Genomic DNA, 144,179 nt, shown 5'->3' with positions numbered 1-144,179 from the left:
CTTCTCTTTAAATAAATAAATATTTGTTTTCACTGCAGAATTACGCCAAGTGCAACTAAACCAGCACCACATGTCCGAGACAAAATGGCAGAAAAGTAATGGTCCATGCAGTTTGCCAAGCTATAGTTTAATAAAGAGACAACTATAACTGTGGGGCTAAACAGAAAGTAAGAAAAAATTTCTTTCACAAATTCATTATGTTGACCTTGTAAGTATTAGGGTTCCTTATGACTAACCGGTCCTCTCTGTTTCATGATGTTATCAAATTGGAATGATATCATTGGAGTAAAATTATTTACAAATACCTATGTCAATGAATAGTATAAAGCAATCAGACGGGATAAAGGAAAAGACTTCACAATTTATATTATAAATATACGAACACAAATGAATTACATATGCTTGTGTAAACAAATAGTCCATATAGACCTTAAATGGGCTGGTTTCCAAACCTACTTCAACTTGTTTTAATATTTCTTTCTTACATCCAGTGACAGTAATAAATTATCTGATATGAATTTTAAGATTAGTTACAGGTAAAGGTGCAATGAAGATAAATGAGTTAAGTTTACCACAGAAATCAAAGTTAACGTCCTCATTCTCAAAATAATAATGATTAGGTCCTTTGACCCATTCTGTCCTCTCCTGTTAAGTCATGTGGTTTCCAATGTACAAGCCAAGACAAATACAAGGCAAGTTGTATGATCACCAATATTGAAAATAACACAGTGAGAACAAGTTGAAAGGATGGTCGAAACTCGCTTTACAAAAGTAGGCAAACTTAAACATAAATGAGTAGAAACAAACGAAGATCTGACTTCTGCTAGTAAGAAAAGTTTGTTTTGAAGTTGGAACATGTCACGAGAGATAATTCCAGTGTTGTTAATGATCTCTTGTTTATACTAACACCAAGTATTGTCTTATTTTGCAAAATATGTCAAGTAAGTTTCAGAATTGATCATTTAGATTTTAATAAAATAACATTAAAATTTCTTTTTTGAAATTTTATTAGTTCATAATTCAATTGTATGGGTGAGTAATTTCAACAAGCCTAAAGAGCAATAAGTAACAAAGAAAAAAGGGTGAATAAGTGAAAACAGATAACTAAATGTTGAAAAAAATTTAAGAACTTATTAAGTACGCCATACTACTTTTATTATGTAACTCCCCTTTCAAATACAGATTAGACTATGACATAATGACATGGAGGTAATTAAAAAAGAGTGGAATAAGAATAGCAGAGGAAATAAATATAATCGAAGAAAATTTTCCTCAAAGCTATTTTATTCTTATTCAAACCCTCATACTTTTCAGTGAGAAGTTTCAGCTAACAGAATATGCAGGGCGAGATATGATCAAATAAAAAAAAAGAAAAAAAATGCCATGAAATAGTGAATTGAAGCAGTAAAAATTCTGGTTTGATTGCAATTCTTTGTGAATCACCACTCATTCATTGAGGTCTTTCACTGCAAACCTAACATTCCCCAATCTTTCCTATTTTCTGCCTTCCTCTGCATATGATCCATACATCTTAATGTTGTCCAACATCTGATATCTTCTTCTGCCCCGAACTCTTCTCCCATTCTTTCCAGTGCATCCTTCAGTAGGCAGTTTCTTCTGAGCCAGTGACCTAACTAATTCCTTTTATCTTCTTTATCAGTTTCAGCATCATCCTTTCTTCAACCACTCTTCCCAACACAGTTTCATTTCTTATTCTGTCCGTCCAATTCATACACTCTAATCTTCTCCATATCCACATTTGAAATGCTTCTATTTGCTTCTCTTCACTTCGTCCCAATGCTCATGTTTCTGCTCCATACAATGACACAATCCACACAAAGCACTTCATTAGTCTCTTCCTTAGTTATTTTTCCAGAAGTCCAAAGAAGATGCTCCTTTTGACTTCCTGGAAGCAGCTCATGTTGCTGCTTGTAGTATTCCCCAAGTATTTGAAGCTGTCCACTTGATCTACTGCCTCATTTAGAATTCGCACGTTTACCTTCTTTACTTTTCTTCGTATGACCATGGTCTTCGTCTTGTTTTGCATTTATCTTCATCCCATACTGCTCACAGCTATCAATTAGCTCCAAGTGCATAACTCTTCATACCATTTCCTCTTCTGCTAACAAAGCCATATCATCAGCAAATTTTGTACACTTTATTCTTCTTCCTCCTATTATCACTCCTCCCATATTATGAAAACAGCTTTTCACTAAATCCTCCAAGTAGATGTTCAACACGATAGGTAATAAATGGCATCCTTGTCGTACTCCTCTCCCTATTTCACTTCCTTCCGACATTTCTTCTCCTATCCTGACTTTGACTTGTTTCATATAAAGGTTACGGAACAGTCTTCTTTTTTTCCAATCCAAATCAATTTTCTTCAAGATCCCCATCAGGTTATTCCAATCCACTCTGCCAAATGCCTTTTCTAGGTCTACAAATACTATATAGCCTACACTTCTTTATTCTTCTCGAGGTATCTCTTGCCGATTGTTAGTAGCAATCCAATTGCATCTCTTGTACCTTTTCCTTTCCTGAAGTCAAACTGCTCTTTTCCTAGCTGTCCTTCCATCTTAGAATATAAATGCTGATTCGGTATTCACAAGAAAATCTTCGCTGAGTGCAATATCAGGCTGATAGTCCTGAACTTGTTACATTTCTTGGCATTAATTTTCTTCGGTATTGGCACCAACACTGTCTCCATAAAATCTTCAGGCTATTCGCCTTTCTCATATATTTCGTTGCATAATGATAGAATTTCCTTCTTGTCTTCACCCAAGCATTTCATTAATTCAATGGAGATTGATTAATTTCAATTAATTCATAATAATTGACGATGCTAATAGCTACAGCCTGGATTTAAAAGCAAAATGCATGTCTCATCTAACATTCTGGAATACGTATAATATGTAAAAGGGTTACTATTCAAAATTATGCCTTAGGCCTACTTAAGAGTTTTACATGCATTTCAATGTGAGTAAAAATACACATTTCTTGAAAAATATATATTTGCATGCATATTTAGGTTAATGTTTATTTGGAAAGCGACATTTTATTATTAATGGCTGCTGAAATTAAAACTATACCTAAATCTGATATTTAATGTAAATTTGAGAACCTCATTCTTTCCTTCTTCTGTAACATGCAAGCACTTGGAACATCAGAATGGCATTTAATACATATTCCGACTGCAAAGAACGACAAAATCAGTGAGATGACTATTCTATTAAATGCATATAATTGCATTTTTATTGTGCACATTTCAGTATGTACCATATATTTTGTGAATATTTCATTGCTTGTTTTTTGTATACAAAACAGGGATCTAGTTATAACTAACTAATAAAAAGATTGACTTTGCATTTTTTTCCAATTAGAGAAGGAATGATCTAATATATAGAAAGGAATCTGAAATTTCATCTTTTTATACAGTGTTTTTATATGGTGTCTACTGCTATAGGCAACAATACATGCTGCTGGGTGTAAAAGTGAATAAATTCACAGTATGTTTAGTTAACCTTCAATACGAATTCAAATTCTGTGACTGTAAAGTTACACCCACAATGCAAACTTTACCTGTACATTAAGATTACCAGATTTTTTTTTCAGAATTTTTGGGTACAGATATTGACATATGAAAAAACTACATTTAATGTTTCAGATAGTTTGCCATTCATTTTGATAGTTTTTACACATTTTAAAGAATTAAAATATTTATTCTATTTGTACAGATGCCTCAAACTAGCAAGCTGTCTCGTTCGCGCAGGCGCATAGAGCACTTCTCCCCTACCACTGTCCGCCTACTGCTGTGCACTGTGGACTAGAAAGGTACAACTCAGTTCTAATAACAGTTGCGAAGGATCTGTATAAGAAGGTGTCTATGTGTGGCTGTGGTTTGTGTTAAAAGTATTTCTTCTATTATGATGAGTAGTACATTATCGGGCAAAGTTCTCCATAGTCAAACTCGCGAGGTGATTTATAATGTACTGGAATTCACGAAAAAAGAAAGCGAAGCCAGGACATTTCTAATAGATGTTAAGAAGGTGCGGGAAAGAGTGGCAGCAGCAGTAGAAGTATCTAAGATGACGCTAACTAGAATAAGTCGTGAGGCCAAGAGGGGAAGAAGTGAAGGTGAACCACTGTTCCAAACTCCTAATAAGAAAAGGAAAAGAAACAAACCAGTGACAGGTCTTGATAATTTTGACAAAGGTGTTGTAAAGAGAGCGATTGACAACTTCTGTCTTACGGAAAAATGTCTTCCAACAATACCTAAACTGCATGCAAAATTGATGAAGGACTTAGAGTTAAAAGGTAGCAAAACAAGTCTAAGAACAGTTCTCAAAGATTTGAGTTACAAGTGAAAGAAAATCAGGAACAACAGGCACATTCTCGTTGAGAAACAACACATTGCTTTTCAAAGATATAATTTCCTACGAAATATAATGAAATATAGATCAGAAGGGCGACCTATGGTTTACATGGATGAGACATATATTCACTCTACCCATGTCATTTGCAAATCATGATCAGATAAGTCAACTGAAGGTATGTTTACACCTATTTCTAAAGGTGGGAGATTCATCATAATGCATGCAGGAGGGGAGAAGGGCTTCATAAAAGATTGTTTAACAATGTGGAAGTCAGCACAATCAACAGGGGATTACCACAACGAAATCAACTCTAAGAACTACATGAAGCGGCTCCAAGAAAAACTAATCCCTAATCTCCCTGAAAAAAGTGTACTTGTGATAGATAACGCACCCTATCACAATGTAGAATTAAGTAAATGTCCTTCTACCAGCTCCAAAAAAGTTGTAGTGCAGGAATGGTTAAGAAGCCATAGCTGATAGCATGCTGAAAGTTGAGTTACTGGAGTTAGTGAGACTAAATAAACCACGACACAAAGAATATGTGATAAACTCTCTACTGCAACACCATGATCACGTAGTTCTTAGATTACCACCATACCACCCACAGCTCAATCCCAGAGAACTTGTTTAGGCTGAAGTAAAAAACTGGGTTGCTGCAAACAACGCTACATTCAAAATGGATGACGTCATAGCACTGACAAGGAAAAAATTTAATGAAATTACAGAAGAGTCTTGGAAGGAGAAGTGTGAAAAATCCATGCAATATGAATCTGTGAAGCAGATACCTCTAATAGAGGAAGCCGTTGAAAGTTGCATTATTCAATTAGGTGGGGAATCGAGCGAAGAAGAAGAAGTGAGCAGCGATTCAGATGGTGATTTATCAGGAGTAGAAGAGATCCCTTTGGAATGACTAAAGAGGAACTCAACTGTGCCAGCCTTCTATTGTTTTGTTTATATTGTGCAAATAAATAAGTGATTTGTAGTGAAATATTACAGTTAGTGACAATAACTCTTGAAGTGCTAAGCAGATCTACCTCCACACTAATACACCCTGGGTAACGCTATAATCTACAATTTGGGGACATACAATTAGAAGAATAATGTAACATTTAAGTCAATCATATATTATATTAATGAATATACTTTGTAATTAGAAAATAGTTAACCATGAATTGTGGGTCCCTATCACCACAGCATGGCACGTCCTCAGGTTGCGGGTAGAGGAAACGGCCTCCGATATGGAGAGTAGCTAGGAATATATTGAATAAGCAGTCGTGGACAGCCGATAAGGTATGGTCCTCCAGCTTGGGGGTTGGGCTAACAACCCATCACCATAAAAAATAGCTTGTTACGAAACCACACAGTAAAAGGTGGCAATGAACCTCTGAGTCCCTTAAAAGCCATAAATAAGTAATTAGAAAATAAATCATTAACATCAATAACATTAAACCAATTATTACATATTAGAATAATGTTAAATATATTATAGGGAGGATGCAACATGAAAACATTGTCAGGAGGTCAACTTTTCAGATAATATGACTATACATGGGTATCAGAGCGGAGATGGGCCACCTTCTTTAGCTCTACTACCTCCCCTCTCCAGGCAGCTTCCTAGCTTGAGTTACCTGTACACTAAAAATATGCAGTCTACTTTACTACTCAAACTACTGGTAACTTTCAGAAGAGTGAATTTTTTTAAGCAGCCTTCTCTGGATCACAGTTTTGCAGTAAATTTCTGACAGGTCACGTTGAAATTAATTAAGATTGCAAACATAGCTGGAACAATTCTTAACTCATTTTGGATTTTTGGGATATGCACATATCATGTTCACTGAACTTGTGGAGTTCTGCACCAGAAGCCATTTTCTCAGAGAAAAAATTAAAGGCTCACTCCATTTTGAGCAAAGAGTAGCATTTTTTTAATTCGACTTTGCTATTTTCTCTGAAGTCATTTCTTCAAGAAAGAAATTTCATCAAATAAATTATCAGTCAGATCAAATCCATCTACATTTTAAGAAAAGTAATGGACCCTCTCTTAAAATGTTTCTCTTTCTGGAGGAGATCTCAATACACATTTCGTAGATATCTTATCTTCTGAATGAATACCCCATACGCTGTGATATTCAACAATATTTTCATAAAATTATAATAACACAGAAAATCCGGAGATATCTGGGGACAAATTATTAAATATCGGTACACATTCTGGAGACTAGTTTTGTTTGGGGACAAAAATCAAAATTTGGTGACTGTCTCCGCAAAATGGGGATATCTGGTAACCTTACTATACATAGGCTCTAATAGTCGGACTTCAGAAACATAAGAAAGAAAACTTGACGATCAAAATGAGAACCATATAGTGTGTACACAATATCAATTCCATTGATTCAAAAGTAGTACTGTCGATTGACGAAATCAATAAGCACAAGAGTAGCTTGTAAATTAAAAATGCTGCTCAATTTCTTGTGGAATATCTTTACTTGAAGAGAACATGTTGGAAAATACGAAAATAAAATTAATCCTGTGTTTTATTCAATATTTCATTATCACTTCACTCCTGGCTGAAATATTCATTCTTACGCAAACTTGGAGCTACCTTGCTTCTAATATTATTTATGGTTGCATGAACATATTGTGAATGATCGAATATAATGGAATGGTTCCTAGCTGTCATGCTAATTTTATGTCTAAATTTTAGTCTGCATTATGAATAACAGTATGTCATAGAATTTTAACTCATACTGAAATATCAACTAATGTATTGTGAATTCATTGAATCTCCTATATGGCAGTGATGTATTGTTACCCAGGGAGGAAGATAAGGCAGTAGTAATCAATGTGCTATTTTTTTTATTTTAAAAAGAAACAAAGCCGCTTACATGGGAACCCAAATTTTTCTTTTTCGTGACAATTACTACATACATACAAGTAAAATCGGCTTTGCCACTGTAAAAGTGCCTACTCCTTCTGTAGATGTACACTAAACATTTAAGTAGGTAACGGAAGAAACATTATTTGTGAACTCAGGAAGAACTTTTTCAGGTACAATGCAATGGTGGTTACAATGTATTATACAGCTTTCTTCCAGTAAACTTCTAAAGTAAAAAGCATACCTAACTGGCTATTAAAAGTCACAGATAACACAGATTACAAGAAACTAATGGATCATTTAGAAATGTGAAAGTGTTCGGGTGTAATTTTGAGATTTATTTTTCGCAAAAATCATGCTAGATGAAATGTTTATGCAAAGGAATGGATTCTGATATAATAAAAATCACAATCATAAACTTAACAGCCCCATCACCATAAGTTCGCCAATTAATATATATATATATATATATATATATATATATATATATATATATATATCAACATCTCAGGTTATTTAGCATCTGAGTGAAGTGAAGTTGATAAAGCCAGTGAAATGAGTCCGGGGTCTAGCACCGAAAATTACCCAGCATTTGGTCATATTAGGTTGAGGAAAAACCCTGGAAAAAAACCTCAACCAGGTAACTTGTCCCGACTGGGATTCGAACCTGGGCCAGCTAGTTTCACAGTCAGACACGCTGTTACTTCACAGGTGTTGACTATCTATCTATATATGGGTGTTGGGACATAAGTTATGGCAACAATTTTTTTTTTTTTTTTCAAAATCAATCGATGGTATCACAAGATGTAGTATGTCATGTATAGTATGGCATCCAAAGTATGTGATCACATCACTAGATGCCAGTGTGATGTATGGTTATACTACAGTCTAGTATATACAGTCACGAAGCTTGAGTTGTTGAGGGTACTAGAAACAATAGACTGTGCCGGTACTATTTCGAATTGTCTGTGATGAGGCGATAGTAGCGATCCTAGTAGTTAGCAACTATCTATGGATGCATATTCCCTACGTATTGAGCTTCGTGACTGTATATACTAGACTGTGGTTATACCACAAAGACCAATATGAATTCAGTTGTGAGTCCACTGCCGTACCGTGCATCCATAGCATGAATATGTAGTATGGGGATAGCAGTGTGATATGGTTATCACACAAAGTTATGTTAAATGTGATGTGTAATGCAGTTATGAGTCGACCATCATTCTGAATGAATAGGGTGAGTATTTGTGTTATAATGCTATTCCAATTACTGTGTAAACACAATGAGCATGATGCTGTGACGTTTATGGATATCCCACTAGTACACATAAGCCTACTGCCCTTTCAAGTAGCATGATGCTGCATCGTTTATGGATGTCTAATCCCTACCATATCCTATGCTATTAGCACACATACCCTCCCTTTAATTTTCGTATTTAAAAATTTCAAACTGCGCCCACATTCTTACAAAAAAAAATAGTTGTCATGACTAATGCCCCAATCCTCATATAATCTTCTAGAACATCCATTTCTCTCAGGTCATTTAACCAAAAACTGTGTTAAGCATTGTTAGCATCATCTGTCCTACTCACTGTAATAATCTAGAAAGAAGGTTTCAAATTATGTTTTGTGAAACAAAATTCAAGAGACATTAATCTGCAACTTTTTCGAATATCAACTAATGTATTCCTCAACTACTTATTTGAAATATCAGCTGCCAGAACTTTCACTGATAAAAAGAACATGCATTACATATATTTACAATGAGCAACATATAATACATTCATTTTTGTTAAACAAGATGACAAGCATTTCTCAATGAAAGATGAATTTCCTCAGTTTATTCTGTTGTTATCTAGAAAAACACAGAGGTTAAAGGACTGGCTGCTGACAAGAAATAGTGGAAATGTTTCATAGACACCTATGCTCTAGAAGAACAACAGGAAGTAACATCATGATTGATTACCACTACTTCCACCACTACTGCTACTGCTACTCACTTCAGACCAAATGTTTTAACTCTGCCAACTTCGAAAAGAAAAAAAAAAAAAAAAGAAAGATTATTGATCTTGTGCGTCACACTGTTAGCAATATATATTTTATTATTTTGATATTTACTTTTGACTTTAATTTCTAGACTAATGCGACTTAATTGTTGGGCTTCCCTAATAATCGACATTACACATTATGCTTTTAGTTTATTATAACACTTAACTACAAACTCCAATTTTTAAAATACATTAAGCATTATATTATGCATAAATTCAATAGTGGATGATACTTATTAATCACAGTGAAAGGAAAGGAACTAATATTAAGGATGGTACCCTGAACAATATTCCCTGCATGCTTGGAGGCATACACTCATACCACCAAATTCACTCTGCTCAGTGCCTGGAGTAGCTACAGGAAATCCTTATTTACTAACAAGCTTCCCTCGGATTTACCGTATTGGTCCGAATATAAGCCGCACTTTTTATTCAGATTTCAAACTCGAAAAGTTGGGGTGTGGCTTATTTGCGCGGCCGATAAATTTAAACTTGAAATGTGGAACATGTTGCTACCGGTAATTTTATCATTTTAAAATGGAGCAACAATGCCACGTGTTCGTGTTTGAAATTGTCAGCAGTCGTATGGTATATGACGCAACAATGTACCAGTCTTCATATTACAGTGATCGTACTCTTTTGTATGATAGGACAGATTAAAACAGTTTGTACGTAGCTACGGGTTCAGCCATGAGCGGAAACGCAGAAAGAAAAGCTTCAACAAGCTTGGGAATTCGGCGCAGTTATGACGCTAGTTTCAAACTTGCAGTTATTCGTCATGCTAGGAGTACGTCTAATAGAGAAGCCGGCAAAAAGTTTAGTGTGGATGAGTCTAATGTGCGGCACTGGATCACCTCGGAGGATAAACTGAAAAATGCCAATACAACCAGAAAATCTTTCAGAGGATCCAAGGCTGGGAAATACCCTGAACTAGAACGTAGGGTCCTTTCCTTTGTACAAGACAAAAGGAAAGAAGGGATGCCTATCTGTCGACAAGTAATCCAGGTAAAATCGTTGGAAATAGCGAAGACCCTAAACATTCCACAGACAGAATTCCATGGGAGTATAGGTTGGTGCCGCAGGTTTATGCGTAGAAGTGGCCTTGTTCTCCGACGAAGCACTTCATTAGCACAGAGACTGCCAGAGGATTTTACTGAGAAACTCATCAACTTCCAGAGGCACGTCATTGAATTGCGTCAGCGCCACTCTTACCCATTACACCAGATCGGCAATGCCGACGAGACGCCCGTATTTTGGGACATGCTGAGCAATATGACAGTTGACAATAAAGGGGCGAAAAGCATATCATTGAGAACAACTGGAAATGAAAAACAAAGAATCACTGTGATGCTGGTGGTTACGGCAGATGGAGGAAAACTGCCTCCGTATGTTATTCTGAAGCGTAAAACTATGCCCAAGGAGAATTTACCTAAGGGATTAGTGATTTGTTGCCAAGAGAAAGGATGGATGACAACCGAACTAATGGTGGACTGGCTAGCTACAGTTTGGAATCGCAGACCAGGTGCGCTGCTCTGTAAGAGGGCTATGTTAGTATTGGATGCCTTTAAAGGTCACCTCACACCCGAAGTAAAGAAGAAAATTACTGCATTGAAGACAGACCTAGTCATCATACCTGGAGGCACACGATATCACCAGATTCAATCATCAAAGGCTTCAAGAAATGCTGCGTGTCTAATGCTCTGGATGGCAGTGAGGACGACGTACTTTGGGCGGAGAGTGATGAACAAAGTGACAGTGATGAAACAAATACCGGTACCGGTAGTAGTGAAGTCAGCAGTGACATTGGAGAAGATGGTGATTAGTTGTACCGGTATTTTTGGTGATTTACCCACGTAATACCGTAATTGAAGAAAAAGTGTTTAAATAGTGTAAACAGTTTTGTAACTGGATAATGTGACAGGTAAATTTCACTGCACTCAATTTTCCTTTTTTTCTCATTCTGCACTCAATTTTTCTTTTTTTTTTTCTCCTTTCCCCCTAAAATTAAGGGTGCGGCTTATACTCGGGTGCGGCTTACACTCGGGCCAATACGGTATATAATAATAATAATAATAATAATAATAATAATAATAATAATAATAATAATAATAATAATATCATCTGTCAGCTTTGTGAACAGATACTGGGAGACCAGAGAAACAATGCAGCAGTGTTGACATCATGGACACTATATCTCCTTTGTAGTTCCACTCTGTTCATTGTTCACTTTATTTTGTTTTCTATCTTTCATTTTGGGTTTAATTGCCATTGTATGGCCAATGACTCCAGTCAAATACCACTGCATTGAATTAAATATATTATTATTATTATTATTATTATTATTATTATTATTATTATTATTATTATTATTATTATTATTATTATTATTATTATTATTATTATATTGCCTCATTTCATTTCATTATGTAAATTGTATCTGTTTAGCTTAAGACTAATACCAGTTATGTAATAACTACTGTACTCCAACCACGAGAAAGTCTCCAGGGAATGAGACGCAGCGGGGTGATGCTGTGAATGAATATTGATGTCATAAGATATCATAAGGTCACACATGTGGATACTATCTATTCTATTGGCTATCTCTCAAAGCACAAACGATAACATTGATATACACATTTTTATACTACCCTAGTTACAAAATTAGATCACGGTTAATTTCCTGGTCTTTTAATCCCTCCATAAAGGAAATAACATATGCAGGAAAGCACATGATTTTTAAACTGACATTATAACGGTAATATTATCTATCTACTTCGCTCCAATAGATAACGCAATAGTAAGCACATTCCTTTCACGGTTTATCTTCTGGTTGGAGAACAGTACTTAAGTTGGATAAAGTTGTATGTTCAACTACCGGTATGTAAACAAGTTTTACTCCTCATTGAGTGTAAGAGAAGGCCCTACAGTCTTAACTCTGCCAGGTTAAATATCATTATTATTATTATTATTATTATTATTATTATTATTATTATTATTATTATTATTATTATTATTATTATCAGAGTCCGCATTTTTATGTACCGGTAATGTTGATCCTAAAAATATGTACATCATTATGTAACTAAAAACTTCAAAATATATACTAAATATGTTACATAAAAATTATACAGGAAGTTAAAAATAAATATTTATTTTTAAAAAAGTACCAGTAGTTTAATTTTAACTAAATAAAATTAATTTCATACAAATTACATGTATATACAGTAAGTCACGACATAGTTTTTGATGCGATTTTAAAGTTAACAAAGGCATGAACACAGGATAACTTATTCCTCAATATTTTCTGGAGTTGAAGTTCTGTCAGTTATTGAATAGTAAGTTTTTATACACCAAAAACGATCTCTCAACATCGCATGAGGCTACTGGTGCATATTTAAACAAATGGATGTGGCTGACAGCAATGCCTTCTGGAGGTTTTACATTTTTCTGATGAAGATTTGGATAACAGTAAAATGAACTGACGTAACTTCGATTTCTTTCAAGGACTGCTTCGAATTTTTTCATGTCTACCTAAGTGGTTTTCCTGTCCTCAAGCTGAAATATGTATCCCATTATGTACTGACAATATTGAGTTTAAAATTGTATACATATTTTTTTATGGAAATATAAAAATTGGAGATTTATCCTTCGAAGAGGTGGAAAAATTCAAATATCTTGGAGCAACAGTAACAAATATAAATGACATTCGGGAGGAAATTAAACGCAGAATAAATATGGGAAATGCCTGTTATTATTTGATTGAGGTGCTTTTGTCATCTAGTCTGCTGTCAAAAATCTGGAAGTCAGAATTTATAAAACAATTATATTACCGGTTGTTCTGTATGGTTATGAAACTTGGACAACAGTGATTAAGGGTGTTTGAGAATAAGGTTCTTGGGAAAATATTTGGCGCTAAAAGATATGAAGTTAGAGCAGAATGGAGAAAGTTACACAACACAGAACTGCACGCATTGTATTCTTCACCTGGCATAATTAGGAACATTAAATCCAGATGTTTGAGATGGGCAGGCCATGTAACACATATGGACGAATCAAGAAATGCATATAGTGTGTTAGTTGGTAGGACGGAAAAAGACCTTTGGAGAGGCCCAGACGTAGATGGGAGGATAATATTAAAGTGGATTTGAGGGAGGTGGGATATGATGATGGGGACTGGATTAATCTTGCCCAGGATAGGGATCGATGGCAGGCTTATGTGAGAGCAGCAATGAACCTCCGGGTTCCTTGAAAGTCAGTAGGTAAGTATACATGACTTTATTGTCAAACGCCTGGCATTAGAAAACAATTTAATTTCGTTTTAGTTTATGCTGAAATATTAAATAATTTTCTTTACAAGACATTTAATTAAATGACATTTGGCATGAATGTTAATTTTATGTAAAAATATATAGTATTAAAATGAAATATAATGGTCTTATTGGCCTAACTCGCCAACATTTTTAGTTTTCAGACAGATACATTCCAAGGAAAAAATATGTAATCACATAAAAAATCCGGACTCTAATTATTATTATCAGTGCCTCTTTTCTGGTGCAATGCTCTGGAATGGCATTCCAGCACCTTTTTGTTAAATTTTTATCCCAGAAACGGGAAATGTTCGAATTTACACACTGCCAGTATATTGTGAGGCTTCTCCCAACTCAAGTTCATTATCTCTCTACTGAGATCATCCTTGCTAGCTAACACCATGAGAAATCTGCTTATAAAATAATTCAGTGAACTCAAGTTAAGATTCCTCTGAGAAAAGTGAAGGTTTATCTACCTTCAAATGAACAAGGATTGCTTTTGTCTTGAACAGTGATCTTGTACTATGATGACTTCATGATACGGGAGTCGCACTATTTGCAAATAACAATGATGGTCGAATGAGTCCCATATCCCTCCTCTGAGAAAAGTGAAGGTTTATCTACCTTCAAATGAACAAGGACTGCTTTTGTCTTGAACAGTGATCTTGTACTATGATGACTTCATGATATGGGAGTCGCACTACTTGCAAATAACAACAACGATGGTTGAATGAGTCCCATATCCCATTTTAATATTATTAGGCAGGAACTTATTACTTATTTAAGCTGTTATTTGTCTTGGAAAAGTTTTCTCCCCAATTTGCAAGCAATGTAAAAAAAACAAAATAACAAATGCTATGGCAGAGAGAGAACCATTTCCTTGGTGGGGGGGAGCAAAGAAAAACCACAGAATCCCGATATAACGAAATTATGGGGGACATCATATTTATCTTCTCCCTCATTATAGCTTGACCTTGGTACAGTATATTAGAATATGATCAATTAATAAAGGTATTGTAAAATAAAGTAAAACTGTAACAAAATATACAGACAATTTTACATTTTTTTTCCTCTTGTAGGGAAGAGGGACCCAAAGGCTTGCACTGCAGCCTGAGGCTTATTGTGCTTACCACTCATATTCTGTGAATGATTGGGTAGCCGAACAGCTGTGCTCTTGTACAAATATAGTACATCACACCTTGAACTTAACCCGGGCTATTGCATGGATGATGATATGTGAATTAATGATGATGAAATGAGTCCAAGGTCGGACATCGAAAATTACCCAGCAATTCTGCTTCAGTTGGTTGAGGAAAAAAACCCCAACCAAGTAACTTGTCCAAACCGCTCGTTTCATTGCCAGATGTGCTAACCATTACTCCACAGCGGTGGACCAATTTTACATTCACTTTATCTGTTTATTTAAAAGAGCAAGATATCATATGAAATGTGAATTCTAATTATTTTATTTAATCTCATCAGTTTTCTTTTTTCTGCATTGTTGTGCAGTATGTTATTCATATTTCTTCAAGTGGCTGTTTGAACATCTGCAGAGTTCTAACACATCAGTACAGGCTGTTACAAAAAAAAAATTATAGTGCTTCCATTCCTCGGATGAGATATAGAAATTCTTATACTTGTACATTCAGAAATTTAAAATAAATATTATAGTCCAGACACATGGTCTGAAGACAATAATTCGTCAATTTAGGCACAGAAACTTAATCATAAACAAAAAGAAGAAAAATCTTTTGAATTCAATATTTTTTAATGTAACAGGAAAAAAAAAAAAAGAATTTGGTCAAGTTTGGGGGTAGCAGTCCCCCCATGCCCCCCATAACTCCGCCTATGCTGTTGCAAAAAAATAAGAAGGGTGAACAAAACAATTACTGACCACCATATTTTTTATTTTGAATAACCTGCTATTTTACAATGAATCCATACTTTTCATTTCTTTATGAGAGCAGCTGACTTTCATTCATTAATGCTAATTTGATTTTCTTTCATAAGAGTTCACCACTTGAAGTTATGATAGATTTCCATTGTTTGATACCTGAATTTTCTTCGGTTTTCTGGTCATTCTTAACATTTTCTTTAGCAACTGGTTTATATGAAATACTAATTTTTATATTCAAAATTGTTTTAAATGCTTCACCAGAAACATGAATATGTACAATAAACCTGGAGATAATAAATATCTCATTGCCCATTTACATCAAATAACCAAGAGCATTAAAGATGGGTGACCAGCTATTGCATTATGCCAAGTCTTCAATTTTAGCAATTGGCCAAGCGGCCAATTACTATTATATATAGTGGCCAGTAACTGTTATTATTTCATGTAGGTTTTGGAAAATTTAATAAAATGCCTAAACGTCCCAAAGTATCTTATGAAATGGAAGCCATTTACAATGTCATTACAGAAGTTCAAGTTAATGATCTGCGTGCTACAGCAAAGCGATTTAGTGTTCCTAGGACTAATCTCCTGTTTCGAGTTAAAAATCCAGGCCATAAAGATTCAATAGTTCCGTCCAGAAGTCGCTGAAAGAACAAGTGAAGATGTGACATCTTCTAGTTCTTAAATCTCTGAGAGGGATATAAGAGACTGGTTCAATGAAGTACAAGAATATGTGTAATATCAGCAAAAATTTGATGGAGGCATTATATGAGCCAAGCAATTTAATGATGATGAGACAAATTCTCATTTATGTCCAATAACAGAAAGGATTCTAGATCAGAAGGCTTCAAAAATGTGTATGATATAGAGCATGTTAGTACGGAAAAATTAAAAAGTTAAGTTTACATTCTCAGCATCGGGTTTGTTACATTATCCATCGATTATCTACTCCAATAAAAGAATCTCTGAAGGAATTTCAGCTCCCTGATGGTTGGTGCATTGGAAAGAATGATAATGGTTGGATGGAGAGGTATTTTTTAATATATTTCAAATGTCTTCCATGCATTCTCCAACCAGCTAACATAGCAGTGTTCCATCTTCCTAAAAATATCCCGAAAAAAAAAAAGCTATAGTGTTGTTGCAAATAAATCACTGTAGCAAAATTATTTCGAAATTGAATTTCGCTCCATTTCTCAAGGAAGTAATGAATTCCAATATCAAAATTAGCACACTGGTTAATGGATTCCTCATATGGGGGTTACATCCATTTGATACAAATTCTGCATCTACACAAAATGCTTAGGGTCATTTTTAAAATATGGACAAAACATCAGTACAGAACCATCAAAAACTGAAATGAGTTACAATCGCAACAGCAAAGGAGTTTGTGGAAATAGTGGGAGAAGAACTGACTCAAAAGTTTGAAAAAACAAAAAACTTTCTCACCAAAAAGGAAAGGAATTAAGATTTTTTTTTTTTTTTTTAGATTGTACAGATTATGGGAAAAATTTCAAAGGCAACAAGCTCAATCAGCATGTAATAATGTGAATGCCACTCAATCTTGTTTCCAGAATTTTAATAATTCCGCCGATAACAAGATAAGTCGAAAACAATCCCAAGCGATTTGAACATAGGAAAGTCAGTAATAAGAGTAGAGATGTATTAAAAGACAGCCTTTTGCTATTACAATACATCCGATAGATACCAGGAAATGTTCCAAAGCAGGTTGAATTTAAAGTGAAAGACTGAAGAAGACACGCAAGAGTAAAATAAACAGGTAATTCCTCCACAGAAAAAGCAACCAAAACCAATATATAGACACATGGTTTTACTACTCATAGGAGATTTGTTTTTCCATTTTCAATGCTATCAAATCACTACATATTTTAATTGATGATGGCATCAAAGACCATAGAACGTCTCAGCTCCCATTATAAAGGGATTCTAGAGTCTAGTCATTACAGATAATGAGGGATTTATTATTTCATCGACCCAGTTCTTTTTTTTTTGAGTACATGTTTGTACCTAGATTAATTAATTGTATGTTAAGGGAAGTCATGGTTGGATCCGACCAATCAGAAGGAGTATGCTCATTGTCTCAACTCTTACATTAAATTATTATCGAAGGACTCTAACTGCTATTACTGATAATGTTAACAGTGGTGTGCACTCAGAGTCTGTGGATACCCAGAGCAGCGCAATCGGCCGCCATTGTTATTTCAGTTCAACACGCTTGGGATATGAACATTTAAAGTAAAACTCAATTTAGGCCAGTGTCCGTGGTCTTTAAAATTAAAAATATTTGACTCTGATATAGGCTACATAAGCAACATTCATTCCCTATACATCTATATACGTCAAATAGCACGTGCTGGAATAACAATGGCTAATTTCTCGGCATTTCCGGCACAAAGGACTGCAGTACTCTGGATATCCATGGACTCTTTGTGCACTATGACACTACCTGCCACCTAGCGACTACTCTCGCATAAGCAGTGATTGAGCAGGCAGTGTAAGCAGCCATAGGATGTGATCCAGCATGCAGTGAGGCTATGTTTTGCAGTGTGTTGTTTAATAGTTGTTCATTTAAAATCTCATCCTATGTTCTGTTTAGTTTATTCTGTATAATATTCTATGTCCAATAACTGTACTAAAGATGGCCAATAACTATGTTATATTGCAGTTTTTATTTGAAATTTAAATACAGACACATGCTGTTCTTGTGAAATTTAAATATTGTATCTCAAATAGCAAATTCATATTAAACTGAACAACAATTACATTAATAAGTACTATTCTAATTTCCAGACATTTGAGATGGGCAGGGCATGTAACACGTATGGGAGACTCCAGAAATGCATATAGAGTGTTAGTTGGGAGGCTGGAGGGAAAAAGACCTTTGGGGAGACCGAGACGTAGAAGAGAGGATAATATTCAAATGGATTTGAGGAAGGTGGGGTATGATGATAGATTGGATTAATCTTGCACAGGATAGGGACCAATAGCGGGCTTATGTGAGGGTGGCAATGATCCTGCAGGTTCCTTAAAAGCCATTTGTAAGTAAGTAAGTATTCTAATTTCCGGTTTATTGGTTATCAAAATAAAAAGTTTAAGTGACCAATAACTGTATTGTTTACCCTATATTACTCTTTACAATGTACTTCTGCATAACCTCAAAATGTAGATTTATATATGCAATTTTATAATTAGGTTAATGTATAATATGTTACATAACAATTTATTCCAATGATTAGTACAGTCTTTGGCCTAAGCTAATTCGTGTTTAAACCTTTTCCAACCTATCACTATACAAATACTCAATGGGATCATTGGGTTGGCACATTGCCACATCATCCACTTTTTTTATTTAAGTAGTTACAACCCGTGTTTCACTTAAAAGTATATCACATGGTATTTACAGAGTTGGGTACACTGAAAATAGCATGACACTTCTTGAACTTGAGTTGGCAGAAGATATGTTGAGAATTAGCTAAGTGGAACAACTGTTACAATATTATTGCAGAGTATAAGTTTTTAGACCTGGAGCTCGCAGAAGATGTTCTGGAAGAAGTACACATCCATTTCAGACACCACTAAATATCACAATAACAAAAGATTAACTTTCCTATGTTGTATTCAAACTCACTAGGTACCACGGATTTCATGATTAGCCATTCTGTAGAACTATATCAGTAACCAGATATGTAATCTTCCTTTTGCAACTTTATAAATTGTTCCAGTGTGGAATTCTGACTTCGACAGGAACTAGAATGTTGAAAATATTACACATAATTTGCTGTTTATTTTTAAGCAGTTATCTTAAGAATTCGATTTAAATTATGTATATTCACCATTTTAAGGTCCTTTTTGACATTTAAGTGAAGCATGCTTAAGACAAGTACTGCGAGATGTTTCTGGGATGTACATTTCTCTAATTTTAATTCGACCATGATAAATAAGTCCATTAGGAACACAATTATGCATTATGAAAGCAACATAATGGAAAATGTCATCAAATGTCACAACTAAGAGAAAATGTTGTCTTCGAAAACTATGAGCATGTAAATATTTTCTGTGTTAAGATCCTAACACAACTTGATTTCGGGGAAACTTGCGTCATTATCTCATTCCTGAAGTCGGTCAATATTTTGAGAGATATTTGAGTTGTGTATTTACTCGTAAATGCTGAATTTTACTAATTTTGTTTCACTCACACTCCAAAACTGGTACTGGTATCTTGTAGATATGTTTCCTAAATTTCGCAACACTGTGTAAATAACTGATTTAGTTAAAATAAAACTTAAATAAGCATGAAAGTCTCATTCATTAATCAAATGTCCTTAATAGGGAAACGAAATATCTGTAATAAAGGTTCTGATAAGTTACAATACTTCTCACACATTCAACAGTCATATATTCTTAAGCAACATGTCAAACATTATGGACTCCATAATGATGCCAATCAAATATGATCTTTTAAATTATTGGTGTACTCATGTATGTTGTGGCTTTCATGTAACTGTTTTCTTAACGGGCACCAGTTTTTACAATGTGGCAGTTACATCACATGGATTCCAGCACACTGTGGAGTCATGGGGAATGAAACCGCAGACACACTTGCCAAGAAAGGAACAACAATAAAACAAAAATCTAAATTTAATTTCTCATATTCCTCAATAAAACACTTGATCACTACAAAATTTTCTCATTCATACCTACAAGAAATAGAATCAAATGCTAAAGACAAAAAATGGATTACACTACTTTCCAACCCAGATGTAATACCCTCAGAGACCAAGGAAAACAGCAGTTGCAGCCTTCAGACTATTGACAAATCATGACTGTCTAGCAAGTCATCTCTACAGAATAGGTATCTCAGCTTCACCCGTATGTGTCCTGTGTAACGATCCAGCAGAAATGAATGAAGACCACTTGAAGACCTGTGAAGCATTAAGATCAGAAGAAACTACAGTTCAAAAGTATTGGAAAGCACGACTGCTAATGGCTTCATTGCCAAATGCAAGGCACTAGACAACAACAACAACAATTATTATTCGTGTACCGGTATGTGAATGTGAAGCATGCTTAAGGTATACAGAATGAATCGTAAGTAGTGTCAATTTCAAGAGGTCATTCTTTTGGATATTTCAAACAAAAAAAATTTAACACAATTTTGCTCGTTTTTGCTTCCTTTTCGAGATAAAAATTGTTTTATGTGAAACATTTCATTGCGTGTTTTGGGAAAGCCATTTATTTAATTCCCAATATGCTCTGTCAATTTAACAGAGCAGTGTATTATGATAATAAATGATTGAAAGAATTTTAGTTTTCAGAAATTTGATCCAAACAAATGTAACTTTTCGTTCTGTAAAGGAATTTTAAAATGTTACACTTGTTCAGATCAAATTTCTGCACATTTAAAGGACAAAAGTAAAATTCTTTCTATCATTTATTATCATAATACACTGCTCTCTTAAATTGACTGAACATATTGGGAATTAAATCAACAGCTTTCCCAAAACACACATTGAAATGTATCATATACTACAATTTTTATCTCCAAAACAAAGCAAAATAGTATATTTTTTTTTGTTTGAAATTTCTCAAAGAATAACCCCTTGAAAAACGACATTACTCACAGTTTGCTCTGTATGTAAATAATGTGAATGCTGGAAGAAATGCTAAGAATGATACAAATAAAAACAGACGCAATTTCAATACAACTTCAACATATGCCAAGAAACAGTGTGTTGGCCTGAAACTGCTGAATGATGACAGATGAAGCTGAAATTAATGATGGCAAAATAAACACGAGGGTCCAACACCGAAAATTTCCAAGCATTTGCTTCAAATTGGTTGAGGAAAAACCCTGGAAAAAACCCAAACAGGATTCGATCCTGGAACTGCTAGTTTCGTAGTCAGACATGCTAATCACTATCCCACAACAACGGACATTACAGCATTTTACTGCATCTTGTTGTCTGTTTGCAGATATAGAATACACAAAGATGAACAACGATGTTGCAAAGACACTATATACACCAACATCTTGCGAAGGACAGGAACTATGGTACCCGGGGAAACAAATTGATATTACAAGTACCAATTTCTGTCATAAAAATTAAATTAAACAGAAATTGCAATTATGCTAAACTGTAACTAGTACCGGTACTGCTTACAGTTTAGCTCATATGTCTTTTATTTTCTTATTTAGGCATTCATGAAGCTGTTATGATGTTCCAATAGTAGCATTTCCAGCTAAAAATTCAGTGAACACTTGTTTGATTTCTGGTAGGGAAGTAGAGTTTTATTTCATTAGTTAAGAATGGCACTGAGTGTACTACTCATAAAATGGATGTTAGAATACTGCAAAACACCTTTTTTTTCACTCAACTTGCCTCAAGTCTCAAACCTAAAATGGTCAAGCATAACAGACTTGTAATGGACATGTTTAAAACTAATTGACTTATCTTATTGCAACGCTAAAGACTACCCCAATACTGATTTCTTACATGGTCATTTTAAAATGCTAGTTGGCATGGCATTAAACAGAACTTTACTAATTAAGTTTGAATGATTCTATAACTTTGTCAACTAACTGTATAAGCAACAGAAGTACAATGTAATATATGTCAATATCTATATCTATACTACTGGTAATAGTAAAACTGTAATCTAAATTTTTCTGGTAATTTCGTTTTTACAAAAATAATTGATGTTAACATGTATAATTAGCTATCCTGAGACCGAAAATAGCATTTTTGAAAATGTTGTTTGTATTATGTCTGTACAGACCAATTATTTAATCTTGACAGCTCAGCGACGCAAAAGAGGGGAAGTAATAGAAGTAGTGGGGAGAGTTCCGGAGTAGAGATAAGGGTGAGCAGTTGGTAAAGAAATGCAGTACAGCTTAACTGTACTGGAAATACAATGCTGTACCGCATGCATGACATCCGATCACTCTGACTGCAGGTGACAGACTAAACTGAACATCCCTTGGAGTAACTTAATGGACTCACCTGACCTAGGCACACACTGCCGACGACTGTCAGGATTAAATAATCGTACTGTATGTTTGTTAGCTTTTCATTCGATAATGGCTGAACCAATTTCTACAAAAATTCGTATGTAAAATAAGTTAGGCTAGTTCCCACTTACATTTTAGGCTACATGGCATTCAAAATTACATACTTTCTAAGATGAATTACAATAGGGCCTGAAGTAAATAAATCGAAATATCTCCTTATTATTGATTTTTTAGCAAAATGTTACATAACAAAAGAGTCTTTGAAAAATGTTTCCGACAAGTTTTATTCCATGCAAAATGTTGATAGGATAGATAGTTAACGAGATATATGAGTTTTAAAATAACAATGTGTTTATGTCAGTGCTGCTTCAATCAGACATAATAATAAAGTGAAAACAAATGACTCTGCATTTATTTAAGGCAACTTTGCAAGACGAATGATTGATGTAGTTAAATTTAATGCTTTTTGTAGGTAATAAAATTTGTCATGAATTTTCGAAAAAAAAAAAAAATACGGCAATTAACATGTTGCCCTAAATGAATATTTCGTACAAAACCAATAAAAAAAATTCTTGTGGAGACAAAGAGGAAGGCAGAAAATAAGAAAGGCTGGAGCATGCTGAGTTTGCAGTGAAAGACCTGTCCTTGGGCAGAACACTATGAATGAATGTTACTTCACTGTTATAAGCGTAAAATTATGGACAGAATTAATATTTTCAAGAGACTAGTTAATATAATAAATTCGACCCATATGTGCAACTAAACTATCTGTATTTACATTCTAAACCATTTTTCATGTCAAAGAACATGAGAGTTGAATACTTTTAAAAGTTACTTTATGCAAGTATATTAATTTTTCATTCCTACTTAATTAATTGCACTCCCTGTTAAGAAGTTTCAACTTCACTGCATTTTTCTCTTCAAGTGTCAAAATAAAATATTTTTGGTAGTGTATCACTAGCATCAAGTAAGAGGTGCTCCTCTAACTGACTGAGTACCATTCCATTAGTAGAGTTAAGTCAATCAAACTGTTCTCATTCCAGTACACTAGACTAGATGGCATTTCGGAAGGCGGTCAGCTGCTACATGTGCCGTAGCATTTCTGGCATATGACGTCACAAGCTTGTACAGTAGAACCAATCAGAATCAGTCTGTAACAAGTATTTCCCGAGTTCGTTTGTTCACATGTGAGTGTTTCAATACATTGAATAAGTAAAACTAATATTTACTGCGTATGTGTAAGATAAATAAATGGAAGAAGAGACTGTAAAAAGACAAGTATTGTACAGGCAGGAGTGGAAAATTGTGTCCAAGGTCTATAATTATTTTAAAAACATTGACGAGCAGGACCCTGCCGGCCATCTTGATGCAGACTGCAACATTGCCAACGTGCAAGAAATGACTGCAGAAGCATGTAGTGTGGAATTGAGAAATGTGCAAAGAATATTGTTAGTGAAGGAAAGAGGGTTTGTTTGGTGTCATGCTTACAGTAAACAACAGCTAAGGTCATTATTGTCTTTTGATAATTTAAATTCTCTCCTGCACTATTTGTATTGCATATGCGCATGAAGTACGATGTGGCAATGTTGTACACTGCCTTGCTCTATCTGTCTCTCTCAATGCAAACGCTAGCAAACTACCGTCTTCTGAACTGCCGTCGACTCTAGCTAGTATCTTATCTGCTAACCACTGTGTTGCTGAGCAAAACTTTCTAATGCAGTCCTCTGGTGAATGTTGTGTCTGCTGGGTGGGTTGTTAAGCTGGTACAATAGACTTCGAAATAAAATAATAGAGAAGAGAGTCAAATGGATTGGAGTATATATGGAGTAAATAGCATACTGACGTTTAAGTGGCAGTTAAGATTGCTCACAATATCAGAAGAAAATGCTAACAATATTTCGTCTATTATTACTATTATAATTGACAAGAGATCCTTTCTTAGTACTGAGGTTTCTCTTTAAATGAATATAATAAAAATACAAAGAGTACATCATCAATTACAAAAAAAATAAATAATAATAATAATAAATATCCGAGATAATTTTTTTATAACTGCCTTACAATACTCATAATTTAAACAGCTCCTCAAAACATCTCTATTATATAACCTCTTCTGATGAGTCAAATCGTTGCATAGAATTTTTAACATTCTGAAGCCAGATTGCTGCTGGTCATCCACATCATCTGTCTCCCTTCTTCACATCAGTGCATGGTTTACTCAATGTATTCTCCTGTCCTTATGATTCTGTTCTCTTCTGTTACATTTTGGAGATGATTATGATATTATTACTATTATTATTACTAATATTACAAAATTTTGTCCAATATTCTTTTGAGAAGATTAACTCCGTATGTAGATGAAATTATTGGGGATCATCAGTGTGGTTTTAGGTGTAATAGATCAACTATTGATCAGATATTTTGTATTCGACAGATGAGTATAAGGGTTCAGTGCATCAGTTATTCATAGATCTCAAAAAGGCATATGACTCAGTTAAGAGAGAAGTTTTATATGATATTCTTATTGAATTCGGTATTCCCAAGAAACTGGTTCCATTAATTAAAATGTGTCTCAGTGAAACATACAGCAGAGTCTGTATACGTCAGTTTCTGTGAGATGAGTTTCCAATTTACTGTGGGCTAAAACAGGGAGATGCACTATCACGTTTACTTTTTAACTTTGCTCTAGAGTATGCCATTAGGAAAATCCAGGATAACAGAGAGGGTTTGGAATTGAAAGGGTTACATCAGCTGCTTGTCTATGTGGATGACGTGAATATGTTAGGAGAAAATTCACTAACGATTAGGGAAAACACGGAAATTTTATTTGAAGTAAGTAAAGAAATAGGTTTGGAAGTAAATCCTGAAAAGACAAAGTATATGATTATGTCTCGTGACGAGAATATTGTACGAAATGGAAATATAAAAATTGGAAATTTATCCTTTGAAGAGGTGGAAAAATTCAAATACCTGGGAGCAACAGTAACAAATATAAATGATACTCGGGAGGATATTAAACACAGAATAAATATGGGAAATGCCTGTTATTATTTGGTTGAGAAGATTTTATCATCCAGTCTGTTGTCAAAAAATCTGAAAGTTAGAATTTATAAAACAGTTATATTACTGGTTGTTCCTTATGGTTGTGAAACTTGGACTCTCACTTTGAGAGAGGAACATAGGTTAAGGGTATTTGAGAATAAGGTGCTTAGGAAAATATTTGGGGCTAAGAGCAATGAAGTTACAGGAGAAGGGAGAAAGTTACACAACACAGAACTGCACGCATTGTATTCTTTCACCTGGCATAATTAGGAGCATTAAATCCATACGTTTGAGATGGGCAGGACATATAGCAGGTATGGGCAAATCCAGAAATGGATATAGTGTGTTAGTTGGGAGGCCGAGACGTAGATGGGAAGATAATATTAAAATGGATTTGAGGGAGGTGGGATATGATGACAGAGACTGGATTAATCTTGCTCAGGATAGGGACCAAAGGCGGGCTTATATGAACCTCCGGGTTCCTTAAAAGCCATTAAGTAAGTAAGTATTATTACTAATATTAATCTGTCGCGTAAATAGCCCATGAAGGACTAAGACCAACCAGAAAGGAGATATAGTATAGACAATACGATTATCCCCCCCTCCCCCCAACTGTTATAGCTGGTTTTCAAAATTGGATTTCGCTACCTATCATGACTCTCCAAATTCATCACAATGTTAGACTGGCACTGGTCCCAGACAGTGGTTGAAATTTCATGAGGAAATCCTTTCTCTGTAAGGACGCAAACCAGGTGTATTCCATTAACACGGGTCATAGCATGATGCCTTAAAGCACAGCGCTATGGCATGGAACATTATTATTATTACTGAATGGACATGTGAGAAGAATGCAAGAGGAAAGGTGGAAAGGTTGAAAGGTGTTGGAATAACATCCACCCGGGATAAAAAAAACACAGGTATTCCTCGAAATTTATGAATGCAAGAGATCAGAATAGCAATGAGAGAAAAAGAACTGGAAGAATTTTATTGGAATGAATGGATAGGGACGAGTGGAGAAGAAAAAAATCAAATTTTTTGTCACAGGAAGATGTATATACACTGTAATTCTGTAAATAAATAAAAATAATTATTATTGTTATGATGATGACTTTTTTTTAGTTATTCAAAAGTAAAACTCATTAATATATAAAAATAACATTATTTCTTACACAGGAACAATGATCTATGAAACTTTCAAGTAATTTAAAAGGTAAAACCACAGTCTTGTACATACAGTCATGAAGCTTAGGTGATTTTTTGCATTTCTCCCGATACAATGCTTCAAGCGGTTAAAATCAGGAAAAAAAGGAAAGTAGAATACCTTATTTTCATAAATTCAGCAGTGGAGGGATGTCAAGGGCCAGCATCATACATCAGGAGGATACATCATTCTGTAAATATTCCTTGCCTCGAACATAAATGCTCTTCAAGATGATAGCCAAAGAAGAAGGGTTATAGGTTGAACTTTACCACTGCTGATGATGAAAATGTAATGTCTGATTGGTTGGGTCTACTTTTCCCTTCAGGTTGGAAAGAAAGAACGAGGACGAATGCAATTTAATTTGCTGAGACTAATATAAATTGATAAGTCTACTACATTGATCTTCCTACTAATAAAGGTGTTGCAGATTGTTAAATCCACTTGTCTGACCATCCTACTTGTTCGGGCTGTTACAAATGGCTAAACTCACTTGACTATTCTTCCTATTCTCGGTGCCATTACGAATAGCCAAACAAACTAGAATGATACTAGACTTTTTTTATCGTTGAATGAATCCATATTACTTACCTAGTACTTCAAAAGTTAAATATGTTCAATACAAATCTCTCCTCCTCAATAACCCATAATTGTTTTTCCCTTTAGTCAGTTCCTTATAAACCCTGAAGTCTGGTAACATATAAGTGACATAAGTAATTTTCTCATTTTTCGAAGTACAGAAAAAGTTGCAAAACAATTATTTTCAGATTTTGATGAAAATTAAGTTTTAGATTTCTCCACTATAAAAAAAATGGTCATAAATGTACACATACTTTCTCATATGTTTTACATATTTGTAACAAGTTAGCCTTTATTAAGTTATTACAAATGATACTACTGTTTATAGTTCACTTTGTTTACCTATTATTCAAAAGAGATGCCTAAACGAAATCACATTATAGAATTAATTTAAGTAGGCTAGCTACTTTGACAAAAACATTGCTTACTTTCTCTATCATATTTCTTACTGCTGCCATTCAATCTACTCTTAGTGATAATAAATTCTAGTGACAATAAGCTTAAATTTAATATCAACTAAGTCCACCACTGTGGAGTAATGGTTAACATGTCTGACCGTGAAATGAGCAGGCCTCGGTTCAAATCCTGGTTGGGAAAGTTACTTGGTTGAGGTTTTTTCTGGGGGTTTCCCTGGACCCATTAAACAAATGCTCGGTAACTTTCGGAGCTGGAGCGTGGACTCATTTTCCTGGCATTATCACCTTCACCTTACTCAGATGCTAGATAATCACAGCAGTTGATGAAGTATAGTAAAAAAAAATGATGCACTCATTTTGTAAGTCACATACAAAAGGAATTCCTAAAATTAAGACTTTACTTCATTTATGAATTTTAATGTTTAAGTACACACAATTAATTTTTCACAAATTTACAAAAAAATAGCTACTGTAATCAATTTTAATATTATTATATTTACGAAAATCAGCAATTGAAATGATATATTAGTGATAATATGGTGTTCCACTCGAATGTACCTAATTTCAATTGCCTGGAAAATTTTAATGATTTAAATGGGGATATACACCTTTAAATACTTTACAGTACTAAACAATTAGTGAAATTCAATATTTTTTCTCAGCAATGAATAAATCTGTAACCTTAAAATTTAATATACTTAATATACGCAATTGTATACTATTTTCAGATTTAGTACAACTATTACTGTTATAGGTAATTAGCAATTCAAGATGGTAGCTGCATTTTGTGCATTGAAATGCCATTTCCCTGATAATTTCCATAAATATTAATATTTATTCTTTTTCCTATTTATCCCTGAATGTCATATGAACATGACATAGAATCTTTGAAATATCTTCATTAGAAATATTTTTTATTTTAACTTCTATTTGAAGTCAAATTTTTTAAAATTTTATTACCTAGGTCAAAAATATATATATTTTAAAATAAACTATAAGTGTTAAACCAATAGTTGTAGGTAAGTTTGTATAAAATACAATTCATTGCAATATCTTAAAACTGTTTGAGTTTTCAGGGAAACTGTTTGAATAAACAAAGTTACGGGTGTAATTTTGTATTTTTAATAACCCGTAACAAATAGTTTCACTAAATCTGAAAATACTATACAACTGCAAAAATAGTATATATTCAGCATATAAAATGTTAAGGTTACAGATTTATTCATTGCTGAGGGAAAAAAATACTGAATTTCACCAATTTTTCAGTATACTTAAAGATGTATATCTCCCCTTAAGATGTACATTTAAAAAATTTCATATGACATGAAAACTCATCAAGTTTAAATTCATATTGTAGTGTGCACAGAAGGTACAGATGAGATGCACCAAATGCAAGGATAAAGAAATAGGATAGTGGTTGTCAGCAATCGCTGAAATCGGTAAAGTGCAAGGAGTGCAATGAAATATGCTCAATCGTGCAGAAGGGACAAGAAGACAGCATACCTGCCAGCAGCCACGGATGGATGCTAGTGCAATGTCATATCCACGGGTAAGAGACGCTAGCCTGAGGGTGCACTGTTCTGATCACTGAAATAGGATGACACATTTTAGCTACTGGACATGTGTTGAAGAAACATGGTGGCAGCTGTAAACTATGAGAGGATATGGTGGAAAATGTTCGAGCTTCATTGATAGGTGCCTCGTAAGTCACTCAGATGAGCTTCAAGAGCGGTACAAATTCCGAAAACATTATTTCACTGAATTATACACCATCGAGCACATACAAATTGCAACTAGTGCAATCTCCAATGACAAGCCCACTGAAGTGCGGTATGCAAATGATATGCTTAATTGTCTTGGTGTTGATCCTGATTTTGTCACAAAGATTTTCTTTTCCAATGAGGCAATATTCCATGTTTTAGGAAAGGTTAACTGCCATAATGTTTGCGTCTGGAGCTCAGAAAACCCTCCCACTTCAACTGAAAACATTTGGGATAGTCCAAAATTGAAACTCGACCTCTGCTCCATTTTATGGTACAAATTTTAACTTGGTTTTTCCTATCATATGATGCTTATTGTAAATGTATATCATTCATTCATTCATAGTGTTTTGCCTAATGGCAGGTCTATCACTGCAAACCCAGTGTTCTTCAATCTTTCTTATTCCCTGCCTTCCTCTTAGTCCCAACATATGATCCATATATCGTCTATCATCTGATATACCTAAGATGTTGATAAAGCGTCGTAAAATAACCTACTTAAAAATCGTCTTTTGCCTCAAGCTTTTCTCCAGTTCACCATTCCCTCAGTAGGCAGATTCTAGTCTTCTCCATATCCACATTTCAAATGCTTCTAGTAGTTTCTCTTCATTTCGTTGTAATGTCCATGTTTCTACGCCATACAATTCCACACTCCACACAAAGCACTTCACTAGTCTCTTCCTCAGTTCTTTATCCAGAGGTCCGCAGAAGATGCTCCTCTTTCTATTAAGAGCTTCCTTTGCCATTGCTATCCTCCTTTTGACTTCCTGGCAGCAGCTCATGTTACTGCTTATAGTACACCCCAAGTATTTGAAGCTGTCCACTTGTTCTACTGCCTCATTTAGAATTCGCACGTTTATCTTCTTTATTTTTCTTCCAATAACCATGGTCGTCTTGTTTGCATTTATTTTCATCCCATCCCATACTGCTCACAGCTATCTTAAACCATTAAAATTTTACGAGCAATTGAGATTCCTTTCTTCCAATTCTCAATTTTTAAGACTTTGCTTCAGTGATTCATCTACCGTATGTGTTACAAATATATTTATAAGGGATTGTAAATCATCGGACAATGACCACATTCTACCCTGATTTCTACTACCAACCCTGGTATGTTGAATCCTTGTGGTTTGAAAAGTTAGGGCTGAATTCGCAAGAAAAAGCAAATATAACTTTGTATATAATAATGAATTTCTCTTAAACGTTTATTCATCATTACTAGATTTACTACTTTATTTCTGCATAATACAAAAAACCACAAAGAAAATCGATTGACAATAATACTTAAGTGGAGTACCATTGTGTTTTTCATTTCACATAGACCCATTTATCTGTTTATTAAAATATTATATTTCATGTCCATAATTCTCAGATAAATTAATTTATATAAAGACGGGGGGGGGGGAAGAACACCAATAGTTTAGGAGAAATAATAGTACACAGACAGATGGTATATCTACAAACCACTGTATGGAACTCTGAAAAAAATGTATTTCCGCATAAATATCGAAACAGATATTATGCAGTTATCACAAAACTTTCTCTAATAAGAAAGTAAAAGGTGGTTTTGACAAGAGGCCATTCTTTCATGAATTAACCAATAACATATTAATTACATGTAAAAGGGACAGAGAACCACTACGAATTGTAAAAATAAACTAGCTTGGCAAAGCACACAAGTTTCTAGTATAAACAGAGTCTAGAACATAAATATGTATAAAGAAAGGTGATATAGATTGTACACCAAAGCAGTTTAGGCATATTCTTTGTTTGAGCAAAGTAAGACGGCCAAATTCTAATACTGGATGATATTAAAGATGCAGAAGAGAGGTAGACCACGATAATCAAGTAATGAAGGAGTGCAGCAGAAGATGGAGGACAGGAACCTGATCATGGATAGTATAGTTTGGCAAGTAGAAATAGCAAGACAGTGCTCAGTATACATTAAAAAAAAACATTTATTTATAATTTATAATATTTATATGTAAGAATATCTATTCTGCTTAAATAACTTTTGATAATTCTTCAGATGGAAGTTAAATCTGGATTTACAAACAGTAACATTTATTTATATTCAGATAGTAGATGTAGTTCATGATTACATGAAGTACATAAAATATAGATTTTCATGAAGAAATACTTGAGAGTTTCTTTAAAAGACATTAGTGTTTCCAATACTTACTGTATACACATAGCAGAAACACAGTGTCCTATCAGGCCTGGGAATTGTGAGCAGAAAATCCTCTAGAAAATTTAAAAATACACGAGAGAAAAAGATGGCATCATATAATCAATTTTAAGTTTTATCAGCTGTTTTATAAATCTGACGTTGTAAAGTTTATAAAGCTACACAGACTTATGTGGGCAAGTGATGTTATCCAGTTAGGAAGATCCTGTTAACTGACACAGGAGAGAAGTACCAAGAAGGAAGACTGAAAGTGCAATGGGAAGAAGGAATCCAGGAAGATGCAAAATGGGATTCCAAAGGTGGAAGACAAATTTCCTTCAACCAATACCACTGGTAGAAAATGCAGAAAGCCAAGGTTCATCCTGGACTGTACTGCCATGGACAATGAAATGCTAATTACAGATTTTAGTAACAAATTAGAAGAGTAGACGTTTACAGAGAAAAATGGCTAGACCATGTACATCGAATGCCAGCTGGGAGACTACCTAGACGAGCTTTAAATTACAGACTGGAAGGGCACAGAAACATAGGGCCACCTAACAGAAGATGGTGAGACCAATTTGGAGTCACAACAGACTGGTATCCAATGTCTGAAGACGAAGAAGAAGAAGAAGATCATGATGATTAACAAATTAGCACATAGTTTTAAATATTGCATGAAAGCTACGGTCATGGGTTCGAATCTTGCCAAGGAAAAGGATGTGATTTCCGGTGCTGTCTTAGAAATCTGGCATTGTGTCAACCTCACATCACGGGTATTCCATAATTTGTCTAAATCATATCAGGCTGTAGAAACAAAAGCTCAAATATGGCCTCAATTTGGATGTGGATACCCTGGAAAAAAAGCCAATTACAAAATTATATTTAAAGAACAGACTAAACGTTGCAATATTAAATGAGATGAAAATTCAAAACAAAGTGTATCAAATTCCAAATTTATGTACCAAAGATGGTGCTGTAATAGATTTCTTCAGCACACTCTCCATTCTCTTTGCTCTATTTTCACAAATTTTCCCTTAAGAACTCATTCTCACTGCCTAGTGTGGAAATGCTTGCCTTGCCATCCATCACATTTTCTTGACATACCATAAGGAAAGAGGTATTTAAGTTATATAGGTCATCAGAGAGTGAAAAAAGGTACTAAAAAACTAACATGCTGGTAAGAAAAAGAGGCTGAAAGCAGCAGGATATTTTCTTATCATTAATTCGAAACAATAAATGACGTACGAGACTGCGAGAGAAATACAGAACAAAAAATATGATTTTTGAAGTGTTTATGCTAAAATTAAGCAGTTTAATTTCAAAACAGGACTCAAATCTGAGCACAGGCTTTGAATGCTATATTTTTGTAACACAAAAATATTACTTTGTAACTGATCCAATGGCATGGTGATGTATCCAATCTTCAGGCATTTATTAGATACAGATAATTTAACTCTGATACAATACGGAACCAATTTATTTCTTTATATTACTTCCATTCATAAAATTCTTAACAACGTTACTTTTAATGTATAATAATTTATACATCCTCTGTTAGCCAAACAATGATGCATCGGTTCCCACACTGGACATTTTAGTTCAAATACCAATGAGTTCAAGTGGAAGTTCAAGTGGATAGATAAAGACAGCATTGAAGCAGGTTTTCATGCAACACTGTGATACTTCCTGCCACCATCATTCCAACATTTCTCATTATTATTATTTGTACACGCAGACCTACAACTCTATGTGGCTTACTGTGTAGGCAATGTCTAATTTGATAAAGCAATTTACAATTTTGGCACAACACTCCTATGGAAACAGTTGAATTATATCATGTATCTGCTATAAAAAATAAATAAATAAAAATTCTTATTTTAATGTCTCTTGAATGGCAATCTTCATTAACATTATACTCTTTAAACATGACTTACATTTTAAAAATTTGTTTCTGAGACAAACATACGAGTATATGCATATAAAATCTAATCTATAAATTTTCTTTGGAAACCAGCCCACAATGTGGAAGAGAGGGGGAAAAAGGATAGAGTCAAATTAATCATGGAAACTAGTACCACCAATTTGGAAGGAAAACTAGTAATAAAGCTAGGTTTTATGTACAACTGTATGTACCAAGAGCTGTACATTACAAAGATATGATTCCTGAGTTTCTTTCTGAAAAGACTGTGTCCATCAGTTCTACAAAGAGCAAAAATGCTAAGTGTACGATATTACTTCATAGATTTCGGAACGTTTAAAAGTTTAAATACTTCTACAGGATAATTTTTCCAATATCACGTGACTACAAGTACAAGCATCTGGTATCTGTTGCATAACTATTCTTATAAAAACACTGTAAATCTCCTCTTCAAGAAATGTATGATTAGAATGCTGGATTCAGTACGAATATATGAAGATGTACATACTTACGATGTTAGTCAAGAAAAAAGTTTCACCCAGTTATTCCCGAAGGAGCTATTAATGTGTATACTTCATTTAAAAAGGAGTAAAATTCTGTCATAAATGTTCTTTAATATTTTTTTTAATTAGGAGACCAATATATTATGATATGTAAATTTTGTATTATAGTGAAAATTACTCTCACATTTCTTTACTGTCTAGAAAAACAAGTATATGACAAATAGTTCTCCCAAACGGCTAACTAAGTATGCCATATATGTATGCATAAAGGGCCAAAGATCTCTATATGTGGATGAATTGTTAGCATCACATTCCAGCTACTATACGTGCAAGAAAAGGCTTTCAGTGCTCATTTCACACAATAATGATGCTCTGTGATTTAACACACAAGCTCTCAGTTCATCATCAGTAGTTTCTATCAATGACAGACAATTTTGCTGAGTACAGTGGACTAGAAAAAAAAAATATTTCGTTAGGTTAGTGTAATAAACTGATTATCCCTAGCAATATTCAGAAGACAGCAATGTGGACAGTAATGAATACTAATACGTGTATTAAAATCCTACGATACAAGGGATCTACTGGGTGTAACTTGCTTCAGCATTATGTGTATATATATATATTTTTTTTATATATATGTTATAGCATTGCAAAATCTTCTTTAACTAATACTCTAAATTTTACTAATATTGAGAAAGTATTTACCAAAACCATTTTAAAAATTGTACATCCTGCTTACTTCTTTCACACACATATTTTCTAGCGTGTTCATGATGAACCATAAATCCTTACAAATTCATATTCTGAACTGTTTGTGGTTAATCCCATGGGGCAATCACAGGTATAGCATTATTCCAAATCCAATTTCTGACCACCTGAGTATCTTATTCTGTAAAGGTTAAAAATTGAAGCATCCTTAAAATTAGAACAAGCAAGAAGCTGGTAAGAAGGTGTATTGATACAACATGTAAAAATATATATAAATTATATTTTGAATAAGTCAACAAAACATTGCAGTCTTAAAAATTCTGGGAAGAAAAAAAAATGACAGAAGCAAGTGCTGGCAAAAAAAAAAAGTAAATAAATAACAATATGAGTAAGATTATGGCTGTGGTCAGTTGTTATCACAGTCTCTGACTGGCTGCTCTTCTCTAGTCTTAAAACCGTTAATAAAAAATTATATCAGTGTAAGGGATTAGCCTACATTCTGTCACTCCTTCACCAGACACGACTATATAAATAAAGAAATAACAATGACAATATCGAGCAAATGCTGGCAAAAAGCTTACTTGCCAATAAAAAACATTCACAAATATTTTCTACTTCATTTTTCAAGTTTCAGAGGCTTCTTGACACACAGCCAAATTCGATTATTGATTCTTACTTTTTTAAAATATCTTTTTTAATCTTTCTAAAGAACATCTGTAGTAATTTTAGTCTGTAATTGTACAAAAAAGGATTTATTTTATCTTATCTTCAAATATTAGATTCAGTCTGATAGTTGATAAGGCATCCTGTGAAATAATCAGCTCTAGACAACTACAAGTATAAAAGCTAGTAACATGGCTTTGCTCGTTCTGTACAAGTAGTCGATACATAATAACAACCTTGCTCTTTTATATCTGAATAATAAATAGTTTCTTATAATATAACACTACACGATTCCATTAGTTCTCACAGACATTCCAAGCATACGACCAATCATTGGCGATAAAAACAGTCTCCAATTGTTCATTAGAAATAAGGATACATTACTTACAAAAACACCTTGCCACAAATGAACTGATGGTCATGCACTGTTCTGTAACGTGTGTGCATGCATATATATATATACAAACACACATGCACATGTACATACATTCACAAATGCAAGCACACATTCAATACAAACAATTTTAAGACAATGATATATTCTTGGCACTCATGGTGTCTTGTTTCTAATAAAGTTAATCATGACCTGCTATTACAATTGGGCTAATATGTATCCCGCAACCTTCACGAGATAAGATAAAATCCAGTTAAAACAAATGGCCATAACCAGCATTTCATTTGTGGTCTTGTAATACTTGATATATGCTCAAACAATGTTAATTCGTTTGCTGCATCCCTGAATGTATTATCATGATTTACTATGTAAGGGAACAGCCTTTTCTTCGTTACGTTATTTGGTATAGCTCTCGCTTCTCTCACTTTAGCAATATAATAAAACACTCATTGTTTAACAAGTAACTGTGATAACATTCCAAGCATCAAAATATTTATACCGTTGTTTCTGCCCACAGTTACTGTTATGAGACACTTATCCGCATTTTTAATGGAAAACACACTCAACAAGCACCTTCAAGAAATAATACCAATGACAGAAAACGTAATGTTCCTAAATGGCTACATCCTTCTGTCACATAAGTCACTCGTCGCATAAGTAGGAACACGTGACCATTTAAGTAGCAGACATTGAGATAAGATTTTTACTAGGAATGTTTCTCTTCTATTCTTGTGCCTCTGAAACTTAGAATCCGCTTGTTACAGAGTATCATGTTCTTTGGGATCCTGCTATCTCACACGTGAGATACCCTGGACCTATGTCTGTGCCTGCGGCACAAAGTCTTGTGCTATACTTCTGCACCCAAGTCTTGAGTTCCACTCTCAGCAATAGGGACATAGTTATCATCAATTTTTACTAAAAGAATGATCCGGTCCACATGAGATCTTCGGTTGGGGTCTCGGTGTGATGGAACCCATCGATGCACAACCTATGCAACACGAAAAATGATATTAGAAAATAAATACCAGTATAATCATGAAAATCTCAATCCCATAATTCAATTATTTTAAAGTATAGCTAATCACTGAAGTTAAAACTGTAATTGCTTTGTACTGCTCAAACTAAACAGACAGAACCTAAAATCGATTGTTGGTTTGCTTACTGAACACTATGCAGTAAAAGGTTATGATCTTGCCCCCCTAATAAAAGATGTAGGTCATTCCATATTATTTGCAGATGACACAAGTATAGTAATTACAGTCAATAACTCCAACACATTCCAATCTTCAACAGAGGAAATTCTCTTCAAAATATGTGACTGGTTCTCAGTCAATAAATTAGTATTAAATTGTAACAAAACTAACATTAATTCAATTTAAATCCTGTTCAAATTCAACCTCGCAAATTTCAAGTGCAATAATTAACAATAGGTTCCTATTAGAAACAACAACCACCAAATTTCTTGGCTTAAATATCTATAATGTGTTAAATTCGAAAAATCATATTAAAGAAATTACTCCCAAACTAAATTCAGTATGTTTTGCTATTAGATCTATGCAAAAGACAGTAAATATCAATACTTTAAAAACAATATAGTTTGCATACTTCCACTTGGTAATAAGTTTTGAAATAATATTCTGGGGAAATTCCACAGATAGTAACAGTATATTCCTACTACAAAAAAGAGTAATTAGAATAATAGTAGGTGCCAAATCTAGGGAATAGTGTAGGACTATTTCAAAAAAACTACAAATAATGCCCATGATTTGTGAGTATATTTTTTCATTAATAATCTTCCTCGTATGCAATCGTGAAACCTTTCTAACTGCCTAATTCAACAGTTCATAGCATACATATGCGTCAAAAAATGACTTTCATACTCCATCGGCAAGTCTATCGTGCTATCAAAAAGGAGTGCATTATATGGCAGTAAAAATTTTTAATAGCCTCCCTATCGATATAAAAATTAAACTCAAAACATAAGATTATTTAGGGCCAAATTAAAGAAGTACCTTATTTCTCATGCCTTTTATTCTGTAGGTGAATTTATGGCATTCAACAACACTTCATGAAATTGATACTAAAACTCTGTGTTGTACTAGTGGACTATATTGTAAACCTCTTCTGTATATATTTCAACTAGACTGTGACTAGAAATTAAGACTTTATAGTAGTATTAAGTTTTTCCATATTCTAGCTCTGAAGCAATGTATGAATACCATGGAATATTAATAAATACAATACAATGTGCACAAGGATTGAAAAAGGGTGGAATTTTAAGATCTCTTAACATCGTACACATCTCGAAAAATAGTGAATTGATTTCACATTCCATAAACATTTCTCAGTAATAGTGTGGTTTGTGCTAACATCTGCACTTTTTTATTGCAACTCCATGTGATAAAAAAACTTACGAATTTTAGATCACCTATTTTTCTTTTACGACAGTTAACTGTAATATTGCTACATAAATAGTGCATGCTTTTCATTTATGCTTTAGAATATTGTGATTATTCTGGTTCTGAAGGACAAGAAAGTAATACGGATTGTTTCATTGGATTCAAGCTCAGGAAAAGAAAAGTCATTCACCAAAATTCCTGCAACAGACAGGCCAGAGGCTTACAGAGAAAGGTGCAAAATTTGGACAGGAAGAAATATTAGCAACAGCAGCAAATTGGTAGACATTATTCTCAGAAAGTTCAGCCACAGGCTAAATCAACAAAAATCTGTCAAGTTCGTTCACAAGAGAGAGAATTGGAGAGAAGGGAAGAGAGGAGAGGATGGGTGGGAGAGGTACAAAATAATATGCCACTCTGCTGGCCAGAATGCTACAAATTTTGCATACAAAGGTGCATTATGTCTGAAAATCTTTTATGGAATAATTTTTTCTTTATAAATAAAATATAAGTAAACTTTATTACGTCATTTTATTTAGTTTACATATGAAAGCATTCACTGAACTCTCCTCTTTAAAATTGGCAGTGATATTTGAAATATATGAACCACAATTCTGATGAGAGCAATTTGAAAAAGCACAAAAACAGGTCACTAAATGGTTGGGCTTCGAAGTGTTTAAGAAAAGACATATTTCCATCTCAATGAAATTGTCGAAAAACAAAACCAATGAATATGAAGAAGAGACAATCTGAACCATCACAAAGACGGTCTACTGCATCCAAGAAAATGCACAATGTGATGTGTGTTTTTTTTTTTTGCTCTCATTATTATTGGATCAATGTTTTAAAGAAGACTGTAAATGCATCCCAATATGAAACAATCTTTCAAGAGATGTGTGATAAAATTCAAAGAACAGTTTTTCGAACAAAATATGAGCTAAACCTCATACTAACAATAGTAATATAAATATTTTGTAGCATTATTTTAATGACGTTACTTCTTTTTCCAAATGGGCCAGAGGATCCCAAAGGAAGGCTGCCAGAAGAAGAAGAGGAAGAAGAAGAAGAAGGTTACTTATGTTATCCTAGTCGTTTTGAAACTGAATAGTCTTGATGACCTTAATACTCCATACTTTAACACAAGCCAAAATAAATTATACTTTAATATTAGCAACTACTTTTTGTGGGATTAGTAAAAAGATCGAATGTACAAAAACTACTTACACATGGCCGAGGAGTTTGAAAATGGAATTATCTTCGTTACTAACAATATTCACAATAAATTTCTTGCATCAAGTCATTAAGAAGGATGGTAGCAATATTGGAAATATCTTTCTTCAATTCTTTATGAGGAGGAGTCATTTTCAAAACATCACTTGTTCACTTGATAATGAAAATGAGCTTCCTGTGTCCATGCATTCTTCAATTATCACTCTGTATACAACTGTCACGATTCGGTTTGAGAATGCCCTCTAAACCAGTCAAATCTTGCGTTAAAAGAGTTAATTGGAATCAAACTGACTCTTGTCCACAGAAAAATTTGCAATAAAATATTAGTTCCAGCTTGGAATCAAAGAGTTTCATGTTTCCATTTGATTCTAAAAGCACCGAAACTCATTGGTTTCATATGTCTCTTGTATAGCCGGTAAGAAATTTTATACCTAAAAATGTTTTTCGTGATTTCCCCACAAAGTTATGGGAATGGACAAAAGTCGTTTTGAAAATAAGCTCCTCATATAAAACTTTTCTTTAATAAAATAATCAGTCTTTTCTTGAGTCCACAGAATGATTCATAAAACCAGAATACAGACGAGTTCAGAAAATTAAAATAATAAAAATATATCACCAACTATCTGAAATTGCATTAAGAGAGTTACAGTACTTATGCTTAAACTGCCAAAATAGCTCATTGCATCTTAATACAAACCCTGCAGCATCTCATCAAAGATCTCTTTCTCAGTTAAATTATGACTGTCAATTTCTTTGGTAACCTTGTTCAAAACAAACAAACAATCAATCAATCAATCAATCAATCAATCAATCAATCAATCAATCAATTTAGGGCATTTCAAAACCTAAGAGGTTTTTAGCCTCATTCACGATATATCGCCATTTGTCTCTGTTCTCTGCATCTTCTTGTCGTTCTCCTACTGTAGAAAGATTATCATATACTTGGTACGGAGATGAGGTCTACCAAGAGGTCTCTTACATCTTGGCTTGTTCAACACACTGTCAAAAAAATTTCAACTTCTAATTGATGGTGGATAAACAGTGTATTTAAGTTTATCTCATAAGTAAAAATTAAGCGGATTCAGATTGGGAGAGTGTGAAAGCCAATCAATGAATCTTCCTGACCAATCAATTTATTTGAGGAACTGATAAATTTAGGAAGTTCTTAGCAATGAACTAAAATGAGGAAGAGCATTGAAGTAACAAATTACACAAAATGGTATTTCATCTAGAAACTTACTCAGATTTTTTCTCAATATTACAAAAGAATGTCTCATCCTACTAAACAAAAGACCCAATTAAATAATTCCAGTTCATATAAAAGGGTCATTTCATAAGTCATGACAACACTATGTTAAATCTTCTGAATAACTGAAAATGTGGTTAGTTCAGTATATACATTTGAATACCTGTTGTACACTGTACAGGATGCCACTGCCAGGTTGCGTCTGTGTGCATTGGTGGCTAATTGACAGGACACACAAAAGTTAGTATGCTAGAGACTGAGCTCCAAAATGGATGTAAGTAAAGTTGAAGAGCGGCCATACGTGAAAATTGCAGTTCTTCATAGCAGAAATGCTCGTCAGTATCATTCTGAACTATGAACCACACTATCAATGCCCAATACTACAGGTCATTCCTCATTCCTGATGTATCATCTGCATTGTACAATTCAGAGGACACGTCCAACACTGCTGGACAATGCCATAATCATCCATGATAACGCAACAGCCCATACTACAGCTCCTGTCAGGAACCTTTTGCAGTGGTAGGGGGGGGGGGGAGATCTTGGAACAACCTCTCTACTCACCTGATCTCATGCGACTTTGATCTCATTCCACAATTGAAGAAGTCACTGAGTAGGAAGCAGTTTGCAAACAGGGAGGACATCTTAACAGTGTTTCGATGAGAGGTGGTACACACAGACAAATTGCACACAGCCGATGGTATTCAACACTTGCATCATCATTGGCAAAAATGTGTGAAAGCCTTGGGGGATTATTTTGAAGGGTGTTTGTTAGCTGTGAGTAATGTACTTTGTTTCCTTTTGTGCATAATAAAACAATAATTTCTATTTAGGCATCTTTCAATTTCCCTTACCCTTTGCCTCCTGTACCCGGATCCAATTTGGTACTAGCATTGCGAAGCACATTCCAGTGACCTTCAATCGCATATAGTGAATTTCTATTCCTGCAGCTTTATTGGCTGATATAATATAGTTGCCATGACTTATGAAATTACCGTGGTATTAATACAGAATTACTGTTGAGTGTCTTCACTGAACAACATTGTTGCTTCACCTGTAAACACACAATTGCAGGATCCCAACACAAAAACCTTTTGTGAAGGAAATGAGATGTTGGAAGGCTTGTAATGTGATGCAAAGCAGCTCAATGTGAGTACTCCCTTATAGGTAAGCATAAAGATTGCTAAATTCTGTTCTATGGAAATTTGTTTCTTGTGGACTTACAAGTGAAAAACACACACAAACCAATCAAATATAATGTAACTAAAAAAAAAAAAAAATAACTTCATTAACAAAATGAATAAAAGTACAATGCTATGTCTAGACTCGCCATAGCCATTACTGTAGTCTTTATTCTGATAAAAAATTGAAAGACTTCAGCTGGAGAAAAGTAAAAACAAGTTGATTCATAATATCTATTGTCCAGTGCCACTGAGTAAAGATTCTACTGATACACTACTATGGGATGCACAAATTGAAAGAAAAGTCGAGACTAATTTTATTGAGAAGAGCCAATGAATTTTGCTGTCAAGTGCTAGACAATCAAAACGAATATCCGACTGCTATAATAAAATAATGCGACATGGCAAAACCTGAGAATGTAACATAATATAAAACAATGTAATGTAACAGAGCATGAGATGGAACACAATAGCTACTTTTTCACGTACATACATGAATAAGCACACTAATTTTATATTCACGTGAAATCTCTATATGGTCTAATTATTTCGAAAGTGTACATGAAACACAGTACATAATAATTCTGCAGTATAGGTATTCATACAGTAAGGAAACTTCGCCACTTTTTCTGCCAGAAAGATATGCACGCATATAGCTAGCAATCCAAGCAGTAAATAACCAACACTTTTGGGAAACTCAGCTGTTTATATGTAATCATGATGATACAGACGCGAAAGATTTATTAGAAGAATGAGGGTTTTGAAAGGACCGTATTGTTCAGGCTTTAAATTGCAACAACAGCAAAGGACAAAATACAAAATTGCATTTTTTCGCTTTCTCCAAACATATATATATATATATATATAAATCCATACTGGTAGGCCTACATATTTTAGTATAGAGCTACTGGCTTACACTTGGCATGTATTCTTAATGTGGTTAAGTCTCGGATTTTTATCTTTTTATTTCGTTTAATTCCTAAGTTAAATTCTGCTGTAATGATTTCAGATGTAAAAAATGGGTTATAAATATTCGGTGAGAGAATTTACTAAAATAAAATACAAAATATTTGAGTGCAAGTTGTCGTCCATGCATGGAACACTTCCACAACTGCTAGTTTATGAATTTCAATAAGAACTTATTAATTAAAACTGGTATAACCGAGCAAGATGGCTCAGACGATAATGTTTGAGGCTCGCATTCGGAATGTCCTGTGTTCGAACTCTGTAGCTGATCAATCTGACTAGATTTTTTTTTTGTTAATGATTTCTCTCAGTCACTAAACCAAACATCGGATTGGAAATTTACATACCATGATTTATCACTGCCTTCATCACAATTATCATACATATTAAAACAAAATCCAAATGAGTTAGGTACATGAACACAAGCATTTGAAACACACGACAATAGAAACACAATCTCAAAGGGCTACTGATATACCCAAAGATTTTACACACGTGATGTAACATTGATGTTAAAGCGTGTATAAACGAGTGCTTATAAAAAGAACTAAACTGCTGTACCAGCAGTATTCTTGGACATCTTGTATATTTACATTTTTCAACTGGAGTGTTGAATACGAAGCTTAAATGAGTTCTTTAAAAATCCTAAACTTTTGCTTATCTAAAGTTCCAAAGCTCTCAGTCTTGTTAAAAGTGTGAATTACAGTTTTTGTCGATTATTGGTATGGGTATTTACCTATTTTTTGTTGATGATTGTTGAATATATTGAATTTATTGTGTACTGGGGTAATAATGATATTTCTGTTCTAGTGATGTATCACGTTTTATTTTTAATAAAATCAGTGATATTAACCTTTCAATGACTCATTTTGGAGTCATTAAACTAGTAATAATAGGGCCTGTAATACATTTTTAAAGGTTGTGACATTTGAAATTAGTGCCATATTGCCAGTTCTGAAGTAAAATTCTGTGTTTTCCATAGTGTTCCTTTGTTTAAATTGATTTAAATTAAAGATGTCAGACACACAATAATGTGCATCATTTTATTTAATACTAGCCGTATCCGTGCACTTTGCTGCACATCTTCTTATAAATAAATTTAATATCATTGACAGAAATTTAAAATTTACATTAAAGCAAAGAATTTTCATGGTAGAGACTTATCGGAATAGAGTGATTGTGGAAAGGCGAAAAGATGATTTGCAAGAAGATTTTATAATGTTACTGTTCCACATATCAAGACTATAACCTCATTAAACATTTAGAGAAACTGAGTCAATATTGAATAAAAGGAGCAAAATACCACGCTGTGTACTTGCTGAGGAAAAACTGAATGAAATATGAGAAAGATTGGATCACACCTCATAAAAATATCGGTCATCTCGCGCAAAAAATTGGTGTATCTAAAACCACAGCATATGAAGCCATTAAAATCCTTAAAAGATATCAAAGATGTATTGCAGCAGAAGGTCATCATTTCCAACACCTCTTATATTGCAGGTAAGTTCAGTAATAATAAAACTGCCGAGACGGTTTGCGAGACGGTTTGCCGGTCGCATGTCACCCGGTCGATCTACATTATGTAGACGAATGCTCTCTGGTATATATTATCCAAAATGGGACACATTATTTATTAATTTCCAACCTACATAACAAAATAAGACGAAACTTCGTATCCTCTCACACCACAACATACTTAAATCAATGAAAATAACCTCAGAATTATAACACACTACTCTACAGACACGATGTGATCACTGAGAAGGTTATATACTTAATAGGTAAGAGTTCTGTATAGTGCACAACACTTCATATTGAATAATTAGCAAAACGACATCTTCAGCACGATTTGTGGTGTGTATGCCACCTCAAACCTCGAACTCCACCCCTCTGCAAGCGAGATCTTACATACTCTGCTTGTTATAGCTTAATTTTATGAGTAAAAACAATTAACAATAGGTACCTCAGTCATAACGTGATACAATACCAGATGGAACTATGAAGTAATTACTTATTGAAATACCACTATTTGTCCAGGGAGCATCCGTTTTTCGGTGCAAGAATAATTCGTTTAACATGTTTCTAAATTAGTCTTGAATACATTCCTTAACAAACCATTCCAAACCAATATGAATATAGTGGGATTGTGTACGAAGGTAATTATTTGTTGGCATCATAGCGCAGTTTTGTTTATGTAAATAAAAACACATTAAAAAACATTATTTTAAGAACCATAGGAAACAAATGTGGGTACCGGTACATAATAAACAAAAGAACGCCATTTCATGACAACATTCGTAAAAATACGATTATATTTCATGGACAAAAAAAAAATCTAGTAAAAAGTAATATTTTACATGGACTAAATAAAGTTTAAATATACATTACCGTAGTTCACTCAAATATGTAATTAAGCAATAAAAATATGTACCGTTATCTTACTGAATAATTAACACTTAATATGTATGTGTCGCATGTACAATATATTTGTAAAATTATTCCATCCCTATCATTGGTTCATAAATAAATGCAATGCAAAGCAGACATAAAATTTTATTACCTTCTAATATCATTAAATTTAACTACATATCACTCATTCATAGTTTCGACAGTATATCAAGTTTTCTATGTGTAAGAGTCTGTTTTAATCATACCTTATCATGCATTTGTGCCCAGTCCTCGATTTACTCTGGAGCTTCTGTAGTTACATAAAGCATAACGTTCATCTGAAGGAACTACACTTTCCAATGATGAAAGAATTATCCAAATCGATTCTCATACAAACACTCTCTATTTATAATAAGTTAATATTTAGTATATTATAAACACATATGAATGTCATCCATATAAATGGGTTATGAATATTAATTCGATTGTTGTCCAAGACTGCTTTAAATAAATGCAGTCATTTGTTTTATCTTTATTACTCGTATAATCTGAGATGGCCATGGCACAAAAAGCATTGTTATTTTAAAACTAATGTATGTCCTTAAATATCATTCCTATCAAAATTTTGCATAGAATAAAACTTATCGGAAATCATTTTTAAAGAAACTTTTGTTACACAACATTTTTCATGAAAATCAATAATAAGGGAGATATTTCGATTTATTTAATTCAGGTCCCCTTATAACCCCCACCCCCTTTTAAATAAAGTATTTTGAATGCCATATAGCCTAAAATCTAAGTTACAACAACCTTAATTTATATTCCAATTTCCATATAAATCAGTTCAGCTATTATCGCATGAAAAGGTAACAAACATCCAGACAGACAGACAGACATACAAACAAAAATTTAAAAAACGCGATTTTCGGTTTCAGGATGGTTAATTATACATGTTAACACCAATTATCCTGGTTGAGTGTTAGAGAAGGCCATATGGCCTTAACTGTGCCAGGTTAAATAAATCATTATTATTATTATTATTATTATTATTATTATTATTATTATTATTATTATTATTATTATTATTATTATTGGAAAAGCGAAAATTACCCGAAAAATTTCGGTTACAGATTTATTATTAGTATAGATTATTCAATCTCTGGCTTTCATTCTTTCATAAAAAACACAATGCAAATCAGACATCAAATTTCAGTATGGTACCTCCAAATAGCATTAAATTTAACTGCAGTACATATAGCTAATTATTAGTTTGGACAGTATATAAAGTTTTCTGCGTGTGAAGTTCTGTTTAGTCCTATCTTATATGCATTTGTGCCCAGTCCTCGATTCATTCATGAGCTTCTGTAATGACATAAAGCATAGCCCTCTCTAGTCATGGCCCAGCCCTGGTAAATGTGGCAATGTCGCAGCCCGTCCTATTGGCTGAGTAACATAACATGTTTTTTAGTGCAAGACGTTCTCCTTGCTCATGTATTTGCGTTAATATTTCCATTGTTATGGTGTCTGTGATAACAACATTTCATAAACATGCCAGATAGATGTGTAGTGCCGGGTTGCGTAAGTAATTGCGATAAGACAATTAAAGCAGAAGGATATACAAGTTGTTTTCGGTTTCCTAAAGATCCTGAACTATACAGTAAATGGATTCGTTCGGTTCCATGGACAGAATGGTCACCAACCAACAGCTCTGTAGTATGTATGAAACATTTTCAGGAAAATGACTTGAGCTTTGTTGAGAAATATGTCGACAAGGACGGAAAGACGTGTTTTCGTAAACGTGATCATCCAGTTTTGTGTGATGGTGCAATTCCGAATGTGTTTCCAAATTTGCCTTCATATCTAAGTATTGCAAGTGGAACCAAACAGAAAAATCCGAAACAGAAAAGAGAAAAAATTCACAATCATCTTAAAAAGCAAAAGGAGGATGAAGAGAGACAGACAGACGAAAACAGTGTGTAGGATTTTTTTTTTGGAAAATATATCAAAGAAAGTATAAAAAAAAAGTGTGGTCACTATTTAAAAACGAATCTTGTTGTATAGTGTATAAACTAGACATAACTAATATTCTCAAAATATTTGCCAGCATTAGAATAAACAGTGATTTTAGTGTGGAAGTGCATGTGAATGGTGGACGTCTACCAAATGAGGCTTTAAGATGTACAACTTCTAACTTAGTAATATGTAGAAATTCTTTGCTTACAGAATGGAGTCAGCTTTCATCGCTAATAGATTTTTGTGATTATTATGTTTCACCAGATAACAACAAAAGCATTATTGTATCCCAAATTACTACCTCACTACAAAGTCTGAAATTATTGTTATTGCAAAATGATGAGAACTGTGATGAAAGCAGCTTAAAAAAGTTAGATATTTTATGTAATCAGTTTGATCCAGTATTTATGAAAAAACCTAAGTATGTTGTATCCACAATTATAAATTCTTTCTTAATTTATATCCAGAGTGTGAAGTGTTATGATGTCATTAGGCTGAACAACATCAGGTCATTGATATCTAAGAAAACTGTCCTCCTCATTTCAAATATCCCCTTCTTCAGAAACTGAGAATACACATTTCTTGAAACATGTTGTTAGGCAACTTACAGAGAATGAAAAAACTGTGAATCTTCAAGTAGATGAAATTCACGTAAAGGGAACTGTAGACTATAAAAATGGACGGTTGTTTGGGGTTGCTGCAAATAAAACAAATGATCTTGCGAAAAGCATCGTAGCTTTTTTAATTAGTGCTGCATTTGGTAATTTCAAAGAGGTGATGAGACTTGTGCTGGTTAAACAACTTACAGGGTCATATTTAGCAGAAATGTGTAAGTATATCTTACAAGAAATACATTTGTGCGAATTGCAAACATTGTGTGTCATAACTGACAATAATAGGGTGAATCGCGTAATGTTTAATGAACTCACAAAAGATTCAGAAAGTAATTATTGCTTTCAAATTGAAAATTGTCCCATAAAGATCTTTGTTTTTTTATGATAGTGTGCATGTATTTAAAAATATTCGCAACAACTGGCTCAATGTTAAGAACCCAAGAAAAGCATTTCAGGTGCCCTTTTGGTAAAATCTTGAAAATCCTCTGACTAATGCAGAATCAGAAAAAGAAAGTTATGACATAAAAGAGGTTTCATTTTCAGATATTCGAAGCTTGTATGTTAAGGAGTCTGACATGCTTGTGAAATTATTTATTTATTCAAATACATTTGAGCAGCAGAAGGTAAATTTAGTCGTATACATTTTTAATGAAATGACTGTCTCAGCTCTAAGGAAACATGGTTTTGCAGATACAGCATACTTTGTTCATGTGATTTTGATTTGGTGGTCTTTTGTTAACATAAAAAGATCTTTAACTTATGTTGTGACAAACAATACTCTAAAGAAACCATTTGAAAGCATTGATGATGTAAGATTGGCTTTTCTTACTAATTTTTTGGCTTGGCTTAAGGAATGGAAAGAGATTAGCGACAAAAACCATAGTATGTACTGTTTGACATTAGATACATATAATGCCTTGCATCATTGCACATATGTGCTGAGAGAAATTATTGTATATGCACTAAATAATTTAAATGTGAAATATGTTTCACCTGCTAAATTTCAGACTGACAATCTGGAGTCTAGATTTGGTCAATACAGATAGCTAGCAGGTGGTAATTATAATATAAGTGAGACACAGATATTAGAAGCTGAAAGAAAAATTGGGATTAAAAGTGTTTTAGGATTTCATTCAGCAAGATACAGGCAGGTGAGGCTTTCCAGTGAAAGTTTGGAGGAAAATAACGACATTCAGAAAAATGAGAAAGAAATAGATAATTTATTTTATGATATTTTAAATACTGACTACTTAGGGAATTTAAAATGTGATGAGTCAGGATTTCTCTATATCTGTGGTTATGTTTCATTCAAGGTAAATGCAAAAATGAAATGTAACTCTTGTAAGTGTGCTTTGATAAATACAAATGCATGTGACGATGCATACTTTAATGATATAAATAGAGGTAAGCTGTCTGTGCCTTCTGATTTTGTTTTAGATGTATGCAAACATGTCCTTGGAATTGTACAGGCTCTGGTTTCAAAAGAGTATGAGGAACATTTTTTGTTAACAAATCACCAAAAGAACGTTATTGAAGTTCTTGGTAAACTTGCAGTCGTAAAAGGCAACAGTTTGATTGCAAATTTACATGAAAACAAAGAGATCTGATCATTTGAATGACATTGTAATTGAGAATATCATATCCACTGTCAGTAACATATTGCTAAATAATTACTCTAGAGCAAAGAAAGAGTTCTCAGACAAATTGAACAACAAAAGAAAATTGCAGATAAGTTTTTCATGCAAATTAAAAACCCGGTTAAATAAAGAAGCATTTAATGACAGTATTTTAGTTTTATTTCGTTAACTGAACCCTCAAAAATAAAATACAAACGTAACCTTAAAAGAAAGTGCTCACAATATGGTGGCAAGTCAACAGCCATTCAGTATCAAAGATAATAAATCAATTTCGTTTCGAAATAGAAAAGTGATGTGCTCGTTTTTAACAGCTGTGCAACAGGACAGGACCCGCTGTGCGACATTGCCACATAGCATGGGCCGGGCCATGACTACAGATGGCTATGCATAAAGCCTACGTCAATATAAAGGAACTACACTTTTCAATGATGAAAGAATTATTTAAATCTATAGTTTCCTGAGATTGCCTCATACAAACACACAAACACTCTCTCTTTATAATATAATAATATTTAGTATATTATAAACACATATCATATCATCCATATATTAATCCGATTGCTGTCAAAGGACTCCAAGGCAGCCTTAAATAAATGCAGAGTCATTTGTTTTATCTTTATTACTCGTATATTAATCTGACGTGGCCATGATATAAAAAAGCAATGTTATTTTAAAACAGATATATCTCGCCATATGGTAATGTAGAATTTCTGCACGGAAATATCATTATGTATTAATACTTTGGTACATCATAGTAATATTAGTCCTATCAAAATTTTACATGGAATAAAACTTATCAGAAATAATAAAAAAAAAAAACTTTTGTTATGTAATATTTTTCATGAAAATCAATAAGGGAGATATTTCGATTTATTTCATCAGCCCCTTTTAAATAAAGTATTTTGAATGCTATATAGCCTAAAATCTAAGTTACAACGAACTTAATTTATATTTCAACTTTCATATAAGTCAGTTCAGCCATTATTGTGTGAAAAGGTAACAAACATCCAGACAGACAGACATACATACAAACAAAAATTTCAAAAAAGCGATTTTCAGTTACAGGATGGTTAATTAGACATGTTAACACCAATTATTTTTGGAAAAGCGAAAAGTACCAGAAAAATTTCGGTTACAGATTTATTATTAATATAGATTACATATTTTGTGATGTGTTTATTTATTTTTCCAAGTTAACAGATACAGTGAGCATTTAGTTATAGTTATCCGCCACCAGTCACATTAGTGATGCTCAGCTAACATGTTGTCATAGCTCTATTAACACAGAGTTTCCTTACTGTATGTATACTTATACTGTGATAATACCGAAAGCCATGACAACAATGTGTGGGTAGAAACATTTTACAACAGGAAATGAGAGAATGTAAAGTGAAATGTACTCTTTCTGTTATTCCTCTCTCTCATGTTAAGCTTCTGGAAAAGATGAAAAGGTCTTACAAAGGCAAGTTTAGATGACAAAAACAGTAGTTATATTGCTGAATATATGTACTTTACTGGACTAATATAGGATTAATTAGAAAAAAATTAAATATTACGAATTTTTCTGATCAAATTAAAGGAGTGCTGAACCAAACAAATATTTTTTCATATAAAGTAGAGCAACCCACTTTTGGTCGAGACTTTCTTTTGCGACCCCCCCACCTCCCTTTCCGTACCAGTATTAAACCTCATTCGAAAATTATAAATCCTTGTAAAATCGAAAATAATGATAATTTTTCTCAAAATCAATGAATACCATCCAAAGTATGACCAAACTGAATTATATATGGTGCAACAATTACACGAAATATTAGGTAAACATCATTTCTAGTACTACAAACTATTACCACTATGGCACTGCAGCACTAGTTCAATGCAAAGTGGTAAATTCCATCACAAGAAGGGTGTTGCAAACTCGTATTTTCAGCAAAATTTCTGAAGGCATGGGTTCATTATATGAAAATATTCTTTATCACACAGAAGATGGCTTTCTTGGGGTAACGTGTTGAAAAGAGTTTTGCCTGACTTTCAATATACAAGACGAGAAATCTGAATATATGCAAACCTATTTCCCAATTGAAGAATGTGGTCCCAAAACTCGCTCAGTCCATTTGGCCATTTTTATTATTTATTCATATATTACATATGATTTTTTTTTCTATCATTATATTTTAAGTTTCTTTTCTTCCAAAACAACGCCACTTGTATATCACTTGAAAACAAGCTCAGTCTGTAGACCAGTGGGTAAAGTCCTTTCATAAAAATGGACTGAACGCATTTTGAATAATAGTTTGCAAGGCCAAGATGTTAACATTATAACAACCAGAGATAAAATTAACTTGTTTACAAAGAAACTTGATTTCTGGTCAATATCATTTGACAAAAATATATTTGATTCATTCCAGTGTATTAAAGAGCTCACAGAAAATTTTGTTACATATGATAAGACAAATACTGTGTTTTTGCGGACATACAACCAAGTTTCCACAGTTTTAATGAACAAATTTTTGAGTACATTCTGGAAGAAACTCAAAACAATTACGACTATCACAAAGATTATGAATCCATTTTTAGGCAGTTGCGTTCAACTAGTAATTCCAGAAAATATGAAGGAAAATCCCAATTAAACATATACCTAGAAATGGAATGTTTAAATTATAATTTTTTCGCAAAGTGTAGACCAATTTTGGATCAAAAGAATGCAAGAATACCTCGAGCTTGTAAAAATACGCAATTCTTAAAATTTTCCTTGAATTTTAAAATGATATCATTGTGTGTATGGAATGCTGAGTCCAGATTTGAGAAGCTTTTGGAACCAGAACTGAAAACTGTCCTCCTGTAACACTTTACAACAAAGAACTTCACGAAGCAGACGATGTTAAATATTCAGGTATGCATTTAGATCGCCGATTAACATGGCGTAAATATATTGAAACTAAACGTAGAGAATTAAATTTGAAAACATCAAAAATCTATTGGTTATTGGGACCTAAGTCAAAACTGTCATTAGAAAATAAACTTCTTGTTTATAAAGTCGTACTAAAACCAATCTGGACATACGGCATTCAGCTGTGGGGAACTGCTAGCAACTCAAACATTGAAATACTGCAGAGGTATCAGTCTAAAACTTTACGTTCCATTGTCACTGCACCACGGTATGTCCATAATGATGTCATTCATCATGACCTAAACATTTCAACTGTGAAAGAAGAAATCTCTAAGTTCAGTAAAAATACCTGCACCGATTAAATCAACATCCCAATCATTATGCATTAAATTTGCTGGATAACAGTCAAATAATAAGAAGACTTAAAAGGACCAATGCTCTTGACCTTCCATTCATTTTTACTACAGCTATTTGAAACATTGTTATTTTTCTTTTGGAGTGTTGTCATGGGATAACATCTTCACTCATGTCATATTCTTTTATAATATTTACTTATTGTCTATTGTAGACAGATTGTAAATGTGGCAGATGTTAAATAAAAAAAAAAGAAACAAAAAAGATTTGAGAAGCTACTTTCTGAAAAACAGGCACATTAATTATTTTTTACTTTTTAACTACTGAAACATTTTTTATTATGTTCAATATTGTTTGTGTTTGTAAATATAAAAAAATGTTAATAAGAAACTTTTTTACTTATTTTGTAAATAATCTCGCGACCCCTCCCAATCCCTTATACAACCTCTCCCTGGGGGTCGCGACCCACACTTTGGGAAACGCTGATGTAGAGGATGTGTAGCTCATAGCAGTATTGAAGACTGCAACTCGAAATACGACACCATTCTCAATCTACAAGGCACTAAAGCAGCAGTTGTTCGCTGTAATGATGTCACTGTGAGATAAGCATGGCTTGTCACCCTCGGTGGTAAGACAGCCAGCAGCTAACATTTCAGTGTTATTGTTGGTTTTGGCTGTGAAAAACGCATGCAGAAGAGTTCAGTGTTATTTATTGCTGTGGCTGTGAGTGAGTGAGCTTGTGGTGTGCATACAAAACATATTCAGCTGTTTAATTATACTGTAATATTACTGACTGACTGAGTGAAATTGATGTGCATACTGTTTAATTATTCCTGACTGACTGATGTTTATTTGCGGCAACAATGCCTTTTTGCAGTGTTTACGGCTGGACTAATACTACCAGGAAAAATGAAAATATTAGTTATTATTCGTTTTCGAACAAGGACAAAGTCCCAAGTGTATACAGGAAATGGATTTTGTGTGCAAAGCAATCACCTTCAAATTTATACAGATGGATCTCTAAATCCTAATAATGGGACATCAGAAGCAGGGTATTATATTCCAAAATACCAATAAAGTTATTTCATACCATGTTCATCCTCCTCCAGTCTTGACACTGAATTGCTAGCTATTGATGCTGCTCTTCAGTGTGTAACTCAAATTTCTGAAAAATCTATTTGCATACTTACCGACTCCAAGGGGGCTTATTTAATATAATTAAATATGTACCAAACCTATATGCACATAGAATTATTCCAATTCAGAAACAACTAAATAAACTAAAAAAACTCCACAAGGAAATAACATTTCAATGGATACCTAGTCATTGTGGTATACCTGGAAACGAGAAAGTCGATAATATTGCAAAACAGGCAATATATTTGCAACCAAGACCTCCTGAAGTGATATCTCTATACAGTGCTTTTGCTTCAGTAAAGTCTCATTTTATAAACCTATGGATCAACAATTGCTCTCTTCTGACAAAGGAAAAATTTTACAGTCTGTACAAAAGAAACCAAATGACCTGGAAATGTACAAAAACTTGTCCAGACATATTCAAACATTTTTAACAAGAGCCAGAACAGGTCATATTGTCACACAATTACACTGATTTCACATTATTTCTGATAATCCTACTTATCTGTGGTGTAATAATGATGATGAATATTTATTTTTATTTTATTGGGTTAATTTACGACACTGTATCAACAACTAGGTTATTTAGCGTCATGATGAAGATCTGGAACACATTCTTTTATACTGTCCATCCATAAACCACAAAAGAAATAAATTATAATCATCAGTACCAGTTGCAGAAGACACAGCCCTGCAGTATATATTGACTACACCCCAACTCTGGCTACTAGCAAGAGCCATCTATAATGAACACCTATCAAAATACCCCTCATTTCACGTGAAAAACAACAACTGAATAGACTACAGTGGACTATAGTGGACTTTAGGTTGTCAGCAAACAGCTCGATACATTAAGAAGACTGATTATACAGGCATATCAGGACTTTTTAGAGTTGAATAATGTTTATCTATGATCTTGGGTTAGATACAAATTATGAGTCACACTTACACATAACATTGTTAAATGTCAGTAATTCGGTGGGTGTAAAAGATAAAGACAAACCTATATGTAAACTGAAGAGAAAATAAAAGAGTTTTCTATCTATTTTATTTCAAAGTGAGTATTTTACATTGTTACATAATTAATGAAAACCTGCAACAATTTTCACTCACTTCCCATCCTCAATTGCTTGCCACATCCGAAGTACAAGAGATGTCACGTGTTTTGATACAATTTGTTAATAAAACTTTGTTATATCAAAGAGGACTAACACAGTATCTGCTATGACGTCATTTACAGGTAAGATATCATGTCGACATGAAGCAAGCATGTTGAGTACATACGCGAATATACTGTAATATTTAATAAAATTCAATCAATCAATCAATCTGCTTAATGTATCCAGCTGTTTGCTGACAACATAAAGTCCACTATAGTCCACTGTAGTCTATTCAGTTGTTGTTTTTCACGAGAAGTAAGGGGTATTTTGTTCGGTGTTCATTATTTAATAAAATTCAAAATGCACAAATATACTATAATTATTCAACAGTAACTTGGCAACCAATGTTCCACTGTATACTGTTTTCCTCATAAAATCAATACTGAAGCAACAAAATGAAGCTTACCTGTCCTTCCATACCCTTCTCTGGCAACCAGTCTCGCCAATGAGAACGTCCCCCACGAGCTCTCATCTTCTCATCGGGCCAGACCACATCAATTCGGCGACCAAGATTAATTGCATCAAATACTTGATTTGGATCTTGAATCTACAATTAAAATATTGACATTGTTTAGTCTACTGTCCAAAGACAGGTCTGGACCACACAAGTGACACTAACAAGGCATCACTCATGAGGCAATTGGGGCAGGAGATTTGGGGTAGGGTGGCCAGTTCCCTTCCCCCTCCATTGCATATATCGCTGACTAGTTATGTATTACACTAAATATTGCCATTATTAAATTGTATTGTACAAGTAATATTATTCTTGTTGTTTGTTTTAACTAAATTAGTAAATAAATAAATAAAAAATAAATAGAACGTAAGTAAAGGTTAAAAATAAGAGAATAAAAGAAGTAAGATCTTTCCATTTATAGAAAGTGCATTCTAACCAATGAAAGTTTTAAACTCTTGAAATTAAATGATATTTTACAATCTTGCAACATATTTAGTAATTAAGCTATGGGAAAAACAACAGACACATTCGAAAAAATGACATCATGGCCAGTTGGAAGAATTCGGAAAGAAGAGCTGTAAATGTAGCTCAAGATGTTATATTAACAAAATTGATATTTGTTACCTTCTTTTATTTACACTCGCTTTAACTTGAAGGTCATATTGTGATTGTCTGTAGTTTATTAATGGGAATACTTGTTGCTGTCGTACTGTATCTATTATTTCGTAATAATTGGGGTCCAATCCGATGTTTGCCTTTTGTTTAACTGAAAATTAGTTACATTCAGTCGTGGAAAACCACAGAAAAACCTCGATCTGATTAGTCGACACTAGGGATCGAACCTGTGACCTCTGGAATGCGAGTCCAGTGCATTAACAATGAGCCATCCTGCTTGGTCGAAACTGACTTGTGACAAAAGAGAAGCGAATTGTTATGAAACGCACAAAATTTGTAATGAGAAAGTATGCATCACCTTCATAACATCGATTTTTCTCTCTGACTGATAGTAATTTTATTTATTTAGATTTTTAATTTGTAACTTACATTGTAAATGATTATATGAACTTACTCGCACTCTTTGAAAAACAGGTTCCTTTTCTGCTACGTGGTTGTTACTTTCCATAGTTTCAGTTTCTTTTTCTTCTCTTTTGTGACTTCCCATACTGCCCTGACTGAATGAACTTCCTGCTTTTGCTCCTGATTCAGCTGCAGATAAGAGTCCTGCGAGACTAGCCAAGGTTGAAGATGACGGTTTCCCTACAGAGGCTATGCTACCTCTGTTGCCTCCAAGTGAGCCACCACGTCCTAGAGAGCCTCCTCTTCCCATACTCCCTCCTATCTGACAGCTGTCCATTGACTGACTACCTGACGTGTTGTGCCCACTGGAGGGGTGGGCTGCATAACCTGAACATAATGTGCAAAATGCAATTAAAGTAAAACATTTCATATTTCATAATGTTTTGGTAAAATTTTCATATTTCGTAAAAATATTAATATTCTTTCATATTTTGTACGGTTTTTTTTGCCTCTGTTAATACAGTAAATCCTCGATTTAATGGAACTGGATTCAATGGACTTCAACTTAATGGACAATGTTTTCGGACATTTTTATTATTATATTTTTTAATTTTAGTATATTATTATTATTATTATTATTATTATTATTATTATTATTATTATTATTATTATTATTATTTTAGTTGCCAGTGGAAGCACACTTTATGTAGTTATATAAAATGTAGTCCTGTGTGACACGGTGATGTAATTTTGAGCCATGCAATCATCATTGATTGGTCACCAGCTGAAGCATGTTGTGTGCAGTGAGATAAAATGTATTTATATTTAACATATAACATTAATATATTCAAATTATAGTGTTATATTAAAAAAAATACTGATTTTAAAAATTCGCAATTTGATTTAACGTACTGACAACTCCTTGCTCCCAAGGTCCATTAATTCAAGGGTTTACTGTATTTCTGAAACTATCAATGAACCAGGCTTTCTGCATATTACAGTGAAACCTCGATCCATCGTTTTTTAGGGGAACAGGGAACAAAAATGATAAATACAGGAAAACAGTAATACCGGGAAACCATAAAAATTACCGTATTTAGGCATATAATAAATGTAGCAGTGTTAAGGACACATTCCATTGTTCCCTAGACAATTGAAGGGCAAAATACCCACATAAACGATATATTTAATTTTTAACAATTATCTTAAATAATGTAAAATCATAATGGACATGTCTCGTAATTTATTTTATTCATGTTTGTAAACTTACGATAAAGAAATCTACTGTTTGCTTAAATAGTATATAAAACAAACAACAGAATGATTATTATTGACTACACTGAATGCACCTTTATTAGAACACTATCTACACTATTTCTTGGACATTAAGCCTGGCGGCCCCTTGGTGCTATTCGACAGGAGTAGGCTATGTGCCGGCACCAGGTTTCCCTTCTCCCTTCCTCATCTTCATCTTCATCACTCATTCCAGACATTACACTTACACATACACTCACCCTAGTACACGACATAACTCTCCACAGATAATACACATGTATAGTGTGACCCGCCGAAGTGTTGTACAATTAGAAAATGGGTCACAGTTCTGCCATCTATCTGCAATATGCGGAACCCGAATCACGCAAGTGAAGTGGGTAGGCATTGGATACACACACACACTATTTCTTGGAGAAAAAGTCTGCGATTAGCTTTCATTTTGTGCACATTTTATGCCTGAATTATGTAGTGAATTTCAGGTAATGATAATGAGATTGAGAATAATGCTGTTGAATACATCCTAGTAAAGTGCTAAAATGCCAAGTGCATTGTGAAGTGAAAGTACGTCCAAAACAGAGGCAATCCGAGCAATGTGTTATTGCATCATGACCAAATACAACACACACAAGATTTTTGTGTCAAACTTTTCTGCAAAGGTAAATGTCATAGTAAATTTCCACATCAGATGACAAATAAGCAATTGATAGGAAAGAAAAAGCAAAGCAAAGACTGTTTCACTGCATCAAACTCAAAAATAGCTGCCATACTATGTTTTGATGTCACATAAATATCATGGTGTTTGAGTCACGTGATATTTTTGCATTTTTATTAAAAATAACATAAAATTTAAGTTTTTGAATACATAGTATGACATTTAATTACAAATAATATTTCGGAATATGTATAATAAGAACTTTCTTGTGTTAAATTTTAACGTACCTTGTTAACATGTTTCGACCTATTTTGGGTCATCTTCAGAACTGGTCGTTGTTGGTCTTGGCGCCTCTTGTTTCCTGTGAGGATGCATTCGTAGTGTAGAGTCAAAGAGTGTATGTGTTTTGAAATTGAGTTGTGTGCTGAGAATATCGTTGGGGTGTGTTTTCGTGTGTCTGTATATTTCATATTGTTCTAGTGTGTTGAGTTTCTGGCTTTTTGGTTGGATGTACAGTATTTCCATGTCTGTGATGATGTCTCTGTAGGTGTGGTTGGCATTTGTGATGTGTTCTGCATATGTGGAGGTGTTTTGTAATTTTGTTATGGCTGTGATGTGTTCTGATGTGTCACTCTGTAACACCTGCAACAACTTCTACATAGGACAGACAGGCAGATCATTTCAAACACGTTACAAAGAACAAATCACAGCCATAACAAAATTACAAAACACCTCCACATATGCAGAACACATCACAAATGCCAACCACACCTACAGAGACATCAACATAGACATGGAAATACTGCACATCCAACCAAAAAGCCAGAAACTCAACACACTAGAACAATATGAAATATACAGACACACGAAAACACACCCCAACAATATTCTCAACACACAACTCAATTTCAAAACACATACACTCTTTGACTCTATACTACGAACGCACCCTCACAGGAAACAAGAGGTGCCAAGACCAACAACGACCAGTTCTGAAGATGACCCAAAATAGGTCGAAACATGTTAACATGGTACGTTAAAATTTAACACAAGAAAGTTCTTATCGTACATATTCCGAAGTGATACAGTGTTAAAAGTTGTGTAATCAAGATGAATAATATTTCTCACTAAAATCTCGACAGAAAATAAAATTCATGCCTGTTTTCCATTAAGTGTAAAAAAAATTGTAGAGAACTATAATGTTAAATGGAGTATGTTATAAACTGAAGCATGTAACAGACCTGAGTGGATGTTGCAGGCAGTCATGGCGTAAACCCCTTCATTTCCAAAACCTCCATCATCTTGGGGCACTGATCCTCCACTGGAACATCCCTCACCACACCGTCTCCGCACTCTGTGAACATCATTCATTTAGATTATTGCATATTATTAGCCATTAAGCAGGGTTTAGTACATGTGAAAAGTGTGAAGTAAATATATCGCTGAAAAATATTTTTCAATATTCAATAATTACAGTAAATATTTTTCTCAAAAAATCGCGAAATTGGTGGTCGCGAAATTTTTCATTCACTATCTACACCATACTGAATTGGTTAAAGGCCTCAAATCTACAATTATATAATACTAGTGGCTTGTGCGGCAAATGCTGCAAACTAAGTTCATTAGAAGTTCAAATTAAAATTTTTCAGATTTATTTTCAATGAAGAATAGGCCTACCAGTCATTTTAAAAGTTATTTGCTTCCATAACAATGAAACATACGCTCTCTGAATGGTTTTTTTATTTAAATGATATGATATATTTGGTCACAGCACTTCTTTACATATAATGGTGTACCTCACATTTCTGTATCCGGTGCCACCATTAACATATTACAGTAACACATTATTTGCAGTGCACGTCTACACAAATACTCCCAATTACACTATGTACCTTTTTTTTTATTACTTGTTCAATATCCCCTTCAGTATTTCTCCTACATTTCATTTGCTATTCTCTATTTGATCATTAATCCTAATATATCTAAAATTATATACGCCTTTCAAACCCCCTTTTTCCTCTAACTACTATTCACTAAAATTTCAATTTCACTTATTCTCTATAAATTATCATATTGAATTATTTGCCCTATTTGTTCTTTGACCTTTTCTCCTATCTTTCTCTTATATTCATTTACTGTTCCAATGTTCAAATGTTAGTACTAATTTTATGCTGTCACTTGTTCATTTCTCTTAACCCTTTTTCACTATTTTCACTCATTCCTATTTGCGCTCACTTTCACTTTCTCATTATTCCACTTACACCTAATCCTTTCACACTAGTCTCACTTCCTATAAATACTTATACTTATCTCTACACATCAGCTTATACAATTTCTCTCTCCCCTATACTTCTCTATCATTTACAATTTCCCTTTACTAGCACTTTTTGATCACATCCCCACATTTTTTAACCATATCTAATACCTTTGCTATATCCTCAGCTGTCGCAGGTTCTGACCTGTCTTTACTGTTCGTCTCTGCTTTATTTCTATCTCTGTCTTTCTTTCTATTTCTTTCTTCTTCTTCTATTCCTCTTTTATTTCCCCCCCCCCCCCCACGCTTTCACTTTCACATCCTAGATTTCCACTTACACTCGCACCCTTAATCTTTTCACTACTTTCTTCCCTATCACTTCCTGACTCTTGGTTTCTCTTTTTATCCCCACTCGCCCTTTTTCTAGTGCCTGTGTTTCTTGTTCTGTTATTGTCAGCATTCCTTCTGGAGTGCGCTAACCTTACTGCCATCGTATGGAGACTAGGAATCCGCTTACACTGCATGATCACGTTACACTTATCTTCTCCTTGTTGTGTCATCACCTTTACACTTCCTCGTATGTCAGTATGTGGGTTCCTGAACTCCTTACTATTCACTTCTGTTACCATGTGTTGATCTGCGACAATCACTTGTTCCGTCCTTGAAGTTGGGATGATTTTCTTCCTCCATTCCTTCTCCTTCCCTCCGCTTATGTAGCTAACATCGACTCTCTGTTGTCTTCTCGTTGCTTCTCTCTGCAGAGTTGAAATATGTCCACTGTCCTCTATCGTTCTTCTCGTTAGTCCAAATTCTGGATGATCTTCATTCCTCAGGCAAAACTCCAGATCATACCATTTTCCATTCACTTTCAGTTTATCTTCGTACATTTTAGCAAAGTGACCCTTCGCCCTCGCTGCTTTCATATAAGGTAGTAGCTGTTTTCTTCTATTTCTTACTTCAAATGACATATCTGTTTCCACCCTCACTCCTGAACCCTGGAGCCGTCCTAGATTGTTCAGAATAACTGCCCTTACTTTTGTATTCTTAAAGCTCAAGAAGATACGCCTTTTATTTCCTTTCCCTAATCTGTACGTATGGTCGACATGTTCGTCTCTCAACTCTATATTAAAGATCACTTCACATAAATCTCTCACTTTCTCAAAAGTATCCATCTCTTTTTCCCGGCCCCTTTCTTCGACCCCGAAAATTATTAAGTTATTTTTTCTCAACTTGAGATCGTAGTCACTCATCTTCTTCTTTAATATGTTATTCTCTCTCTATCTTTTCACAGATGTTTTCTACTTTTAGTCTTAAGTTTTCTAAACCCTGGCTCTTCATTTCTTCTTCTACTTGATTCAAGCCTGCATTATTATTCCTTTCCTCTCTACTTAATTCACTTACTTTATCCTTTCCTGATGTCTCTTTCTGTAACCACTGTTCCATCTTCTCTTACTGTATTCTTCTCTTCTTCCTCAGGCCAATAGCCTTTATACTGTGTAAGCGAGTTGTGCACACGCGACTGCTCTCTCCGGCTTTCTGCTGTAAACCGAATGTTTTTTTTTATGCCAAATACTTTTTCTTGAACCTATCTATCTTCAGTTTTTGAGTTTAAAAGCATAAACGCAAGTAACAACGTTAGAATGATCAGTGGATTTTTCATGTGGGAGTAAAGCAGTAGTAGCTATTTCAGGTCATTGTGGATTGTAGGTGAGAGTTAAGAAAATGTCAGGTTTGCCATGCTTTCAAACAATAGACATAGCAACTTGGTATAGCTGCTGCATGTTTCGTGAACTATCTTAAAATGTAGAGGATAGAATAATTTTATCCTGCTAAGAGATCTGGAGACTACAAAATCTTGTATGTCTCTTATTTTATCAGTAAGTAATACCATTTGGTCTTTCCTTAGGAACTGTAATTTTTGCGCTCTCTCCAGACAATATTGGAGAGAATCACGCATATAAATATCCACATCACACTGCCATTAAATCTATGAAAAAGACTCACACTACTTGATTAATAACTATGAAAATATTCCATTTTTAATAACAATAATTTTAACTTGTGTAAGTTTTGTAGTTTTCAGTAACATATACTGTATATATTATACAGCCATCAATCAGTAAATTAAAGAAATGAAGATCTAATTTAAGATATTCTCTACGTCTACTTAAAGGTTTGAGCTTCATATCATCAATAGGCTGTATCATTAATAGGTATATTAGTAACAAATACTCACATCATGGTATTAACTATAATAATATTTCACTTTTAATGGTGATGTCATCAAACCTCCTCAAGTTTCGTAGTTTTCAATACACAGCTGTACTCAGAACATTACACACCACAGAATCAGACCTGTAAATTATTTTTAGTAAGTCTTGAAAGTTTTTAATAACCAATTATAGAGAAGTTATAAAAATTAAACAAATGAAGATCGACATATTATTGTCATTATGTCGTCACAGAATTTGTTCTGATTTGCTCTAAATATGTTGGCAATCCTGTAGAGGTCATGGTCTTCGTGTAAGATTGCTTATTGTAGTGTGTGTGTTTTGTTTTATTCTAGAAAGCCATTAGTTCTCAAAACTGACGACAGATGGATTTTGGAAAATAGTAAAATTATGTAGGAAAACTGACATTTCACTTAAAATTAATATTTTTCTGCAAATCTTTGGGTTCCAAGCTACAAAATGAGGAGTCATTCATTAAAATCTGTTCAGCCATTTTCCCGTAATTTCCATTACCAGTTCAAATGATATATATAGATGTGTGTGGAGAGAGCTAGCAATGCTTTGGTCTTCACACTATAGCGGAAAATAAGTTGCTACACAGTGGAATCATCTCTCTATATATATATTGTATATCATTATTCGTAATTAAAACATGAATTTTATTACGCAATATTGAAGCCAGTTTGATATGAGTTGAGAGAAATAAAGTTACATAAATTTGAACAGCTGACTTTCTATTAACTAGGCCTATTTAATTTTATACATGTAATTGGGGGTAGCTATATTTTAAAAAAATCGCTAGCCAATTTATGTCAGCAGCAGCAGCAACAACAGCATCATCTATTGCTCAGGCATTTAGAACTTCTTCATTTGCCTTCTAGCTTCTCAGTATAATTTAGAGTTCGAATCCAGAAGATTGGACACCAACGCTGGACATTTTTGTACATATTCTTAATTTATCAAAGAGTCTTCTAGGTTACACAGGATGCATTTTGGTGAATCAAAAACTGCAATTTTAAACAGGTGTGCTGCTAAACAGTCATGGCCAGTTAGCATTCGAAATTTTGCTACTGCATCATGTTGAGGAGAATCAGGTATATATTCTTTTTCAGTAAGCAATACTGACCAAGATTTATTATTACTGTTTTCTTGAAATTTCTTTAAACTTTTGATTTGAAATTATGTTTGTATGAACAATTTGGCACTGCGATAAGATATCTTTTTCAAGGGTACTTGTAATATTTTAGTTCCTTTCTTTGTCAATCTGCAATCTCATTGGCCATAATACCGCAATGAACAGGGATCCATTGGAGATAAAAGTTTTTATATTGTTTACCAGTATGTGTATGGATGATCGAATTTCTGCAATTCTGGAATTTGTACGAATATTGACTGAAGCTATGGCTTGGATTGCGGAAATTGAGTCGTTAAATATAACAGCGGTTTTTAACATATTAATTTGAAGCACAAGTCGTGTTAATGCCCTGTTGATTGCTGCAATTTCTCCATCAAAGTGAGTAAAAGGACTCCCCGTAGACAAAAACTGAATAAATGGAATATATTCCAGCCCCAGCTGGTTTATATTACATGTTATTAAATGTGTAACACCAAGCAGAAAATAATAATGATTTACACACCTCCTCCACAATCTCAAAGCAGTCTTCTTAATAGCTTCAAGACTTAATGAACCTCCAACAATGCTACAGAGCTGCTCATTGGTCTCAGCATATGATGTGGTAAGAGGGGAGACATAGATTGGGTAACCAATTGGTTGATCACATGACGAATTAATGATGTTCCTTAGGGCCTGTAAGAAATGTAAATGGAGTAAATTAATGGCAAATACTTATTCATTACACTTATACGCAGCAAATAAAAACAGTATTATCCATAAAATTATACGTTAACATATTCTTACAAAGCACTCATTCACAGTCATACAGTTTCCACTGCTGTGTCTGCAAAACATAATAACAATAAAGGAAGTTATCCTCAATGAAATTTAACTACTCTTCGTAACTGTGAACTTTCGGTCAACCTTCAGTTTTAAAAAATCTTCTCAACTTATATGAGATGCTGCAAGTAAATAATAGAAAATTACTATAAACCGAATACTTTTTTATGGCAAGTCATTTAAGACTGTTTACCATGTAAAATATCAAGTGAAAATTGTTGCAGCCAATTTTCAGTAAATCGACATTGTGAAATTTTGGCATAGAGTTCAAATATATTTTATAATAATATTGAATTGGGCGAACCGTCTATACTTATCTAGTTTATATTTGGATTAAACATTAACGTTTTCGGCACTTATGTGCCATTTTCAAATGCATGGAATTGCCTTATTACATGTTCAAATAGATACACCTTATGTGTGTGAAATATATGGTATGTACCCTTGATGATCTACCATCGTTTACAAAATAATATCTAAATTAAATTAAAAACACTTGCTAATTTAATTTAGATATTATTTTGTAAATGATGGTAGATCATCAAGGGTACATACCATATATTTCACACACATAAGGTGTATCTATTTGAACATGTAATAAGGCAATTCCATGCATTTGAAAATGGCACATAAGTGCCGAAAACGTTAATGTTTAATCCAAATATAAACTAGATAAGTATAGACGGCAAGTATAAACTAGATAAGTATAGACGGTTCGCCCCATTCAATATTATTATATTACAAAGTGCTTATCGGAGAATCATACAAAATGAAAATATCAAATATATTTCGTTTTGGAGCAAAAACGATTTTATTTTATTTTAAATGTATACTTCTCAGCTCAGTTGATTTTTAAATATTGTGTGTAAACAAAATTCAACGGTTCATGGTCATTTTTCCTTAGAAAGCTTTCCCTGGACACATACTTCCAAAATAATTTTTTTCCCTGGACCCCTTCTTCCTAAAACCACTTTACCCAGTTTTTCTTTCCCCTAAACATATTTTCCTTGTCTTGTAACCCAATAAAAATCAGGGTACGTTATTTTCACTGAAATTTCTTCTTCTTTGGTATGAGTTTGAAGCTTGTTAATAACCAGACATAGAATCTCGCCATCTTTTTCTTGGTCTCCCAATGCCTCGTCTTCCCTCAGGTATACCCTTTTGTCCTCCTCTCCTTACCAATCTATCAACTCCCATTCTTGATACATGTGATTTCCATTCCTCTCTTCTCCTTATAATTCATTCTTCTATTCTTTGTATATTACATTCTTCTCTTATCTCCTTACTTCTCACACTGTCTCTTCTTGTCTTTCCTATTATTCTTCTCAATATATTCAATTCCGTTGTTTCAAGTAATTGCTTTGTTTTTGCTGTATCCACTCTGGTTTCTGCTGCATATGTCATTATTGGTCTTACAATAGTGTTCTATACTCATCTTTTTATTTGTTTTTAGATATTTATTTTTCCATATGAAATCATTTAAATACCCTGACACTCTTGATGCTTTAATCGTTTGATCCCTTACTTCATATTCTACAAAAATCAAAGCTTGATATTGTGACTCTCAAATAATTTATCTGCATAACTTGTTCAATAATAGCGTTATCCAGTTGTAATTTACATCACAATGGTGATTTGTTCACAGTTAGAGTCTTTATTACCAGATACAGGGTCCGGCAGTTGGTTCTGATTAGTTTGGTAGAGCTGTAAAATGAATTGAGAGTAGTGAAAATGAAATGTTGTCAAGACAACATGAACTTCAAAACATGCAATTTTGTTAATCATGGATGCTTGGCTAGTTAAAGTACGCATTTTTGTGGTATCAGTATATAGGGAAGACCAGGTAACTTGATACCCTAAGGGTGAAACCTAACCATTTTTCCCCCATTACTACAAATGCTAGTGGATTATGGTGATTTTCTAGTTTGAAAGTTGAATTTTCTTTTGCCAACTTCGTTTCGAATTTCGATACTGACAAATACTATAAATGGTAGTGATTTTGTAACTGGTATGTTGGCAGCTGAGGCAAATATCGACAATATTTGCCGGTACTGGAGTTCCATGAAATTAAAATTGTACTAGATATCTCAGCCGGTTACTGGAAGATAGTGAAATTCGAACTTATTAATAATTAATTAATATTAGTATTAATATTAATACATAATAGTTATTTTATATGTTGCGTTGTGGTTATAATTCAAGAATAGTCAGATAAGTACGAATAAATATAATATACTTGGGCGTGATAATGCACGTGGGTAATGGATAGAAATATTATTTCAAATTTTAATGAATTTCTTTCGTGTTTAGATTTTTATTACAATGTCAAAAAAATGAAATAGTGTGGCAGTGACTCCTCCAAGGAAGAAAATGTGTGGCATTCAGAGTACGCTTCAGAAATCTGTAGTTCACATGTATAATGAGTTGAAGAAAGAAGATAATGAATTATGCTAACGGAGACAGCAATTACAACCAGAATAGGAAAATTATTAGGAGTAAGTATTCTTAAGCATACATTTCAAAGTGGTATTCAGTTTTAGGAGTTTGCACTAATAATTTCATGATTGTGGTCAAACAAAACAAATTTTTAGGTTAGGGCTAGATGTTTAATCAAGTCAGTGATTTTCATATTGCCAAACTAAATACATTTAAGATACTGTAATACTGCAGTAGGTGATAGCTTAAATACATTTACAAATTAGACGAACAAATAATCAAACAGCACGAAAGTAAATTTCCAGTTTTCTCTTTTGGTATTAAATTAACCGTTCAGATCACAATTTACATGCCACATCGGCCGAAGAAAATACAAGTCATATTGTAATTATTAACTTGATATTGCAGCAAATATTACATGAATGTTGGCCTGTTACGGTGCTTAAAAATAATTCAGTTTTATATAATAACTATATAACATACTCTATAAAGCATAGGAACGTTGACTCTGGCTGAATAATTTATTCATGACTGGTCTAAGTAATATTAAATATGGTGTTTCTTCAGAAAAGCTACGCCACCCAAAGTACTTGTTAAGATATAACACTCGAGAGGACGAGGACGCACCACTGGGAAACTAACCATTTCTCTTCGTCCTGGACCTCTCACATGTTATATTGGTAATTAGTAACAAGTTTGAGGGAGGGACTACAACAATGCATTAGAATATACAGGTAAGTGTCAAAGGATTTTTGTGCTGAAAGTATTTGTGGCTGTGTGTTCCTCACTATGTAAATATCACAGAAATCAATTAAACAAAATAAAATTATGCCTTCTTTGATGTAGCTTTTCTGGAGAATTACCTAAATATTAGCCTACTTAAACCTATCGTAGACCCAACCTAACATGTTGATCATTTTCTATTCATATAGCTGTAAATGTTGGTATCATGCATGAATTTTATGATATAACAATTTTTAGAAGTGTTATGTTATTGTTTGTTATTACAGCTTGGCTTTACTACAGCCAAGAAAGTGATAACAAATTCACAGAAGGGGACCCCACTTGTGACACCAGGAAAACATAGACTACGTAAACATCCAGTGACTGATGCTGATGATTTTACAAAAGATACAATTGCGAGATTTATTTATGACAAGTTACATAAAGGTAGGGAAGTTACAGGAATTATTGTGTTGATTTATGCAATGTAATTCTGATATTAGTCATATGTATAAAAATATGGCATAATTTTCATTTATTGTTACAGGGGAAGTACTAACAGCAGCAAAAGTTCTGGAACATATGAATGATGATTATGAAACATATTTATTTAGAGTATCCTTATCATCAGTGAAAAAAATTTTGAAAGAGATGAAATTTCTATGGAGCAAAGGGGATCCTTATACACATGTACGAGAAAGTGATGTTATTCGTTTTTAAGAGAATATATAAGAAATGTGGAGCGTGAGAACCCTAAACCCGTAGTATTCTTGGATGAGACTTGGATTTTTATGAATGGTAAATTTCAATGTATTGTGAGACATTGAGTGATTGAATTTTTTATTAACAAATAGATTAACACTTATGTGGAATATGAAATTGCAATTAATATAGGCTACTAGTAATGAATTCAGGTGGGAACATGTTTTGCAATTAATAGTTTCATATTATAACTAGAGGTTAGTTATAAAATTCTTGAACAGTTTTCCTGTCTTTAAAATTTTTGTGTCTCTTAGAGTGTCAATGTGAATTGCTTTTCTCTCTCTGTTTTTTTTAAGTAGGATCACCCACTTATTCATGAAATAAACCAGGTGAAGTTTCCAGTGACATGAATGGTGTTATTCGTAGACCAACAAATGAGGGTGGAAGATTAGATGCCGGAACAAAAGGTGGATTTATACTCGGTAAGTTATATTGATTTATATTTTACATAAATTTGGCAAGAGTAATTTTTTAAATCAGGGTACAAAAATATAAAAATTGGTGACTAAATAAAAACGTGGGAAAGCCTTTCACCAAAGAGGATCTCATGTCATGTTATGTTATGTTATGTTTTATTTTCTTTATTTAAATGCTGTGAATTCATGTGACGTAATTATATGCCCAGGTATAATTTTTATTGCAGGTGCTGATTTAATTTTTTCATGCAACTGAAAGAAAAGTCAGGACTACCATAGTGCTATGAATAGCCCTGTAGTTGAGAAGTGGGTGCAAACACAGTTGTTGACCTGAGAACATTAGGGCAATGCATTATTGTCATGGATAGTGCTGCATATCATAGCAGACTTGTGAAAAATCAGCCAACAACAAAATGTAGGAAAGAACAGCTACTGGTGATTGCAACTGAATATAATAGATTTGTTGTACTAAATGATAAGAGTTGATGGTGTGAAATCACCTTTTGATATTACATTGCAATATTAATTTCCATACTTTACAGTCATTATTATTATTATTATTATCATTACTACTACTACTACTATTGCAACTGTTTCTCTTATTTCTCATGATTAAGCATACTTATAGATGCTACTTTTTTCTTTCAGGTGAAATTGAATCTACATAAGAATCCTAAGACAACAGAGCCTTGCCAATTACTGTTCTGAAGTGGCCTTGTCTTATGTGTTGTGCCTATATACAATTAATTCTTTCAGTTTTTTTTTCCCCCTTTACTGTAATGAAGTTGTTGGTTGATTGATACCAAGTGTTCAGCAGTTGATGTCATTTGTTATCTTGCACTCCAATATTTAACCAGATGATTGAAAGCTGTGTAAAGTTAAACAGTCAAGACAATGATCCATATCTTCATTGAGATTTCAGAAATGGCATGGGGAGATTCTGAAATATCAGTTATTTGTAAATATTTGAGACAATCATGGCCTGTGATAATATGAGTACTGCCACTGTAGATTTTCATAGAAGTTCAGTTATTAAATTAGGTGCATTATTTTTACTATGTATTGTACTATATTTTTGTTTCGCTTAATTGATGAATTATATATGCTGTAAATTGAATAGTAGACTGTAGGCCTATAGCTTAACTGATGAATTGTATGTGCTGTAAATTAAATAGTAGGCTGTATACCACAAGTGATGAATTGTTTATGCTTGTAATGTGAAGTAATTTGCATGATATTTATTATCAATTTCTGTATATTTCAACTGATTGAATTGTTTATACTTTTAAATTGAATTAACTTGCTTGCTATGTATTATATTTTATAGCTTAACTGATGAATAATTGTGTAGTTTTGTCAATTTAATAATCTGAGTGCCATGTACTTCATATTTTTAGTAGAGCCACCAATGTAGCTTAGTCGGTAGACTCGTTGGCCTGCAAATTCAGAGCTGCACTCGAGGGTAGTTTGGATCCCCTATTTGGTCTGATTAGTTGGTTTCTTCTGAGGATTTTCCTCCATCGTGGAGCTGATGCCGGATGGCCTATTGCAATTTTTTCATTTGCTTTAGAATCATTCCGATTTTTGTTACCACATTGTCATGTTCTGATCTTGTTATTCTTTTAACAGTGTGGTAAGATGCAGGTATAGATAACCTTACAGTAATTTTGCTACCTTTCAGCTACCTCATTACCTCCCACTCCATAAAGTTCATGGATCCACGGAAGTACCAGTCGTCGATGTAATTCGACCATTTTGCTTAAAATATTAAAACACTGTAAAATATTGAGATTTCATGCTGTTACGTCCAATACTGCAGCGAGAATATCTGATTTTGAATCTGATAGTATGACAGCCTTCTCAGATTTATGAAGTTGATACTGGAGACTTTGTAAGCTTAAAAGTGTATCTAAATTTTCACTATCAAAATTAGTCAGTGTTTGAAGTTAGTTAGTTAGTGGCGTTTAAAAAGAGCGCGTCAGCTACTATGGCTATTTGCGCCATTATCTAAAATCTTTCACTAAACATAAACACAATACAATAACCAGAATGTTTAAAAAACTAAAAAGTGTTGTCACGGTTAAAATGGGGCAAACAAGTGTTTGAATATAATTCCCTGTAAAAGGGAATATACTGGTATTGTACTACAACACCACTACATCTATGGCTTGGTAAACAGGATCCATCTATAAAAAATACTGTATGTAGTCACTCACTGACCAGATCATTTATCGTTTCTAATGATTTTTAAAATGTCTGGAGAAGTATCACATTTCTTAACATCATCTGTTAAAGTTAACTTATATACTATTCATTTTCAAATAACTTGGGATTGTGTTTTATTAGTAAAGTTTCCCTTAATTGAGCAAGTTTGAGTTCTCCAAGTAGAGTCAAAAAGTCTGATGGGATTTTGGCTCAGTTTATTAATATTTGTGGACTGTGATTTTTTGTTCTAGACAACCATATTATCTGCAAATGATGAGATTATCATAAGATCTATTTCTTTAGTTAGACCATCGACATTAATATTTGAAAATGTATTCCTGAAAACAACAATGTGGGAAGCCCAGATGAATCTGTCTGTATTTACATATTTGTGACAATGAATCAAATAATCAAGTCACTGACCCAGTGCAACACTTTATCATGGACACCCTAAGTTTGCAATTTCTTAAGTGATTTATATCTAAAGAGCCATATGATCCTTGAAAATAAATTAAAATTGTTAAGGTGTTTTGTTTTCTGTTTAAAATATCTTTAATATCTTGACTAAAATTTAAAATCTGTCCATTTGTTGAATGCAATTTTCTAAAGTCAACTCAATAAGATGAAAGTTAGTTACTAGATTCCAGGAACCAATTCAATCTATGAAATCATCTCTTCCATAATTTTGGCTATCATACTAGTAAGTGGTATCTGTCGATAACTTGAAAAGGTATTAGTTGAATAATTGCCTTTCAAAATTGATGTTATGATAGATTTTCTCCAGACAGATATTGTATTTTAGATGAGATTACAAGATAAAAGTAGTGAGTTTGCTTGTTTGCCAACATGTTTAAGAAAATCAGCATGTGTATTGTCTGGACTTGGAGATGTTTTGGGTTTTATAAATTAATAGTAATATTCAGTTCTTGATTAAATATTGTTATATAAAGTAGATTGTAGATTTAATATTTCTTTCAGTTTTTCCTTAATAGTCTGACGTACACAGATAAAACTAACAACCACACCACCAACTAATCTAATAGAAATTAAAATATAATTAAATGTAGAAAAAGTAATTAAAATTATAAATACACGTAATAAACCATAACCCCCTAATTTCAACAATATACTATTTTATTCCCGTATTATTGTAGATAATTATTAATTATAGTTATTACTTATTAGCATAATATTTATTGAACTTATTTGCTATTTCACTTCGTTTGAAAGATGTTATTATGTACAAAAAGCATTTTTTTATGATCGTTTCATGCTGTATGTTGTGTATAAATCTATGATTTCTGGCCATCTGATCTGTGTAATCCATCTTTTGTACACAATTAATAAAATACTGTTTTGGTAGTAATTATTTTATTAATTGAGTATTTAATTTTCACCAGCTCACATTTCTTGAATCATTTGTTTTTTCTTATTTAAATTTAGGACACAAGAGCCAAAAAGAGACTTCACAGTTATGTATCATACATTTTTTCAATGACAGACGTGGAGTTGCAGAAATAATAAGTGTAAGTGTAACATTATTAAGCAATTTACAAACAAATGAAATCTTTAAAAAGGTATCTAGAAGTGAAATTACTTATGGCTTTTAAGGACCAAAATTATTTTTGTAAGTTGATTTATTATTATTTCAGTTTTAGCCTAGTTGTATTATCCATTTCCTTACTAATTTCAAAAGATAATCAGAAGTTCATTCGAATTCCAACCGAAAGTCAATTGGTTATTAATTTATCTACCTTTAGGAAGTACAGTATATGTACGCTGGAATCTTTGAAGTGAAGTGACAATAATTTAATTGGTCTTGGAACAGATTTGATTCTTGAATATTATATACTATACTTTTTTTGTTGTATATTTACGTCTAGTAATCTATTAATGCTAATACTAATAATAATGTAAAGGAATAAAAGAATAGAACATAGCAATACATTTCTCATTATTATTAAGGCTGGTTCACAATAAACCGGGAACGGTAATGACAACGAGAACGAGAACGGAAATAATGTTAAAATAAATATATTTAAATGTGAGCGTTCACAATAGTTAATTCTGAATGCTCATATTTAAATACATTTATTTTAACAATATTTCCGTTGTCGTTCCTGTTGTCGTTTTCGTTTCAGGTTTATTGTGAACCAGCCTTTATTCTCATTATTATTGAAACTATTTAGAATAACCTTCCAACATTAAGGTAAAGTACAGTGAGTAAAGAAGTCATTCAGTACATAGGATCGTGATTTTACTACATGTGGTGATATCTGGTAACAGTTGGCAACACTGACAAGGCGGAAATATTTGCTGTTTGGGAACTGAACTTACGTGATCCTCACTATATATATTGAAAGTAAGTCCGTTGTTCAAACACAACATCGATTTCGCCATGAGTTCAATGTTCAGAGACACGGTAGGATTCCTTCGAGGAACACAATAGTGGGCCTTTCGACTTCATTTTGCAATGGAATTTGGTGCCATTCTTCAAGAAAATGATAATGTGTTGAATAATTTATGTCAGACGAGGCACATTTTCACTTAAATGGCTTTTGTCAACAAGCAAAATTTCCGATATTGGAGTCAGACAAATCCTATGGCACTGCATGAACGGCCATTACATTGTGAAAATGCGACCGTATAGTGTGCTGTTTCTGCTGCAGTCATAATTGGTCCCTATTTTTTCGAAGACAGAAATGAGAGAGCTGTTACAGTGAAGTATCGACAGATGTTACAGACATTTAGAGGTGCACTAAATAGAGATGACATGTGGTTTCAACAAGATGGGGCTACAGTCCATACTGCCAGTGACACACTGCAATTGTTGAGAAATTTCTTCCCAGGATGCATAATTTCTCGGTTTGGAGATAAAGTGTCATAAACAATTTTCGTGTAAGATTACAACAGGTCATAAGATACCAAGGGGATCACTTGAAATGTGTAATTTTCAAAAAATGAAGACATTCCAATAAATTGTGACATTCAAGCTACATACTGTGTTATTTTTTTACATTTTTAAACCTTATAGTCCCTTTACAACAGCATGTTGAAACTCATCAGAACCAAATGCCAGACTCTGTATAAAAAGTGTAACATTTTTTATAGTGTGAAATGATGATCTGGAACACATTCTTCTATACTGTCCATCCATAAACTACAAAAGAAGTAAATTAAAATCCTCAGTACCAGTTGCAGAAGACACAGCCCTGCAGTATATATTGACTACACCCCACCTCTGGCTACTAGCAACAGGCATCTATAATGAATACCGATCAAAATACCCCTCATTTCTCGTGAAAAACAACAACTGAATAGACTACAGTGGACTATAGTGGACTTTATGTTGTCAACAAACAGCTGGATACATTAAGAAGATTGACTGATTGATTGATTGATAGTGTGAAATGATGACCCAGCGTCCTTAAATATTCTAAAATTCTGTCTTCCTCAAACAATTTTTCAGAAGAATCTAAAACATCTTCAGTTGGTTTGAAGGCAAGAGCTAATATTGAATGCATTCCTTGTAGTCCTTCACTGACTGTCACAAATGGAAAAAGCAGCACGAGATGTTGGTACAGTGAAACCTGTTCAAGATGGAAGTGACTTGGTCCTAATTTTTTTTCCGTTGTGGACAGGTTTCCGTATTATTCAGGTGTGCCATTAAAATGGAATATTTTGTCATTCATATACGTGAAAAACAAAATGGCATGCCGCAAACTGCAAGAAGTACAAAATATTCCATTTAACACTCATCACATTAAATCAGCTTTCAGTCGCTTATTACGTTGGTGAATCATTTTGATTAAAATCTCATTTTCTGTATAAATATTATCGTAACTCACTCATTAGTCATTAAACATTAATAAAATTTACTAATCTCATTCTATTTAATATCTAACACTATACTCTAATACTGTACTGCATATCACTGCACATTATTAATTAATTAGACTAGGAGCCATCTATTAGAAGCCTTGAATTCTCGTTTATTTAATTTCTTTCCCAGTTCAATGGCTTGCTTTGCAGAATAGATCCAGAAATTGGCTTGTTCTTTGAAAGGTCATGAAGAACCCACTCCACAAAGAGTTCATTTATTTTCACATAAACACTTGCTTTCTGGTTCCTTTTGTGTAACCAATATTGGCCGCACGCCACTCACTCATTATGATCTTTATTTTTTAAAGTGTCACACCTGAGTTTTCCACAACTGTACTTCAATATTATTTCACATAGACTTTGTTTCTCATTTTCCTTTAACTCGATAACTTTTACTTCACCACTTAATGTTAATGTCACATTTTATGCAACTTTTTTTTACCTGGAAATCACTACACTTGCGCTCTGTTTAGCTACGACAGTATACGGGTGTGAAGCACTAAAAATCTTTGAAGGGACTCGTCTGCCTAGTCAACAGGGTTATAAAATTTATGACCGACAGGCCAACACACCCTCGTACCCTCTAGAATTTTGCAAAGAAAACTTGTTTTTATTTTAGTGACCCACATATTTCGTATATTTCTTGAAATTGCACGCTGTTTCAAAATATAGTTACAAAATATTATTTCCGTTTTGAACAGTAGCAGACAGTTTCCGTTTTATTCAGGAAAAATTACACATAATACATACAAATTTCGCCGGGACCAATAAATTGTTCCAAAATAGACAGGATTCCGGATTATTCAGGTTCCGATTTGAACAGGTTTCACTGTATTAAGAAAGCTGTAATTGAGGAGTTTATCATGACAACCTCAAAGTCGGAGATAACTCTGGCTGGGAGGTAAACTACATTCCAAATCATTCAGCTGCACGACTCACTACTTGGAAAACTCTTAAAAATGCAATTTGGTTTTTTGACGACAAAAGAGAGTAAATAAACGGGAAAGAAATTTTAAGGTCCTCATTACTTGTGGATACCACTCCTAAAATAGTGAAAATTTATGTAAATATGTTTAGGCGGTTTTAAAGGTACCATCAACATACCAAGTCCCTGATTTCAGTAGAAGCTCCACATTTCTTCTTGTTCCAAACACCAAAACTCACTCGTCGTCAGTTTCAAAATCTTCATCTTCATAGCAATCATATATATAAAAAAAATTATCTTCTTTCAAAGTTTTCTTATATCTTTCAGGTAATTCCCTTAAATCACTCAATGCTTTTCGTTCAGGTAATTGGTCTCTCCTAAGTCCTGCTTAAGTCCTTTCCAAGTTTTCTCTTCCTGGTAAATGACATAAAACTCCAGATGCAACTCTCTGTAATTCTGTTTGAATCAATTGTGATGGGGTTACCTCGGGAGGTTCCTTAGCTGTTCTCTTTGAACGATAGTAAGTTCTGCCTGAACTTTCTCCTTATCAGGTACATGAGCATGATTTCCCTCTTTAACTATAATAATTTAATTCCCAGAGCCTATGGTTATGGCAGTTGTTCTGCTTTCTGGTTTTTAGTAACATTCCAATACTCCTTCTCCCCTCTAGAATCTCTCCTGTGATATACATGCCCATTGTAAAGTAGTTTTTTTTCCATCCCAAGATGGAGTTATAATTTGACGAATGTTAGGCATTCTACTTCATAATTATAAGAATATTTGATATTCCCCTGCTTGCTGAATCGCATCTTATGGCTGCGTAACTGCCTGATCATTCCTCTTTCTTTAGCATTGAGTTTCGCATGGAGCACTGTTGTCCAGTTTCGACGCTAGAGCGCAGCAAGTAACTGCCATTGGTTTAGCTGTGCTAAGTATGCAGAGTGAATTATAATTTTTAATTTGAAATCTTAGAAGTAATTGCAGTGTATGTAAGTAATTGTTTATTAATTATATGATTTTTTTTCTTTAAAATATATTGGAAATAAGAAATACTCGAGTTAAAATACGTTTCATTTAATGTTTTTTTCTAAACAAGATATTTTGTAGGAGATATGAGTAGTTTAATATCAAAGACGGACATCTGTCGTCTCCATAGTTTTGATTTAGAGGCAATTTTTTAATTCACAGTGTTCGTTGTAATATTTAACACAATTTATTTTATAAATGTAGTGTTGGAGTTTGCATATGGTTTCACTATAACTGGAAAGAGCATGAAAAATTGTATAAAAAACCACAGCTATCTAAATTTCGATTGAGGTCAGATGTCCATCTTTGATATTAAGCTACTCATATAAAATTTGGTTTCCTAAATATAACAATATTAATTATAATATATTTACAAATTGTAAGTTTCTTCTATTTTTTTTTCTCCCCAAAAGTATGGGGTAAATTATCTGTTTGCAGTATTTTACTCAGTATTTCTTTTCGGGGGGGGGGGGGTTAATGAGAACATAATTTATCACATTTTGAATGAGCCTTTTTATATATGGTGGTTATTTTCTGGCAATATTGAACTTAATAAAACAGTAGGCCTAGTGTCTGTATAACATTTCCATGGATTTGAAGAAACTGCTAATTTACAAGCATGAAGTTACCACATACTGTCGTTAATTCGAACCATGATTTTCAATAATCTCTTAGGACTTCCAATCAAAAAGTTTGTATAAACAAGAAAAATAATTATATTAACACGATATTCCATTACCATAATTATATTATTATCAACAATTATTATAGTAATAGCAACTAGGTTACAGGAAGCATATATTTCTTCGTAAATATGTTTAAACTTGTTGAAATTTTTTATATCAGTTTCAGACATCATTTTTATTATGTTAATTGATTTTAGTAAACTCTAAAGCAAGCATATTTGTATTTGTATTTAAGCTATGTGATGCAGAACCATTTGGATGTACTATGACTTAGAAAATAATAAAGTTTTAAGTCAGTATTAATATTACATATTAAGCCATGTGGAAGGATCCGGACACCCTAGGCAATCGTTTTCCTAAGCCTTAGTCTCTTCTGATACTTAAGGACGTCGTAATAATAGTTATTTTAGAGTACTTTGCATATACTGATGTTAATAGCGGTGGGCACTACCTACCACCTGGCGTCAAAATAGCTTTTTTCATTACTCGCACATAAGTGTTGATTGAGCAGGCAGTGTAAGCAGCCATAACATGCAATCCAGAAGGCAGTGGATATTTCACTTGAAAAGTTATAACTTCTTACAACTGTTTCCATGGAAAGAAATGTAACTGTTATAAAACTGTATAAATTACTTGAGGGGATAAATGATATAAGGGAAAGAGAGTTTTGGGGAAAAAAAATTGCTAAGGAAAGAAAGTATTAGGGAATAAGTTGAGGGAAAAATGGTATAAGGAGAAAACATTTTTGTGGAAAACCCCTAACTAAAGGAAAAATGACTGGGAACGAAATCCAATATGTAGTTTAGGAGAAACTGCAATACATAGATGAATAGTCAGCGTAACTACTTTTTTTTTATCAAGAGGGATTCTTAAAACCTGTCCCATAAAAATACGAAAAAAAAAGAAAAAAAAAGAAAGAAAGAAAGAAAGAAAAAGTGTGGAGAGAGAACACTCTAGCCATTCGGCTAATTGTGTGTCAACAGATATAAATATTAGCTGTCCATAACTTACTAACTGTAAAGATGTGACAACATACTTGGAATGTTGTACTGAGAAACAACAGTGCTTACTTGGAGAAAATAGTTGAGTCACCATTCTGTCTAAATGCTTACTTTTCTCACATGACATGCGAGATAACTTCAGGCATGATTTGCCAACTGAATGATAACTACTCAAGACTAGGAGCTATTCAATTTTTCGATAATCTTTCATGCAAGCTTTTTTTAAATGACTAACAGTCTGTGCTTATAACCTGTATGTGTTGAATCAGTTAAATAGCCAACAAAAAGAGTGAATTTCGCAACCTTATGCCATTTGTCCACGAGGTGTCGCTTTATAGATTCGTCTTTGATACGACATTGCTTGCTTGAAGTTTTATGCAGCGATTAATGTTATCAAGTGAGTATTCGAATACAAGGCTGCATGCCTATACATACACATGACCAACTAGGTTTTATTTCCTTAGACCATGGCAGTATGCGTGTTTCATTTGTTTTTATGGAGTACTCAAGAAGGGTAAATGTTGGAATCTTAGCTTTCTGTTCCAATATGTGGAAAGATATCACTTTCTCTACAATCATGTATGTATGTATTTATTCACACTGCAAATGGGTAAATACCCGGTGGCTATCGTATGATAGGTACTAGATTATGCTAGGATTACTGTTACAGATAGATCTTGAACTGAAGACTAAATTCTTTCTTTGGAGGTAAAACATTCCCGCATATAGTTCGAGACAAATTGTAACGTCCTTGTCCCAATCCACTGCCCATAGGCAGTTCACCTTTCTCAGTGATTTTTAAAATAGAAAGTAGTTGTGAGAGAAGGGTTGCCTTTTGTTCACTGATATTTACAATAGGCAGTATGAGGTGTGTGTGTTTAGTACTTCCTGGAACTAAGGACATTTTGTAGCCTTTATATGATAGGCTCTACGATTTGCATCAATTGCAGATAAGTACCTTTTCTCATTCTGTATAATGATTTACATTTATCATTATCCTCAGATAGTTCCTTAACTGTTACAAAAGTTTAAAATTAATATTATTGCGATGTACCTCTCAGTTTAAGCTCCACCTCTTAGTTTCCCTTTAGTGACCAACCCTCATGGATTCAATCCGGCATCGGAATTTGAATCCCGTGTGGCTTAGTGGATAGAGCATCAGCACATAGAGCTGAAGACCTGGGTTCGAATCCCAGTGTCAGAGAGAATTTTCACTCACCGATCCTTCATCATATGATAATGCAGAATTCCTGCACGGAAATATCACATATACTTCGGTACAATGCAATAATGATATGCGTATATAATCACTTAGTGATTTAAGATGGTGCTCATTCCGCCAGATCCCGGCCACTTAGTCACTTGTAATGAGTGCACCTCTGCACATTAGTGTGTTGGACATTGTGCCATTGTAACACATCTGTGACACAGTGCATGAGGCTTGGCCATTAAAGGGAAACTAAGAGGTGGAGCTTAAACTGAGAGGATTCAATTCAGCATCGGAATTGGAATCTCGTATGGCTTAGTGGATAGAGCGTCAGCACGTAGAGCTGAAAACCCGGGTTCGAATCCCAGTGCTAGAGAGACTTTTTTTCCACTCCATCGATCCTTCATCATCTAAAATTAATATTTTTCCCTAAGTATGGATGAGTCCAGATCTTTCTTCAACTGCAATTCCAAATGTGGCAATAAGTATACAAGACCAGACCTTCTTCATTGCTCGACATCTTATCACTAGATAAAAGACGATTGCTGCATGTTTCGAGAATGAAATCAAGGGCGTAGAAGTTTCGTAGTTACAAGAAATAAGAATGACACTGCACTAACGAATCTATGAAGCAACAACTCGTGGACGAATGGCGTAACAGTTATTATGGAAAACTAATTTTTCGTATTTGTCTATCTGCTGTGAAAATTTAACAATGTGCGTAGTTTGAGAGGAGGTTCCGACATAAATTCATTAACAGTTGCTATTTGAGATCTTAATAAAAACACGAACAATATATTAAATCTGGCTGCGAAATGGCTTTTATTATTTAACATGGGAAGACCCCACAATTCCCTCATCAAAATGATCAATTGTGGGCACCAACCTGGACAAAAGCATAGAGTTCTAGCCCTTCCGTCATGTGGTGCAGCTGTTAGTAGTCATGATGAATGAATAGAGAAGGGTCACTCACCAAACGCATTGGTCAGCATGGTGAGGTACTTGACCGAACTAGTATTTCTTCTCCTTCCTATATCAGTTCCCTCTTTCAACTTTCCTATTTAGCCTCTCTTGGCTAAACTCTTGTTTTCTTCTAACCCTGACGGTATTAGAGTACTCGAGGCCTTGGGGATCTTTTCATTGTCTTTCCTGTTTCTACTTAACTCTAATAAATCTATGGCAAAATTGTTCACATCCATAGAATTCTTTAATCTACACGTGTCTTTAGGTGGTGCAAAATAAACAACACATAAGCTCAATATAATTTTAACATTAGTAGTAGTAGTAGTATTTATTTATTTAACCTGGTAGAGATAAGGCCGTCAGGCCTTCTCTGCCCCTCTACCAGGGGATTACAACTATAATATGAAGAATAAAATTAAAATTAATATTAAATTTACAATTAAAATTACAATAAAAATTAAAGCACGACAAAATTACCTAATTAATGAAAGCTAGGCATTTTATCATAGAAGTTAAGAACAAAGAATATTTTTGTATTTACTGAATTACAAAATTCTATAGCAGTGATTGCCAAACACCACGAAATTGTGACGTAATAGAAATGCAACCCGCACACCACTATCGCAGGGAGAGGGATGGAATGGGTGTCTCCTCAGGTAATGCAGTGAATAACAGTGCAGAGACGGACTGTGACCAAAAAATGAAAGCAATATAATATTCTTCTACTTATTAACTATACACAATTTTTTCCATGTTAATTTTTTATCCTCCTAGTCATTATTTTTGTATTATTAATAAAATAAAATAAATTAATTTTCTTATTTACCATAGAAAGAACGTGTACTTTACGTCAGCAGATATTAGAAATTAGGAAAACGCACCAGGCTGGTCACGAACTTGTAAATTACACTACATACTTAAAAAAAAAAAAAAAAGTCGAAGCATTTTACTCCGATTAAGACATAGAAGCCGATACTTTTTATTGTTTATTTATTAATAAAATACTAAAAGTACACTACAAAAGTCGAAAAAAAAAAGTCGAAGTATTTTACCCCGATTAAGACATAGAAGCCGATACTTTTTATTGTTCGTTTATTAATGAAATATTCAAGTTACAGGCAAGGGTGTGGTAGTCCTCATAACAAGAAAAATAATGACAACCTAAATTGTTCTTTTATACTTCATTTAAAATTTTACAACAAATTAAGTATCTCATATTTTTGCCATCTGCACAAAATAAACACTTTTCCTCCCATGCTCCTTAAAATTAAGTTTTTACTTATTATCTGTTTTGGAAAAGACATCGAAACATATTATCCTACACGCTTGTAACATTACATGTGTACGTCCGCTGCTGATAAATGTCTTGTCTTATATTGAAGTGAAGGCTGTAAACAGAGGGTGGGGGTATAATGCCATGGTTACGCTTGAGTGGAGTCAGGGGCATGTGTCGCGACACAGCTTTTGGCGATCACTGTTCTATAGTGATGAAATTACCGGATATTGAAATATTTTGTGATATATTAAGAGAACTATTTACAAGAAATAATGTCTGAACAAGTCTCAATTACTGACCAAGTGCCTAGTAAGTTTGCGTTTGAATTGAGTATTATTTCGACAGTCCCTGACACTAGCAGGTAACAAATTCCAGAGTCTTGGCAGGGCTATTGAGAAAGAGGATGAGTATGAGGAGGTGTGATGGGATGGTATTGTTAGTATTGTTTCATGGCGAGAGTGTGTGTTCAGATTGTGGTAGGAAGAAAGGTAAGTGAAGCGAGAAGACAGGTACGAAGGAATAGAAGAGTTCAAGATTTTGAAGAGAAGGAGAAGTGAATGTAAATTTATTTTCTTATCTAGTTTAAGCCAACCTATTGTTTCCAAGGATGGAATAATATGATCATATTTACGAACATTGCTTACAAAACGTACAACAAATTATGAGCACGTTGAAGTTTCGTTTAGTTGTCGCTGGAAAGGTCTGTCAGTAAAATGTCAGCATAGTCAAAATAGGGAAATACAAGCATCTGCACAAGGGACTTTTTTTAAGCAAGAGGAAAGATGAACATTTATCCTTTTTAGCACATGGATAATAGAATATACTTTTCTGCAGGTTTCTGTGATTTGCATGTCCCAGTTGAGATTATTATCCATGTGAATGCCAAGATTTTTTACCGAAGAACTGAAAGGGATATGCACTGTACTTACTTTAATGGGGGAAATGTCAAGGTGCTTTACAGCTCAAGTAACATTATTGGGAAGCAAGAAACAAATTGAATATATCGAAGCATTTGGGCATTAGGTTACTACTACTAGCTATATACCGTATTTACCCACGTAATAGACGAGTTTTTTTTTTAAATTTTCATAAAAAAAAACTAAAAGAATTTTAGTGAAAAAAAAAAAGCATGTATTAAAGGTGTGCCAGCTTGACAACTTTCAGCTTAAAACTCGCTGTATAACTTGAATATTGCGGTATTTTCTTATCCATTGTCGAAAGACAATTTTATCAACACAACTGATTACTGCAGATGTCCTAAAAATACTATGTTATTAATTGGAGAGTACCTATATTTTGCATGTGTAGAAAAAGAATCTATCACGATTGCAATGATACCAAGAATTGTTGTATAAAAACTTGAATTTAAACATACTAAGCAGTGCATCCAATCTTACGACTTTCTCTATTAAGTGGGGAATTTCTTTTTTTTTTAATTTTAACGCGAAAAATTGGGGTGTGTCCATTATGCGGGTATATACAGTATATTAAATCTCAACAAATCTATGGAAACACGATTTAGTTTGCTTGGTAATTGATAGTCCTTTACTTAGCAATCTTTTTTAACTAGAAAATTCCACAGTCAACCTGTTCACCACGAATCTCACAGGATTAATTTTAAATCCTTGCTTCCTTCAATTAGAAACCATCACAAACAGAAAGATCTACAGCTAAGGCTGCATGTTTGTTGCAATATGAGATTTTCTGGAATTTGGGCAGAAAGACCCATGTAGTATAAATTTTATAACTGAAAACATAAATCCTATACTTTGGGATACTTTTTCATTACCTGCTTGGCATTCTGAATGGAACCACGTTCTGGGTTCCTGTTGCGTAGATAGACCAATTCCTGCTGCTGGCCAGCCCACAATCCTCTCACACATTCACGGTTCATTTTGATCACTCGAAAGCTCAAGTAACGCTTGTTTAACATTATTATCTTGTACTCATCTGTGCCATCATCAAGGACATGCCTGCAATTTAAACTGAGTTTAAGTTTTCTTTCATTCACTTCCTGTAATTAACAATTATTTAGTTACAGAGAGTTAATGGCTTTACTGTCAAGAACTAAGCATTAGTTAACAACAATAATAATAATAATAATAATAATAATAATAATTTAGTTACACACTCTGACATAACAAAAGTATTAATGTGAATTATTATACATAAAAGTTATAATAAAGGTAAAAGGTAAAGGTATCCCCGTAACATGCCATGAAGACACTTGGGGGGCATGGAGGTAGAGCCCCATGCTTTCCATGACCTCGGCACTAGAATGAGGTGGTGTGGTCGGCACCACGCTCTGAACCGCCTTTTACCCCCGGGAAGGACCCGGTACTCAATTTTATAGGAGGCTGAGTGAACCTCGGGGCCATTCTGAAAGTTTGGCAACGAGAAAAAATCCTGTCACCACCTGGGATCGAACTAAAAGTTATAATAATTAAACAAATTAAGTACAACTCTTAGAATGTAGGCTTTCACAGCCAGCGTCATTGGATTGGTATTATCTGGGCTAGAAAGCTGTGGTCTGTTGGTAAAACAACCAAACATTTCATCTACTACTCCGATGGACTTCTTCAGTGGTGTGGTACACGGGAGCAGAGAGATCTACTATGTGTACGAAGGACGACTGGTACTGGGACTGCTAGCATGTCAATATTTAAGGTGTAGGAGGGTTGTGGCTTGTCGTCGCCGCAGTCCGCACTGATGGTTTAATGTTCTGATTGGTTATCGTAGTGTTCAATTGTCAAAGGAAGAATTTGGTGTGTGTGCTTCTCAAGGCCGGGTACCATGCTTTGTTGACCTTGAGTCTTGTTCCTTACGATTAAAGTTGCTTTTGTGTTTGTATATTTCAATAGCCTCCTGATGTAACCTAGCATAGAAGTGTGGCGTACCGCTTAGGATGTCAGTGTCCTCGAAGCTGTTGTGATCCCCCTTTTTAAATGCATGCTTGGCTATGGCTGACTTATCCATGTGACCTAGACGGCAGTTCCTTCTATGCTTGGTGATTCACGTCTTGAAGCTACGCTATATTATATCTATGTAAACTGAACCAGAGGAGCTGAAAACCCGGGTTCAAATCCTGGCGCCAGAGAAAATTTTTCTCCGTTCCATTACTCTTACATCGTATGATGACGCAGATTATCTGCATGGAAATATCATATGTACTTTGGTACATTAAAACAATATATATGATACAAATCTAGTCTTTCAGGTGAAGCTCCCTGTAATTATTCAATATATATGATATGCGTAAATCACTTCGTGATTTAAGATGGCGCTTATTCCGTCAGATCCCGGCCAACTAGTCACTCATAACGAGTGCACCTCAGCACATGTGTGGACTTCGGTCCTACGTTCATAGACATCTATGACGTAGTGCAGAGGGCGGCCACTAGAGGGAACCCAAGAGTTGGAGCTTAATCTGAGATGATTCTGTCCGACGCTGGGATGGTATCCGGTGTGGCTTAGTGGATAAAGCATCAGCACGTAAAGCTGAAAACCCGGGTTCAAATCCTGGTGCCGGAGAGAATTTTTCTCCGTTCCATTACTCTTACATCGTATGATGACGCAGAATATCTGCATGGAAATATCATATGTACTTCGGTACATTGAAACAATATATTGTTAATGCAAGTTATCTTGAACCTTCTGAGCGGGGACAGAGGGGCAGAGGGAAGGAAGCACGTAACGCAGGTGGAGCCAACTGAGTTGTTTGCGCATGCTCCGCAGCATAGTCTCTTGTCAAGAAACATAGAGCTATTTCCTTCACTGCGTACCAGTAGTGTTACCATGGAGCAGCAACCACAGGGTAGTAATTATGGTGAAATCACACCACCGCAGAGAAAAAGTAACGCTGTTATCCATAGCCGAGAAAGAGAAATTATCGCAAATATAATAAAATTAAGCATTGCGAGGAGGAAAAATTAAACACATATTTGCTGGAACCTCTTGCTAAGGAATATGAGAGAGCGGCTAAATACCCTGGCAAAAATATTAGTTCCGTGAAGAGAATTAAGAATAATATTGAATTACAACCGAATGAACCTCACACTACTCGGGAAAGAATAGTTATGTAATGTTTAGAAATTATTGCTATAATAGTTATGTACAATAGTGTGTGTACTGTGAACGACATAATGAATTACTATTGTAAGTTATTATTTTCTTATAGTTCTACTAAACATATTATTTCATTCCAGAATTAGGACTTGTGTAAAGTTGAAGTGAACGACTTCGATCAACACGTTATTTGGGATACAATCGAAGAATTCTATCGTGTTCAGAAACTAGTACATAGTCTACGATTAAGAAGATAATTCCGAATGGATGATGCCATTGACGAAATAATTAATTTTGGAACAAGCGATGATGGCAGCAATGATAGGGATATGGATTGTGTATAATTGTAAATTAATGTAAATTCAAATAATAAGCCTGTAAAATATTGTTATAAGAATATGTACATATCAGCTGAAGGTGTAAGTCATGCAGGCCTATATAATGTACAGAAGTAGGTGTAGTAACTCCGCCATTGCCAGTCCCCAGCCCGGATGAGAGAGGAATGTACACACGATTATATTTAAATACTTACTCATTACAGGTTAATTAAAGCTTGCTACGAAACTATGTTCTCCTCTCAAAACCGGAGTATCGAGAGAAGATGATGTCTGTATTGAACCAAGTTCTTTTACAGTAGAGAGCCGTAAGGTAAAAGAACCAACATTTTCTGAAAAGAGTCACGTTACCCGAGGAAGGGGCATCCTTGCCATGCCGTTACGTTGATGAGTACACGCCATACCGAGCAGTTCCAAAGACAGACTTAGGGGATGTAAGGTTCAAGATAACTTGCAATGACAGTATATGATATGCGTAAATCACTTCGTGATTTAAGACGGCGCTTATTCTGTCAGATCCCGGCCAACTAGTCACTCATAATGAGTGCACCTCAGCACATGTGTGGACTTTGGTCCTACATTCATAGACATCTATGACGTAGTGCAGAGGGCGGCCACTAGAGGGAACCCAAGAGTTGGAGCTTAATTTGAGACGATTCTGTCCGACGCTGAGGTAGTATCCGGTGTGGCTTAGTGGATAAAGCATCAGCATGTAGAGCTGAAAACCTGGGTTCAAATCCCGGCGCCGGAGAGAATTTTTCTCCATTCCATTACTCTTGCATCGTATTTGAGTATTTGTCTTTTTTTTTTTTTTTTTCCAAACTTGCAGCACAGCCAACTCAAAGAACTGGCACATCGGTTGTAGAACACAGTATATTGCGAATTCTACTTGTTTTAATGTGTTTTATACTGTTTCTTCATGATGTCACAATTTACAGTTAAGGGACGTGATAAATCCAGATTTGTGGTGGTAGAATTGAGCTATTAGGTGGTCAAATCTTTTGTTAGTTCAAGGGTCTGTGCTGGACACACACACAAGATGGCGCCAAGTGAATGTTGCCTGTAAATCTGGTGTTTTCTGATCAGTGTTTGTGCGCGTAATTGGCTCACTACTGTCTGATATAGGTGATCAGATTGAAGTGTAACATGTAAAGAGTGTATGTTTGTGTTAGCGTAGCTCGAGATTGTCTATTTGACTGTATAAACTGCGGTAATTGTGAGCGAGAATCTGGGAACTTCACTGCGTACTGGAGCAAATCAGTTGCTGGGGCACAAGGCGCTCCCAACCTGCAACGCAAGACGCACGGCTTCCTCGATCGCTGCGGAACGTAATACTGCTGGGGAGAAACTGTATTGATGCGCGAAGAGCTTACCAACGGGGTGTCAGAGAGAGAACGTTGTGGTGATAGGTCTCAAGGAGAAGCTGTGTTCCTGCATCGTAGTGAGCTGTGCACAAATGTCGTCTACCGTTGTGGTGCTAGGTAGGAAAGCCAAGAAGTTTGAAGGTGTAGAACACGCAGAACTGTAGAATACCAAAACCAAGATGGCGGAAGGTATTGAAGACGCTATCGATAATGCTCTCAATACTGTGGTTAATACAATTGATTTACGTGGGAATGTCAAGAAAGAATTGAAGAAGACGATACATGAAACTGTGAGTAAACTCCGTACATTGTTTGTAGAACTTAAGAAAAGCATAGAGGATAAAACAGCGGAAAATGACAACCTGCAAAAGGGGTTAGGTGAAGTAAGAGCAGAGCTTGAAGCAATGAAATCTACTTTTGGAAGGGGACATGTAGTGCCAACTATGGATGGCCGGCGGGACCAGCGGAGAGAGGAGCAGCAGGACCAGGAGAGGGACCGCCATCTTCCATCGGAAGGCAGAATCTCTACTCCGAAGTACTCACAGGCAAGACCGAGAAGAAATTCAAGCTGACAGTGAAATCGAAAAAAAATCATCCACCAGAGACAACTAAGCAAATACTAAAAGCCAGCATAAACCCAGCTGAAATGAAAGTCGGAATTAACACATTCAAGTCCCTAAGGGACGGCCAGGTGCTTATAGAGACTAGTAGCAAGGAGGAATTGGAATCCCTACGGACAAGTATAACATCAAAATGCGGTGATCAGCTGGAAGTGAACACTCCTAAACTTAGAAATCCAAGACTTATAATCTATAATGTCCCGGAGGATATCTCGGCAAAAAGCGCAGCGGAAAGAATAATATGCCAGAACCCAGAACTAAACCTGAATGACGTCGATATACAAGGGAAGTATTGCTACAAAAACAAGTTCAACAATAAGAATATTTTTTTCGATTTATTTGTATGTATGTATTTATTTACACTGCAAGTGGGCAAGCACTGGTGGCAGTGGTATATACAATATTAACAATACACAATAAAATGATAACCAATACACAATAAAATTTACAATACACAATACAATTTTACAACACATATACAATTTTACACACAATACAATAATAATACACAATACAATTTAACACAATAATAATAAAACATAAAATAAAATACAACCTACATAATTATCTACAGGTCCAACATAAGTTTCAATAGTCTTTCACTTTACTCTCATCTCATTCCCTGTAGTGGCACTATGACGCATTTCACTGACACTTTAGCACACATTTCACTGACACTCTGTAACACATTTCACTGACACTATAGAACACATTTCATTGACGCTATAAATTATCACTGATCGGAACTGTTCACTGCACTGTAAAACCATAACTTCACTGACTCACCTCGCTTCACTGATACAACAGTTCAAATAAGTCAAATAATTACATTCTTATGCATACTTATAAACAGAACTACATTTAAACTAAACATTTCTAGTCTAAGGCCCTCTTACACGCTAGTTTTAAATAATTTACAATTCAAACCAAGGAAATAAACTCGTCAGCCTAGATAAATACATGTCACCTTAAAAAATTAAATGTTGAATGTCACCTTAATTTTAATTTTCACTTTATATACAACTTTTAAAATTATTCTTGAATCTCCTTAAGGAAGGACAGCCCTCAAAGACCGCTGCAGGTAGGTCATTCCAATCATTTATAGTTCTATTTAAAAATGAGAATTTACCTACATCCGTTTTCTGTTTCCTACATTTGATTTTAAAATCATGATCGTTCCTACCATAGTACGTTGGCTTTTCTAACCGAGCCGTTATGTCTACCCATGCTTTCTGACCTAGATGTGCTCTATACAATGATGTTATTCTAGTTTTCCTACGTCTGTTTTCCAAAGTTTCCCATTTAAGTTCTTTTATCGTATCGTTTCCATCTTCTCTTTTACCTTTAACAAATTTCGCTGCCCTATACTGGATTCTTTCTAAGGAATTTATCTGGTATATTCTATAGGGATCCCAACACGTAGTTCCGTATTCCATTAACGGTCGCACTAACATTAGATATGCTATTTCCCTCGATTTGGGGCTAGCCTTTCTCAAGATTCTCATAATAAAGTGAAGTGCCCTCCATGCTTTACCCGTAACATTATCAACATGCTCTCCCCAAGAAAGGTTGGAGTTTAAATACACTCCTAGGTATTTACAACATTGTTCTTGCGGAATTACAACACCACTGAATTCGTAATTAAGACTAGTTTCCTCTCGGGTTTTACAAAATGTTATAGATTTACTTTTAGAACCATTTATTTTCATCCTATGCTTTAACGCCCAGTTATAAATTTTATTCAAGTCTGTTTGAATAGCATCTACATCTGAAATATTTCTAATCTTTCTATAGATAATGCAGTCGTCTGCAAATAGCCTCATATTTGATGTAATATTCTGGCATAGGTCATTTACGTATATTATAAAGAGTAATGGACCCAGAACGCTGCCCTGTGGCACCCCTGAACTTATATTTCCAATTTCCGATATTTCATGACCTACTCTAACTATCTGGGTTCTACCTTTTAAGAATTCTTGGATCCATAGCACCACTCTTTTATCTATTCCTAGCCTACTTAACTTATCTATTAATATGTCATGTGGCACCAAATCAAATGCTTTCGAAAAATCAATCACAACTGCATCGATTCTTCCGCCTCTATCTACCTCTTCAGCTAGATCCTGAACCAGCGACGTAATTTGACTATCACATGAGAAGCCTTCCCTAAAACCATGCTGGCGGTTGTAAAACCAGTCTTTCACATTTAGAACATGACGAATATAATCCGATATCAAATGCTCCATGACTTTACATACGACAGATGTAAGGCTAATCGGTCTGTAGTTTCCGACATCTAATTTATTTCCACCTTTATGTATGGGTACCACTATAGCTGATTTCCAGTCACATGGAATAGCTGCATTGTTTATGGAAACATGAAATATACGCATTAAGTATGGAATTATGGCCTCGGAACCTAATTTAAGAATCTCTGTAGCAATACTATCTGGTCCTCGAGACTTCCGATTTTTTAATTTCGTTATTCTCTCTCTAACCCCTTTGGAAGTTATTTTGAAAGTCGAATTTGGTTCACATTCATGGTCTGTGACACAACCACTCCTATCAGCGGGATTATTATTATTATTATTATTATTATTATTATTATTATTATTATTATTATTATTATTATTATTATTATTATTATTGAAAACCGAAATGAAATAGGAATTTAATAAGTCGGCCTTTTCTTTGTCATCAGTTATACTTTCTCCATTCTGATTTCGTAAAAGCACTACTCCTTCGTTTTTTCCTTTTCTCCTGCGTACATAATTATAAAACTGTCTCCAATTGTTACTTTCATCTTCTTTTAAAATAGTTTTTAGAAAATTTTCCTGAGCTAACCTTTTTTCACACTCAAGTTTCTTAATTAATTCGACATATTTTTCCCAATGCTCATGGCTTCGTTTACGTTTGCTAAATGCGCGCCTTGTCTTTTTCTTTAAGTAGCGAATATAATTAGTGTAATATTCTGGGTCCGGATTTTTCTTAATTATTTTAGAAGGTACACATTTTACTAATGCCTCGAAAATTATACTCTTAAATTTATGCCACACATTTTACATATTTCCTTCAGTCCTTAGAAAGTCATCATGCTTTTGTCGTAGAAACGTTTGTAATTCATGAACATCGGTTTTGTTAAAATTCCAGACAGACAGTGGACTTGACCTCGGATTTACTGTTTTTTCCCAGAAGATTTCTAATAAGACGCTATTGTGATCACTTATTTTATGAAGACTTTCAGAGTTGACAAAGAGAGAGACAGGTCTTAGTAGGTAAACATCTAAGAGGGTATTGTCACGCGTCGGACCATTTACTACCTGCGTGAAATCTTTACGCCAGATCAATTCATTAACAAGGGTCTGTGCATCTGAATTTGTACCTGAAATCCCGTTCCAGTTAATTTTCGGGAGGTTTAGATCCCCAGCAATTACTACGTTTCGGTCTTCTGATACTATATTAAGATATTCATTTAGTTTGTGCAAAGTTAAATTGTTTAATTCACTGGGTGGTCTGTAACATGCTATTACATCTAAGGTTTCCCGCCCATTTCTTATCTGAACATTCAATATTTCAACTTCCTCATGTATCCACAGAAGATTGCTACTTATTTCTATCTTAGTACAAACGAACACTCCCCCTCCCTTTTCACTTCTATCCTTTCTGAAGACTCTATAATCCGACCTAAAAATTTCCGAGTCATTTATGTCTTCCCTAAGCCATGATTCTGTCCCAATTATTACATCTGGATTATAAACATCGACCAAGTTCCAAAACGGAATAAGTTTATTTCTAATACTTCGGCAATTAACCTGCAGTAGTCTTAGTAGGCCTGTCCTTACTTGAACATTCTGAATCCCCGTGGCACCTCGCCGTCACTGCAGGTCTACGCCACCCGCGGATAGGTCTTCGACCGCACCGCCCGCTGGTAGTCCCTCGACCCCTCTGCCTGCAGGTACTCTCTCACCCCCGCTGACCGCTGGTAGTCCCACGCCCCCGCCGTCCACTGATGGTCCTTCGGTGCCGCTGCCCGCTGTTGGATCCTTGATCCCGCCCCGCCATGTTGTAGTAACTACCCGCGCGAAGAGGGATCCCATGTCTGCAGCTCCCCTCCGATTTAGGTGGATTCCGTCTCTTCCGAAGCATCTGTCGTCTATCCAGGAATTTGGATCGACGAAACGCGCACCAAGACACTCCGCTACCCACTCGAAAGCTTTATTCACACGACCCACTTTTCTCCAGTTCACATCCCTCCGTCTGACGATTCCACTGATGACAATCCCAGCTGCCGGATATTTCTTCTTCGTTTCCATCACCAAGTCATATATATCTGCCATGATATAATCAACACCTCTTCGCAAATCGTTTGTTCCTACGTGAAGGACGATGTTTTTCGGGTCCCCTCGTTCCTGATTCTCGATCACGCTTTTCATTTCTTTCACTCTAATCCCAGGGTAACACTCCGTCGCCAGCTCCGGTTGTAGATTCCCTACGTGTCGAATGATGGAGTCTCCGATGATAACACTTGCTGCACCATGCTTCTTCTTCTCCTCCCTCTCTTCGCCATTTTCCTTTTCCCGTCGCAACAACTTATTTTCTTCCTCCAGAAACTTGATCCGTTGCTCCGCCGTCTCTAGCTTCTCCCGTAGCTTCTTCACCTCGTTCCGAAGACCGAAGAGCTCCCTGTTGCCTGCCTCGTTCCCGCAGTCCTTGCACAGCCACGTTTCTTCTACTATCTGTTCCCTCTTGATCTTCTGACAAGTCAGATGGAACCACTTCTCGCACTGGTTGCACAGCACGCCTACTCGTAGATTCTTTCTGCAGCTTCCACATTTGATGTTGGTAGCATCGTTGTCGCTTGCAGGTCCTGGATTCAGTTCGATACCACCAATAATTAGTAATATCGCAATCACTATGTGAAAGAAGAGACACTCAGCCAGACCTGCCAAAGCTGTCCCTTTCACGCTCCGCTGCATCCTTGACCTGGCCGCTCAGCCGCCTATCCTTGCCCGGTACAGCCCATTGTTCTAACCTTTTCTCCGCTGCAAAAAATACGTCCTTCCTCTCCACTGGCCTGAAGGAGACTGCTGATTATAGAGCAGAAGATGATTATAGAAATAAGCTCGCAAGCTAGGAGAGAACTTTTGAAGACCAAAATCAAATTAGGATGGCAGATCTGTAACGCGCGGGACTACTTAGTGGCTACCAGGTGTTTCAAATGTTCCAGGTTCAATCATAGACAAGGGGATTGCAAGGGTACACAAACATGTCCACTTTGCTCGAAAGATCACACCTTGAAAGAATGCACTGCTTCCAGGAATGAATACAAATGTGTAAACTGTGCTACATATAATAAGTACTGCCGTACCGAAAAGAGCTGCGAGAAACACTCTTCTCTGGATAAGAACTGCCCTAGCTTGCAAGCAGTCCTGGGTAGATATGTGCTAAATATAAACTACTAAATCATGGCTCAACTAAAGAATCTCATAATGAAGCGAACTAAAATGGCGCCTCCATCCATGCACAACAGCACCACATTGCAATGCAATAGGAACTTAAAACCAGAAGCAGAAATCAGATGTATTCAAATCAACTTACAGCACTCCAGAGTTGCAACTGACAACCTAATGAAAATCCAAGAAAATAATACAGATATTATATTTATACAAGAGCCGTACACAATTAAAAATAAAATAGCTGGTATTACAAAAATGTTCAAAATATTTACCTCGGGCGAAGGAAGAAGCCGTGCAGCTATAGTAGTGACTACTGATAAAATTGACGTCCTATTAATAAAACAACTGTTGGACGAAGATACTGTTGTCCTAGATGTAATAGCAGGAAACTTAAGGGTTCTTATCGCAAGTATGTATTTAGATATAAACAATGAATTGGATTCGAGCTTGGAGAAAATGAAGTCAATACTACATCACGCTAAAGGAAGGAGAGTCCTAATACCCATGGATAGCAATTGTAGATCCACATCCTGGCACGACACACTGACAAACACAAGAGGCAGAATTCTTGAAGAATTTCTCATGGGAAATCAGATGCACGTTGTCAATGAAGAGAGTGAAATGACTACCTTTTGGACTAGAAGAGGATCCAGCAATGTTGATTTAACAATAGCCAACAACCAATTGCTAAGAGAAGTTTGTGAGTGGGAAATTAATAGTGAAGAAAGCTGCTCCGACCATAGGATCATCATATATTCCATAGGTCTGAAGAAAAACAACTACCATGTTATAGATTGTAATCACCAAGGAGTGAAGTATATAGTCAAAGAACACAACTACAAGAAATTTCATGAAAATCTGCTTCGATGGACGGCGATAAAATTTAATCACCCAAACTGGGAACAACAGGCAGAAGAACTTGACAGCATACTATCATCTCATGTAGCTAAAGAAACTGACATTGAAAGTTGCATTGAAATAATTCACGAGGCTTTGAAAGCAGCTTGCAACCGGTCATTTAGGATTAAGCTGGGCTCAAGAAAGACATCAGGAACTAAATCCATCCCTTGGTGGACAGATGACCTCACCTTATTGAGAAAGAAAACGAACGCATTAAGACGGAGGTACCAAAGAACAAGAAACAATGAAGAATTGAGGGAAAAACGTAAAATACAATATATCGAGGGGAAAACAATGTATGAAGCAACAATCAAAAAGGAAAAGTTAAATTCCTGGAAGGAATTCTGCAATATGACTTCATCAGCTAACCCATGGAACGAAGTATACAAATTAGCAACTGGAAAAAGAAGCAACAAGACAACAATGACAACACTTCGCAAGCCTGATGGATCTCTAACAGCTGACATACGTGAAACGATTGAGTACATGTTGGAGTATTTCACACCAGAAGACAGCGAGCAACAAGAAACTGAATACGACAAGCAAATAAGAACACAGTCTCAGAAACCTATGGACACGACTGATGACAAAGGTTTCACCTTAGATGAAGTCAGAAATGCAGTTGAAAATATGAAAAAAAAAAAGCGCCAGGGGAAGACGGGATTACCTGTGAGATTTTTCAACAAACTTTCAAAATATTTCCTAGACTCATAACGACTCTGTACGACGAGTGCTTAAAAAGAGCAGTTTTTCCTAAGATATGGAAAAGGGCGAAAATGGTTCCAATTATAAAACCTGGAAAAGAGAACAGTTTGGAACCATCAAAATTCCGACCTATAAGTCTTCTCAATATCGGCGGAAAGATACTAGAAAAAGTACTAGTAAACAGAATAAATCATCATGTATTCTCTCATGATCTGATGAACAGCAATCAGTATGGCTTCACACCACAAAGAAGCACAATAGATGCTGCAATGGCAGTGAAGGACTTCGTAGAAGAAAGCCTAAAAGCAAGAGAAATTGCAGTCGTCGTAAGCCTAGATGTTAAAGGTGCTTTCGATTCCGCGTGGTGGCCTAGTATCTTACATTCTCTTAAAGAACTCAGATGCCCAAGAAATCTATACAACTTAGTTAAATCCTATTTTAATGAAAGAACTGTAGTAATGACAACCAACAGCATAAAATTAGAAAGAGAAGCCAGTAAAGGCTGCCCACAAGGATCGTGTATTGGGCCGACTCTGTGGAATATTTTGTATAATTCCTTACTGAACCTTAACTTCATGAAACGAACAAAAGCAGTAGCGTTTGCAGACGATTTAATATTAATAATCAAGGCAGACAATGTAGTTGAAGCAGAAAATTACACGAATATAGATATAAAAAAAATATAGATATAAAAAAAATAGCTACATGGGCTGAAAGAACAAAGATAATCTTCAATGAAGAGAAATCTAAGGTAATGTTAATATCGAGAAGGAAACGAAAAGAAAAAAAAAGAAATCAACATCTACCTAAATAACAAATGGCTGGAACAAATCACGAAGATGAAATATTTAGGAATAATTCTCGATGACAAGTTTAAATTCAGTGAACATGTAAACTACGCAGTTGAAAGATGTGCTAAATTAATCCATACTTTATCCAGATCGGCCAAAATAACTTGGGGACTGCAACATAAAGCTCTGAAGACGATATATAAGGGAGCCATACTACCTCTCTTGCTATATGGAGCACCAGTATGGGCTGAAGCGATGAAGTACGATTCTAACAAAGCGAAATATACTAGAGTCCAAAGACTAATCAACATAAGGATATCAAAAGCCTTTCGCACAACATCTCCCGAAGCTCTGTGTATGCTGTCAGGAATAACTCCCATTCCCATAAAAACTGAGGAGTCACTTAAATTATACAACATAATGAAAGGAAGAGAAAACCAAACTTATACCATAGACCGAGAAGTGGAAATCAGAAACTGGCCTCACCCAGCAGACGCTGTCAAGATCAACGAGGGATCAGAAGATAAGGACTACACCCTTCAAATATTCACGGATGGGAGTAAGAGTGAGTATGGAGTTGGAGCAGGTATCGCCATCTTCGTTGGAAATGAACTCACCAACCAGTTAAAATTCAAGCTAAATTATAGATGTTCCAACAATCAAGCCGAGCAGGTAGCAATCATTAAAGCACTGGAAGCAATAGAAACAATTGACATCAGGGACAACAGACCACGCACAGCAGCAATTCTCACAGACAGCAGAATAACAATAGACTCCTTAAAGAACAATCACAACCACAAATATCTTATAGAAGAAATCAGGAAGAAAGTCTTAATTTTGGAGAAAGTAAACTGGACGATAGAATTCTTCTGGATCAAGGCCCACGTCGGAACATACGGTAATGAACTTGCAGATTGACTAGCGAAGGCAGCGGCACAAAACAAGGATGCAGCAATATGTTTTGACAAAATCCCAAAAAGTATAATTCTAAGTGAAATAGAAGAAGGAAAACTAATATGGCAAAGAGAATGGGACGACACCACAAAGGCAGCGATAACAAAATCCTACTTTCCTAATGTAAAAGAGCGGCTTAAGATGGAATTAAATGTTACAGCCATCTTCACGTCAATGGTGACAGGACACAGAATGACTAGAGCCTACCTCCATCGATTCAAGTTACTGGAGAGTGCAACATGTCCGTGTAATAGTGGAGGTCAGACTATAGATCACTTGCTGTATGACTGCACAATATTAAGAAAACAAAGGGGAATTGTATGAAACAGCATCTCGAAGACAGCAAGTTGGCCACCTAACAAATATCAGCTTATAAAATTTCATCTTCAACCATTCATTACCTTCATCAATTCAATAGATTTTGAACAATTGTAGGAATGCATTTATTGCTAGGTTACACATATTTATCATTCAACTTTTATAAAATTACCAATTTGTTAAAAAAAAATAAAACAATTGTAATAATATATTCAAATCATGTATATATACTTTCTTTTCTTTTTATTTAGGTTAAGCCATATATATGTATTTGTATTAATTCTCTATCTTCCTTAGGTAATATCAATGTATCCAAATGTATATTTATCGTAGGAAACTGAAAATCTAAAACATGTAGTATTACTCTGTAATGGAGCATGTTGATATTAAAAAAAAAAAAAAAAAAAGGGGGGTCTGTGCTGCTGTGGGTAAATCTAGTATAACATGATGAAATATTTCCTTATTATTCAAGTCTCCCATTGTATAATAATGACAACAAAGTTATTGACAATGTTTACAATATTTTATACATTTAAACAGAATTTACAATACCAACGAAAATTACTTTACACCCAAACTGCAAGGTTCCCTTTATTACCTTCACTGAACACCAGCCAAACACTTACCTTCATCACCCAAAAACAAAGACCCAACAGCTAAGTAAAAAAAAATATATGCAAATACCTGAGAGCAAGAAGAGATGGTGTTCCAGACAAAACAGCATTTCTCCACACTGGATCACCTTCGTGTGATATAACCAACTTTTTTTCATGCAAAGAGATGGCCTCATATAATGCTGATGGATCTTCATACTCATCAGGAGACATGAAATGGTCCTAGAAGAAAGTACATTTCGCAATTAATCATTCCAAAAATTTTCTTTCAGATGTCAAGAGTGCAGAAAAAACCATGAAATTTCAATTCTTTATTGAACATTTCCTTCTAAGTACACAGGCTATTCACAGACGAGATAAGGCAAAACTGGAGCAATAATGAATTGAAAGTAGCAGATGAAACTAAAGTACCCACAAATAAACCTGTCCCACAGTCACTCCATTTCACAAATCTGACTAAGATTTAAATCTTAATGCTTCTGTGAGAAGCCATCTGCTGACAGATGTAACTGAGTTGGTATACATTGGCATTCAAAGATACCTGACTCCAACTAATCGATAATGATCGATAATTTGTTCCTGTAAGTGTGGCTTCTTTAGTTATTATTCTATTAATAGATGGCGAAGATAAGTCAGTGTCACCAACAGTAAACATTACACATACTCGCATTTTAGAATTCAAAATTTCATCCCTCTGTAATGATTGTAAAAAGCATTAGATTTAGCGGGGAAACTGCTGATACTAATAGTATCACTTATTAAGACCTAGTGGAACCATTTCAAAGTTTGTCAACTTGTTGTATCTTCAGTTCTGACTTATCCCGTGGTTAGGAAGTTCACTTACATGGTCAGAAAATTCTAAGACATATCTTTGAACGCCAGTGTATATCTTTAGCAAAATGATACAATTCTCAGAAAGATTGGGTGAAATTTGTGGTAAACAAAAATGGCATGGGTAGGTTTCTAAGTAAACTTTGTTTTCTCCACCATAATTTAATAATATTTTCATAATTAACAATCTCTACTACTGATAAAGCATTGGAAAACTACTGTGTCATGACAATCATAAAATATTAACTTCATGGGATTCTTGAAGCAAACAGTACCTACACCAATTTCTCATTTCTGATAATCCTACTTGTCTGTGGTGTAATAATCATGATGAAGATCTGGAACACGTTCTTCTATACTGTCCATCCATAAACCACAAAAGAAATAAATTAAAATCATCAGTACCAGTTGCAGAAGACACAGCCCTGCAGTATATATTGACTACACCCCAACTCTGGCTACTAGCAACAGGCATTTATAATGAACACCGATCAAAATATTCCTCATTTCTCATGAAAACCAAAAATTGAATAGACTACAGTGGACTATAGTGGACTTTATGTTGTCAGCAAACAGCTGGATACATTAAAAAGCTTGATTGATTGAAGTAAACAGTTGTTGTTTTCTAATGCCAGGTGTTTGACAATAAAGTCATTTGACCTCTTGCACTCCAATATTTTTCAAAGATATTATCATGACCAGCCACTGAAGCACAGATTTTGAGATGTTCCGAATCCATTTCTTGGTTTGAGTTGCACAATGGACAGTTAGGGGACAGTCCCTTACAACATTCAACTACATGGGAGGCCTACAGATGAAGCATTTATCATAATTTGAAGAAACAAACTGTATGGAGTTTCTAATGCAAAAACAGTCCAATTGAAATGTCTATGGTTGATGCTGTATCACAACGTCTAAAAGTCAGCCATATGGAATTCTTAAAGCAGAAGTTCCATGGAACAAATAATTATGTGTAATGTCTACAATAAAACTGATGTTACATAATAATCTCAACACACGAACTGCATGGGAAAATTACAATGATGTAATATAAACTCATGAAATCATTTCTATGAAATTTTTATAGCTAGCAATTCTATGGAATGTCTACTTAATCTGAAGAAATAAACTCTACGAGAACAAGCCACTACATGAAATATTAACAGTTGATGCAGTATCATAGCCTCAAGAAACTAAGGAATAAATAACTGCATGGAATGTCTACAGTTGATGCTATATAGAACTCAAAAAAAACAATTTTATGATATTCCTAAAGCAAACCATCCTACAGCATAAGTAATTACATGAAATATCTAATGTTGACGCTGTATCGTAATCTCAAAATGCACAACTCATGTGATTCCTAACACAAATAGTCACATAGAGCAAATAATTGTATGAAATGCTGTAGTTGATCCCGTATCACGAAAGCCAAGAACTGCATGGGATGCACAGACAAAAAATAGAACTTAACAAATAACAACATAAAATGCCTACAGTTGATCCTGATGCTTGTCATTAGATACGCTTTAAAAAAAAAATTGCAGCAAAATGTTCGTGAACATATTGTGAAGTTTTGGTGATTTTACCTGATGAAGTTTTAGCGACATCCGTACTCCTGGAGCTACCACTCTGCGTAAAAGTTCCATATCAGAAAATATCCACTCATCTCGAACTGAGGTTATGCGGAAATCCCCTTTGAACAGTGTGTGTAATCCATACAAGAAGAATTCCACACTGCAAAAATTATGAGATTCAATAAAAATATAAATCATAAGTGAAACACTGCAATATGATCGGTTGTATTATCTGTGTAAATGATTTCTAACAAAAAATGAAAGATATGCTACGAAGATTCTTACAAGAAAGTTATTTCCAATTCAAAACTGGTAAGTTAATGCACAAAAGGTTCAAAATTACAGTAAAATATACCAGTTTGCAAGTCTGATATTTACTACAATATTTACAGAATAAACAAATTCTAAATGATCAAGAATTCAATTCATAAAAATATATAATAAATGTAGAAGCATGTCTTATCTTATTGTGGTGATTAAGTTCATATTCTAATAACCATCTATGAGGGTCGTTTGAAAAGTTCACAGCCTGACAGAGAAATTAGACTAGGATTATTTTGAAACAATCTTTATTTCTCAACATAATCGCCCCACACTTGGTCCACAGTGTTGCAATACCCTGCTAGTACACAGATTCCTTGAGGTCTGCAAAAAAGCCTTCTGTTGCTGTAACAACCTCTTCATTTGACAAAAATTCTTCCTAATCAAGTAAATTTCGAGCTTTGAGAAAAGAAAGAACTCTGAGTGTACAAGATCTGGTGAATAGGGGACAGGGTGTGGCAACAATTTCAACTGTAGTTTGTGTAGTTTATCAATCATGATTGCAGACGAGTGAGCAGAAGCATTGTCATGACGAAACATTTTCTTCTTGGCCACACCTAGTCTCTTCTCGCAAATTTTCCCTTTCAGTTGCTGCAAGACATTTGAATAATATTATCTGGTTATTGTTCTCCCCTTTGCTAGATAATCAATCATGAATATCCACTTAGAATCCCAGTACACGAACGTCATGACTTTCCCAGCTGAATGAACAGCTTTTGCTTTCTTTGGAGGCAGAAAATCACTGTGCTTCCATTATTTCGACTGCTGTTTTGTCTCTGGTATGTAGTAGTGGACGTATATTTTTCGAATCAAGCCAGACAATCCCTTGAAATTTGACATCGAACATGCTTTTGTTCGAGTTAACGAACGCAGAACCCATCTTGCAGAGAGCATGGACATACGCAAGACATTGCCTAAGGTTTGGCACATCAATTCAGTTGAGATATGCATAACCTCGCTAATTTTCAGCACTTTCAATCAACAGTCATTCAACATCATATCGTGGATTTTTTTCTACGATTTCTTTACTTGTTGCTGTTACTGGATGTCCACTGCGAGGATTGTCTTCCACACTCTCTCAACCATGTTTAAATAATGCTGCCCATTTTATCACAGTTGAAAACGCTCGAGTGGATTCCTCCAGTGTAGCATCCATGTCTGCTTTAATTTCTGTTGGACTCGTTCCCTTTTTCACGAAATATTTTTAATGACAGCACTAAGTTCGATATTTTCTATTTTTGCCACATTATTTGGTGCACTAACTACAAAATTACACTACATAAAAGATAGTCAACAGAAAATTATGATTCTTCGTACTTGAAATAACGCAAAATGGCCACTAACAATGGCAGCATTGTTGACACGTTTTCAATGCCTTCTATGTATCAGGCCACGAACTTTTCAAACTCACCTCGTACTTCTATCAATCACGAACACAACTACGCAAAAAAGGGAGGGGGAAAGAGAGGCAAGAAAAATGAAAGAAGAAGGAGAGGGATGGAGAGAGAAAGACGGAGGGGAAGAGAGGGAGGAAGATGAGGGAGAGAAACAGAGTATTGAGGAAAACGTCGAATTACTTAATTTAAAACAGAGCCTTACCTAAACATTGAAATACTACATCCAATTTTGCAAACACACAACACATTAGTGAGCCATAAAGTTTACTGTTTCTATTTTAAGGGAAGAAGTTGAACTAGCACTTAAGGAAATGAAGAATGGGAAAGCAACAGGAGTTGATGGAACCCGCATTGAATTAGTGAAATGTTTGGGGGAAGGCAAGAAGAAAATTCTATCATTATGCAACGAAATATATGAGAAAGGCGAATGGCTTGAAGATTTTACGGAGATAGTATTGCTTCCAATACCGAAGAAAAATAATGCCAAGAAATGTACTGAATTCAGGATTATCAACCTGATATCGCACTTGGCGAAGATTGTCATGTGCATATTGAATCGACATTTATATTCTAAGATGGAAGAACAGTTGGAAGAAGAGCAGTTTGGCTTCAGGAAGCGAAAAGGTACGAGAAATGCAATTGGACTGCTACAAACAATCACCAAAAGATACTTAGAGAAGAATGAAAAAGTGTATGTAGTATTTGTGTACCTTGAAAAGCTTTTGACAGAGGATTAGAATAAACTGTTGGGGATTTTAAAGAAAATAGCTATGGATTGGAAAGAGAGAAGGCTGGTGAGTAATCTTTATATAAAACAAGTCAAAGTCAGGATACCAGAAGATATGTCAGAAGGAAGTGAAATTGGGAGAGGAGTACATTAAGGATATCCTTTATCACCTATCCTGTTCAACATTTACTTGGAGGATTTAGTAAAAAACTGTTTTCAGAACATGGGAGGCATGATAATAGGAGGAAGAAGAATAAAGTGTTGAGATTTGCTGAGTGATATAGCATTGTTAGCAGAAGAGGAGATGATACTTAGGCATATGCTACCGGAGCTAAATGACAGCTGTGAGCAGTATGGAGTTAAGATAAATGCATAAAGGTGCATACACACTTAGCGAACGAACAACGAACGAATGATGAAGCAAAACTTCGTTGTTCATTCGCTGTTTGAAGCGACGTACAAATCATCAGCAAATTGTCAGAAAACGTTCACATTCGCTGATTGTCCGCTATAAAGGCAGACGAAAATATAATTATAGTAAGTGCAGGCCTGTTTCATAAACACAGTAATAATATTAAGTAATAGTATTACAGTCATGAAAACAATTTTATTAACCGACTAAATTCTGTTTCATAAACGTTTTGCACGAGTCATAAAATACGTATGTACAGTAGCCAGATGATTTGAGGTTAAGGCTGACAAACATAACCAAGTTGGTCTGCACTCTACAGCTATTTATATTATTCTCTCTGTTAACAGTTGTTGAATGAAATAAGTCTTGAAGTACTATCTTTAATAGCAACAGCAGAGTAAATCGTAATATGTGTGAAGGTTTGGGAGACAATTTATTTCAGATAAGATTGTAAATCACTGCAACTCGAAGTTATTGTTTCTGTTATTTGATTCAGTTGATTTACGAGTAAAAGAAACAATATGATAAATCTAAAATATTGTGAATAGATAATTATCATTCCTAATTGTTCACGTCTTTGCTGTTGTAAAGTTTGCAATTCCAAAAACAGTGTATCAGTAACAGAAGCGTGTGTGTGTGTGTGTGTGTGTGTGTAAAACTTACACCTCGTTATCTAAAGAAGTACCATATGAAAATGTTAAGCAGTGAAAACTTTTGATGACAATATTGTAGCAGCATTAAGGACAGTGTTAACGACAGGGTTAGTGGACCCTGCAAAGCGTCTTATGCAAGATATTTCAAGTTCCGTTATAATTCGGAATACTGCGCAAGTACTTATATAAAAAGGCTTAAAAATTATTGGTGCAAGCGTAAATAAATTACTCTTTTACCAAAAATAAATAAATAATGCAATAACGACATAAGTACTTACGCGGTGAAATCGTTCCTAGAAAATATCGTGTTTGAGTTTGAAGGTGTGGATGTTGTAGAAGATTAATGTTATGACGAAATTAATAAAAATACTGAAATTGTCTTAATGGGTTTTTATTGCTGATTATGTTGAAGTAGTATTTTCAAGAAGTTACCTGACTATACAAAATGCAAATATGTTCTAATTAGAGATTGTGATGTGGAATTGTAGATACGGTACCTATAAATCTCGTAAGTTAATTTTAGTTTATGCCCTCAATAGGGGTGGTTTAAAGTAGTCCATATATTTTGTAATAGATCTACTTGTTGATATATGTCTGCAAAAGATTTTGGCTCACCAAGATCTTCACAATGTTAATTAGGTTGTCACAAGTACCGGTATATATTGAAAAAACATTTCAATAGGTACAGAAAATATTAATATTACTGTATTTTGTGATGTAAATGTCCCATAGGCATATATTTCTGAACAATTATTATAATTTGAAAAATTATGAGAAAGGAGGGAAAAAACGTTAAGTTCAATCATTCAAATAACATAAAATAATGTAAATATACAGTAATTACTTTCTATACTGTAATTGAATTTAATTTAGGTTTCACCCTTTCCAATTGTTCCTCTTTTACAATTAGACAAGATAGTTTTCAATTTCAGCCTGGTCCACCTACATTGGCGCCTATGACAGTTTGTAAGTATTTCTAAGTATGGAGAGGGACTTTGTTAGTAATTCATTTTGTCTCTGATGCTTTTTAAAATGGGGAAAAGACGTGACAATAACTTGAAGAAACAGAGTTTTTTGCGAAAAGTTCTCGAATTGAAAGGTCAACTATTTCATTATATTCGTAACTTTCTTGCATATGGTTGTAGGATATTCGTTGTCTAAAATTTCTTGGACGTCGGACAAACACTCCCTCTTCATCACTATTTGAGTCAGAATTATCCATTTCAAATGTTTTCGTGGTTTTATCTTCAAAATCTAACCCTACATTGGCATTTACTTTTTACAAATTATTAAACTATTACTTAAAATACAGTCATGGAACTAACGTTAATATTATTAATAAATTTAATTATCTTTGCTGCTTTATGAAACACTTTAGTAATAGGCCTATTATTATTTATTTTAGTAATAATATGAGCGTTTACAGTAATAAATAATATTATTAACTATTACTTTTATGAAACAGAACAGTAATAATATTACTTAATGTTATTACCTTTTTAGTAATTGTATTAAATTATTACTTTTATGAAATAGGCCCCAGGGGAAAGTTTCAGTACACGGATACCTCACTGACAATAATTATCTTAAAATACTAAAAAGAGAGATTTGTCTGTGTTTGTCGTATGCGCATCATGCTTACGAAAAGACACTTTTCAGTGCCAATAATTTATTTTGTGTGCACAAGGTTGGAACTTTGTTTTTTCTGGGCGTGAATTTGTCCAAAACATATGTTTATACGCGAACCAAGTTGACTTGTACACTTCATCACTTCCCATTCCAGATCTTTTTGTGGACTTCTGTCTTTCCTTGCGGAATGATGTCAGTAGGGATTCAATTTTCAATTTTCTTTTTGACTTCTGCTCCCTACAATAAACAAAAAACATGTATCCACTGAAAATAAATAAACAAAAATAATTTTCAAATTTTGCACATGTTTGACTCGCAGCTGAACATCTTTCCAATAGGTTCCCAAACATCATGTTTTCTTACTTTATTGTGGCAAGTAGGATACTTGGGATTCCATGAAGTTTCCTGCTCCCTATATGCATTAATAAGATTTACTATAACAGCGTCTTCCGTCCACTCCAGTTTCGACATCCTGTTAGTGAAATTGAACTAAGCACTGCGTTCTGCTACGAACTACAAGCTAGTGGCAAATCCCGTCCACAACGAATACCAACTTCCTTTGATGTACCGACAAGCGACGGATCACTTCCGAAGGCAAACCAAACGATTGGTTTGCCTTTGCTGCGACGTACACACGTACCGATTTCAATCAACGAATGCAATCGTTTGTCGTTCGTTCGTTGTTCGTTCGCTAAGTGTGTACGCACCTTTAGACAAAGACCATGGTCAAAGGAAGAAAAATAAACAAGGTAAACTTGCGAATTTTAAATGAAGCAGTAAAACAAGTGGACGGCTTCAAATACTTGGGGTGTACTATAAGCAGTAACAGGAGCTGCTGCCAGGAAGTCAAAAGGAGCATAGCAATGGCCAAGGAAGTTTTTAATAGGAAAAGGAGCATCTTCTGCAAACCTATGGAAAAAAGAACTAAGGAAGAGACCAGTGAAATGCTCTGTATGGAATGTAGCATTGTATGGGGCAGAAACATGGACATTAAGATGAAGTGAAGAGAAGCATTTGAAATATGGATATGGAGAAGGATGGAGTGTGTGAAGTGGACAGACAGAATAAGAAATGAAGCTGTGTTGGAAAGAGTGGGTGAAGAAAGAATGATGCTGAAACTGACCAGGAAGAGGAAAAGGAATTGGTTGGGTCACTGGCTGAGAAGAAACTGCCTACTGAAGGGTGCACTGGAAGGAATGGTGAATGGGAGAAGAGTTCGTGGCAGAAGAAGATATCAGATTAAAGATGACATTAAGATACATGGATCATATGCGGAGACTAAGAGAAAGGCAGAAAATAGAAAAGATTGGAGAAAGCTAGGTTTGGAGTGAAAGACCTGTCCTTGGGCAGAACACTGAATGAAAGAATGAATCAAAGTTTACTGCCAACTAGTGGCCGAGTTTACGAGGGAATGCATTGCATGTATCTGTGGAATGTGTAGAAGGGAAAATAGAATGGAAGGGAAAATAGAAATTCCAGTGAAATATTGCTTTTGTGAAACTAACACAACAATTTCACAGCAACACAAATAAAATTATTTTGACAAGTACAAGAATATTATCTCATAAAATGTCATCTAGAAGAAGTGCAATTGGGAGGGGAATCAGGCTAGAAAAGAATCCAACCAACTAGGACATTGGAAGAAACACATTTACAGTAGAACCTCTATTATCCGTGGTAATGAAGGGGGTGGACTGAACAGTTAATCGAAAAAATCGGATAATCCGTACCATAAAATATTTTCATAAATTAAGCATATAATACTTGGTTTCCTAATTTGAAATTCCTACCATACTGCAACTATTGGTGTCTTCATACTACACACTATACACTGTTATGCTGGTTATAACTAATGAAAACAGTGAAATACAATAATACGTATTACTTTGTTTTATTCTATTAAATTGCGCATATTTCTAATGCCAATCTTGTATTCTGATGTGCTATGAACCACAGTTTTTCCTTTCCCAAACAGCTCAACACGTTTTCTTTGGACATTTTGCACAGAATGACTAAATGACACATAGGTTTGCAGTTGTGTGAAAGTTCTTGGGGTCATTTTTTTCAAAGCTGATAGTGACTATTTTACAAGTTGTGAAAAAACCTCCTCCCAAAAGCATTTCTACTGCCGGTACTGGTAGCATTCCTACTACATACTGTGTAACAGTAAATGTTGGTAATAACCTTCCGTAGAAAAAATGCGTATTAACATATTGTACAGTACTTAGTATTTTTCCGCAGCAAAAAAAAAAAAATAAATAAATAAGCGAGAGAGAGAGAGAGAGAGATAGTCGGATAATCCACCAATCAGTTAATAGTGTGACGGATAATCGAGGTTCTACTGTATCTACAGTATTATGCTGTGAAGCAGCTCCCAAAGTCCGTCGGCCAAGTAAGCTAAGTGCAAAGCACAGAGATACCAACACGGAGTCTCTGCCCTTATCCACTGGCTGCAACATTTGCAATAAATGCGAAATTTTAATAGCAATAGCAATGATGTATAAAACTTTAATACTGTTTTTCAGAACTAAGTACAAATTCCTAATAATATACAATTTGTAATGTTCACAGGAAATTCTTGCCGACAGTTATCTATGCAATGTCTGACATAAAGCAATTTACACAAACTTGTCTGTACACATGCAATGACATATTTGTAGAAACCACATCTTTTTTCTGCTATGATCCAAAAATGAACCGGGTATGTGTAAACTAGCAATGCAATGTAGCCACTGAAACTAGGCTACTAGCCAGACTATCCAATAAACAGCTAAGTTCGACTGCAGAGCCATCTGGAAGTAAATGCTTTCACACATGGAATGTATTTCTCAACAAAGATCTCTGCAATAGAGTTAATTTGCACCAAAGACATATGAAAACCAGTTTGTACAAACTGTATGTGTGTGTGTGAACAATAGATACTATATGCATGTAACCATTACATGATGGCAACATACCTCTCGAATTTCGGTGAATCAACAACACTCTGCACTCTATATATTTATTCTGTGGGACTAAAACCAAATCAAGTGTTCTTCACTAGAGTGAATTTAATTTGGGTAATAAATATGTCAAATTAAAACTATTAGTTTTTAATCCCCAAACACAAAAAGAAACTTAAATTTTTGTGAATGATAATTACAGAAAATTAAATACTATCTCTTTGGACCAATAAAAATAATTTAGCAACACCAAATGCAATTTATAAAATTCAGTGAAAAAGATCCTTATACGATCCCATTTTGTCAATAGCAATCTATTATAAACACACAAGGAAATTCTTTAACTATATGACATGTAAGAATTAAAGAATTTTACACTGTGTCAAACTGATATTTTTAGGTCATGAATTTAAATTATGAACCTCACCTTCTCTCTTTTGGTGGCACAGAACTGGATCCAGTCCAAGTACACATTACAGAAACTATTGCGAGTGATTCCAGAAGCGCGAAAATCAAAATCCTCATCAATATTCATGTTAAATACAGGATCGAGATCTACGAAGTTTTTATCAAGCATCGGTTGCAGTGCTTCAAGTATGGTTGGAGAATTCAGCCATTCATCCAGACGTGAGGAGCGAACAGCATAAAATATAATACTCTGCAACAAATTATAATTTGTATAACAACAGTATAATATAAACCACAAATTGACATTCATAGATCCATTGACATAGCTAACAGCATACTATTTGGATGCAAAATGGCAAATGGAGAGTATCCAAACGCTGGAGCATTAGCAACCGGCAATTTACATTCATATCACTATGAGAACTAAAGCTTTGAAACATGTTAACTAAGATTTGTTTCTATGTACTGCATTAAATTAAGTCGAACAGTTCAGTCAATAGATTTCTATTTTCCATTTTGCATACTTACCTTTACCTTTACTTTGCGAAAATCGAAAACTTGTAACATTGAAATGGCACTATTGTCTGAAATACTGTAGCCTTCAAGGACATATTTTGTAGCTGTCACTTCCCATGCAAGCCAGCGTTGGCTGAATGCTGCATTCATACTGAGCATGTGCGGCAAGTGGCCTGGTTCACAACAGCAACAACCTAAGTAACAACAATTATTGATGCACATTAACTTACACCTTCGATGCTTATCATCAGACCTGGGGCCTATTCCACAACTGTATGGTGTTATACATTACAAGTAAATTCTCTAGTAAGTAGTACAAATACTAAGTTTCTGTTCCACAAAAGACTTTTCTACAGTAGTACTTTACCACTCCATATTTACATATCACCAGTGAAGTTCCGTGATTGTGTTCCACAAAAGTAATAGTATTTGTAATTTGCTAATGAATTGTCACGTATTCTAATACATACATGTACTAAAGCGATTTAAATACATTTCATAATATTAAGATATATTTTGATAAATATGTTGTACAGAATATATTTTCTTGCTTCCATTTCCTTCAAAAGAAACAATTTAATCCCGTTTGACATCATTTCAATAATTTTGCGGTGTTTGGAATTTCGTGACAATTAAGTTTCGTGGGTGAACATCGTTACTAATGGCATCTTTTGGTAATATGAGAAACTGTCACGGAGCATTATGCGGGGATCGCGGAAAAACATGGTGATATTAATGAAGTAAATCTTTCATTATTAAAGAAGTAAACTAAAATAACACTGCAGCGTTGCGAAATTCATAGAACATTACAGCACTATCAATCTTTGCTCTACAACGTACCTTAAAATACATTATGATTAAAGAGACAAACAACTGGAAAAATCATATTTAAAAAAAAAAATTACTCCCAAACTAAATGCAGCATGTTTTGGTAGATCTATGCAAGAGATAGTAAATATTAATACCTTAAAAACAATATACTTTGCATACTTTCACTCAGTAATGAGTTTTAGAATAATATTCTGGGGAAATTCTACAGACAGTAACAGTAACTTATATTCCTACTACAAAAAAGATTACTTAGAATAATAGTAGGTGCCAAATCATTTTCAAAAAAACTACAAACCATGCCCATGGCTTGTTAGTATATTTTTTCATTAATAAACTTCCTTGTATGTAATTGTGAAAACTTTGTAACTAATGCAACAGATCATAGCATAAATAGGTCTACTCGTCAAAAAAAATTACTTTCATATTCAATTGGCAAGTTTATCATGCTATCAAAAATAAGTGCATTATATGGCAGTAAAAAATTTTAATAGCCTCCCTATGGATATAAAAAAATCAAATTCAAAACATAAGATTATTTAAGGCCAAATTAAAAAGTACCTAATTTCTCATGCCTTCTATTCTGTAGGTGAATTTATGACATTCAACAATCTTGCATGAACATTCCTGTCTTGTTTAAGTATCAATACTATCCCCTTGTGTTGTACTGTATATTGTAAAACTCTTCTTTATTATTTCAACTAGACTGTGACTAAAATTAAGATTTTGTAGTACTATTAGGATTTTTTTACATGTTCCACATTCCAGCTGTGAAGCGATGTATGAATACCATATAAATACAATATAACAACCTAATTCGATGAATGAAATAAAAAGATAAACAGTTTAATGTTATGACGTGATATGTTTATTGATATGACGTCATTTGTAGCGATTCATTGGTAATGTATGAAACACTGTAATTCTTTTGTGGAACAGAAAGATACAATTCCATACTTTACAACATCTTTCATCAGTAATTTTTAACTTTGTGGAATAGGCCCCTGGGGAGTTTTCAGATTCAAACTCAAATGAAGATAATAAATTTCTGAAAGTGATAAAAATAATTTTGAAAGAGGAAACCAAGCTTCAACTCTTCTAAATGATAAAAATGATTAGTGCAGCTTCCTCCAGAAACAGAGAAAAGCCCAGTTGATCAATGCCATACAATTATGTTCTGTAGCATTTACTCTTCATTTATTACTCATATCAAAATTTGTTTTTATTTTTACCCACCATCCTATTACAGGATAAAATAAATTCCACCTTACAGGTGCTTCATTTGTTCATCTGACATAGAACACATGAGGTAAGAGAGATATTAGCTGACAGTATCAGGAGGCACTGGAAGTCCACACCTAAATGCATGTTCCTTTTAAGATAAATGTATTATTTTCATTTGCTTTTTTTCTACATAAAAACGATTCTTAAATAGAGGGAATAACTTAATGTAAAATGATTTTCAATGGTTCACATATGCGATCAAATTACGTCTTTCCTCATAGTAAAGCAAACTTATGGCAATGTGCATCAACCTCAGTTAAAAATGTAGCAACCATGGGTTATGAAACCATGGTTAAAATGCAATTTGAGTCCACCATTTACAATTACTGGTCATTTACACATAGTCAGCTGACACCTCGTTTAACTAAATGGAAGATTTAAAATTCTAAAGAATCCTAAAACATGGGTTGAAAAAATCTAATTTTTAGTTTTTTAAAACCTAAATATATGGGCTGTGATAATGAAATATATTAAAATTATTTTCTCCCAAAAAATGTTCAAGGAAAAAGCGTCCAAATATCTTCTAAGCTGACAAACATGGTCCAGTAATCCCTCTGTATCTGCGGGAGATATCCAAAACTAACCACAGATATGCAAAACTGCAGATAACAGTGAACCTATAAAGAAGCCTTTTTTTCGTTAACATACATATATAGTGAAACCCCAATAATACACACCCATTTGTTACGCTATTCTGCATTATATGCCCTTGGTGAATATAATAGACTGGAATGCAACCCTTGAGTACCTGCAAGACTACTGTATTCAGAGCCTGTCCTTCTTGCTGGCAGTTTTAAATCGCATTATCAATGAAGACTTGACAAAGTGGAAGTGGAAGCAGTAGATATTCCAAATCCTTCTTGCAACAAATCCTTTGCCGCGGTTTCTGTGATTCGTAGATTTATTAATGTTTCTAGTAGCCAAATTACTGATATCACTTCAGATTTAAATTGTGCGGAAAATACAAATTATTCATAGTACTGGATTAAGTGCAAGACAGAAAACAATTTTTGACTTTGTTTAATAAAGGGGCACTTTGATAAGACAGTGTACTTGTTCTGACATTTTCTGAAAGGAAAGAAAATAAAATAACCTTTTATCCTGCATAATTACAGTATTTAATCCTTAAATTTTTTCAACAAAAATTTATGTTGATTCATTACCTTTGTGTCAAAATTTAAAAATCCAAAAATGACCCACTCTCGCTAATATGTAGTCCCATTTATGCATTTTTATGCGGTCCCTTGAAGAGCATCTTAATGAGGTTTCATGCGTATGATAAAGTTTAATTTGATAAATTAGAAGCAATCAGACATTAAGAGAAGCAAATAATAATACAAAATAATAATAAATACGTTGTACATTATTACACTTGTGAAAACAAGCACTTGCTGTCTCTCTTGTTTCAATGTAATTAATGCACCAGTTTTGAGAATACTTTCCACATACTCAACTTGTGAATTAATTAGTTAAAAATTGATACAAATAGTACAGCTAGTCTCAAATACATTTTAACATACACTTCTTTAAAAAAAAATACCTTAGTCTATTATAAGGTGTAATTAAATTTTTAGATTAAGACACTAGGCACTAAAATATATTTTTAAAAATTTCGCAGAGATTAACTGCAGACAACTGAAACTGTGGACACAGATTCTGCAGATAAGAGGGGATTACTGTATACAGAATCATCACTCAATCAATTTTGTGTTACAGCAGTAAAATATGGACTATACGAAAAGTAGATGATAATCAACTTACGACAGCCAAAATTAAGTCTATTAAAACTAAAACTGCACTATGATTATTGCTAAACCATATGTGCAATGAAAATATAGAAGAACTGAAAATGGAAACTATACTTCAGTACAGTCAAAATTACAGGAATGGAGGTAGGGATATTCAAAGACTAGAACATCTTTTAAGTGTCACCATTAATTAAATTTTTTCCTACAGTTTAGAGGCTGCAGATAACATCTAAAATTTAAATTATGGTTTATTTAACGACACTCGCAACTGCAGAGGTTATATCAGCATCACCGGTGTGCCGGAATTTTTGTCCCGCAGGAGTTCTTTTACATGCCAGTAAATCTACTAACATGAGCCTGTCGCATTTAAACACACTTAAATGCCATCGACCTCAGCCGGGATCGAACCTGCAACCTCGAGCATAGAATGCCAGCGCTATACCAACTGCGCTACCGAGGGCGACAATAACATCTAAAAACATAGTTACAGACCATATGAAACCACCGAAGTTTAAAAGTTAAGAAGGACGAGGGAGAAGAGAACAAGACGATGATGAGAGTATTGGGGTGGTCAAAAATAAACTTAGAGACTCTGATAATATCACACATTTTACGACCATATCTCATTCCCTGACAGAAAGACAATAGATGTCTGCCTGTGTGTTTCAAAATTACTGGACTGATTTTATTTACATTCAATGCTTGTAAGCCAATTTATCCACGTAAGTAACTTTTTCGACTCACCATCATTTTCATCTACTCCTTCAGAGATGGCTTCAAACTTCTCGTTGCTGACAGTAGGTTCCACGAAATTCAAGGCCACGCATCTGAAAAGTTACTAATCCATTTCCAAGTTCAATTATGTGAACTAGGCAGTTGAGGTAGTCTGATGCCAACACAAAACAATCTCCTTGTGTAACTGGTCCCCATCGTCCTACAGACAAAAAAAATTAACTACGTATTAAAATATTACCAAGAAGAGTTTAACAAAACCAATTTATTTCAGGATATTCTGGAAAAAGTTAAATTAAAATTATTGATAATAATTTCAAGCATTTTTAAAAGTTCAATATACATGTATGTGTGTGTGATAATTTTGTAACTACTGTAATGCACAATGAGACAAGCCAAAATCTCTCACTGAAAATTCTATTAATTTTTCTTGATTCTGATTCACTTTATAACACTTTCAATATTTAAAATAAGATTAAAATTTAAAACTTAAAAACTTCAATATGTTAAAATATATTTTATACATTACCTTTCTAATTACAGTAAAATCCAGTTTTAACATTCCTGTTTTTAAGGAATAATCTGTCAAGTCCCAACCAAATTACCATAAGAATAATGTAATTAATTCCCACTTTTAAGGAAACCAGTTCAAGGAAAATCCCAGTTTTAATTCAAGTGGATTCTGTGATAATGAAGCCTGAAATATCAAATCGACTTCCAATAATCAATAGTACCAGCATAATTCTTTATGGTCTTGCTTTGCGTTGTTTTCACACAGTGGTTGCTTTACTTGCTTTGTTCTCGTGAGTTGTGTGAATCCTGTTTCCAAGCATTTTTGTTAGTTTATGCATCGTTATAATGGTGATTAAACGGAAGAAATTAACTATCGGACGGAAAGTGAAAATAATAAGGGATGTCGAGATTAATCCTCAAATAATACTATTGCATATGGCTAAAAGGAATGGTTTGCTAACTACATCATTATGGGGAATAATGAAGAACGAAGACATTTTCAATGTTGAATTTCAGTGTCATTTGGATTCAACCAAACAGAAAATCATTCATGCCTCACCATTTAAAGAATTAGAAAATATTACAATGAAATGTATTGTAAATAATAGTTGTAGGCCTACTTAAATAATTATAATGTTTGGTATATAACACACATATTAGTAATAATTATTGCCTTTTCTTTTACCATTTTATGTAAACCCCTTTTAAGGAAAACACTCCCATTTAAAGAAAAGAAAAGTAATCCCTCAGAGATTTGTTAAAAAGAGCTTCTACGGTATATTTTAACACAATGAACTTTTAAAGTTTCTAAGTTTCAAACTTTTATCATATTCTAAATACGAAAATTCTATGTTGGTGTTGAATTCTTTAGTGAGATGAAGGCGAGAATTCGCCACAGATTACCTGACATGTGCCTTACAATTGGGGAAAACTGGGGAAAAAACCCAACCAGTCCAAGCAGGAACTGAACCCACACATGAACATAACTCTGGATCAGTAGGCAAATGTGCTACCGCCTGAGCTATGCCGATGGCTAGCATGACTTCTTTCAGACGTGAAGTGGAGTTTGTGAACTCGAGTAATAGATTTACAGCATGTAAAAGAATCTTGACCCTGACTGACGAGACTACAGACAAAATCACTAGCTAGCTGATTCTCACCTAACCAATTCCCTCCCTAACAGACAGATGTTGTTGTTTTCTAATGCCAGGCGTTTGACAATAAAATCATTTGACCTCTTGCACTCCAATATTTTTCAAAGATATTATCATGGCCAGCCACCAAAGCACAGATTTTGAGGTGTTCCGAATCCATTTCTTGGTTTGAGTTGCACAATGGGCAGTTAGGGGACTGATATATTCCAATTCTATGCAGGTGTTTAGCCAAACAATCATGGCCTGTTGCCAATCTAAATGCAGCTACAGACGATTTTCGTGATAAATCGGGAATTAACTGTGGGTTTTGATGCAGAGAGTTCCAATTTTGTTATCAAATTTTGTTTGTTGAAGTCTAAGTATGTAGATTTAATAAATCTCTTCACAGAGTAATACGTAGATTTAGTAACAGGTCTGAAAGTAGCAGTGCTGCCCTTCTTTGCTAAAGCATCCGCATTCTTGTTTCCCAGGATTCCACAATGGGATGGTATCCATTGGAATACAATTCTTTTATTGAGTGATATTAATTGAGAGAGCATTTTAGTTATTTCTGCTGTTTGAGATGAAGGTGTATGTTTAGAGACGATTGATAGAATAGATGCTTTGGAGTCTGACAATATAACTGCATTCCTAAATTTATTGATGTGGCATAGAAGATTCCTGAGACATTCACTTATTGCAATGATTTCACTGTCAAAACTTGTTGTTCCATATCCAAGTGATCTATAAAGTGAGAAGAAACAGCACGTAACACCTGTACCGGCACCTTGTTCTCTGGAGATCAAGGATCCGTCGGTGTATAAATGAAGCCAGTTTTGTGGAGAGTACCTAATATTAACTGTCTCTAAAGACAATTGTTTCAGTATTTCAGTGTTTACTTCTGATTTCAGTATTTCTTCTGTTAAATTTAGATTATATTCTATATTTAATAGAGTTAAAGGGTTTAGACCTCGATATGTGTGTCTGTAACTAGAAAGTGAATTATTGAATTTAGTGGCAATGAATCTTTGACTAAGGAATTCTGATATCCATCTAAACATATTGCTGGAGATACCTAACTTCCGGAGTTTTAGTAATAATTTATTTCTCCAAACAGAGTCATATGCTAACTGAAAGTCAATAAATATTGCCAAGGTATCTTCTTTCTTGTTAAAAATGTCTTTTATTTCTTGGCCGAGGTGTATGACTTGTTCATTGGTAGAGTGTAGTTGTCGAAAGCCGGCTTGTCTTGGTGATAAAAGATTTTGGGATTCTAAATACCAAGTTAATCTGTTGGAAATCATGGACTCCATGGTTTTTGCTATCATGCTTAAGGGGACACAGGAGTGAAAATTGTAACTTTTTCATTTTTATACCAATTATTTTCAAATTTTAACCACACATATATGCCACTGCCAATAGATTCTGTACAAAATTTTGTATTCCTAACTTAATTCATTTCAGAGTTATATACATTTTTGTTATTTTTTAATAACCGATACTATAAATGCCCCTTGCGGAACAGTTTTTTTAATTTAGTTCTGAAAATTGGTTAGCACATAGTTTGTATGTATAAAAACAATAATTAGTTAGCATTTTGTTGTCAGTAATTTAGTTTGTTAGAAATATTTTTTTTTAATCCTCTTATTTCATTTTCTTTCACAAAATCTGTAATTTTTCAAATTCTGACATCTAAAATATATACAAAATATGCACTTACAATAAAATGCTAACCCACTTTGGTTTTTACAACTGTCCTCGTTAGTCTCACAAAGTTTCAATGGAATTGCATGAAAATTGTTCCGCAAGGAACTTTTTATATATGGCAAGGTGTTGTAAAATTTTTTCATGAAAAAATCAATTCAAAGATTATAGTCACCAACCTTTGGTCTAGAACAGTCCAGCACCATAAGTGGGACCTTCCTTCTTCTTTTTCACCTCCTCAGAAGAGATCTTCATAATCCTGGCCCTCTTTCTGGTGGATCTTTCATGCAGTGTGCTCCTTTTCCTGCTTTGTCGAAGACGGTTCTTGTCACGTCGTTGACTAATTTCTACTGTTGTTTTTGCAGCATCTATTCCATGGAGAACTTCAATTGTTTTCGTGCATCCCATATTGAATTCTGCAATACTTCTAACTAGTGCCAACTCTAACTTCTTTTTTGAAATAAATATTTCCTTTGGGCACTTCTTCCAAATAACACTGTGAATGCTCTCATTAGCATTCTGAGTTCTACCTGTTGCACATCGTTGGAGCAAAGCATCTGATGCAAGCTTCTGGTACACTGGCATAAGTTTACTTACCACTTGAGGTGTCAGTGTGACTTTCATTTTAGTGTGACTGTCTGGAGTCTTACCTTGTGCTCGCTGCCTGTTGTAAAAGCACCACGACGTTTCACCTGGTGGACATTTCCCATGTTGAGGGTTGTCATCAGTAGACATGTAATGACTGATGGTGGCATATATGGCCAATTTCATTTTCTCAACATCAGGGACATTGTCAGTTATTGCATTTCTATAATAACTGGTCAGTCTTTTTATTGTAGACTCTTTTAGACTTCCAGCTTTACGTCCGCCCAAAGTTACCTTTTTTACTTTCCACTCTTTCACTAGATTCCTGAGAGCAGTTCCAAGCCTCTTTGAAACATGGTTTACACACTCTTCCTTTGCTATGCGGGTATTTGAACCATATACTTTGATATCATTCAAGTGTGCATGTGTTTTTGCATCACCATCAGACACAATTGTTGTATATCTGAATCCTCTCTCTGCGATAGATCTGCTCCACATTATTTCAGCAGCATCTTTCTCCATTGCATTGGAAGAGGCAGAGTAGTTCTTCTGGCACTCACCTGAACTGACATGACATTCATGCCATATGGCATATTCAGGGCTATTTATGTCTAATTCTTTTGCAGTATTCTCACACATCGCACAATATTTTGACAATACTACATAGTCTAATGCAACGCCAGTCAACACATCAATTACAATACCAACACCATAATTTGATGTGTGACCTCGTTTGTGCCAAGTACCATCATATGACACAGATATATCTATCACTTCCTGCCCCACTAGAGAAGTGTCAATTTTCTTGTGTGTCTCTCTCACAAAATTTGTAGCTAACTGCTGCACGTCTTTTTTCACTGTATTGTTGTTAGCACACACAGCATTCAAATGGGTTGTAAAAGTTCTTGACCCCATAACATTCATTCCCATACACATAGAGAATTGTTCCATAGCACTATGGCCCTTCCCTATGGAGGAAAATGACTCCACCATTCTCTTATTTACTTGAAATGCTGGTCTGTGTGAATGTATGTTGTCTACTCTTGGTGAAGAATATGTACTACCACATATAAACCCACACTCCTCACACTTTGCCACCAATTTTGATGCATAACCAAAATGCTCTCTAAATTGCATTTGTACAGATGCACTATGACAATTGCTACATAATAAGCCCTTCAGTAAGTTTTGCCATACATTATAATGCACTAGAGTATAATGAGAATAATCTGCATTCTCAGTGTTGGGATTAAAATTAGCAGTAACAAATGCTGACAATTTCCTTTCACTAGCTGTAACTTTCTTTTCACTAGAATCGCACACAGATTCATTTATTGGTAAATTGCAGTCAACTTGGAGTTCGTCATTACTCGAATTTCGTTTTGCAATCTTCCTTTTACTTGCTGCAATTTTTGCTGCTGCACTTTTCTTAGAAGGGCGCTTCTTTGGCTGTCTATAACTAGATCTAAGTCCCTTGGGTCTTTCCATGTTCACTAATAATAATAATAATAATAATAATAATAATAATAATAATAATAATAATAACTAATAACTAAAAGTAACTAACGAACTGTAAACAACAGTATAATATCAAGTAATCCACAATCACAAATTCAAACTTCTGTTTGTAAACACGAGCACATGTGGGAAACAGGAAGCTAAACAACTCATAAAAAATACTATAATTTTCGTTCAAGACACTGATAAATACAGTAGAAATCCTTACAAAATACCACATCATGAAGGATTATAAAATTATTTGTTGTATTCTATTTTTACGCCTCCGAAAATCAGGGAAACGAGAGTGAGAAAAAAAAATTATGAATATAAACATTGTTTTGACAAACAAATTCGAGATATCATTCATACATTCATTATGATCCTGCAACGACTGGAATGAAGTTAGCCCTGAACACACATCTACGCGGTTTTTTATATAAAATATCAGAAAAATCGTACAAAAACAAGACACTTGAGAATTGTAAATAGTAAGTGGGCGTGCTGGACATTTAAATGCCTGCACACAGCCTTTTAAAATGGCTGCTAGAGCTTTAAAAATGGCGACACAACAATAATTGTAACATATTTCGATTTACGAAAGTCGAAATAATTTTTTACTGTAAAAATATAAAAATGAGATTTTTCAAATAAAATCATTAAATTTCACTCCTGTATCCCCTTAATAGTGCTATTGGTCGATAACTATTACCTTCATGAGCAGGTTTCCTTTTTTGTGAATTGGCACAATGTTTGCTTTTTTCCAAGCTGCAGGAATTGAGGTGTTCCATGATAAATTGAAAATGGATAAAAGTACAGACCTGGCTTTTTTCCCCAGATGTTTTAGAAATTCAGAATGAATGTTGTAACAGACAGATGTTGGTCTCTACATATCAATTACTCAACTGAAACTACATGACATATTTTTGCAGACCATGTCCTGATATCATAAAGGCTTCTGCTCGACAGAGCAGAAAATATGATGCTGTAGCAACTAAATTCGATTGCTTCGGTGTTTAATAGACCTTCCTAAGTTTCCTTATCAGTGAGTTGATGATGATGATGATGATGATGATGATGATGATGATGATGATGATAATACAGTAAAATTTCATTTACACATTTTTATGGGGTCTGAAGAAACAATGAGCGAGAAAAACATATAACTCAAATCACACTTAATAAAATCAGAAATAGCATTTGAAGACTATAATAAGGAGAACAAGTTAATTTAACAAAATTTTCACAAGACTAATTTAGAACTTCATAGTTAAACCATCTTTGAATCTGAATAATTTCGAGGGAAAAATTGTTCTGGGGCGGGTATCGAACCCGGGACCTCTGGTTAAACGTACCAACGCTCTACCAAGTGAGCTACCCGGGAACTCTACCAGACACTGATCCAATTTTTCCCTTTATATCCACAGAACTCAATGTGGGCTGACAACCGTCAAGCAACCAACATTGAGTGCACACTAACTCTGTGTGACTTAAATTGTGGTTTTCTGTTAACGAACAGTGACGTACATTATGAAAATCAAGCTTTCAGGTAAAGTTGATTTGAATAATTTCGAGGGAAAAATTGTTCCAGGGCCGGGTATCGAACCCGGGACCTTTGGTTAAACATACCAATGCTCTACCAACTGAGCTACCCAGGAACTCTACCAGACACCGATCCAATTTTTCCCTCTATATCCACAGAATTCAATGTGCGATGACAACCATCAAGCAACCAACATTGAGTGCACACTAACTCTGTGTGACTTAAATTGTGGTTTTCTTTTAACGAACAGTGACGTACATTATGCAAATCAAGCCTTCTGGTATAACTCCCTGTAAAGTTGATTTGAATAATTTCGAGGGAAAAATTGTTCCGGGGCCGGTTATCGAACCCGGGACCTTTGGTTAAATGTACCAATGCTCTACCAACTGAGCTACCCGAGAACTCTACCAGACACTAATCCAATTTTTCCCTTTATATCCACAGACCTCAATGTGGGCTGACAACCGTCAAGCAACAAACATTGAGTGCACACTAACTCTGTGTGACTTAAATTGTGGTTTTCTGTTAACGAACAGTGACGTACATTATGAAAATCAAGCTTTCAGGTATAACTCCCTGTAAAGTTGATTTGAATAATTTCGAGGAAAAAATTGTCCCAGGGCCGGGTATCGAACCCGGGACCTTTGGTTAAACGTACCAACGCTCTACCAACTGAGCTACCCAGGAACTCTACCAGACACCGATCCAATTTTTCCCTCTATATCCACAGACTTCAATGTGTGCTGACAACCGTCAAGCAACCAACATTGAGTGCACACTAACTCTGTGTGACTTAAATTGTGGTTTTCTTTTAACGAACAGTGACGTACATTATGCAAATCAAGCTTTCAGGTATAACTCCCTGTAAAGTTGATTTGAATAATTTCGAGGGAAAAATTGTTCCGGGGCCGGGTATCGAACCCGGGACCTTTGGTTAAATGTACCAATGCTCTACCAACTGAGCTACCCGGGAACTCTACCAGACACTGATCCAATTTTTCCCTCTATATCCACAGACCTCAATGTGGACTGACAACCGTCAAGCAACCAACATTGAGTGCACACTAACTCTGTGTGACTTAAATTGTGGTTTTCTGTTAACGAACAGTGATGTACATTATGAAAATCAAGATTTCAGGTATAATTCCCTGTAAAGTTGATTTGAATAATTTCGAGGGAAAAATTGTTCCGGAGCTGGGTATTGAACCCGGGACCTTTGGTTAAATGTACCAACGCTCTACCAACTGAGCTACCCGGGAACTCTACCAGACACCGATCCAATTTTTCCCTCTATATCCACAGACCTCAATGTGGGCTGACAACTGTCAAGCAACCAACATTGAGTGCACACTAACTCTGTGTGACTTAAATTGTGGTTTTCTGTTAACGAACAGTGACGTGCATTATGCAAATCAAGCTGTTCGTTAACAGAAAACCACAATTTAAGTCACACAGAGTTAGTGTGCACTCAATGTTGGTTGCTTGACGGTTGTCAGCCCACATTGAGGTCTGTGGATATAGAGGGAAAAATTGGATTGGTGTCTGGTAGAGTTCCCGGGTAGCTCAGTTGGTAGAGTGTTGGTACGTTTAACCAAAGGTCCCGGGTCCGATACCCGGCCCCGGAACAATTTTTCCCTCGAAATTATTCAAATCAACTTTACAGGGAGTTATACCTGAAAGCTTGATTTGCATCTTCGAGTCTATAATACATCAATTAAATTTATAACACATATTCTTGAAGAATGTAAAGATTATTTGTAGGAATTCTTAGCTGCTTAAAGCCAAAACTGGTTTATATATTATATTTCACACTTCAATCCAGAAAATTTTACCTTACCTTGTTCTTCTAATGTGCACTTCATTTAATAACATGTGAATATTTTACAAAAAGTCAGTTATTTTGTACTGCTTGCTCCTAAGGAATAAAGCATGCCCTCAAATTGAAGTAACTGTTCCATAATTTGTTCAATTATATCACGATGTGTTACAAAAGATTTCAACGTATCCAAAACAGTAACAGCATCATTAAAAGACACAAACTTGGCGGAAACAAGAAAGGGCAGTTTCTAACTTCAATAAATTTCAAAGTGGGCTGTATCTTAACAATGAACATATGCTGTATTTTTGCGTTTTTACACTTCAATGGCAAATCTAATTTCGAGTAAAATTGATTTAGAATGTATAAATGACGTTCGTATCTCCTGGGGTTTAAAATACAAGTGTAAAAGTTGATAAAACGTTTAAGTGATATAAATTGACATGGAAAGTGTACGAACTTTCTGCTGGGACTTGAGAAAAAAATGTGTGGAAAACATGTAAGTGTGAAACATATTGATGACGATAATAATAATAATAATAATAATAATAATAATAATAATAATAATAGTAGTAATAACAACAATAATAACAACAACAACAACAAAACAATCCTAAAGGTTGAATTTTTAATGGACTGACAAGAAAACTGTTAATGAGCTGATGTTGAAAGCTCTCCTAAAAACTGCCTGCAGAGATCTCCACAAGAGGTACATAAATACAAAATAGTAGCTGTCAATATCAATTTAAAGATGTAAAAATATATTTAAAATATTTATTAACAAACAATGACACATACTTGGAGACAATTTTTTTCTCTTGTAAGGAGGAGGGACTCAAAGGCTTGTACTACAGTCTGAGGCTTATTGTGCTTACCACTCCTATTCTGTGAATGATTGGGTAGCTGATGGCCACACTCTTGTACAAGTGCAGCATGCTGCACAGTGAGGTTAACCCAGGTTATTGTATTGATATTGATGATGATGATGATGATATGTGTATTAATGATTGCGAAATGAATCCCACATCCAACGCCGAAAGTTACCCAGCAATTTCACTTCAATTGGTTAAGGGAAAACCCCGAAAAAAAAAACCCCAACCAGGTAACTTGTCCCAACCAGGATTTGAACTCGAGCCCGCTCGTTTCATGGTCAAGCGTGCTAATCATTACTCCACAGCAGTGGACCTGAAGAGAATTACCGAGTTTCCATTATCCTAGCATTCAGCACAATGTGCCAGATGAGAGAGAACAATACTATTTCTGACCAGAGGTCACTCAATTTTTCAATCTTTAATTTAAGCTTTAATTTCACAACCTTAAGTTAGTATGGTAAGCTAATTTTTTTGTATTCGTCTGTCTGCTATGGGAGATCTAATTAAATAGAGGTTTCTCATAAAAGGTAAAAGGTAAAGGTATCCCCGTAACATGCCATGAAGGCACTTGGGGGGCATGGAGGTAGAGCCCCATGCTTTCCATGACCTCGGCACTAGAATGAGGTGGTGTGGTCGGCACCACGCTCTGACCGCCTTTTACCCCCGGGAAAGACCCGGTACTCAATTTTATAGGAGGCTGAGTGAACCTCGGGGCCGTTCTGAAAGTTTGGCAACGAGAAAAAATCCTGTCACCACCTGGGATCGAACCCCGGACCTTCCAGTCCGTAGCCAGCTGCTCTACCAACTGAGCTACCCGGCAAGATATTTTATTTTTTAAATCAATAATTATTTAATGATACTTTATTAATTGCGTAGTTATCTAGCATTAGGGAAATGGTGATAGCAAGATGGTATTTGATAACATCAGTCTGAGGATTCATCATGGGTTTATCTAACATTCGCCTTATAGATGTGGAAAATATGGGGAAAAAACTCTTCTTCTTCTTCTTCTTCTTCAGTCCCTTCTGCTGCTAAGCGTCGGGTTAGCCTCTCTTCATCCATTTCATCCATTTTTCCCGGTCTCTACACATTCTCTTCATCTCTACCATTGTTTTTCCTTTCTGTTGGCCTATTCTTTCTATTGTATCCTCCCATTTAATCCTTGGTCTTCCTCTTTTCTTTCTTCCTTCCACTCTCATTTCCATCACCTGTTTAACCTTCCTTTCTTCTCCCATACGATATACATGCCCAAACCATTTCAATTGCCTTTCATTAATCACCTCTGTTAATGCTTTTCTCATTTTAACTTCTTCTCTTATTCTGTCATTCCTTATCCTATCTCTTCTGGTCTTTCCTACAGTTCTTCTAAGATATTTCATTTCCACTGCTGTTAATTTACTTCGATGTTTATCTAAGAGTGGTAAGCTTTCGGTACTATATTGTATTATAGGTTTAATTATTGAATTATATATCTTTATTTTAGTCTTAGTGGTTATTTCTTTTTTCCCAACTATTGTATTATTTATTTGATAGTATGCTGATGTTGCTTTCTTTACCCTGTTCAGTACTTCTTGATCTACTCTTCCATCACTAGTTATTATTGTTCCTAAATATTTAAAACTTTCCACTCTCTCCAGGTTTTGTCCACATTCAATGTTAAATTCTGTTTCCTGTCTATCTTCCTTAGAGATCCACATTACTTTACTCTTGTTGACATTAATCCGCATCCCTTTTCTCATTAACTCTTTGTTCCATTCCATCAACATGTGTTGTAGCCTTTCAGGTGTTTCTGCTATTAATGCTATATCATCCGCATAGATTAACATTTGTAAATATACTGGTGGAAAAAACTCAACCAGGCAATTAGTCCAAACAAACCTATGACAAGTGTAGCTCTGAAATACAAGTCTGGTTTCTGTTCAGATGTAAGGCTCCTTCTGAACTTGATTAGAAATTAATCTCAAACTATGAGTAGTTACTATTCAAAGTTCAGGAAAGCAATGCACTTACCAAGAATCAAATCTCCACAAAGAGAATGCTGCAACGAGCGGGTGAGATGTTCATAGAAGATCGAATTTAAATTGTTGTCATCTGCTCCTAGATTGCTTTCCAAGTGAGATGAAAGGCGAGTATTGGAATGATCCACACGTCTTGTATTGTAATCTCGCTCCCAAAACTTGACTGGTCGGACATAAGATGCCAGAAAAATGGCACTGCCCAAAAAAGGATTGAGAGGTGTTGAAAGAGCAGCCGATATGGCAGCTTGTAAAAACAACATGGCCGAATGTGGTACACTAAATGGCTGAGCAAATGCATGAAATGCAGAACCCCATGTGATCTGCCAAGGAGCGATGTATGTCACCACAAATTGCACCTGCAACAAACATATTAACCAACATGTAATATTGAAAAATAATCTAACATCAATTTCATTTAGTGAAAAGGTTGCAAGACAGTATGCTATGTAATCAGTAAATAAAGTTCACTTTTATACTGTATTTACTCGAATATAATTCGTACCTGTGCTAAAAACCACTCAAGATTAAAATTATAATATCAAGACAGGTTATAAAGGGTCCCTTAGGTTAGCTATACATCACACTCATCCTCACTTGCAGTATCAGAACTGGAACTTTTAATCAACAGATCTGTACTGTTGTCAGAACAATGACTGACAATGACTAACATCAAGCTAATCTTCGTTCAGTAATTTCATTGTGGGAAAATTCTTTTGGTTTATTTAAAGATGCGCGATTGTTGAAAGTTGTATACATAAAATATCAGAATACAAGAAAAAAGTGTCATTAAGTCATTACCATAATATTGAAAATAATACTCGTATGAATAATTATTGCTGTCAAAACTGGACATGAAATTACAAATGAAAAGTGTGCAAATGATAAGAAAACAAGAACCTGGAATGGCTGTTTCCATCAGTGGTTTCCCTCCATACCTTGCAGCATAAATACAAGGCGCGTCCATGAAGTAACTTTCCCACTCGTCCCACAGCTGGCAAACCATATGTTGCGCGAAGAGACTGCATGTATGTGGTAGAGTAATGTCCTGGCATGGCGCATGCGCTAGCAGAACTTCCTGAGTAAGTTCAGTAGCTTCGTTGCATTGGTTGAAGATGGACGCTCCTATTCCAGCTCCTGCCGAGTGTGAAGTGCAATCAATTATATAGTTTTTGAATGCACAGGGCATAGCGCCGATTTAAATTTATCGTCAGCTGTGCCAGGTCTATGGTCCTAACATCATGAGCAAGCAGATGGTGTGTTGCTGGTGTAGACAATTTTCAACAGGATGCCAAAATGTGCATGACAAGGAGCGCAGTGGGAGGCCAACCATCATCACAGACGACTTTGTGGAACAACACACCATCTGCTTGCTTGCTTATGATGTTAGTTCCATAGACCTGGCACAGCTGATGATCAATTTCAATCGGCGCTATGCCCTGTGCATTCAAAAACTTTATCACCGATCGCACTTCATACGTGGTGGGAGCTGGAATAGGAGCGTCCATCTTCAACCAATGCAACGAAGCTACTGAGAGCACTTGAAAGTTAAGTTAGCGCATGCGCCATCCCAGGACATTACTCTATCACGTACACGCAGTCGCTTTGCGCAACATATGGTTTGCTAGCTGTGGGACGAGTGGAAAAGTTACTTTATGGACGCACCTTGTAGTGTGTTATTTTAAATTTGTTCGAGTCTTTAAGTGTTTGCATGCGAATTTAATTAGCCATTGAATATAATACTCTGGTTTTTAAGACTTTTGCCAAAAATTGCATTTATTATAATCGCAAAACACAGAAATTTCAACATTATAATAACACGAATAATAGAAAATGAGACACTTTCTTTTTCATAGTCCAATGATAGCCTACTGGTTGACAATCTTGACTCAAGTCTCTTCCTTTAGGAATTGTATCTTAGATGTTACCTGTTATGCACCATATGAACTGTTGATGACTGCAATGATGATTAATGAAAAACAGTGACATGATGGCAGACAAAATGGCAGTATCCCGTGAAAATCTGCCTGATACAATGCTCATGATCATTTAAATTCATTGGAATTTGAACCCAGGTTTCAGGTACTGTTAATGCTTAAGCTGTTCAGCTAATGGTTCAGCCAAGATACCAAGAGCTATTGTAAATGTACTCTAATGTACACGTCGTATTTCAGAAACATAGCATAATTTTACGATTAAGCAAGAGACTGACATACCTTGAGTAGGAACTCGTAGGTTTTACTGAAGATAATCCCCATAAAAAAATAATCAATGAGAAATGTCTCTGAGGCATTGCTGTAATCCATTCTGAAGAACAGGACAGCAAACACCAAGACCAGGTACTGTGTTGATGCATCAGAAAAAGATCCACGTAGACATTTCAGTCCACACACTACTACCACCAATGATCCACCCAGTGGACCAAATTTGTTAACAATCTTTGGAGAGTCATTGGTCAGAGCACCCAAGAATAAAACTGGATACAGAATATTTCTCTCCAAAAAGCATAGGCAGACATAAACCTGAAAGAACACATTGTCTACAGTTAAATTACTGCTACTCTGCCAAGAGTAATATGAAAATTCATTAATATGAAGTTGTCTGTTCCGAGTACAGTAAAATCCCTTGTAACCGGCAATACTAAAACAAAACAATGGCACTTTTGGCTGAGCCAAAAAAAAAAAAAAACTGCCAAATTGAGAGTCTGGGCCATTAGTGTTGCCACATTTGGAAGTTCGCACGAATTTTCGTTTTCAGTGAATATTCCAACCTAAAATTAATGTATTACTTGTGTTGTGTGATGTGTTCTAATACAGAAAATCCACACAGTTTTTATATTTATTCACTTATGAGCAAGTGATAGAGAAATAAGCTTCACATGGCTGCAGTATCAACATTTGGCACCATTAAATATGAACTTTTTTTTTTTGTATTATACAGGTATTTATTCAATTATCTGGCAAAATCTCATATCCAAAACTAACCTGGGCCCTTTGATGCCAGTTAAGAGGGATTCTACTGTAATTCACAAAATGTTTTCATTAACAAAACATACATGCAAATTATGTAATTATGTCTTTCAGTTTACCGAATAAAGTTTAAATTTCAATACAAGTCATGTAAAAATTAGTAGCAGTTTTAATGGAAATTCATTTGTAAAGTAAATTATCGTAACAAAGTAGAAAAGAATATAACTTATAAATTGAATTTAATTCATGTACACAAAGAAACAGCATAGTTAAAACATCGTTTGCCCACTATTTTGTCTCTGTACAATACTCTGAGAAACAATGAAACAGAGTGCAATAACAATAAAGACTGTGAATGTACATCTAACATTTGTCTGAAGCAGATAGGACTGGCAGCTGTAAGAATTTGTTCATTTTACAACAGTTTGCAAAACAACTTCACAAAATCAGTGACAACTTGCTACCTTTTTATCACTTCATTTTAAATATAAAGTAAGATAATATGGATTTTAGTTAATTTACATATTTTGATGATCTTCAGATATCAATATTTTGTAAATATTATTGAAGAAATTTTTAATATGGAAATTTCTGTGGACAAAAACCAAAATAATGACATTTCATTGCAAATACTAGGGCATTCGATGAGTAATGGCAACAATGCTGTAAATCAGTGCTCCTAGTGGTGACCACTGAAATCTTGTACTACATAACAGAACAGTGATTGTTTCATAAATCTGCAACACTGAAAATCTCGAAGTAGTCATATTTTGTAAATACACTGGCTGTTTCTGATTTGTAGTAAACAATATAGCCCTAAAGATACGAACAAAGGTGCTGCATAAAAATTCAAGTTGCAAGAGGAAAACTTGCAACTCAGTGCTTTAGGATATTACAAGAAGCCTGTGGGAGAGAAGTCCTACCATACTGAATTATTTCAAGTTGGATGGAAGCGAGGCTTTCACTTTCAATCAAGAGTTGACATCCGAAGAGCTTCAGTGAGAGAAATATCCAGAAATCCTGCTGCAGATTGAGTCCACCATGTTCCAAGAATTTGGCAACATATTATTGACATGGCAGGAGACTATATCGAAGTATGTAATGTCAAAAGTAACCTAAACAAATTTAATATGAAACAGTATCTATGTTGCTATTACATTTCGAATGCCCTAGTACCTTGTATGAAACAAAATTTGCACTGATGTAAAAATTTAAGAACAAGTTAACACATTTTAATACTTACGCTATATCATCTCATATGAACAAGAAAAAGATATAAATTTCAAAGCCACATATTTTGTAACAGTCATAGGAATTATTAATTCAGTTTTTAAGCTCAGCCTGGTAGAGGCCATACAAGATTAAGAGGGTACAATATATTGGCAAGACCTACTCTAGCCAATGGGTCTGAAGTCTGAACAATGACGAAGAGGGATTCCAGAGAATAACAGCTAGTGAAATGAGATTCATGAGGAAAACAGCACAATATACAATTTTGGATTAAAAAAAACAAAATGAAGATATTTTGGAAGAACTGGAAGTTAAACCCGAGACTGATTTTCTACATGAATACAGAGCTAACTGGAAGAATCATGTAGAAAGAATGCCAAGAGCAGAGGGCCACAAACATCCCTATGTTATCATCCTTTCAGAAGATCTATTGGAATACCCTTAAAAATATGCCATGAAACCATAGAGACCACAACGGATCACTAGGTCCAAAGCTTGAACTGGCTGATGATGATGACAAGATGAATACGTCTTCATTACGTGGCTACCACTGACATTAAATTCTTGTTCAGGATATCAACGTGATTTGCCTATGAAGATGGAGTTACTAAGATGATAATGAAAAGAACAATGGAACACAGAATACAAAATAAAAGTTACAGAGATTGGTTTATTAAAATGATGTTGCAACAAAATAAGAGAAGATTGAATACCAAATAAAATAAGATAAAAAATTATTAAAATGGCTACACATATCATTTGACTTATGGAAGTTTCATGAGTGCTCAACATTAGAGAGACAGAAAAAGGTCATGGAGGAATAAGGATAATACAGCTATGCAGAAGAGGAGATTTAAGGAAGAAGACTGTCTGGACAGAGCAAGATGGAGAAAGGCATTGGCCAGATGGGAGGGGTAGCAAACACTCCAGAACATTTGAGGGGAAAATGTGGGAGGCTGTTGGGTGGAATGGTACACGGACTTAGGATGGTGGGACTGGTCGTTGGGGTGTTGGCGGTTAGGTTGGTTTGACATGAGTGCAGTCGGTGGGCTCACAATCAATCCCAGGGGTGCACAATAGACCTCAGGTCGCGATGCACAGGGATATTCCCCCTCCCAGCCTCATAGAGAGAGTAAAAAAAAAAGAAGAAGAAGAAAAGAAAGAAAAAAAAAAAAAAGGAACAGTTGTAAAACATCCCCAATATAAGTAAATATATGTATTTTAATTCCTCCAAGATATTTAGCATTACACTAGTTTTTCGATGCTCGCTGTTTAATTTGATATCTAAGATTATCTAATGGAGGGGAAAAGATGTTAATATTCAATAAAAATTGACATGAATTTAACAATAATAAAATAAGTTAGCTGAAAGCACTGTACTTACTTTCTCGAACCATATGACTCTTGCTGCATCCCTCACTTCGAATTGGCCATGTTCATGAGAACGGAATACTGGTCGTGCTCAACTGCTTTCTGAGTTGGGGAAAGACGAAGTGAAGAATGAAGCCTAAGAAACCAGCAACAGCCCACAGCACAGGATTTAGTTCTGGCTGAAGAGCGATGAATACTGTACTACAATGAATGCCAAATACGAACACTGCAACCAAGACACAGATGATAGCATCTGATTTCAGTCTGGCATGCACTGTATACTGCAGTTTCTGTGGTAGGGGATCTTCAAGCTCTTTTTCCTTCTCTGACATTGTAGAAGGTTCTTCAGCAGAAGCTGCTGTTGGTGTTGCGTCTGTTTTTGAATTCTTGTTGCCAGTATTTGAAGACTCTGTTCCATTGGCAGGCTGTGTTTTTGTACGATTTCCATCATCCTGCTTTTTCTCTTCAGATGATGAGTTTTGTCTCCGATGTGACTGACTGCGGTGGTGACGATGCTGGCGATGATGACGATGATTGTTATGTGGTTTGCCACTTATAGGGGAGGAAGAAGGTTCGTGGAAGAAGTCATGCGGAGGCCACAAGTGTTCCTTCACAATGTTCCAAACAGCAGAAGGATCACTTGCACTTCGACTCAAATGATAGGCCGTTGAGACAAGAAGGCCACAAAATATGGAAAAGAGAATGTGTTGGGAAGTCTTGGGTTCACTTAGTGCCCCATAAGCAAACCCGTATAGGAAGCACACCGCAAGAATGCTACGGCAAACACAGTACACTGCTGCTAACAGACTGGAAGTTGCATTTCCACCAAACACATGTATGTCAATCTGCTCCAAAAGGTACATGAGAAACGTATTAATCTGTGGGAAGAGCCCAAGACTGAACACAATAGGAAAGCAAAGAAGGAATGTAGCAAGAGCATCACGAGACATTCGCACAAGAGCCTGATTTGTGAAGTACACTCCATACAAAGTGAAAGCCGTATGACTGTAACTTCCATTATCTGCGAGACTAGCATGGTGCAATATTAGCACCAGGGCACTCACTAAGCAGAAGTACACAGGCCGACTGAATGCAACAATTCGATTGAATCCATGTGTTGGAGAAGATGCGTCAGGCTGAACACTCTTGAGAAGAGAGTACTGGCATCCAGCTATGACGAAAATATGAATGCAAAAATATCTCGGAAGAAACCAAGCTGTAGGAGATATGAGCCAAATACTGCCACTAGAATGGCCAGGGCAAGAGAGAGAAATGTCTCATCCCAGGTGAGGTTACGATCAAGTAGAGCCAGCAGTGCCAGGCGGTCGAAACGTATCTTCACATGAGTACATGGTGTGATCCAATACTTGTAGTAGTGGCGAGGTCGAATGGGTTCCAAATCGTTGGGAGTTTCTACAGCATCAACGTATCGGAAGCGGCTCCGTGCAAGTGTGATGTCTGTATCAGTCTCCCCTTGTGAACTCGAGGTAGGTGGCACGGGGACTATTATAGAATTTGGCTCATTCAGCATGGCACCAGGATTGGCATGATGATGTTGGTGGTGTCGCACCTGCCTGCTGAAAATTAATATTCAACCTTCCAATACATACTTTTACAGTTAAAATTTGATGATGTTATTTTTTAAATTTATTTTACTTGGTTATTTAATGACGCTGTATCAACTACGTGGTTATTTGGCGTCAATGAGATTGGTGATAGCGAGATGTTATTTGGCGAAATGAGGCAGAGGATTCGCCATAGATTACCCGACATTTGTCTTACAGTTGGGGAAAACCTCGGAAAAAACCCAACCAGGTAATCAGCCCAAGCGGGAATCGAACGCGCGCCTGAGCGCAACTCCGGATCGGCAGGCAAGTGCCTTAGCCGACCGAGCTATGACGGTGGCTGATGGCGTTATTACCTTCATACTATTTATCAGATAATACCCTTGAAAAGAATGAGAAGAAATTACAATAGAATCCCTCGTAACAGAACCACGGAACAAAACTAGGGACAGATAATCAATTTTGCTGGTTAAAACATTTTATAGGTTACTTGAAGACATGCTAGTTGGTATAGTTGACGCCATCGATTAAGGCAGATGAATTTTATTAATCAGAACTCCAGAGCGAGTTACTCTTAACTGCAAGGTCGGTTGTTATCTTACTCGCAACAAACTGCAGCTGGGATAGGTGAGACATAAGAGTAAACATACATTCCTGATTATCCTAGTGAACTCGGATGGACAGTCATCTCCAAAAACAATGCACATATAACCACTTTTATACAACTGCAGTAATCTATACAGTATGTGTGCATGCGTATGAAAAGAGAAGTCCCCGGCACACTGTTTTCGAGATAATTCCAGTTGCTGCTGCATAATCTTTTCCTCGTTACTATACTGTATAAAGACAATCTACATATATATATATATATATATATATATATATATATATATATATATATATATATATATATACTGTATATGCAGGGACATCATTTTACTTTTACTAACATTTTTAATATTAACCTGGCTATATCTTCGGATTAAAGGTCTATAACCGGAAACACCGCTTGCTCCCCCTTCCAAGACTGGAGTTCGATGATACTGGCAAATACACTTTACTAGGTATAGAAGGGAAGAAAAGTAGTTCATCCTTTTATGTAAACTAGGAAATATCGCAATTTTAAGTTTGATAATTTTCATTAGGTTTTTGTTTAATCAAAATACAGTACAGTATTAACACTTAGTGTTTTTACTCACGAATTGAGCTATCTATTCGGACGTATCAATTATGCAATGTATATTATACTGTCTACAGCACATTGGCGTACAATATAGAGAATGAAGTTAAATTGAAAAATAATCATAATATGGATATTTAAACGCATTTTTGAAAATTGTGGCCGTTCATTTCGATACAGGCTTCAGTTCTTTTGTGCATATTATCGCACTATAGACTATTGTACCTAATTCCAATTAGCAGTTTCGTCCTTCGTACGAGTAACTCATGTTGAAATAATTCTATACCTACTCTATAAAAGAGTACCTTATGTACTGTAAATTTAATCTTCACTTTTGCCCGATCCAAAAAGATAAAATTACTCAGAAATGCTATCTACTGTTCGTTCAAGTGGTTTTGTCGCAGGATCATAGAAAGCGGGGGGGGGAATCACGTGACAGTTAATTACTTAACGAGGCCCTTTTATTTAAGTTATTTTAAACAGTTGTATAATATTATGTAGACGTCCAATTTCTAACAGAAATGAATGTTTTCAGAAAAGAGCTAAGACAGCCCAGCTACTAGACTTTACAGAGGAGCGAACAGAAGCAGGTGGGGGAAACCAGGATGCGACATAGGCAAACGGACGACAGTACCTGTGCGAAAATATGATTCAATATAGAAAGCTCTTTCGTCACTGCAAAACACGAACATATTTCTGGAACGTACTATACTCACTCAGTACTGCAGTACGCGGCCTCGGTTCTATGTGGAGAACGGTAGAGGGGGTGGGAGTGAAGTGCATTCAAAATCGCAGGTACAATAAAAATTGAAATAAAAATAAAATGATGTCCCTGTATAAAAAAAAAAAACTATTCTATAATCAATGGACTGACTAATCATCTTAAATCTCCTTAAACCCTGTGTGTAGGTTTCTGTTAATCCTTAGTCAAAAGATAAGACGGAGTTTTACGAAATACGAACATTAAGGGATGTAAAATAGGAGGTAATAATGATCAAAATATACTGGTTTATTTTTTGAACCAGCAGCCATTCAACCGTTAAATTTAAAACAAACGCTCCTTTATAAAATTGAGTTACACTGTTCATCTCATCTCTCAGAATTGTTTCTAAAATATATAAGGAATGTAAAAAAAATTCAACTTCATGTATGTACATTCAGATAACTTTTGAAGATTTTTTTATCCCCTAAAGAGCAGAGAGGAGAGAGAAAGGAGATGACAGTTTAAAAATTTCACTCAAGTATTTTGAACTAGCCGATGTAGAGACGTAACATTTAAAATGAAGGTTACTCTCAACAATTTTGATTAAACATTTTCCGATTTTTTAAATACCATCTAAGAAATAGTGAAAAGGCAAAAGGGAATGAAAAATCTCAAGTCATCCGATCTCGACGAAAGTTGATATCTGGAGATCTTTCATCCATCAAGCTCAGACTGAAAAACACAAGAAATGAATCGACGGCTTTTCTCGTGACCTATTATCATTCCTTGTAAACACATGCTACGCGTGATTTAAATCATTAAATTAAGCTCTCATATTCATCTGCTTCCATTAATACCTTTGGAACATGAGGTTTCTTGCTTGGTTTATCGAATTACCACAGGTTATTAATTGAGAAAAATTCGTTCCAGGGCTGGGTATCGAACTTGTGACTCCCAGTTACACGCATTAGGATGTCTAACCACTGATCTACGCCGAGACTCAATCCACAGTATCGGATCGAATCTCGTAGATTATCGAATTACGTATTTCCTTATTTCAGCATACCTATTCTTTCAGTTATATATCCAACGTATCAATTCCTGTCGCTTCCGCAACTTATTCTCATACTTCATGAATGTTTGTTATTAATGAAAACAACTCATATCTACTTTTCGCCTGTCGCTTCATGAAGTAATGAACATTTGCAATAATTACTCGGTTCTGGTTATGCAATGTTTTTTTTTCATCTTAATTTAAAAAATGCAGGAGGTGAACGAAAGTCATTTACGGCACTCTCATGAATCGGACTGTACTGTGGTGTGTTTATTAATTAGTCTAATAATGACGATACAAGAGGCGAGTGTGAACATACAGGGTGTTTCAATAATACGGGGCATAACTTCAGGTATGTATTTCCCACATGTAGACAATCAAAATAGTTCATTACAACATGTGTCCGGAAATGCTTCATTTCCGAGTTATGGCCTTCACAACATTGAAATTCACCGGAACGTTTTTCTTTCCGCAGGTCGTTGTCATTACAGAACATGTTCAAAATGTCCACCTCCTGCTTGAATACAGACCTCACATCGATGTCTCACTGACCTGCGAACACGATCCTAAACTCCAGGAGTATTGCGTATGTCCTCAGAACATGCCACAATTCGATTCCGAAGGGATTCCAAATCAGGCACCGGAGATGAATAAACCAATGATTTTAAATGTCCCCACAAGTAGAAATCGAGAGGGTTCAGATCAAGTGAGCGTGGAGGCCAAGCAATTGGGCCACCTCTACTATCCATCGATCAGGAAACCTTCGATCCAAGTACCCGCGAGCCGTACGACTGAAGTGTGAAGGAGCGCCATCATGCAAGAAGTGAATGTGTTGACGATTGATCAGTGGAGTGTCTTCTAAAACATGAGGTATGGTGTTTTCCAGGAAGTTTGTGTAAGCCTGCCCCGTAAGTCTGTTTACAAGTACATGGGGTCCAACTAATCGATCACCAATGATACCGGCCCACATGTTGAGGGAGAACCGCACCTGGTGATGAGATGGAACAGTTGCACGTGGGTTTTCATACGCCCATATATGCTGATTGTGGAAATTTGTTATGCCATCTCGTGTGAACTGTGCTTCATGTGTAAATAATACTAAGGCAGGAAAGTTCGAATTTACACCACACTGCTGCAAGAACCACTGACAGAACCTAACTCGTGCAGGGTAATCTGCTGGTGACAGGGCCTGTACACGTTGCAAATGATAAGGATACAATTGATACTCTTTCAACAGTCTCCAGACAGTCGTATGAGGAACACTGACTTGCAACGCTACCCTTCGTGTGCTGATAGAAGGAGTCATGTTCACAGCCTCCAGAATCTCCTCCTGTACTTCTGGAGTTGTTGATCTTGGTCGTCCCCTTCCCAAACGAGGAGAGTTAAATTTTCCATACTTGCACAGACGGTAATGGAGACGTACAAATGTCTTCCGATCTGGACATTGTCGCTGTGGGTACCTCTCCTGGTACAAACGACGAGCCAGCACAGCATTGCTGTCCGCCTTACCATACATGAAGTGTATCTCTGCCAGCTCTTGATTTTTTAATACATGTCGCACAGTCTAACGCCTACACAACACTGAATGTAACCTTTGCCTTGGAATGAACTGTCAGAGTGCCCTCTTAATGTCTCCTTTGACAGCAACGACCTGCGGAAAGAAAAACGTTCCGGTGAAATAAAGCATTTCCGGACACATGTTGTAATGAATTATTTTGATTGTCTACATATGGGAAATACATACCTGAAATTATGCCCCGTATTTTTGAAACACCCTGTATAAACAATGACAGACAGCCTTATCGCAATTCATTCTTGCAGTTCTCACAAAACATTGGCTCGCCCACTGGAAATGTCATTGAAGTCATCTGCCAAAATCGGTGCCTCCGACTATACCTACGTTTTATCCATGCAGAAATTTAACAATTTTCATGCGTATTTTTAAATTAAATTTTGAAATGCATGCTTTATTTTCAATACTTTTCAGTCCATTCATCTGTTAAGCCATAATACAAAACATACTTAAAATATTATTATGATGTATCGAAGTACATATGATATTTCCGTGCAGGAATTCTGCATTATCATATGATGAAGAATGGATAGAACAGAGAAAAATTCTCTCTGGCACCGGGACTCGAACCTAGGTTTTTAGCTCTATGTACTGACGCTTTATCCACTAAGTCACACCAGATTCCGGTTCCGATGACTGATCGAATCCCCTCAGTTTAAGTTCTATCTCTGAGTTTTCCCTTTAGTGGCCTACCTTCATGTATTGTGTCATAGAGTATGTGACAGTGGCACAATGTCCAACTCACTATGTACTGAGAGATAGAACTTAAACTGAGGGGATTTGATCCAGCATCGGAACTGGAATCCAGTGTGGCTTAGTAGATAAAGAGTCAGCACGTAAAGCTGAAAACTCAGGTTCGAGTCCTGGTGACGGAGAGAATTTTTCTCTGTTCTATACATCCTTCATCATATGGTAATGCAGAATTTCTGCATGGAAATAACATATGTACTTTGGTACATCATAATAATATGATATGCGTAAGTAATCACTTAGTGATTCAAGATGATGCTCATTCCGTCAGATCCCGGCCACTTGGTCACTCGTAATGAGTGCACCTCTGTACATACTGTGTTGCACATTGTACCAATGTCACATATTCTGTGACACAGTACATGAGGGTAGGCCACCAAAGGGAAAACTGAGAGATAAAACTTAAACTGAGGGGATTCGATCTGGCATCGGAACTGGAATCCAGTGTGGCTTAGTGGATAAAGCGTCAGCATGTAGAACTGAAAACCCAGATTCGAATCCCGGTGCTGGAGAGAATTTTTCTCTGTTCTATCCATCCTTCATCATACTAAAAATACTTAAGACAATACTAAATGGCAGCTATGTGACATCAAGAGCAGAGCAGCCAACATTGCAACTATGACAATGATGAGAAGGTAGTAGCAAGAGATGATTTAAACCTCTTTTTTTATTTTATTCAACTGCTCTAGTTTCTGTTTCAGCATCAGAACATTTCGCGGAATCCATCAAACTGTAATAGGTGCATTCAAATTGACTACTCTCACTATACTAACCCATGTGCCACATTACCGACATCCACACTTGTAACTCCTGTAAAGGCCATTTATCATGTTATCAGAAGACAATAAAAATTTCACTGAAATGATGGCACATCTAAAACTATGGTGTATGAGCCATTTTCAGTTTAATTATTTTTTATTTAAAAGTGTCATTGCTTTGTAATTGCCTGTTATTTGGGTGCAAGATATGAAGGATTCCACTGTAAAGTGCTTTCAATAAAATACTTATTCTAAAGATTAAGATTATGTTTACAATACAACAGAACTCTGTCATCTGATTAACCTATTGATGAATTCCAATTCCCTCTTTCCCAAGAGTTAGCTTCTGATTTCACATTATTAGAAGCAACACACGTCCTGCGCCGTGGCGTCGTGGTCAAGGCATCCTGCCTAGAACTCGCATTACGGAATGCGCGCTGGGTCGAGTCCTCATGGGGAAAGAAATTTTCCCATGAAATTTCGGCCAGTGTATGGGACCGTGCCCAACCAGCATCGTGATGCACTTGGGGAGCTATGATAGGTAGCAAAATCCGGTTACGCAAACCATCTATAACGGCTGGGGGGCTCATTGTGCTAACCACACGATACCTCCATTCTGGTTGGATGATCGTCCACCTCTGCTTCGGCATGTGGCCGTGAGACCAGCAGCCAGCTGGTCGGTCTTGGCCCTTTGTGGGCTGTAGCGCCACGGATTATTATTATTAGAAGCAACACACATACATCACAGCGTATAGAGTTCAGAAATTGATAATAATAAAATGCACACCACTGTGTTAACAGCTTATATAGTGTGACAGCTGCAACGGGGTTCGAACAAGCGTCCGACAGGGCGCATGGCAGACGAAACGCTGGTATGGGGAGCATCTGCATGCTGAAGGGCAGAGAGGGTGTATTACGTCAACGTGGCGAGGGGAGGATGCGCGCGCAGCTGCTACTTGCGGAGTGAAGGGGGGACGGACCCTCCCGAATCGTCCAGAGGAGTCCGTCGAAGTGGAGATATCCAGATAATTCGAGAGAGCTATCTCAGGACACCCGTAGAAATTTCTCGTAACTATGGTTTAGCTATAAAAGAAGAAACGCGAGCGAACTTGAGCAGTTTTTCAGTTTATTCAGCCATTCAGTGAGTAAGCAAGTGAACAGAGCAAGCCAGCCAGTCTTGTGTACCGGAGTTCGACTTGAGTGTGCGTCCGCAACTGTGTCAGCATCCGAAGGCCTGAGTTCGAGTGCAGTGGACCGCAGTTGGAGGGACCTGAGTTCGAGTGCAGTGGACCGCAGTTGGAGGGACCTGAGTTCGAGTACAGTGGACTGTCTCTGAAGGTCTGTGGTTCGAGATACTGTGAACTCGAGTGACTGAGCTAGAAGAACTAGCCAAGACAAAAGAGCTGTGAACTGAGAACTGACCGTTCTGTGTTGTAAATAGTGCTTTGTAAATATTAGTTAAGACTAACAGTTCATTGTTGTTCGTAATAGTCCAAGTAAATTGTCATTGTCATCAGTGGAGTGCACTAACGAATACTATGTTACTGTGTGGAGAAAAAATCCTATTGTTGAGATAATAAAATTACATTGTTGTCAGTAAAAAAAGTTACAATAGTTACTGGGTTGCCACCGAGAACTAAGCCTTCTCTTACAACCATTTCATAATTCAACTAAGATGATATTCTATTTCCTAACATTCTTTCCATTGGAAAAGTACATATGAATATAAAAATCAAACTAAGCAAAGTAAAGGTGGAGTGAAAAGTGAATGATTTATTCACAAAAACATAAGCAAAGGATTTGACATAAGGAAGTTGTGTACAGTAGGTAAATAGTATAAAAAACTGCCATTTACATTTTACTGTATTGTATTATTATTGTCACACAACATAGTGGAGATACAGCTGAATCGAGTGACTATCCAGCATGATCATATACAGGTATAGCAAGAAGATAGCACTGGTTACATTACGGCAGGAACTTCGAAATACAGTACTGTGCAATTTGTACATGAAAAACAGATATGGTATGGATTATCCAACTTTTTTTTATTAACTGTTCACCCTTTATTATAACAGATAATCAGAGTTCTATTGAACATATAATATTTCATGTGGACTACTAAAAACAACATTTCAACAGTTATTCTGCAGTGGATTTCTTGCCCATATAAGACTGGCAGGAAATGGGAAAACTGACCAGGCAGTTAAAAAGGTGCGTAGCTGACATCCAAATCAGCACAGCATACTCAACGAAAAACTAAATAGCATTAAAGTCAATATAGAACAGAAATATTGGGATACACTCAACAAATAAGTAGGTACAAAACAATAGCTATTCCAAATTAAGGAAAAAAGTTAAAGACATACAACAAACTTCCAGAAAGGAAGCAGTGGCTCACTTTAGACCAGCTACAAGACATAACTGCTTGGGAGGACAGCTGCAAAGATTCGAATTTATGAAAGACAATTTATGCAAATTCTGTTCTACTAATAAAATATTAAACAGCAAACATAAGTCCGGAGCTGAACAAGTGTGTGTACCTGACAAGAAGATGCATAAACTACACTGGTTGGCTATGAAAAAAATTAATGTAATCAAAATCCCTCACATTAGATCAACAAGAACATATTTCATATGGTTATTATTTTTAAGTAAATAGTAGAATGAAACTCAAATGTCTGTTTTTAATTACAACTATTAATTTATTTTTAAAACTTAAGAATTTAGTTGATTATATTAATGAATTTATTGTGTTAATATGAGAAACTAAGTGGTATATTACCTAGTTGCCTAGTTTCAACTTTCATTTCAATCATCCTCAGAAGAAGCGAGGACCTCACTAGTAATGAGGGTGACTGAAGTTAAATTCGAAACCAGTCAACTAGATAATATACCACTTAGTTTTTTATATTGACACAAGAAAATCGTTATTATAATTAACTAAACTTTTAACTGATATGAAATATTAAAAGTGTGTAATCAAGACTTATTTTTAAAAGCTGAAACTAAATAAATCATGATTTTTAGTACATTTCATACCTCAGGCAATGACACTGCAAAAATATAAGCAGACAAGAATTAAATCCTGTGCTTACCTGTTCCTCTCAACAGCTGAGTGCATGTCAGCCAGAATGTGGAATGGACTGCGCTGCTGACTGCCAGCTGAGGACGGAGGGACAACAGCCTCCAGGATGTACACACCACCTGGGTGAAGCTGGGACGACGAAGAAGTGGACGGAACAACAGGAAGAAGAGGGATGGGAGCAACTCCTCCTCCTCCCAAAACACCCTTGGATGAGGTGGCCTGACCAGAAGAATGGTGGTAACACGAACCAGAACTGGAACCAGGAGGTACAGCACTACCTGAATGATTCTGGCGATCCAGAATCACTGTAAGCCCAGATGAATTTATGGACATGGAAGAGTTTGAAAGAGAGTCTGCTCCCCCAGCAGAAATGTTGCTGTCCCACGTTGAAAGGTCTGCACCACCTCCACTCAAATGACTGTGTTGTTGCCTGGAAATCATAAAATAAGAAGCAGAAATTGAATCCATCTGTTTTTACAAATTCAACATACATAATACTTGAACTGTAGCAGAACATGAATGATGTACTGTGTAAATCAGGTGTAGGCAAAAGGCAGTCAAAATAATTACATTTCATGTAAAAATATTCTGTACCACTAAATAATTTTTAAGTATATTAGCATGAAATCATTGAGCTGCAATAACAATGAATGTTGTCTAAACTGGTAAAATAATTTGTATTGGATATGAAGATAATCTTGTGTCAGTGCCTACATTAGTCACAGGAAAATTACAGTCAAAAATATTTAGGTTAAAATGAAGACTAGTGGTATGTGCTGCAAATCCTTCAAATAAAAGTTTTCCAGATTTATTTTCCAGAAAGATCACCAGACATTTTGAAAGTTATTTACTTCGATCATAATGCATATGTAACATTTAAATGAAGTGTAACCCTATCAAAAATATCTCTTTTAAAAAGCTTCCCTCTTAATGTTTTTATGCCAAATACTTTTTCTTGAACACATTCATCTTCAGTTCTTTGAGTTCTCCCTACAAAAAATGATATGCTTGGCAGCAATCACAGATCCAATCGATTAAACCAAAGGAATAATATTAAATTAATTTGATGTAGTTTAAAGACGCAACTAAAATAGGACACATGACTCAAGTATTTATGCATCTTCCATATTACTGCACTAATCCTAGGAAAATTAGAGAATTACACATGTAAGTATCTACACTGCTCGTCATTATATATCTGAAAAAGACTTACACCACACCACTTCATTAATTTAATAACTGTAAAAATATTTCATTTTTAATAACAATACTGTTACCGGTATCTTACGTAAGTTTTGCAGTTTTCAGTAACATATATTATGTATACTGTATAGCCGTTACTCAGTAAATTATAGCAATTAAGATCTAATTTAAGATATTCTCTACGTCTCCTTACATAAAACCCCAAAAGGTTTCACTTTCAGATTATCAATATAGCATTAATGTGTGTAATTAGTGACAAATAGCCTACTCACATAACTATAATAATACTTCATTTTTAATGGTAATAATGTCATCAAACATTCTTAAGTTCTGTAGTTCTTAATATCCAATACACAACTGCACTCAGAAAACTATAGACCAGAGAATCAGACCTGTAAGTCTTGAAGTTTTTATACATTGTCAAAAAATTACACAAATGAAGATCGACATATTGGCATTACGATGTCAGAGAATCTGAGCCATCTGAACTCTAAATATGTC

General features: G+C 35.1%; 1 non-coding gene and 1 pseudogene across 1 annotated transcript; both read right to left on the bottom strand.

The window, feature by feature from the left end:
- Nucleotides 1–35,078: 35,078 nt before the first annotated feature.
- On the bottom strand, nt 35,079–142,931 carry LOC138709197 (pecanex-like protein 1; annotated as a pseudogene).
- TRNAN-AUU (transfer RNA asparagine (anticodon AUU)) lies at nt 122,432–122,504 on the bottom strand. The gene has a single exon. It is a non-coding gene; the product is annotated as a tRNA-Asn (tRNA).
- Nucleotides 142,932–144,179: the final 1,248 nt, after the last annotated feature.

Source organism: Periplaneta americana, chromosome 11 (assembly GCF_040183065.1).
Source record: "Periplaneta americana isolate PAMFEO1 chromosome 11, P.americana_PAMFEO1_priV1, whole genome shotgun sequence".
Lineage (NCBI taxonomy): Eukaryota > Metazoa > Arthropoda > Insecta > Blattodea > Blattidae > Periplaneta > Periplaneta americana.
Note: the sequence above shows the minus strand (reverse complement) of the source record. Positions and strands in the feature narration are given on the sequence as shown.